We start from the raw sequence: 144,179 nt of genomic DNA on the forward strand, positions 1-144,179 counted from the left end.
ACTTCCTGTTTCCATGTCTTCCTCTGGTGTGTCTTGAGTTTTCCAGTTGCAATGTGAGTGAGTTTAAATCGTGCACAGGCGAACGGACACTATGTCTATCGCTCAGGCAATAGTAAAGGAGTTCCTGCACAGCGTTGAGTTTCGCCATCCCGAATCGATTTCCACATTTCAGTTATCCCATCCTCACCAGCATGAGCAGCAGTATCCTGGAATGATAAACGGCAGTCTCCATAGGCCCCGACACTGTCTCTTTCAGATACTACTATCCGCTGGTCCATGGGTTGGTCTAAATTATGGAAAAACAGCGACAAAGGCAAGCTTGAACATAAGTACATGTGCTAGACTACTCAGCAAGTTGCACTGTTTTATTTGACCATGAACTACACCTGTACAATGGCCCCAATATGTTGCATATGTCAATCGTGGCAGCAACAGAGTTGTGTGAAGTGGCAAATAATCTGTGCTCAAGTGATATGTGCTTCTGTAACCAAGAGCCGAAGTGTTTGGTGTATCAAGAGGTATTGGACCGGAGATTTATACCACATACAAAGAAAGTAGAGAATAATCATCTGCTACGTCACAACGCAAGTATGTTAAGTTATTGCGACAGACAGACGTCAAAGAGGAGAACAGCTGCAAAAGTCACTGCATGATTGACTGCTGCATTCGCGAACTCTGTCTTCACCCAAAAAACACGCAAGGAGTTACATAAGCAGCGAATTTCTGGGTGAGCTGGATTCCCAAAACCACTCACCAGTGACGCAAATGCCTGTAATAAGAAACGTGATGCTGAATGCATAAAATCTGGACTATATTACTATGGAAGAAAATAATTTGGTCGAACCATCTTGTCTCACACTGCTTCCAACTTCTGGCCGGATTTTCGTCCCAAGAGTGAAACATGGCGGGGATTCGGTGACGATTTGAGCAGATATGTCTTTATATTCCATGGGCCTCATCGTTATTCTGTAAGGTCACATCACTGGCAAGAATTTTTGACCTTTCGGCTGAGCAGGTCCATCACTTGGCTCAGTTTCTGTTCTCCAGAGATACTGCTGTGTTCAAAGACGACACCGTCCCTGTTCACATCAAGTTTTGTGAGCATAAGGATGAATTGTCACATCTCTCCCGGTCCACACAGAGAACAGACCTCAATGTCATTGAGCCTTTGCGGTCTAATTTGGACAGAAATGTGAGTTATCACTCTCCATCTACAACATTAGCAGGAACTATAAGATTCCCTTCTCAACCACACAGGACCTGTATTTATACATTCCGAGACGGCTGGAATCTTTTTTTGACTGCCAACGGTTTTTCAAGATGGTGTTAGGATTGATAATGTTTTGTGTTTCTATTGTTTCCATATTTTCGTCCACTCCTGTAGATGTTTCTCATTTTCCATGAGTTGTTACATGCTCTTCTCACAAAGGACTAAAATGAAAACGTGATTTCTGAATGTCATTTCCACTGCATAATATTCCCTTATGCATGAAATGTAGATTGCTTGAACATTACATTCTCTATGCTGTTGCGAAGGAATGCTGGTCAATTTCATAGCGATGCATTTAGTATGTACAACTAATCTGACGCGCTGGTGTTATTTTTGCAAGATCTTTCTTCTTTTTTTTATAGCACTGGTACACTGTTTTCAAACCGATTTCTCACCTTAGCTACATAGGAATTAGTACCTCATATACTGTGTGAGAGTGAGCATCTGCAGTTGTTATGAGTATCGTTTAAATGTATTTACATACACCATACTGGTGAAGCTCACCTGGTGGAGATCTCGAAACTTTGGTGACATGAAGTGGCGACAAATAAATGGAAAACTTTATTGAACATTCCAGTTTCAGAAAAATGTTTTGGTAGCTTGTTCTGGTAGGTTCCAAGGTAATCGAAGAAAGTGAGACCAAATTTAACCAAACGACAAATATTTCTCGCATAATTATTCAAATAATCTTGTTTATCTGGCCCGCTAACATACAACGTCTTGGGACAGCCACTGGAAGTCGTTCACGTGTTCTCGTTTACATAATGCAGCTAAATTCTCTATCCCTGTTCTCTTCACAGCAGACGCCGTCACCGTCAAACCCATACTACTGCTTATCGAAGCTTTCCGGTCCATAGGTCACAGCCGGCTTGCCTGAAGAAATGGAAGCTGCCGGGATGACATTTCTTGGTTCTCCTCGAGAGATACGACAGGAAAGAAAAGCAGCGTAGAAGCACACAGTTGAAGAAAGTAGGTTAACGTCTGCTACTGTAATATACAGGATGATTACGTGATGACTTTACAAACCTTCAGGGATGATGGAGCAGCGTAATGTGTCAATTTGAGGTAAACAAGTCGAAAGTTATAAGCGAAATGTGTCAATTTGAGGTAAACAAGTCGAGAGTTATAAGCGAAAATCGTTCTGATAACTGTGACGGTAGAATACTGTACTGTTACTGTTATCGCTAAGGTTGTAGAGTAGAGTGCTTCCTGAGGTGGTATGGAAGACTAAAACAAGGAAACAATATCCGGTAAACAAGTCTTAAGATGTATATATTAAATGCTATGTGTTCTTATTCATTATCGATACTGTGGAACTCATCTCTTCTACTGCAGCTTCGTTATTCCGTATTATTGCAGTGGTAGTATGGGCCAAACAAGAAAAAATGTCGATAAATATGCGCTCTAAAATGCATACCTTGAAAGTTATGAGCACCTGTTCAGTAGAAGATATTTGTTCCAGAATGAAAAAATCCTCATAGATCTGATATATCCATTTTAGGTACTGTGTTTACTGCATATTTTTTCTTGTTTTGGTCCACACTGCCACATCTGATGGTTACCTGCCCTTCAATCTTAGTAACTATAACGGTACCAGTACATGTTTTTCCATTGTCAGAAGAATCAGAGTGATGTTTGCTTAAAGCGTTCCACTCGATCGTTCACGGACCTGGGTCCCTCACTTCAAATTGATGCATTTTTCTCCATTAAACCTGGATGTCCCCCACGGAATCTCCCTGTAGAGCTTGAACAATCGACTAAACGTGAATTTTCAACTGCTACTATTTGCAAGCCATGTGTTTTGGAACCATTACCTATTTCCTCCACCTCAATGAGGTAAAAACCACAAAATGTAGCCAATAAAAATTTTTGTGAATATAATAAATTGCAACAAGCATCTTTGTCGCCATTAAATATTATAAATTTGCACAAAAAGATCATAAAATAACATCACAAAAGCAGCAACTTCCAATACATTGCCAGTTAAAAAAGTTAAGCAATGTAAATCTGGCAGGAATGTAAATGTTTGGAGTTGCAATACTCCGTGATAGGTATAGCGGCCACCAGAGGGTATTAGAGTTGTTCGTGTGCAGTTTTGCTACCGGGCCTGGCAGGGTATATAAGGGGCGTGAACAGCGTCAGATGTTGAGTCATCACTATTAAGAGCACGGAGATGACATGTACTCAAGCTGCACATCGTTAATAGTAACTAACATACTTTTAAAGCGATTAAATTGTGGACCTAGATTTGGGTGACTGCTCGAACCGTGCAAATATCCAGATTTGTGAGGAATTCGGATTTCAGTCCCGATGTCGGACTACATGGGAACATGAGGCATATTCGTCGTCAAGTCGACGATATCTGACCACCTCAAGAGTGGATCGCCGTATTGTGCTGCAAGCACAGGGTAACCGTTAAAATCTGCGTCTGCCATTCGAGTACAGGTAATGGACTCCCTCCAACATCATGTTTCATTCCGCACTAGCGGACGAAGGTTAGCAGCAGCTGGACTGGGGAATTACGGCCCATTCCTAAGCTCCCTTTAACGATGTCGCATTAAAACGTGTTTATGGAGTACTGCCTTAACCGTAACCGACTAGCATCGACTGCAGATGTATGGCATCGTATTGTCTTCAGCGAATGTCGTGGTTCTGCACTATCCAGGATGAACACCTTTGGCGAGTATGGTGGCGGCCTAGAGAGGTTCTTTTTCCCAATCTTTCGGAGACGCAGTTGTATGTCACTGACATTCTGCATCTTCATGTATTACTTCTAGGTGACAGTGCTGCGGTGTCATACCTCAACAGTACAGCGCTGGCCCACACGTGCCACGTGTGTCTATGAACTACCTGCGTTGTGTTGAGGTATTCCAGCGGCCAGAAAGATATCTATATGTGTTAACAAAAAACAATCAGTCTAGACCGCAAATGTTGTTCAATTTTCTGGTAGTAGTTGAGCACTTGGCGACAGGTGCCTCTTAGCAGGTACAACTCCTTCGCCTATTGGCTTCACACGTCACCAGTGAAGGAACATTCTGGTCTAAAGATGGTTTATGACTGAAACCAGTTGTCAGAAAAATAAATACCGTTTGGGAGGTATATTGATTGATTTCTACTAAACTACGATACAAGATCGCTGCTGTTCCAGCTGTGATTTAAAAAATTACTATGCTGATATGGCTTTAGTGGAACATATGTGAGACCAGCCCATACATCACTCCCTCACAGGCCAGCTTGCCTGAGGAGAAGATATAAAGCCTTACGATATCCTACCCAACAGAATCTCAAAGTGCATGCAGTCCAGTCAGAGGGGTCATTCTTGTACGTGGGCTCATTGTAAATTTGACTTAGTTTTGTTATCACTGCGATATCGCAGACATTCTCAATCCGAGGATCTATATTTTGTTTCCTCTTACTCTGCTGGATGCTTCGCCGTTTCTGCCAGGCAGTGTACAAAGACATAAAAAATAATCGTCGTCTTTTTGCCAAAATTTATGTGTGACTAAAGCAGAATTCTCAATATCTCATGGATAAAATCAGCTCCAGATAACGAGTGAATTTTTAAAGCAGTTGCAGGAGTTATTTCACACAAATTCAAATTGACTCGTTGTTTCCAGAGTGTGTAGTGGCTGAATAAATCGGAGAAAGGAGATTACGCTAGTGCTGTTATGATAATGGACTTGGTGATCGTTTCCTGACTCAAAGTGATGCCGATGGAGGACGGCGAGTGGGTGGGGCATTTAATGGCAGGAAACGTTAGAAATCTTCCTGATATGAAAAGGGTCAAATAGAGTTAAGACAGCTTCCCGACTGAGAGGTTTATTCTTTCGTCATTATATACAGTAATGGAAGTGTTCACAACTCTCGACCTCTTTCGAAGTCCATGTTAGCCACGTTCAACACTAATGCTTGACGCAATTGTTGGCTGTGAATGCGCGTTTCGGATATCTCAGTGCACTACCTAATGAGTCAAAGAAGTGAAATCCCAACGTCAATACCAACGCTTTTATAAAACCATTGCAACCACTTGCTTGATAGCATGCTGGTCCACCGCTGGAACGCAGTACGACAGCAATTCTGTGTTTCATGGATTCGGCAAGTCCTTAACAAGTTTCCAGTGTTATGAGGCGTCAAATTTATACACAGTGACCACCAAATTCCTGTAAATTATAATCCGGTGGTATTGAGCTTTGAGATGCCGCCAGATAGCCTCCAAGATGCGTTCTGTCGGGTTCAGATCAGGCGAATATGAATGTCGATACATCAACGTGAGATCAGTGTCATACTACTCGAATCTCGGTTACACTGAACTCGTGTTTTGGCATAGACGTTTATCCGCCTCTAACATTCCATCGCCATTGGCGCAAGACATCAAAGATTAAGGGATGCACGTGTTCTTCAGTAACGTTCGGATAATCCGCCGCTCACATGGTGCCACAGGAAAGCACAGGTGAACATCACCCATACCATAGTACTTCTCCCAGAGCGCTGCGTCCGCGGCAAGGCGCATCATTTCTACCGCCTGTTCACCTAGATGACTGCTACGCGCTTACGTCCATTCAGCTAAGCCGCGCGGTGTAGCCGTGATGTCTCTGGCGCCTTGTCATGGTTCGCGCGGCTCCCCCCGTCGGAGGTTCGAGTCCTCCATCGGGCATGGGAGTGCTTGTTGTCCTTAGCGTAAGTTAGTTTAGGTTAGTTTAAGTAGTGTGTAAGCCTAGGGATCGGTGACCTCACCAGTATGGACCCATACTCCTTACCACAAAATCTAATTTCCATTCACCTGGTGTAACAAGCAACGTGGTTCGTCCCACCAGGAGACACGTTCCCACCGGTGCGCGATCCAATATAGGTGGTCAGGTGGCAACGGAAATCGATATTGATGATGTAGCTGGGTCAACGTGGGTACACGCAGGGGCCTTCTGCTGCGCAGCCCCGTGATCATTTGTGCGCTGAACGGCGTGCTCCGAAACGTGTGTCGGCATTGTACAATAACGTCAGATCGCAGCCTATCACGTCTTAGCGAGCGGGAAAGCACCTGACTGCCTTAATCTGAATTGAGGGGTGGCTATACAACGCTTTTCGCCTTCTCGTGGATTTACTGTCCTCCACACACTTTCCACAGACGCAGCAAGCGAAGAACCGATCAGTTTCGACATGTCCGAGAAGCTCGTTCCCATGCACTGTTTACTAACAGGGGAAAGTGCCCTATTATCGGTTACCGTTTCAAAATTTAAAATTACTGTTAAATTTACAGTCTTTCAATTATGAAAAATGTGCTATACTATTACAAATGAATATTTAAATACTACCCTCGCAGAAAACCTTCCGAATATTTTCTAGTCCTGCAATAACAGAGAAAATAAAACGTTTAATTTTTACTTCGGGAAAATATAGTTCCTAATTTCTGTTTTTCTGGTTTCCTAATTACAGGTTGTAAGTGAACACTGAAATTTAATGAATTAGTAACAGGGGCCTTTATTCGTATCAAATGTTTGTTTCAAAACTAAAGACCACTGCATAACTGTCCGTTACTCTGCAGACGTTTCAATCATAACAAGAAAAATACTCAGCAGGTGCTTTTTCATACAGATGCAACACGAAAACTTTCCAGATATCACTTGCCCGAAGGTCGTAACGCCAGCGTAAGCAATCAACGGGCTTAATCCAGGTCTCTTTGCATCTTTGCAGGTATCAGTTGACCACAATGGGTAGCGATATGTGCGCTCATTGGACTTTTCATATTCAGATGATGAGTCTTCCAATACGGTTTCATCAAGGATTTAATCGTGCTCTTGTTCACTGTGATCTTGCCCTTTCATGGCTATTTGGTTCTTTCTTACAAAAAAACTTCCTTCTGGTAGCCGCGGATGTTGAACATCTATCACAGCCATCAAATGAAGCTCCTGGAGTACATTTTGCTGAAGGCGGTGTCTTCTTTATAATCCCGGTGCTTGATTTATTTTCTCCTTCAGCAAGGGACTCCTCCAAAGGCATTCTAAGTGAGATAACATCAGCACTATTACTTAACATTCTCTTGGTGTGTGGTTTGACGGTGGAAGTACAGGTAGGGGGCTGATTTCAAGAACAGAAACCGCTATTTCTTGTATTCCCATAACTGCAGTTGACAGTGGTGCTGTTGTAGTTTCTGAGGTCTTATCAACATCTTCTGCAGATTGCTGACAAGAAAGATCCATAGACGAAGCAAAAATAGGTCCAACAATTTCTTGGAACCATTTGTAGCCACTTCCATTGTTGTGGCACTGCAGTATGCCCAACTCATCAATGACACGACGTCTTTGTCTCTGAGACTCTGAGAATCTTCCACGTGTAATTAAATTCAGAACGAATGTTGGTATAAACTGACGCCAAATTTCAGGTACCCGGAATATTGCAACATGCTTGTGTCCGTTATCAGGGACCATCCCTTACTTCTACTTTGACTCAATCTAGCTCTGAAGTGAACTATGGACGACACTTTTATCAATTACGTAACAAAGAGGACGCTACTATATCATATTAAATACTTTTAGTACGTCTTATTTCACTTCAGGAAGAACTTCCAACTCTGCAGAAAATATCTTGCCTACACTGCAAAAACAGCTGTGGAGAACGAACCGCTAACAGTACCGCACCAAACTCAGAATGCCGTATCAGTGTGACCTTCGCAACTGGTTGTCAGAGCGAGCTACAGAAGGCAGTACCAAGCGAGGGTGATTTTCAGATACCCGGAATGAGGCAACCACCCGAAACATGGGTACTGTACGCTATTTGTTTCTCAAAGCCTCCTACATCGCTGGGTTTTCCCAATTGCATCGTGTATCGTAGCTAGAATACTCCCCAGTTCATTTCTGCGCCGCCTTTATATCTCTCTTAGTGCATCACGTGCACGCAAGGCCGCGTGCTGGCATCCACCTATCGAGGACAGTGGTTATGATAGTTTTGCCCTTCACTATACTTCTACATTATCACAGACACAATGGAACCGAGGGAAAAAGCCGGCTGTTTGCGGGAAACCAGAGGAGAATGGTCAGCACCAGGCTGAGTTAGTGACTGAGCCATTAATGTTAATTTCATTGCTAATGCATCTCAAGCACCTGCCCGCTAGGTGGTAGGCGTGTGTTTTCATGGCTTCCAGCAGTGAACCTGTGGTCACCGCGAGTCCGCCTGTACGTGACTTTCGCGGCCCGTTCTACGGCGCCTACGCACTGTGCCTCCGTGCTGCCCACTCAGCTCATTTTCGGTTATTCGCCTACAAACGATCTGTTCTCCAGCAGCACGTGAGCCACCCACGCACCCTAGTTTGTTGTTCGCCCACACATGACGCGCCCACCTGACGCACTGCTCTGCCTCTGTGTGTGTCCCAGGACACCGTCTCCCGTGCCCGCCCTCGCTGTTCCCACGTGCAGCACTCAAACTCGCGTCGTCGCATGCATTCCTAATAGCAGGTGGATTAGGCCGTCAATACGAGTTCCCTGCACCCGCTTGATAATTGTGAAGGACGCCGAACGTGTAGGACGTAGTTATTTCCGACGCTGGTCGATGGCCTTTCCTTCCGATCAAACGTCAAGCGGAACAACAGTCGCTGTAAACCTGACATGTACCTCGTTATTTTTCCTTTTTCTTCATTTTTTCTCTTAATTACGTTTTTCGTGGTACGTAATTAATTCACGGTCGGGATAAACTTTGATGCGCCCGATTCGAAGACAAACATGGTAGGATTAACATTTTCAGATATCTTAAATACGTGTTTTGAATTAATTTCCGTACTCGTAGGGCTCTTGACTTAGTAAACGCCATTTGAACTGTTTGCGCGTCAGGTGTAACAGCTGTCAGTGCTTACGTTCGTTCTGGCTATCGGTTTTTCTATTTCCTATAAATAGTTACTTTATTTCACTATTTTTATAACACAAATCGTTTAGAAGTATAAAATTTCGTTTTCAAATAGACCGTTATCACTCATTAACAACTTTCCCATCGCCTTAGTGACTCAGTGATATTTTCATATACCCAGGGCTGTAAATAAATGCTTACAAAGCATTATGAGCCTGTAACTGTGACAAATTTTGTGCTTATATTATTTTTATTATTATTATTATTATTGTTGTTGTTGTTGAATATGATATTGGTAAGTGGATGATTTTGGTAGATGGTGATGTTGGTTGAATATGATGATGTTGGTTGATGATTGTGACAGTAAGCAGGCAGAGAAACCTAGTGTGAGCACATAGACTACTCCTCTCTAACATCGCTAAGGAGCCCATTGCACTTGCTGTTTCCATCCAACAGTTGCACTTGCTGTTCCCATCCAACAGGAAGGTGGCCTTCAACAATCTCACAGTACACCTTAGCACGCTATCTTTCCACAAATAAAACGTTAGGCCCTTATGTACCAACACAGGTCTAAGCGATATGTGGTATGTGTGGTCAGCACACGGTTCTCGTATGTCTTGGCAGTTATCTGGACCTCAGAGTCGCTACTTCTCTTTCACGTATCTGGTCAGTACGCCTCACGAGCCTGATTGCACCCTGTTCCGATCCTTCCACAATGGAAAGATCGCTGGAAATACCGGGATCATCCGCATGATAGTGGAATACGGTCTGTTATGGAAGTCAATACTTTCCGGTTTTCGGTTTTCTAATGATCACTTTGTAACACCACCACTCTGTGGATGATCATACAGTTTCTACGAGTTTTGCTAAGTTTGCTTTATTAGTTGTGCTGAATATTTTTCTTGTAAATATGTTGATAAGTTAGAAATGTTATTTGTTATTTAAGAAAGAGAATAGACATGGAATTTTAACATTTTGTAAGTGGCCACGCTTGCCTGGTCAGGGAAAAGTTATTGTCAAAGAATGTAACAAATTGTAAATGTACTATCGCTGGTCGTGCGAGCGTGCCAAAAAAAATAGCAGTTGGGAGTCGCGAGGAGACGTTGGTGTCGGTTGTGTGTAATCGCCGGTGTGGCTATGCAAAAGTGTGGAGACAAAAAGTCTGTTTCCGAAGTGCGGAGCAGTGGAAACTGAAATGATTGTTTTGGCAGATGTTTAATATTGGCAAGCTATGGCATTTATTGGGCACTGTACAAATGCAGCAAGAGTAATTCACATAACATCAAGAGTACTGTGCGCCCTTGTTATTGGCTACAGTATGGCAGGAAGCCACTTGACAACCAACTGCATCATAAACTGAATTAAGACCTAGACTGCTCATAACAAGAAGTACAATAGACTGACCAGCGTAGTTGGTATTTTATGGTGTTGAATACATTTTTTTCGTACATATTTTCATGTAAAGAATTTTTCTAAGTCATTATCCAAGTAGTATACATCCTATCCCTTTGTATGAACCGAGATAATCAGAAAATGAACTGAAAGGGAAGGGAACAATAATTTATTAGATTGTTGTTGTTGTTGCGGTCTTCAGTCCTGAGACAGGTTTGATGCAGCCCTCCAGCAAACCTGCATCCCCTCGGGAAAAATTATGGCTGTAGTTTCCGCTTGCTTTCAACCGTTCGCAGTACCAGCACAGCAAGGCCGTTTTGGTTACTGTAACAAGGCCAGATCAGTCAATCATCCAGACTGTTGCACCTGCAACTACTGAAAAGGCTGCTGCCCCTCTTCAGGAACCACACGTTTGTCTGGCCTCTCAACAGACACCCCTCTGATGTGGTTGCACCTACGGTATGGCCATCTGTATCGCTGAGGCACGCAAGCCTCCCCACCAGCGACAAGATCCATGGTTCATTGGGGGGGGGGGGGGGGAACTTCTTATTAGATAATAAAAAAAATTCCAACTTTTGGACAGTTACGTAATAATGAAATCTTTGGTTGTGATGTGTATGATGCAAAAGTCATTATTAATTCATTTGCTAATAATAGAGTAACTTTCACAATAAAAAATTGGTAGTAACACTTTACGCAACTTGGACACTGAATTCCATTGTCAAAACACAATTATAATTTATAGGTTGTGGCATAATTTGTAACATTTATTGCAAAGAAATATCAAAATAACTGCTAAATTCAAACAATCGTACTGTTTGCTACAATTTCGACAGTCTGTATTTGGGTGAGTAACGTAACAAAAAGTTTCTTTCCACAGCCAGTAAACAATCTTACTTAATTGATCTCTGAAAATTAATATGGTATATTGTATGTGTTTGTCAGTTCTTTATTCTATGACTACTGTGGCATGTGTGGAGTGAAGTACTTGTAAGTGTGCGTTAGGCAGTGTTCCTACATCATGATGCCAATAATCATTCTTACGTAAGATTTCTTACGAGTATAAAGTTAGGTTTCAGTTTAATTATTCTTGTTCTGATGAGGAACTGGTGACTGTTGGTTATTTTCATTAATGACATACTTCGGAAACCTTTCTACCAAATTTTCCACTAACTACTGTTAATTAAAAAACTAGTTAATGTAATTAAAAATGTGTAAAGTTTACCAAACTTTGTTTTCTAATCGTTATTGCTAAGGTACTGAGCATAGCGATTCGGTTATAACTTCATCTACGTCTCTCGGTTTTGCATTATTCTTCGGAGTAGATGCCTTTTCCCCACAGATTAGGAACTTTAGGTATACAGTCATATAGAAAAGTCTAATTAGCCGGAGAGGTAGGAGGATTTTAAGCTCCCTGTGTGTATTTAATTGTAGGCTAACGGCGGAAACTCCTTTCGGAGCCCGTTCTTTAGCACCATATACGTGTTTTATACCTCGAGAATGCTTCGTATAGTTTTTCTTTTTTTTTTTTTTTTTTGTACATATGACTAGCTTCGTTGCTCTCTGGCTTGAATATATTATTTAAACAGCAGATTAAATAACATAATTTGCAGCTATAATCAGAGTCACACTAGGACCAAAGACGTTCCTCCTTATTATAAAGCATCTTCAGTGGTTACTCGAAAAATACCGTTTTTGTCACTTATGAATTTTCTTTTCCCTAGGATTGTGAACAGTTTGCGTGCTTTACTTACTTCTATAAACACTGTTAATTCTTATCGTTTCTCACGATTTTTTGTTGCTTAAGTCATTCTTCCTGTATTTAATCCATACAACTTGTATATCTGTAACTGTGGAAAAAAAAGACAGAAATCAAACAACGCAATACGAAGATCAAATTTAATTTAATTTAAAACTACAACTACCTAAAGAAAGCATAGTTTTGTGGTAAAACAAACGAGCAAAACTGTTTATTCAATTTCTTGTTTTATTAGTTTGATTCATTTTACTATCGATTTATTGCCATTTAGCTACAAGAGCTGATCACTTACTGTAAAACATCAGTGAGAGCATTACTAGTTTCACGTCATCCACAAACATCACTCCAAAGCACCTTAGTGAAGAGAAAGAATAAAAATTGAAACTTAAAAATAAACTAAAAGAAAACAATAAAGTAAAGATAAGTGCTTTTTGCCTCTTAATTCAATGGTTGTCGGGCCCGGGTTCGATCTCAGCTTCTGCTTATGTTCTGATTGCACTTTATCCGCACCGGGTGCCGAAGGAGTCATCCTTATTCCGTCAAGGTCATTGTCAAAGAGGATGAACGAATCGGTCGGTTTCCCTGAGTGCTGAACATGCTACACCGCAGAAGAATCGGTAATGACCAACGGCACGAACTGCGTAAGGTAATAGAAACCACTCCAATGAAAACAACAATGTGTATCGACAGGGCATGTGACAGATAACTGAAAAGTATCACGATACTCTCTCCAAGGAAAAAATTATTTCGAGCAAGACAAGCCATCGTATCTATTGGCCGTGGCTGCCAAGTGGGAGATGAGTGTGAGATAAATCTTCAAGACTAATGACACGATCATAATGCACGTGTAGGAGCATAGACCGTCAGAAATTTCAATGTGCTAGGGAAGACAGAAAATCCGAAAACGGAAATACAACGGCTCAACGTAGATGTAATGTAAATCAGTAAAATAAAGAAGGTAAGGACTACTCGGTAGATAAAAATGCGAAATTGCAACAACGATACGAAAAGGTTCAGTTGAGGTAAATCAGATGTATAGGAGGGGATGGAGTGGTTAGTGAAATCAAATGGAAACATCACGTATATTATCATTGACAGGGCTGGAATGTAGTACAACATGTGTAGCATTAGTCATGAATAGGGAGGTAGGACAGAGAGTGTGTTACTGTGAACTAATACAGAATTATCCTGTCCAGAATCGTCAGCAAATCAACTTCAATACATTACATTCGAAGTCATAAAAAGTTACAGTTATCATCAGCCTGTGACAGCATCTATGAGGACGTGTCCAACAAGAAATGTTAAAAAAGGTAGGAACATATATTTTCTCAGCCATTGCGACAGGATACAAATTTCAGAGTATCTCAGCAGTCGGCATCTTTTGAAGAAAATGTGGAGAACAAATGGCAAAAATTCAAAGGCATTGTTCAATAAGCCCTGGATAACTATGTTCCGAGTAAGATAAGGGATGGAAAAGATCCACCAGGGTTTAATAGCCGTGTTAGAAAAGCTCTCGTAGACAAGGAGGACTTTATCTGAGATTCAAGAGAAGTGAAAACATAACTGACAAACAAAAGCTGGAGGAAGCGAATATGAGCGTAAACAGAACAATGAGAGAAGCGTTTAATGAGTTTGAAAGTAACACGTAGTCAACCGACCTGAGTAAAAACCGCAAGAGATTTTGGTCGAATGTAAAATCAGTAAGTGGTTCAAAATTATCTACTAATTCTCTTAGCGACCACACCGGCACCGAAACGGAAGATAGAGAGAAGACCGAAATACTGAATTCGGTCTTCCGAAGTTATTTCACAGCGGAGGGTCGTAACACTATCCTTCCTTTCAATCGTCGTACGAACATCGATATGACTGATATTGAGATAACCGAAAGCGGAATTGAAAAGCAGCTACAATGGCTTATTAGTGGAAAGGCTTCAGGACCAGGTGATATACCTATAAGATTCTATAAACATTATGCTAAAGAACTTTATAGTAGGAATTTATCGTAGATCGCTTGAGCAACGAAGGTACCTAACGACTGGAAAAAAAGTGCAGGTCATTCCCGTATTCAAGGCAGACCGTAAGACAGATTCACACAATTATAGACCTATGTCGTTGACATAAATCTGTTGAAGAATTATGAAACATGTTTTATGCTCAAGAATTATGACGATTTTCAATAAGTGTCCTGCACTGCTGTTTAATGAAAAAATACTAGCTTACGGAGTATCGGAGGAGACCTTCGATTGGATTCAAGATTTTCTTGCAGATAGAACTCAACACGTCGCTCTTAATGGAACAAAATCAACAGATGTAAACGTGATATCCGGAAGGCAGTGTGATAAGAACGTTGCTGTTTACAGTGTATGTAAATGATCTAGTAGAAAGCTTCGGATGCTGTTTAAGGCTACTCGCACATGATGCAGCTGCTTATACCAAAGTAGCAACGTCAGAAGATAGTAAGAATTTTCAGAACGACCTGCAGAGAATTTATGAATAGTACAGACTCTGGCAGTTGACCTTGAACATAAATAAATGCAACATATTGCCCGTACATAGGAAAAGAAATCCACTACCGTACATCTACACAACTGATGACAAACAGCTGGAGACAGCGTCTGTCGTCAAATATCTAAGCATAGCTATCGAGAGCGACATTAAGTGGAATGACCATATAAAACAGATAGTGTGAAAAGCAGTTACGAGACTCAAATTCATCGGAAGAATCTTCAGGAAATGTAACTCATTCACGGTACAAGTGGCTTATAAGGCGCATTTTCGCCCAATTCTTGCATATTGTTCATTTATCTGGGATCCCCATCAGGTACAACTGACATAGGAGATAGAGAAGATCCAACGAAAACCTGCGCGTTTCGTCACGGGATCGTTTAGCTGGCGAGAGAGCGTTACGGGGATGCTAAACAAACTGCACTGGTAGACGTTACAAGAGAGGCGTTATGCATCACTGAGAGATTTACTATAGAAATTTCGGGACAGTCCTTTTCAGGAGAAATCAGCCATTGTATTAACCCCCCCCCCCCCCCCACACACACACACACACACACATACGTCTCGCGTATTGATCACGAGGAGAAAATTTGAGAAATCGGAGCCAATACAGAGTCTTGCCGACAATCATTCTTCCCAGTTACTATTCGCTAGTAGAACAGGGTTGGAGGGATCAGATAGTGGTACAGAAAGTACCCTCCGCCACACACCATCTGATGGCTTGTGGACTATGATGTAGATGTGCATGTACTTACTCCTCCACTTATGTTTGTGACGAAGACATGAATACCTGAAACGCACTCTCCCTCTGTGAGAAATGTGGTCAATGCTTACATAGAAAAAATTTTGCGGTTGCCTGTGGAACCTTTAATGTACCCAGGCTTGCACCTCTTCGAAGTTCATCGATGGGCATGAATGTTTACTTTTAGGAAATCGCATGGGGAGCTGTTGTGATCGTATGGAGAGTGTATAAGGGCTTTACAGTGAAGCTTCCGCAGCGTAATCGAAGCAACCTTGGCAACATGTGGGCGTGCGTGACCCTGAAACAAAAAGATGCCACCTGTCACCATTCGTGAGGATTCGGACTTGATGAAACACTTCAGTTTTTGCACAGTGTCCACGTAGAGACTTTGCAATGGAGGCATTGACCGTCTTGTCTCACAATACGACTGGCGATTATTTTCGAAATAATAACAGTTTACTCACTTTATGAACAGTTTACTTACTTTTTCCGTCTATTTCGTTTCCATTTGTGTGCTCCTTATATATGAGAATATCGAACGGATAATTCAGTATGTAAAGAGTGACGATGATCTGCAAATCATCTAGGATTAGAACGGTTATAAGACGTAGTCACGGTAGAGATGGCAGAAATGACAGAAGAGAAAGGCCGTATGAGTAAAAAGTTCCTTTTTTTGAGGGTGTGGGCGGAGGGGGGGGAGCGGGGGGGGGGGGGGGGGGGGAGGAGGGTGGAGATGGCTCAGCAGTCTTCAGATTGATTTAATGCTTCCCGACACGACTTCTTCTCATGTTCCAACCTCTTTCTCTCAGTGCTACACTTCCACCGAACCTTCTCAGTAATTTGTCGGACATAATCTCTGTCTTCCCCAAGAGTTTTAACCTTATACAGCGCCCTCCAGTACCACGGAGATTTTCCTCTGATCTGTAAGCATATATCTTATCATTCTGTCCCTTCTTTTGTGAATGTTTTCTTTACGTACCTCACCTTAGGGACTCTGCGAAGTACCTCCTTATTTCTTATCAGTCAACTTACGTTTCATCTTCATGTAAAAGACCCTTATTTACCTTTTATATTCTTCTGTACGCAATATTTCTCATCAAGTTGGATGGATGGACTGTTGGGCTGATTGAACAGTGTTCATCAACGTGTTGCATGTGCTGCTAGGCTCATTGTGTAGTAATTATTACACATATCTATCTTCAGATATGTATTGATGATACTTTTCCTTAAGTCTTATGGTGCGTCTAGGATCCAATAAATTTTGCAGATCAACTTGAATCATAGTTTGGTGTCCACTTTCTCCAATGGTTTTAGATATTCAAAAGAAATATGATCTGTGCCTTATTTGATCACAGATCTTTTATGTCTTTGTTCAACTCTGACTGCAATGCTGAATCCGCTGTGTCTTCCATACCGACTCCCACTTCTTCCACTATCACGTAATAAAACTGTTCCTCTCACTAGTAGAACTCTTCAGTACACTCTTTCTATTTATCCAGTCTGTCTTTGCGTTTAACAGTGGGATTAATCTCACAGTCGGATCCAGGGATAGAGCCAGCTATCACTGCAGAGGTTGTTGAGACGTTACTATACCAGTTTACTCAGATACAGTGGGACAATACAGAACCGCACGAGTAGCGATACAGAACGAAGAACAGCAGTATATAGTATATGGAGAAGTTGAAGGACATGTCGCAAAGCAGCGGGATTACTGTGAAAAATCTATGGATACGGTTAAGAAATTTTATGTCAACATATATGACTTCATAGAGAGCCTCTTTCTGCAAGAGGCAAAGCAGAGAGTACTGGATGCATTTTGCGTGGAGATGTTTTCTGATTTGTCGAGGATTTATGGAACCCATAGGAACTGCACTAATGTGGAAGAAATAGATGCAGTCTACAGAATCCAAAATAGAAGTGCAATTTTTTTATGCAAGTCATGTGTTAAATGTGTGACCAATCAGGACATATATGATGGGAATGCCATGAACCACAGTGTAAGAAAAGTGGGCTTGTATGCTTCTGTCTGCAATCTTGTTCAAGGGGTGTTATGGATGGACATATGGTGGGGATAACAACTCACCTTTAAATAGCAAAGGTAGTTTCTGATCCTCTATCTAGGACTCCCAGTTAATATGAGCACAGCTGAAGCATGTGCAGTAGCGGAATTTCGGTTATGTGGCTTGGAGGGTGCAAGGAAACGTAAGTTTGTACTGGAATCTGGTTCGTATTTATAGGTGCCCTCTTTGAGAAAATGAAGTGGCATCATGGGGAAGAGGGGATTGGGCTCACAACAATGTAGGTTAAGCATAGCGAGTGAAAGTCTCGTGCATTTGCTTTACTTGAAAGTGGTGAGCTGAATCCGTTACCACGAACCTTAGACGTATCTGGCTTGCTAGCTTACCAGCACTGCATACTCCACTTGGAATTTCGCTATGTCGTAACTACACATCGGCCCTGGGAACTGGAGCAGCTGATCTGTTTGTTTATTCGCTTCTGTCTGTCCAGCCCTCCCAGACCACGAGTATTTTAAAGATGCCTCCAGTATGTCCAGAGTTCTTAAGGCTCTGGGAGAGTATTACCAACTATAAAACGTCTTTTGATAAAATTACAAATGTGAACTCTTGTGCCTCACTGAGTAGCCTATGAGAGTCTGCTGCTAAACAGCTATGTAACGATTCTGATTTATTTCAGTTAAAATTTTTAGTGATTAGTAAAGAATTGTGCCTTAATAGTGTATTATAAAATGTCGAAGTCTTTTCGAAAATTAACATCTGTAAACATTTGAAGTTGTATTAATCTTTGTTTTATGAACGTGTAATCATGTTATATATGGGTTTTAACATGCAACCCGTCACTTTCTTGGGTTTTGAAACGATTTGTTGTACCATTAACAAGTTTTCAAGTCTGTGCAGGGTCATCATGAAATGGAGATGCAACAGAAACATTATACTGTGGACCAAGAATAGCTAGAAGCTATGGTGACCTTCTGTAAACAAGCGTAAAACCAAGTGCAGCCAAATATTGTTTGTGTGTATTACTGATAATGAACGTCATGGGAACTGATTTCCTATGGATTTCACAATGCAGTGCAATTTTAGCACCATAAATGTAACAACTTTTCCGTTTCACAAGCGGTTCGACACCGATAATTAAATTTCCGTCATTTTCGTCAGTACCATCACCACAGCGTCTAGCTACACTTAGTACTGGGTCCTGTTACACCTCCATCTGAGAATGAGCCTGGAGTGCCTCATAAACATGTTAATGGTAGAATAAATCGTATCAAAAAACCAAATAACTGAGTGTCTCCATATTTTTTCCCATATAATAAATCACAGTTGCAGTTCGTCATCGATAACGGATATACCGAAATTACGACAGTAGAGGGCTTCATTTTCTCCTTTCTGGCAACTGCACGATACATATGTAAGTACGTAATGTGAAGGAAAGTCGGACATTCTAAAATCAGAAGTGGTAAAATACTCCTTACTAAAACTGAGTGAAGGTCCAGATTCACAAAAGCTGTTTATTGTGTTTTCACTGTATGACGACCGGTTTCATAGCTTGGAGGTGTATCTTCAGGCCACATAAAACTAGTACTTCATGTGGAACGAATGCCATGGTACAACTGCGAGTAAAAACATGACAGTCCTGGGTAAAATCTGCATTCCACATGACTGATAGGTCGGAAACTGAAGCGATCTAACATTATAGCCTGTTTTAAGAGCAGAGCCGTGTAGCCTTATTAGTGCTTGTATTTATACTCTGTCTTACCACTACCCTCCTGCTACTGACCCCAGACATTAGAACAATACTTTAAAATTGATAGCGTAGTTGATTTACGTAAAATGCTTCGAACGCCATTTGTCTGGAGCTCCACCATGCATAAAAACCACCCGTTTCTTGTTCTTAATCGTCTTCTAATGCAGTACTTTCAAATCTGTTACTGTACACGGAGAAGGGGTGCTAACGTCCTCCACATGGGCGCATCTGGAGAAATCTTGTGCACATGGATGGGCGAGAACTCAGCAAAGTCCATTCATTCACGAGACGTTGAATGCAGCTGTCTACTTCTGGTCAGCTGCAGATTAAATCGGTAACTGTTCCGCAGGGTGGGTTGGTCAAAGACAGTGCGAGAGGCTCTTTCAGTCTTTAATTTTATCCTAAGACTGCGAGAATGCACTGTGACTCCCATCCACATAGAAATAGATCGTAAATTATGCGCTATGTTAGAGGTGCTAGAAATATGTAGAGCACTGTCTAGTCTACTTTGATGATGTATATGTTCGAGAATTAACAATGAAAGGACGCACTGCATAGTCATCTATCTACATTCGCAATGATACTATCAAAGTAGAGAATTGGTGGTTTAGCGATGATACTGAAATTGCGAAACATGCTGCGCATCATTGGTCAGTGTTGAAATTAGTCTCAAGTTGCGAAATTTGTTTGCACTATCAACTGTGATACTTATTATTACACTACATCAACGGTATCTTTTCCATCCCATCCGTCCACTGGTATGCTGCTGTTAGCCACATAACGACTGACTCACATCGTTTGTTTGAAATGGAGTAAGAGATTTGGTGGAGGGGCAACACCTTCTGAGGGTGGCTAGCACCGAAACTGTGCTAGCGTGCATGACAGCAATATGAGAAATCAGTTGAAACGGAATGCACAGCCATCAGGTATTCCGTCACTGTGACAGATGTGTCTAAATGTACAGGTCATCAATCACCTTCGGACTGCAGTTTGGAAACGCTCTACATCCCTGCCACACTCATCCAGTTTCCTTATGTTGCAACTGTCTTTTATTTAAAATCATCCAGTGTGTGTGGTGTGTTATGGTAGCAGCAGTAACAACATAATTTACACCTTGCAATGTCTAGCTTTCTGCGAGCTGCATGGATCAGAACGCGTTAGTGTCATTTTAGAACCTGGCACACACCTAGAAGCCGTGACGGAAAAAAGAAGATATATGGAAATGTGCAAAGCGTGTTACAGTAGAAAAAAGCAGCAATGTTTCAAACAATGACACAGGGTCACAGGGAGCACCTCTTGCGACTTACAATATACTCTGTGGGATACAGTCATCCTCCTACAGTACAGGTGGTGCAACTTTAAACTGGTCTTTGCACTAGATCAATACCTGTATATTTAATAGGATCGTCACATGTGATCAATGCCGGCATGCAGACAGTGTTTGTTTTCGATATATGGGAGGATAGAGATGCTGTAAAAATCTTATTGAGTTCTCTATCGGATGAAGTTAGTGGAGCTTTCAAATTTCGCAATTTTTCTCTGTTGGATGGTACAGAATAACGATGATAGCATGTTGGAGTGATAGAAGTGAAGGGGCCCTGAGGGACGTGAATCAGCTTCGGAGTGCAGTATCTGTATGTAGCTTGAGGATGCATGACAATGCTGTAGGAAAATCCTCATCCTTCTCCCAGTTCCCATACTGTCTATTCTACTACCTCATGCTGCAGGAGCAGGATTCGTTTGGCGCTGACCTTACACATCGTATATTGTAGGCAGAGCTACGACAACTTGTTCATCAAATGGCGAAAACATAATCCTGTGGCTCTGTTTCTACATTTGTTGCAGAAGGTTGTGGATATAGCTCTCTCTGACTTCTACTCAGTTCCGACTTAAATTGGAACGATCACATGTGCTAAGTTGCATGAGGCATAGGGACTACCTAAAGCGACGTTGGAATTTTACTGTAGGTTCGAGAAAGTTGACTCGTTTCGAGTTATGAGAGTGCCAGAAATATGATTCACTAGTGGCTGTAATCATTAAAGGGCTTCCCCATAGGATCCAAAGCAGGTATGTGGGTGAATGGAAAGACTTGATTCCAAATCCGAGACAGCACTTCTAGCATATAGAGTAACACTAGAGATCTGTAAAGCCTGTGTATATTTCTTATGTCAATCAGCCCACCATCTACTGTTTGTGATCCTTCTCAATCAACCCTCACCTATAGCCCAATGGGCATATCGCAGAACCTCTGACATGGCACTGAGACAGAATGTGTTACAAATACTGGAGAAATATCTGGCGGTAGCATGAAGGAGTTGCAAGGTTGCAAATACCGGTTTCATACCACATTCCTCAGCCAAGTCTCTTTCTAAATTCAGTAAGTTTATTATGATGTTGCACTGTAGGTGGCTTGTAACCTGTTGGCCTGATAATATACACTCACACGAAAACTGTCTACATTTAGTGTCGTTGTATTTGTCTGGAAAAACCATTTCATTTGTAGATAATGCCATACCTCGATTTATAAAGCCAGTATAGCTTTTAACATGGATACTTGTCTGCACCTGTAGAACCAAAACCGCTTGTGACAGTAATATGGTCGTGTTTTTTTTAACATCTGGTGGTTTGTAAAAAGATTACATCTCTCTTTCTAAGATACAGTACTACCACTTCCAAGAAAAGCTTACCAGACGTGTTCACTCATCACTGATTTTTGGTCAGTATTATTTCGTATTGCTAGCAGTCACTTATTGGCCGAGTATTATACTTAGCAGCAGGGGATGTGTGATAGTTTCGCCTTAAGCATCATGCTTGTAATGTATATGTGTGTGTTCCGACATGTGCAAACGAAATGACTATGTCCAGTCGTAATGAAGGTGTGAATTTGACGTGGAATACTGCGACAGCAGGGGAAGAGTATGCAAAGTCATAAGAATGGTACAGATACTTTTAATTTTTCTTGAGCCACAACCATCAGCAGGGTGTATTTCCGATATTTTTCTCACTATCGAATGTCATCCAATTGAGGCCGCAATCGTAATATTTAATTGTAAGTACAGTGTTAAAACATACATGTGGCCGGTTTTATAGGGTGATTCTGCCTATGTGTGCTTGGCTTGCAGCTCTGGTGACCTGCGGCGGGAATGATTCACGTTTCCAGGTAACTGTAGGAGCTGTTGGGATGCAGGAATGTAACTGACTTAACTATGTTGTTATCTAGACGGCCGAGCAGCGAACTAATACTTAGTATGTGATGGACAGCTTTCGTGATCCCGCGGGTAATTGAGAAGATTCAGTTTGGACGTGTGTTTGGGCTATACCATTATTCGCTTCCATATAAATTGCCCAGTTGTCTGTTTCTGCACATTTGGCGCCTTTATTTATCTTAGGGAACATCGATTGTGATGAGTGCATCTAGAAGGTGAAAGACAGGTGGAAGACACGTTTGCTGGTTTCTCTAGAGATGAGAAACACGTTAATTGACATTGTAAATTATAGGGATGATTTGGAATCTGTTACATCACCGACATCGGTACTCGCGAGTGCAAATTTCAGTTTCCTCTATTTTTTTCGTGTTTTCACATAAAGGTCTCTGCAGACGGGATAAGTTTTAGTTAGTGGTTTACAGCACGCTCCACCTCGCTAAATTTTCGGGTTTGCAGACAAATAATTTCCAGTCTATATCTTCGGAATTATGTTGCACTGGTGATACTGCTATGCAAGTGATATTGCTATGTGCTCGTAGCAGAATATGCTGTCAAACCATGTGAAACTAAATGTGTTCTTGTAATTTCAGAGTTTGGAGACTGGTGTAGCAAGCAAGCAAGCAGGTTGGGACCAGAAACAGTGACACCTTTGTGCTGAAGGGAATCGACCCAGCATTTGTACTACAGTCTACTCGTTATGTGTACGAGTGCCTCACGAAAATTGCATGATATTCTGGCAGACCATGTGAAATTACATATGTTCTTGTACTCCCAAAGTCTGGAGATGAGTGTGGAAAGCAAATAAGCAAGCAGGTCAGGGCCAGAAACAGTAACACCTTTGTGATGAGGGGAGCCAACCCCGTATTTGTAGAACAGTTCTGAGAGTGACTTCAGTCCACTGAGGGCACTCTGGTCACGTGTCGGGAGTGGATGACCACCTGAGCTCACGGGAAATATCTAGTGCAGCCAAAGTATACCTACAGTGCATGTGTTCATGCTGTCTTTGTGGCATATGTACGAGTGTCTGGTGGACGATAGCTACATGCATGATGCAAAAGGGGTGATTTTGTATGGCGCAGTATACGAACTGTTTGTTTATTACATCGACATGGTATGTGCTGATATATTGCCAGGTTGGAGATCGGTTTCATGCTCTAATATTCAATCCCCCTTTCTCAGTGGCAGAGCAGTGTAACTGAATAAGAGTCTTTGCGGATCTGCAATCTGTAGGCCACTTTGAGGGGTTTAATTGTCAGTGCTATATGGCACTCTGTACAAAATAGTTTTGCCATTGGAAGTCTCCTCAGTAGAAGGAAAAAACTGAATAAGAGTCTTTGCATATCTGACAATCTGTAGGCCACTTTGAGGGGTTTAATTGTCAGTGCTATATGGCACTTGGCACAAAATAGTTTTGCTATTGGAAGTCTCCACTGCAGAAGGAAAAAATGGTGGACTGTGCTTCCACACCAGCGGCATCAGTAATTTGGTGGGTAAATTCAGTAGGAGCCGATCTTCATGCTTCATTCATTCATAAGACACCCTTTGTGCCAGGATGTAGCAGCCTCAACATAGCAACGGAGATGTTTGCATTTCGGAAATGTTTGTTGCAAGCAGGACTTAACGATACCCAGGACAGGTAACATGTGATGTATGGGGTGCTACTTTAGGACCATCTGGAGGAATGTATTCGACATTATTCTATGCTATTTTCGTAAACAGGGTCTGTTAGGACAAGAATTTCCGTGTGGACAAGCTGAGACATCACGAGAGCTCCTACAAAAGCAACCATTAACTATTTCAGCAAAACTTTACAATTTCCAAAAGGTTGACTAGGCTCTTATTTACATAGCCATCTGACCTCCATATAACACTGAGAATCTTTTAGATGCACCTGCAATGGTGAGTCACTATAGTGACATTTCGTGGCGATGTGTCAGCCATGCTGGGTAGGTAAACACGCGTGCACAGCTAGACACAGCTGGCATATCCCTTGCGGAAGCAGCATTCTGGGCGCCGGTGCTGACTGCTCCCTCAGTCTAGTGGACGAACAGAGCGAGCGTGATTTAAACGACGGTGGTTTTGGGAAAACATGTTGGCTCCAGGCTGATCGTAACACTCGTGCATACCCCTTACTGACGGACTGAGAGCTGGCCGTGCCTTCGTAGGGCGCGTACTTTATACAGCACACCCCGGCCTCCGTCCGTAGCAACTGACCGCAGGAAGACAACAATACTACGGCTGTTCCCTAATCACTGAATAAACGGCCTACATTGTACTCAATATTTTGTCCATAAAAGACGGCATCTTGAGGGCTGAGACTGTTGATAAATATAGATAAAACAATTTGCTGTGTGTGTCAGTGACACGTTCATTTTCCCACTACGCCTTTTGATGGGTCATCTGCAGGCGGAGAATTGAGTTGGTGCATCTTTAGTATCAGTTCTACAAAAGATACGTACATCATACACTTCCAGTCATTGAAGGACAAACGAGGAAGTGGCCCAAACCTTCAACAAAATGCACGGGATCATTAAATTCATCTTTGAGTATGAAATAAATAATAACATTAACTTACTTGATCTACCTATCTGCAAACAAGATGAGAAATTTATCCTTCACATGCTTCTTTCTGCCACTTCAGCATGCATAAGCGAGCAGCATACAATTCATCGATATGCAGAGCTCTAAGAACCCCACCCAGTGAAGAGAACCTACATAGTCAAATGAGAATCGTAAAACAAATACCTACAACTAATGCACACAAAATTATTCTAATAGATAATCTAACTAAAAAAGCGAAAAAGAAAATTAACAATATAGTCAAGAAGAAAGAAGAAAATGCTGTAACAAATGGTTCAAATGGCTCTGAGCACTATGGGACTTAACTGCTGAGGTAATCAGTCCCCTAGATCTCAGAACTACTTAAACCTAACTAACCTAAGGACATCACAACATCCATGCCCGAGGCAGGATTCGAACCTGGGACCGTAGCGGTCCCCCGGTTCCACACTGAAGCACCTAGAACTGCTCGGCCACTCCGTCCGGCTGCTTTAACAAATTGCATCCCTTTCCTAGGTAATATCGCCGACAAAAATGCTTATATCTCCTAATGATATAAAATCAACATTGCATTCTAAACAAAGAATAAGGTTTGCCACCAGCTGCCTAATAACGTAAAAAGCAGCGTGAAAAGATTTCATCTTCCGGCGTTTATAAAATCATGTTATGTAAACTACCAGCTCAATTCGTAGGTCAAACAGGCCTAACTGCCGCCCGAGAGGCCGAGCGGTTCTAGGCGCTACAGTCTGAAGCCGACCACCGCTAGATCGCAGTTTCGAATCCTGCTTCGGGCATGTATGTGTGTGATGTCCTTAGGTTAGTTAGGTTTAAGTAGTTCTAAATTCTAGGCGACTGATGACCTCAGAAGTTAAGTCGCATAGTACTCAGAGGCTTTTGAACCATTTGAACCAGGCCTACCTTCCACATCATATTCAAAGATCATATCAGGCTTTCTGATGCAACACGCCACACAAATCTACAATAGACCCCTGCCTAAGTGACACAGGACCTCCATTTGACAGTGTACAAAGCAACGCTAAGATACTGCACACAAGGAACGAACGAAGCAAGAGCTCTCTTTATGAAAAACTGGAAACGTATCCACGGAAAGGAACTTGTGGAAAAGCTGACCAATGACAGTAATGAAACAGTTTCAACCAGCTATTCCAACAGTTTTGATAAGGTAAGTTGAAATCTTTTCATAATTTACAATAAATTGCAGTGCACTCTGTTTTATTTACATTACAATAAGCTCCACCTACAGTACGCCGGTTGCTAGGGCCATACGTGCAGATACTGTGATCATTGATAGTTAATACGTAACCACTTCAATGTGTCGTTATTCTTCTCTGGATCTAACAGTCTTCCCGCAAACACATTACATAATTTACTACATGAAGGTTTCTGGACGGTCGTAGCTGCATCACTACGTGGAATACGCCTGTATGTATAGACTAACCATTTTTCATCCATGCTGCACAGGGGAAAGAAAGCTTTAAAGGCTTCCCCTTGCCACCTGGAGGTGTTACCCAACCCAAAAACATATTGTCCCCAAAAACTACAATTCTTAGTGCGCAAATGAAGTAAATACTGGTGTCGTGTTGTTGACTACGCTGTCCTCAATCACTAACAGAAATATCTGCACTTATATCCCCAAAATCCTGTACGTATGTATGATACGGATTAGTCTGTTAATCTATCTACAGTATGTAGTTATGATCTTTTTGTATCCATCCTTGCAAAACAAGGAAGAACTTATGCTATATATAAACATGTAATGTTGAACGAAAATGTTGTTAACTCAACAATGCAAATAACTGAAGCCTGTCACATACGACATTTAATTGCTAGTTATTTAGCTCTGTTGTAGTATAAATATATAAAAGTGATTATTATCTGAACCCAGTAACAATTCACAATATTAGATTAATTTTGTTCTTATCAGTGATAACTTTCCTATTTATGTACAGGTTGAATTTCTTGCAACTAATCCACTTTGTTTAATACAAGAAAAACATATTTATGTGTATTAAACAAATATCCAAGCTCCAGCAACTGCACCTATCAGTTATCCGTGCTCTCAAGGTAAGCAAGCATAACCCTCACATGTGTAGCATATTTGTTTTACAATGTAAGTACATTATAAGCAGCAGTACGCAGCATACGTGCAGCACTTGCTTTCCTTCTAAACACAGTTCACTTTTAAAAAGGCATTTTTTCCCCTTTATCAGTGTCTTTTCCGAAACACCTACATTGTACCGCTTCTGTGATTATTAACGGACATCCACCAAGCTTCGTCAACTTGTGGCAATGCTAATCAACTAGATGCGCTAACACAACATGCTGCATGGTACCTAATTACACCCGCAACCCTGATCCGTGCTACGCTATTAATGTATAAAAGCATTTACACAACATGCTACTACTGAGGTTTTCCTCGCAGCTGTTAATGCTTTGGTAAAAACAGCTCTTACCCAATGACAGTACTCATGACATTTCTCAAATATTTCTTTTAAAACTATAAAAACTGTGGGTAGATGTAGTTTCAGATGAAACGAAACTATACCTTGGAAGCTCTTTGTAACCTATCTCAACTTTCAGTTCCTCTTATACTTTCTGCATCTGTTAATTTGCGAGCACTTTCGCTAAGGTAATTGTGTTCACTAACCGAAAGTGTGAGATGAAGACAGTTTGGAAAGCTGTATATCTCGGCCAGTAGGTAAGCATCGTCTCCGGTGCCATGGTAATGTATTCAGTATTCGAACGTGTCTTGTTCTTAGTCTGTTATAGGTCATATGTATGTAGATAGAGAGTATGGCTGGTGGTTTTAACTTGAGTGTGCATGTGGAAACATGGAATGATATTTTCCTCCTACATTCTCTGGTGGGTACGAGTAGTGGATAGCACAGCTTGGCATGATATATTAGTGTAAGAATTTCACATCTTCACTGAGCCATTATTTAATATGTTCTGTATTGTGGAGCATCTAGTCTCGATATATGTGGGCCAGAATTCGTTGCCCCTTTATTACACATCTGAATCGTATGTGAACTGCTTAGTTCCATTCCTCACTTATTTGACTATTTTTCGTATTTTCGTCGGTTTCTTGAATATTGTTGGGTAAGTTATTTGGTATGGGGTGGTATATAATGTCACGTGGTTCATGTAAGACCAGCCGTGTCCTTCAATGAGCTAAGAGCTGCATTTTAAGTTGGAATTGTCAGTAATCTTTACACTCTCACCCTCTGAATTAATTAACACTCCTTGCCATTATGAAACAGATAGCATTCACTTAACAATTCTATTGAGTAAGCCATGTGCTCATGGACGTACATTGTACGGTAGCGGTGATTTTGGCACCATTATTTGCCGTCAGCAAACGCATTTTTACACTCAGAACAGCTTGCACAGTCGGCACTCACTTACTCAGCACAAGATTCCTAGTAGCGTTTTTGTATGATCCTTGACGGTTGCATAAAACAAATTTACTTCGAGAGTAACGTAGCAGTTAATGATATTTCTGGATCCAATTAATGTTCTTCGGTTATTCAGTATTTTGAGGCTTGTGTAAAAAGGTTTCTAAGATACAATTTTCAACCACGTATGTGTAGTCCATAGGATAGCGCGTTTATACATTTCGTAAGTCAAGAAAATGATTCATTGATATAAATCTAGATTACTAAGGGGTATTTACATATTGTTTTAATCATAATGATTAAGCGTTGCATGAAGCAAGTGATCCCTGTGACAACTTGTTCTTAACATAATGTCAGATACCGTTAAAATAAAATTTTCATGGGTCACTATTCAAGGTTTGTAAGTAGATATTTTAGTCAAGACAATATTCTGTAGACATATTTATTAAAAACTTACAGTGAGATGACAAAAGTCCTGGATTACCTCCTAACATCGTGTCGGAACTCTTTTGCCAGGCTTAGTGTAGCAACTCGACGTGCCACGCACTCAAAAAGTCTCCTGGAAAGAGCACTGTGCCAGGCTGCATCTATAGGCATCCACAATTGCGAAAGTGTTTCCGGTGCACAATTTTGTGCACGGACAGACCTCTCGATTATGTCCCATAAACATTCAACGGGATTCATGTCACCCTATCTGGGTGACGGAATTAATCGCTTGAAATATCCAGCATATTCTTCAAACCAATCACGAACAAAACGTGAAGTCCAAGTAGCCGAACATAAACATTTCCATTAACAATTCTACCATAAGCTCTTACCAACTGAAATCGGGACTTAGTTGACCAGGCCACGGTTTTCCAGTCGTCTAGGGTTCAACCATTATGGTCACGAGCCCAGGAGGGGCGCTGCAGGAAATGTTGTGCTGTTAGAAAAGGCATTCGCGTCGGTAGTCTGCTGTCATACCCCATTAACACCTAATTTCGCCGTACTGCCTTAATGGATACGTTTGCTGAACGTCTCACATTGATTTCTACGGCTTTTTCACGCAGTGTTGCTTGTCTGTTAGCACTGATAACTCTACGAAAAGGTGCTATTGTCGGTCGTTAAGTGAAGGCTGTCGGCCACAGCGTTGTCTGTCATGACACGTCGTGCCTGGCCGGCCGAAGTGGCCGAGCGGTTCTAGGCGCTACAGTCTGGAACAGTGCGACCACTACGGTCGCAGGTTCGAATCTGCCTCGGGCATGGATGTGTGTGATGTCCTTACGTTAGTTAGGTTTAAGTAGTTCTACGTTCTAGGGGACTGATGACCTCAGAAGTTAGGTCCCACAGTGCTCAGAGCCATTTGAACCTTTTTTTTTCCTTTTTTTTGAACGTCGTGCCTCAGATTCGGTATTCTCGCGACAATATTGACACCTTGGATCTCCGAGTATTAGATTCCCTAATTGTTTCCGAAATGGAATGTCCCGTGTGTCTAGCTGCAACTGCAATTCCGCCTTCAAAGTATGTCACTCGCCCTCGTTGATGTTAATCACCTGAATACAAGTGACAGCTCCATCCACACACTACCCATTTCATACCTTGTGGACGCGACACTATCGCCATATATATATATGCTTATTGCTATCCCATGTCTTTTTTCAACTCCGTGTATTTTCCACTGTGCTACACTGTTGCATTACACTTGCAAATGACACAATGCGTGACATTACTTTACAACAGTCAGCAAGTCTCTGTAAACAATGGTCGCAATGTCGGAGACAGAAATCCATTCCTTGGTCACGGGACCTTTCGAGAGCCACTATATAAACTTCGTCGTTAGAAAATCTTTTGCTGCAAAAGGTTCTTTCATCTTGCCAGAAAGAAAGAAATCACTTGGCTGAAGCTCTGGACATCCCCATCAGCATCGCTCACGAATATGCGACTTCAATCAAATTGTTGGTGCCACTTCACTAGCTTCACTCAAGCTGGGCGCAAAATTTCATTTCGTCCATCTACCGCCAGAATTTAACGACGCAACTGCGTGCAATTTAGACGTTTTTCCCACAAGAATCCTACTGTCCTGCGTACTTCATCTTTGGAATGCGTTTCCAATTGTTGCACCGTTTCACTCGCACACTGTAACGGAACTTACTATGGCATAACTGTGTGCGCAGAAGAACCGTAATACATACTCCTTTCTGACAAGTGACTGCTCTTGTTGTGCATTAGTCTTAGAGTGGGGGAACACATATAACTTACTTTCTGAAGTCCCCACATGCATCTCACTCATTAGGCAGCACCAATACTAACGACCAGGCTGCGGAAATGGCACTGTGCCGTAGTGACCAGCATCGAAATTGAGCAAAACTAGCACCTTGAGTTGTGTTGAAAGACCCATAAAACTCTTCTCGGTCTGTGGCCGCATTTTCACTACTTAAAAGTCCGACGTTTCGGCCACTGTTGCTTCCTCAGGGTGCTTCTGCTATCAGCTAGCAAAATACACGTTGAGGAAGACCAATTGCAATAGTGGCCGAAATGTCGGAAGTCTTACACACTGACACTGCGGTCACAAACCGAGAAGTATTTTAGAGATCGTAGCAATGGCCACGAAACCCTTCTCTTACATATGCAGAAAGATGTTTTCATCAAGACGAAGGTAAGACGAGTGGCAAAGTTACACGAATTGTTGGAGCATATGAGATTTTGCTCAGTATGACTAGCGAATGTTGCCGCTAGAAGCAGCATTTCAGGCGAATGTAAACATGGTATCTGAACAGTCTCTTACAGACAGATATTTTGGCAACAAGATACAACGTCGCGAGTAAACCGACTTTGAACTTTGGATGATAATCCAAAACGCATGGGCCATAGTACGAGGTCTCTATTGAAATACAATGAAGCTTTGTGGAGATGTGTTGTACACTGTATCTAGTACGCCCCTCGAGCGCGTCACCTCGCAAGTTTCGTTTACGAGCGTACGGCGAGCAGGTAAAAATGTAGCCTCCCGCCAGGTAACACGTGCGTGCTGTTATTCGATTTCCCTATACTGAGGGGTTCCTCCAGATGCCATGAAGCTCAGCGTAACAGTCATGTGTCAGTGGTGCAGGAACTTTGAAGCAGGACGTGCAGACGTTCATGATGGCCATGGAGGCCATGAGGGAAGGCGTCAGACGATGATCTTGTTCAGTGAGTGGCCCAGACAATTCGAGAAAAACACATAAGAGTGACGATTCAGAACAACCGAAAAGGAATTTATTCGTCATGCATTATCCTTGTTTAAGAAAATTCTCGGCCTCACACTGCAGCTACAAGAAAGAGGCTCCTGCAGAGCTATCCATCGGAAGTGTTTATCACCGATCATACAGCCCGTACTTGGCTATCTCTGATTTTCATCTCTCTACTCACAAAAACCGCTGACTTTGACGACAACATATCTGAATATACAGCGAGATGGGGGAACGCACAGACGGCTGCCTTTTATGACGGTTGGTGCAACGCTACGATAAATATCTGAAGTCTGAGCAGCAACTACGTTGCAAATAAAACAAATAAAACATTTTCGATTTTTAGTCTGTTTTCTATTCAGCGACTGATCACACAGCAGAAAAAAAGTTCTCGTACTATAGAGATATCATACGAATTCTGGTTTCTGAGTCCGTGGACCTTCAGTATCGCAGAGACAATGCTTCCATACCCGTAAACTGCCACTAAGAGTGACCAGATGTGTCTATGGAACACGTGTCACATATAGGCTAATCATCGTTCTAATGCGAGGCACTTCACCACCTGCTTCAATGTACGGCGTGAGGAAACCATCTCTTCCACGAATGTACAGAGACAACATTGTAGCAAAAGCTTCAGCCTTAGACGACCGTCAGGAGTCGTTTTGCCTCCTCATGCACCACATATTTTGCACAATTTTGTTGGTATTCCCTTCCCTTCGTGCACTCTTTGAACCCATTATCTAGATGGATCTACATTTGGAATCCAAACCAAGATGCAGCCTTATATTTTCATTCATTCAGTCTATGTTGAGAGTGAAAGTTACGTTAACTGCTAGAAAAATTCTACCAGTCAACGTGTATTTTGCTAGCTGATAGCAGAAGCACCCTGAGGAAGAAACAGTGGCCGAAACGTCGGACTTTTAAGGATTGAAAATGCGGCCACAGACCGAGAAGGGTTTTATGGGTCTGTCAACACAACTCAATGTGCTAGTTTTGCTCAATTTCGATGCTGATCACAACAGGGACCGTCGCTACTTCCGTTTCCTTATTTATTTTTTATTTTTCCAATGGTAAACCATTTTAGTTATAACAAGTTTGTTTGCACGGTCATCCTCCGCAGTAAGCATAGAAATACTTGTTCAGTGAATAAAAAAGCCTTTTCCTGCTGCCACTTAATTTATTTATTCCGGCGTTTAGCCTTTCCCTTGTTCTAAGGCATAATCAGTGGAATCTACAACGATACAGTTTTGTTAGTTCTAGATTATTAAATAGTTCTCGTCGCGATTTTTTACGTAGAAAAGAAATTACTTACGATTTGCTGATCTGTATTTCCTCTCATCTGGTCTGAAGGTCGCACTACCACTTTATTCTATAAACTGTTTCCATTCTTTGTACATCAGTTTTTGTGTGCTTTGGGACCTTGTTATCTCTTTATGTGTAACTCGCTTTTTATATGCGAGAAAAGAAAAAGAACGAGCGCTCGCGAAGGATAATCAAAATGCTAGCACCCTCACCGAGGTGGTCTGCTCATCAGGATCGCATTGCTACTCCGTCTTTCAGGCTCCCCGTCTACGCGACGAGATCTCCTCTCCAGCAAAAGCGTCGTCGTGTAAAAAGGGATCTGCCCGGTATTAGAATCGGGAGGCCGGAGCGCGCGGGGCTGGATTCAATCAGATTTGCAAGGATTACGGGGCGGCGCGGCTCGCTCCATTACCGGAGGGATGCCGCCGCGGGCTCGCCAGTATAATGGCGCCAATTACCCGACACGCCTCCCAGCCGCATCCCCTCCCCCCCCCCCCCCCCTCTGTCCCCACCACCATTTGTTCCCCCGAGCGATAAATGATGCCGCTCGTAATCCCGCGCCCCTCCGCTGTTACCAGATTATTGTTGCCACTACTGTGGCCGGCGTCTCCACCGCTGATGGCGCGCCGGGAAAAAGAGACGGGATGTAGACTGCCGAGCTACCTGCCGCCACCATACACTCTGCCGGGTAAAGTATCACGCTGGCATTCTGAGAGCACCTCTCTCTACATCGTGCCTTACACTGACTCGCAAAAAAAATATACATATATATAAAACTCTGCAACGTTTTCCGTGTCGTTAGGAGAGACAGCAGTTGTGTTTCATCAAAAGAATACGAAATAATAGCAGTGAGATGTGGTGCTACAGAAGAATGTTGAAAATTAGGTGCACTGATAAGTCAAGGAATGAGAAGGTTATCTGCAGAATAGGCGAGCAAAGGAATATACACTCCTGGAAATTGAAATAAGAACACCGTGAATTCATTGTCCCAGGAAGGGGAAACTTTATTGACACATTCCTGGGGTCACATACATCACATGATCACACTGACAGAACCACAGGCACATAGATACAGGCAACAGAGCATGCACAATGTCGGCACTAGTACAGTGTATATCCACCTTTCGCAGCAATGCAGGCTGCTTTTCTCCCATGGAGAGGATCGTCGAGATGCTGGATGTAGTCCTGTGGAACGGCTTGCCATGCCATTTCCACCTGGCGTCTCAGTTGGACCAGTGTTCGTGCTGGACGTGCAGACCGCGTGAGACGACGCTTCATCCATTCCCGAACATGCTCAATGGGGGACAGATCCGGAGATCTTGCTGGCCAGGGTAGTTGACTTGCACCTTCTAGAACACGTTGGGTAGCACGGGATACATGCGGACGTGCATTGTCCTGTTGGAACAGCAAGTTCCCTTGCCGGTCTAGGAAAGGTAGAACGATGGTTTCGATGACGGTTTGGATGTACCGTGCACTATTCAGTGTCCCCTCGACGATCACCAGAGGTGTACGGCCAGTGTAGGAGATCGCTCCCCACACCATAATGCCGGGTGTTAGCCCTGTGTGCCTCGGTCGTATGCAGTCCTGATTGTGGCGCTCACCTGCACGGCGCCAAACACGCATACGACCATCATTGGCACCAAGGCAGAAGCGACTCTCATCGCTGAAGACGACACGTCTCCATTCGTCCCTCCATTCACGCCTGTCGCGACACCACTGGAGGCGGGCTGCACGATGTTGGGGCGTGAGCGGAAGACGGCCTACCGGTGTGCGGGACCGTAGCCCAGCTTCATGGAGACGGTTGCGAATGGTCCTCGCCGATACCCCAGGAGCAACAGTGTCCCTAATTTGCTGGGAAGTGGCGGTGCGGTCCCCTACGGCACTGCGTAGGATCCTACGGTCTTGGCGTGCATCCGTGCGTCGCTGCGGTCCGTCCCAGGTTGACGGGCACGTGCGCCTTCCGCCGACCACTGGCGACAACATCGATGTACTGTGGAGACCTCACGCCCCACGTGTTGAGCAATTCGGCGGTACGTCCACCCGGCCTCCCGCATGCCCACTATACGCCCTCGCTCAAAGTCCGTCAACTGCACATACGGTTCACGTCCACACTGTCGCGGCATGCTACCAGTGTTAAAGACTGTGATGGAGCTCCGTATGCCACGGCAAACTGGCTGACACTGACGGCGGCGGTGCACAAATGCTGCGTAGCTAGCGCCATTCGACGGCCAACACCGCGGTTCCTGGTGTGTCCGCTGTGACGTGCGTGTGATCATTGCTTGTACAGCCCTCTCGCAATGTCCGGAGCAAGTATGGTGGGTCTGACACACCGGTGTCAATGTGTTCTTTTTTCCATTTCCAGGAGTGTATAAAATACACCGACAATAAGAAGGGGCGGGATGATAGGACATCTGTTAAGATATCAGGTAATAACTTCCATGGTTCAGGAATGACCTGTAGAGAGTAAAAACTGTAGAGGAAGACCGAGGCTGAGATACATCGAGCAAATAATTGAGGGAGTACGTTGCAAGCGCTCCTCTGAGGCAAAAAGCATGCAAATCGTGCCGCGCCGCGTCAGTCAGAAGAATGAGGACTAAAATTCTTTGACAAATTTCATATGCTCCCCAAAGGAATAAGCGTTGAACAGTTAAGTTAAACCTTCAAATTCATTTGAAGTAATTTAGCATCAGTATTCAGTATGAGCTTAAGTCACAGTAAAATCAATATGCAACATTAAAGTAACTTGACAACAACAATTTCAAATGACGCTTCTATACTTCTTTACAGTTAACAAAATAAAATTTCAGGCGTTAAAGAGCAGTCTCCTTCTTTAGAGTAACCACTCCGATTCAGTAGCTTGGTAATTAAACAGCCGACAGTAGTTCTCCGAATCGCTACAACAAAAGAGAGCTGAGTTACAAAGAAGTATAAACCTTTACCGAAAAAGTAACCCAAAGACAACCCCCCTCTCCTCCCCCCCCCCCCCCCCCACACACACACACACATTCAGGCTCGCATCATCTAATATAAAGGCTTATTAGCAATGGCTAGGAAAACACTCTTTACTAACGGCATGGAAATTCGAGTCGAAAACAGTCACAGCTCCAAGTTAACCCCACGCTGAACGTAAAAGCGCAGTTCAGACTTACTCGACAAACAGTTGGACATGTAAGATTTTCTGTATAAAAAAGGTACCTGTTAAAATGATTTATTCCAAAACAATGATCAGTCATACTCCTGACCCACAGTCATTAAGAAAACTCATGAGCTTCTAAGGGAGCAGAACTTATAGCTTACATCAACTTACAAAATTATTCTCAGCATAACAGATTCACGTGCAAACATGTCAGTCGGCTCTAGCACCGTTGCTCATAGAATTTGAATATTTAACTGGTAACGAGCCACATGAGATTATGAGGCACACCCTCTCGATATAACAATAATATTCACTAGTTCGTTTGGCCAAGAGTATCCCATGAAATTTCATCTTTGGCAAGTCATTCATAACTAGTTCGAGTTTAATGAAATTCAGGATTACCAGACTGAATAGGTTCTAGTGTGCTAGGGAAACTCGTATAATGGCTTCGGTTAAAATAAATGTACTTCAACAATAGCCTACGGCAAGGCGAGCACCCATAAGCATTTCTCCATAAGTCAAGGCGAAGAGCTTAACATTCACCCCACGGCAATTTCCGTCGGTTGACCACGCACCACGCACGGGAAACGATTACATTAAATGCAATGCCGAATCACTGCAGCCACTGCCTTCACTCATGTTAACCCTAGCCAAACAAATCACTTCACGTCACATGTGGCGTAAATACTTCGTGCACTCCATCCGTAGTACTGTCTATAGCTGAACCGCTGAGACGAATTAATGACCGATAAGAGAACAGGCCCAGAGAGAGCTCGCACAGGTGTGCTCGATGTTAAGTTTTCTTTTGCTTCGAATGCCCTCTATAGGAACATCACGGAATCCGTCGCCCAGTGAGCGAGTAGCAATATTTCTGGCGCACTCGCAACTTATCGAAATGAGCCGGTGCACGGCTCAGAATAATTTCACCAAAGCATTGGTTATCCCCTTCAAAGAGCACGCTGCTCGTCTTGGAACGCAGTAGAACTGGTGTCAAGTGACTACGTAATCCAGCACTGCTGGCGTAAGCCATTCCAGTGAAGTGGCGTGTATGTGACAGTCGGTTTTATAGAATCAGTACACTAAGGTGGGTTAACTTTGACACGCGGAGAGAGGAGAAGAAGGACAACATGATAAAAAGGAGCCATTGAGTTTGGACTTTCCTTTGCCCTACCTGTTAGTGTATAAAGAAGGACTGCGAAACGAGTCTACAAGGAATAGTGTGCCGCTCGTAGCCATAGAAAACTGACCCAGAAAGATCCTATGTGACGGGAATCTGACACGGATGTCACACCTCATCAATAACAAACTGTTTTAAACCCGGCAGGAACTGTAGATATTAATGAAGAGAGGACAGTTCAAAAAATGGTTCAAATGGCTCTGAGCGCTATGGGACTTACATCTGAGGTCGTCAGTCCACTAGAACTTAGAACTACTTAAACCTAACTAACCTAAGGATATCACACACATTCATGCCCGAGGCAGGATTCGAACCAGCGATCGTAGCGGTCGCGCGGTTCCAGACTGTAGCGCCTGGATCCGCTCCGCCACTCCGGCAGGCGGAAGACCGTCTCAATCAGTTTCTGAGCTAACACTGCGAAGGGAACTGCATGCAGTAGACATACGCAGTTGGTTACCCTCAAAAGGCCACTCCTTACAGCACGCAGCCGACTGCAGGCTTGAGTTGTGGACCGACGAGTCACAGTGTTGCCTCATTTCAAGTGATGCAAGGCGCCATATGGCTACTGATGCATTTAGTCCCATGTATGTGGAGGTTGCATACAGTCGGAGGTGGTTCTGTAGTATTTTGAGGGTCTTTTTCGTCCATGAACTAGGACCACTCACTCAAGCTACTGTGAAGGTGAACCAGTATATTTATTTCTGCACTAGCTTGGCATCCCCTGCTTCACTCATGTAGACTTTATGGTCAGAACAGATTTATTTTTCTTTCTTTCATCGAATTGTTAAGTTGTTCAATTTCTTTGTTTTCCTTTAATCGAATTTTTACGTTGTTTACAAACTGCGACATTTTTTAAACTTTTCGCGCCAATTAAAGTCACAGAATCATGGTCTTTCCCGAATGTACTTTGACTAAAAAGCGATTCTGGTAGTTGGGGTCCAGGGTTAATTTTAATCATGTCTTTTGCATTCTTGTGGTCACATTTCCATAGAAATTTTCATCCCCGAACACATATTTGTTTATTTCTAACAGAAAACTTAAATACGGATCTTCAACTATGGGACATTAAAACTGCTTTATTCGAACAATAGCTTCTTAATCGATGCCTATTGTACAATATCCATATCCTCTCCAAATTTCAAGTTCTTTTATTGATGGTTTGGGCTGAGCGATGATGAGCCAATGAATCAGTCTGGCCCTATTCCACCCCATCAGAAACTGAATTTCCAAAAACTGCGAAATATGTAAAATTAAAGCAATAACAGCCTTCGTTCGCAAAAATGAAGTCTTCTGACCTAGGTTTCGGCAACTACTAAGAGTGCCTTCATCAGAAGTAAAAGATTCAAACTGGCAAGTCCCGTATAAAAGAAATATCAAGCGATTAAGCTTTAGTCACAAAATTTTACTTGTGATTAAAATACCCTTAGTAGTTGCAGAAATGCAGGTCGAAAGACTTCATTTTTTCGACCGTAGGTAGTTATCGCATTAATTTTACTTTGTAAACGGTAGCTGACTGCGGAGCCATGTTCAAAACTTTAAACGAAATATGTATTTTATCATGTATAACTGAATAACCAAATACCAGCATTCAAAGGATCAGGTTCAATAATGCTTTGACAACGAAATATTTTCATAAAACGTTTCATCGCCTATTTCTTCCACTTACCGGGGTGAACTTCCGAAAACAATGAAACAAGTAACCTTTTTTTTCTATCAGAGATATAGCTTTGAAAATGCTTTCATAATACAATAACCTCATAAAAATTTTCATTTCCTATTTATTCTCTAAGGTGTTGAATTTCCAAAAACAGTGATGCAGGTATTTCTTTTTATTTCTAACTGAGATGTCGAATTCCAACATTCATAGAAGTAGCTTTAAAATTGTTTAGAAGCTCTTTATCAGAAAACCTCTCATCCCCTATTTCATTCCCTTAGGAGTGGAATATCGAGAAGTCCCTTCTTAAATGATGCCTAGAATAAATCGTCCGCATCCTCTCCAAATTCCAAGTTCCTTTCCTCAGCGGTTTGGTCTGAGCGATGATGACTCAGTGAATCAGTATGGCCCTATTCCGCCCCTTAGGGATTGAATTTCCAGAAAAAGCGAAACATATATTTAATCATTTCTAACTAAACGCCAAATATCAATTTTCAGAGATTTAGTTTTAAAAATGCTTTCACAATGAAATCTTTTCACAAAACATTTCACTCCGTATTTCATCCCCTTAGAGCTGAATTTCCAAAAATAGTCAATTGGCTATATTTCATTTCTAACGGAGAAGTGAAAGCAAATTTTCATAGATTTAACTACAGAAATTCTTGCATAATGAAACATTTCCATAAAAAGTTTCATCTCTTATATTGCTTCCCTAGGGGGATTAAGTTTCCCAAAACAGTGAAACACATATTTGTTTATTTGTAACGTAGGAGACAAACAACAATTTTCATAGACATTGCTTTAAAACTCTTTAGTAGCTTTTTAATAACTGTTTATTTTCAAAATAATGTTTCACACACTATTTCACCTCCACAGAGCTAAATTTCCAAAACTGTGGAAACATGTATTTCTTTATTTCTGACCAGGAAAACGAATCCCAATTTTCATAGGTCTAGCTCGAAAATTGCCTTTATGCCCTATTTCATCCTAGTAAGGGATGAAATTTTTAAAAATTCTTCCTTAAATGATACCTGCGTTATAAGATTAAAGTCCTCTCCAAGTTTCAAGTTTCTGTCCATAGCAGTTTGGTCTGTGCGATGATAGTCAGTCAGGACACTGCTCTTTGTATACATACAGATAATGGATTACTACATATAGGTCAGTCTTCTACATCGTCTAAGCAACTGCCTTGTAGAACAGAGTGTTTGTTTCATCGATATGTGGGTGACAAGTTGCTGTGTAGTGGCTGGGCCAAGTAATACAGCGAGTGCAAGGCAGTGTACCGGTGTTATTACAGCAAGCCATGGTTGAGGTGGGAACATACTCATCGGGCTGCAGTGACGTTGAGAATTGGAAAGCCGCGAGGAGGTAAGGGAGGAGGTGACGCTGCTAGCTTGCGACAGGAAGCAATACGGCCAGGAACAATGGTAAAACTGAAATTTAGAACAATCACTGAAAACACACTGAAACTGCTTCCAGACATGCTATGAAAAACCTAAAGACAGTATCGAACCCGTATTAGTGAGATTGGCTCACTAACATTATAACTGTATATTTAAAGCCACTATTAACAACCTTATTAACATTTATACTAAAATTATTTATAAAATCATTACCAGATAATAAAGACATGCAACATATGCTGATGAGACACAGATTGATGTGGCATGATGTCACCCAGAGTGTGACCACGTTTGCTTTATTCTTAAACAAATTATCCTTTTAAGACAATGGCTGCAAAAGCAACCAAACTTACGTAAAAGGCGGCTTGTCGGCTGAATACCACACAGATGTACAGTATTTCACCTGCGGACTCGCCAATGTTCATAACAACTGTGAAAGAACGCATATCTATGTTGCCGTGAAGCATGAATTTGTGAATAACGGGTTAAGTCAGGCACCAGTTTTCGCCAAGAAAAGATCCCTGATCAATAGCAAAACATTCTCTACATTTGGCAGTTATAAAAACAATTTTTTCCACATCGTTTGTCCTCTTCGACAGAAGATGTACTTATTTACTTCTCGGGACGTTGAAAATAATCTGTGCTTGGAAGCAACTGTAGCCCTAGTCGAGTTTCTGGAAATATTTTTCTACGCAATGGACAGCAGTCCTTTAGCATCATCGTGTATCTGCAGCAGTGTTTAACGTAAAGGGGCGCATTTTGAAGGAGCAATAAACAAATGAAAATTTAGTTTCTCATGATATCCTTGATATGCTAAAGGGAAGTACTGGCTTCCTTCCCTTACAGCACGCGCTATAGATTGCCTTTCCCATTATTCTCACTCTGAATACGTACTACGTCTACATATGAGCGATTCTCCGTATACACTGTAGGTCCTGTTCTTGTTTCGTTCAATTTACTCCCAACAGGGCTTCTAAGTGTTCGCTAAATTACCTGCCAGCCTTCCACGACGTAGCGTATTTCGAATTTTATTACTGGTTCCATTACAGTCAAATGCGATGTGTTCACTAAGTCACCACTCTCAACGGCCATAATGCTGTTAGTTACTGATATAGTTTTCTTGATTGATTGCGTCTCTCTTTCAGAAGGTAAAATTTGTTGTAATATAGTTCGCACACAGGCAACCTGCTGTTTCGTGACCTATTGCTTATCCATTTTGTTCCGTGTTAATCAAGACAGAGCAACACTATCATGTTTGACGGATCGCGCTACGGGATAGCTCGTTATCTGTATATCCAGTTCGGCATTTGGTATGGCGGAAGAAATTTCATCATAAGCCGAACATTCATTACAGATCGGTGAAAACGGAGCAGGAAATATTACAAGACAGAGGCTCTTAATTTCTGATTTGAGCATCTATAAGATGACAATATTTGGCTCGAAGAGGTACAGTCATTCAGTAGGTAATGCATTAAATAGAGGAACCCGGAGTCTCTATGACATACTGTTAACACCGCCGCGGCACACATTCTCTGCTTGCCATTAACAGTGGATCAATATGCCATTAAGTGTCGGCGATTAAGCTTGGACAGTGATTCGTGGCTTTCACGCAGCGTTCCTGACTTCGAATCTCACTAAACCATTAATTTGAGCTGCCCAACGTAATTAATAGTAGACTATATTCATGATCACATTCATCTTTGTTACCTGACATAGAATGTGTATTTACATTGCAGCTAAGAGAACTAGAAAGTAATTTCTCAACAGAAATCAGACTTTTACTGATAAAATCTCATTCGATAAATGTTTTCTAATACACTCGTGGCCATCAAAATTGCAACAAGATGAAGGCGGTATGCAACAAATCTCAAATTGCCATGTACTACATGTTCGCATTTTCAAAGGATTGGCATTTAACCGCAATGGCACGAAACGTGTAGGACCTTCGTCATCTACATTATGTGTGTAAGGAAAACTTACGCAGCGGGCTACTCAGTCAGAAATCGGAATTTGCATGTTGTTTTTCAGCGGTCTCTACCACGCCTCTCAACCCGACAGCGGTAATACCGTGCCTCATCTAGACTGTGATCTACGGTTCCGCGATATTGGTGCTCAGGTTTGTCCCTCGAGTGTCGTACAAACATGGGGTCGACGGGCTCGGGAGACGCACATTCAACTCCTTCCTGAGCATGTACGGCCCCACGAGAGGACAGACATATCGTTCGTTGGGCCGTGCAGTATCATACGATCACGTCACATACCTTGGAACTGGAAATGGGCTCCTTTGCATAAGGGCAGTGGTGCGCCCAACGACAATACTGGACACAACAGTGGCACCATGTCGTGTTTTCGGACGAGACTTGCATCTGCGCATAGTGTCACGATGAATATACCTACGTCGGTCGTTTCCGAGTGCAACGAAAGTTGTCACACTGCATCATCTTCAAGCAATCCACAGCATCTGGTGTGAGGGTGTGAAGCGTCATTGGGTACAAAGCACGAAAACTTCTTCTTTGCATAGCCGGTAGTTTGGACAGTAAGCGTTAGATTTCTGAAGCGTAAAGGGCGGTGCCTGTGGCCTATCGTCGAGGCCTGTGTTGGATCCGCCAGAGGTGGTTGCCGAGGGATATGTGGGTGTTTAGACAGAAAGAGAAATAATTAGAAGTACACGTAATCTGAATGCCACTGGTGTTGACTTAACTCTAAGCAGCGAGTTCAAGAGTGACCTCCCAACAGGTGAAGTCATGAAAAATCAGTCATACAACAAACACTGCTGGGGCTTCGGTTGAATCAGCTGCTAGACTGGGCTGGCTTCGTTGAGGCTGCTTCTTATGCCGGCTCGATCGATTTTCAGCAGGATTTTGGAACGGTTGCTGTGGTCAAACGTTGTGCGTTATCTAGAAGACAACGATTTACTGGTAAACAGCGAACAGGGATCCAGAAAATATCGTTCTTGTGAAACTCAACTGTCTCTTTATTCTCACTAAGTAAGGAATGCTATCGACAGAGGACGTCAAATGAAATAAAATCGCGTGCCATTGGAGTATCATCTCAGTTGTCCAACTTTATTCGTGATTTTCTGTCAGGAAGATCACAATTCGTAGCAACTGACGGGAAGTCATCGATTAAAACGAAAGTAATACTTGGCGTTCCCAAAGAGAGCGTTATAGGCCGTCCGCTGCTGCTGATCTACTTAAACGATTTAGGGGACAGTTTTGACAGCTGTCTTAAATTATTTGCAGATGGTGCTGCCAATTACACTCTTAAAAAATCATCAGGTCATCAAAGCAAATTGCAAAACTATTTGGACAAGATCTGTGTATGGCACGAAAAGTGGCAGGTGACTCCAAATAATGAAAAAAATGTGAAATCATCCACACGACTACTAAAAGGAGTCCGATAAGTTTACGTTAAGGACAAAAGACACACATCTAAAGGCTGTAAATTCTAGTAAATACTTCGGGGTTGCGATTACGAATAAACTCAAAACAAAGCCGGCCGCAGTGCTCATGCGGTTCTAGGTGCTTCAGTCTGGAACCGCGCGACCGCTACGGTCGTAGGTTCGAATCCTGCCTCGCTCATGGATGAGTGTGATGTCCTTAGGTTAGTTAGGTTTAATTAGTTCTACGTTCTAGGGGACTGATGACCTCAGATGTTAAGTCCCTTAGTGCTCAGAGCCATTTGAACCATTTTGAAGCCACAAAACAAATTAGGACGATCACATAGATAATGTATTGGGAAAAGCAAACCAAGAACTGCAATTTACTGGCAGAACACTTAAAAAATGGAGCAGGTTTACTAAAGACACTGCTTATACTACTCTTCTAGAGAATTGCTGTGTGGTGTGGTACCGGTACGAATAGAACTGACGGAGTTCATCGAGAAAGTTCAACGAAGGCCAATTCGTTTTGTATTATGGCGGAATAGGGGATAGTGCCACAGATATGATACGTGAATTGGGGTAACAGTCATTAAAACAAAGGCAATATTCGTTGTGGCAGGATCTTATCATGAAATTTCAGTCACCAACTTTTTTCCTCAGAGTGTGACAATATTTTGTTGGCACTCACCTGCATAGGGAGGAACGATCATTACAATAAAATTAGAGAAAACAGAGCTCGCACGGAAATATTTAAACGTCTGTTTTTCCCGGATGCTTTTCGAGATTGAAAGGGTAGAGGATTATTTTGGTGGTGGTTCGATGACGTGGCTTGCTGACCCCTCCTCCAGGCAGTTAACTGTGAATTGCAGAGTAGCTATGTAGATGTAGATAGATATAGATGTGGCGCTAAATGCGCGTGCAGAAGAAGATGTGGTGCACTCAAGCCGGGATGCGTACACCCTAGTGCGGTATCGATGCTGTACGATTCCAGTCTCCATGACATTTCGTTCAAGACAAAGCAAGGCTTTATACTGCTTCCGTTGTCCTGACCTGACTCCAAGCAGAGGTGGTCTACTGTATTCCTGGCCAGCACATCCTCCTTACCTCTCACCCGCAGAAAACATCTGGTAGTCGGCCGGTGAGAAAACAGCACGTCATCACTTGTCAGGTTCTAGATTTAGTAACTCCGACATAGAGTTGAAGCGGCACAAAACGACATATCTGACATCCAAACTGAAGTAGACTAGATGTCGAGCACAGCTAGAGCCATGACTGTACTATATTGAAGAATGACTGACCGTAGAGAGGGAGGAAAGGGAAGACATGCACGCATGTCCAAAAGAACTTTCGATCTTAGTCAGAAGAACAGAATCACTGCAATATCTTATTTCTCTCACGGTACGGGGCAAGCGACTTCCAAGTATAACCTCTGACCTCTACGGGAATATACATAATGGATGTACGAGTACAGGTGGTAGAGGCATTGTTGACGACATATGGAAGTTTGGATCAGGCCGTGAGTCGTGGACCGATAGGCAAGTGGTAAGGCGACCACTCGCGATAACCGGGAAATCCGACACAGATTTTCACTGTCGTCATTGGAACAGGTGATAGTTGTCATTATTCACAATCGCGAACACATTTAATGGCATACGGAGTGCCGCAGGTGTTCGTCCAGAACGTGATCCGCAACGTAGTGATTACACTGAGCACGCTAAGCGGAAGACTGTGGCCGCCATGGACTGGACGAGGGGTGCGCACTGAACACGTACGGCCGCACCTTGTACGATTCCTGCGGCGAGGCGTTTGCTTTCCCAGCTCCGAAAGCTGCCTGCTGTGGACGAGACGCATCAACCAATGCATGATTTGCACCTACATCGATACTCTTGGGAATGGGATGGAACGCAGGTTTTTAGGAACTAAAAGGTTTGCTCAGACTCAGACAGGGAAGCGGCACAGTTTTCAAGGGTGACGCTCATCTGTCCAGTCGCTCCATCGTCACCTCGACTGGCGCTCCACAGTCGTGCGAAGTCGCTCTGGTAGATCGGCAACCTCTCCATCTGCGGTTAATCCAGGGATGAGACACTCATGCTTCAGCTGCTTCTTTCTCAGACAGCCCTCTGCAGATACGTCTCTAGTCTACGTGTGGAATAGGACGTAACTGTATCCCAAACGTCCCGATGGAGGTTAGAGTCCTCCCTCGGGCATGGGTGTATGTGTTTGTCCTTAGGATAATTTAGGTTGAGTAGTGTGTAAGCTTAGGGACTGATGACCTTAGCAGTTAAGTTCCATAAGCTTTCACACACATTTGAACATTTTTTGTATCCCAAATTTTATTACAATAACAATTGTATTTAAACAGGAAAGATATATATAATATAGAGTAGTGAACTGTAAGTAAATATAGCAATACGAATGATGATCAATAGATTTCAATCCTTCAGTCCAAAGGTAACCTTATTCTGCTACGAGAACTTAACACAATACCCACATCAAAGTATCTATGGTAATAAGGAGAGGGCCAAAGGGTAACTGAACATCATGCGTGTTGTGAACTTGCTCTTTACTGTAACAGAATACAATAAGTTAAACTTATCAAAGATGTTTTGGAAAAACACCTCCTGTGGCACTAACTACAAAAAAACAGAATAAGTTACTATAATATAACTGTACGAGAGTGACTAACAGCAAAAAAGTGGTACAATAATAAAGTTAGAAACACTTTCTCGAAAATAACTTTAGGGTTTACAATCCAAAATAAAAGTATATTCTGAAAATAAGCATCATATAAGAAAATTACAACAACAAAAAAAATGTTCAAATGTGTGTGAAATCTTATGGGACTTAACTGCTAAGGTCATCAGTCCTTAAGCTTACTGGCCGAGCGGTTTTAGGCGCAGTAGTCTGGAACCGAGCGACCTCTACGGTGGCAGGTTCGAATCCTGCCTTGGGCATGGATGTGTGTGATGTCCTTAGAAGTAAGTGAATCTAATAATTACTCAATTGGCAAAATAGCCAGCTAAAAATTCAACAATTTACATAAGCTAGAACTTTTTTAAAAAATTTAAAGGACAGCTACAGTCGTTGTGCAGTGATTAAGGCACAAATCAATACATCGACAACCCTGTCTTCGCAGGACACGGTGGGCACGGAAGGATAAAGTCGTACAGCACCACCTGCAACCGGCGGACGTGGCTCCGCTTTCAGACGCTGCGCTTTTTCTATCAACCAGGCAGGTTTCATCCAAGCCCCATCAAAGGAAACATAAATGGTAGCCTAATTAACAGAGAAATACAGAATTTAGTACAGGAATTGGGGCCAGGCCTCTACTGTAGAACGAACGTCGCCGCAAAACAGTCAAAATTACACCAATAAGAAAACAAGTTAACAAGTTAATAGTTTTTCAATGAGTTAACGGAGTCAAAACAATCAAACTCATGAGGCAGCCAAAATCTGAACAAACTTCGTAATACAGTTTCTAAACAGAAATTCAACTGCCATCAATTTGCACCAAACTCGCCCCACGTGGGCGAGGGACAAACAAATTACTGCCTTGCGGAGCGGAGCACTGAACACGAAGCTAACGTGTTCGGTTAGCTGCCAAACCCCTGGCTAACAGTAGACAGAACACAATCTTTCGAACAACGTTAAGCCACATATAAGATTGTAGTAACAAACGCAAAAGGAAGCCATCATTGAGTGAGTCTTAATAATTAAGATTAAGAGGCCCCAGCCTCATAAACTGTCAAAGAGCACAGTCAAACATGGTAATATAAACACCCAGTAAAACAAAAGATTAAACTCTGCCCTCGATTAATAGCACATCCAGGCTGTGGCACACATAACGAACCCACGTAATGTATAAATGCGTGCCGCCAGAAATCAGGCGCCTTTCAGCAGCCAAGTAGGAAGCCGAGACCGAACTTCGTAAATATCACTCAGAATGGAGCGTTAAAAAAAGCAACAAATTCAGCAGTTTAAAAGGTGTGCACACACAACTTTCTTGCCTTTAGACAGAAACGGAATTAATACCAGAAAGTCTGATGGTCAACCAGATCAGCATATCGAGCAAACAACCAGAAAACTAACAAATTAAACAGGTAAAGTACTGATAGAGGAAGTACACTACTGCCCATAGAAATCGCTACACCACGAAGACGACGTGCTACAGACGTGAAACTTAACCGACAGGAAGAAGATGCTGTGATGTGCAAATGATTAGCTTTTCAGAGCATTCACACAACGTTGGCGCCGGTGACGACACGTACAATATGCTGACATGAGGAAAGTTTCCCATCGATTTCTCATACACAAACAGCATTTGCCCGTAGTTGCCTGGTGAAACGTTGTTATGATGCCTCGTGTAAGGAGGAGAAATGCGTACCATCACGTCTCCGACTTTGATAAAGGTCGGATTGTAGCCTGTCGCGATTGCGGTTTATCGTATCGCTGCTCGAGTTGGTAGAGATCCAGTGACTGCTGGCAGAATATGGAATCGGTGGCGTCAGGAGGTTAATGCGAACTCCGTGCTGGATCCCAACGGCCTCGTATCACTAGCAGTCGAGATGACAGGCGTCTTGTCCGCACGGCTGTAACTGATCATGCAGACACGTCTCGATCTCTGAGTCAAGAGATGGGGACGTTTCCAAGACAACAACCATCTGCACGAACAGTTGGACGAAGTTTGCAGCAGCATGGACTATCAGCTCGGAGACCATGGCTGCGGTTAAGCTTCGCGCTTCATCACAGACAGGAGCACCTGCGATGGTGCTCTCAACGACGAACCTGGGTGCACGAATGCCAAAACGTCATTTTTTCGGGTGAATTCTGTTTACAGCATCATGATGGTCGCATCCATGTTTGGCGACATCGCGGTGCACGCACATTGGAAGCGTGTTTTCGTCATCGCCATACTGACGTATCACCCGGCGTGATGGTATGGGGTGCAATTAGTTACACGTATCGGTCACCTCTTGTTCGCATTGACGGCACTTTGAACAGTGGACGTTACATTTCAGATGTGTTACGGCCCGTGGCTCTACCCATCATTCGATCCTTGCGAAACCCTACATTTTAGCAAGGTAATGCACGACCGCATGTTGTAGGTCCTGTACAGGTCTTTCTGGATGCAGAAAACGTTCGACTGCTGCCCTGGCCAGCACATTCTCCAGATCTCTCACCAATTGAAAACGTCTGGTCAATGGTGGCCGAGCAACTGGCTCGTCGCAATACGCCAGTGACTACTCTTGATGAACTGTGGCATCGTGTTGAATCTGCATGGACAGCTGTACCTGTACACGCCATCCAAGCTCTGTGTCACTCAATGCCCAGGCGTATCAAGGCCGTTATTACGGCCAGAGGTGGTTGTTCTGGGTTCAGATTTCTCAGGATCTATGCACCCAAATTGCGTGAAAATGTAATCACATGTCAGTTCTAGTATATCTGCGTTTCTTCTTAGTGTAGCAATTTTAATGGCCAGTAGTGTAGTAATTACAGTTATGGCCACTGACGTACCTCATCTCACTCGCATCCGATAAACCAAATCGGAAACTCACTACAGTAGAACACTTCTAATCCGTCACCTTCGGGACTGGGACCTTGGTCGGAACGAGAAAAAGTTCGGATTACCCGAAAAATGTAATATTTGTGGACGTAAAATATAAAAAGACATTTAGCACAAAAATTAAACGATTAAGAACTAAAAGATGTCTACAGTAATATAAAAAGATGTTTATACACAGTGTTAAACAATATATCAGCTAAAAAACGTCTACACACATTATAATATGTATTGGTTTTAAAAGGAAAAACGACAAACAAATTACACTACTATACTTTACTTAATAACGTATAAACGATATACACTGTAAACTAAAAAACGTTTATAGCATTGTATATAAAAAAGAAATTTTTTCAAAGAAATAAATTACTTTATGTATAAACTAAGAAATGATTATACTGTATGCATTGTTCTTACAGTAAAAACGAAAACTAATTACTTGAAAACAAAGTCAGTGATACATTTTTGTTTAGCAGACGTTATTCTAGATTTAGCTGCAGTGTCCGCCCATTTTTTTATCCACAAAATGACCATTGGAGTTGAAGTTGGATTCTACTCGATGTATTGAAGGGTGGTGTCAAAAGCGTTTTTTGCATCGTTGTGTTAAATCCGGGTGGGGGCTTCGTCTTCGCCTTCCGAGTCCTCATTCACAGTTTCCTGGCTGACAGCGGCAACAGTCTGGTCGTCACTGAGTTCTTCAAAGGTGTCACAGTCTCTGTCACATTCGTTGATCCACTCTTCAACTTGATTGGCAGGGACGTTCGACTCCATAGTTCGTAGATCTTTAACGATTTACAGTGCGTCGCTGTTTTGCTCATCTACGGTATACTCATTTTGAGTCATAAGTTGTGGCCAAAGCTTACGCCACGATTTCCGCAGTGTGTCAGTTTTCAGTTCATCCCATGCTGCAACGATTGTGTAGATAGCGTCTTTGATGTTCAGGGATTTCATTCCCTCAAATAAGTTATGAACTCCTTCAGATTTTTCCAAGATTCAGCTGATATTCTTTCTGCGATATCGTCTTTTTAACCATTTGATAACGCCCTGATCCATTGCCTGGATCAATGAGGTCACATTAGGAGGCAGAAAGAGAGCTTTTATGTCCCTTTTCACCAAATCTTCCTCAGACGGATGTGCTGGTGCATTATCCAACAGCAGTAGATCACGAACAGGCAGGTTTTTTTGCTTCAAGTCCTTTTCGACCGATGGCACAAACTCGTCAAAAACCAGCAGATTTTTGATTGCGGTAATAAACCGGCAAGGAAGATAAGCTTAAATTTTTGAATGCCCTTGGCTTGTTGGATTTGCCAATGACGAACAAGTAGAGCTTGTAGGTACCATCTGCGTTTGCAACAAGGAATGACTGTTATTCTATCTTTTATAAGTTTCATTCCCACCCGGCTTCATTTGAAGCTGCGAGCGTTTTTGTTGGCAACATTTTAAAGTTCAGCCCTGTCTTGTCGATGCTATACACTTGGCAGGGTAACAGTTCATTTTCTTCTACAATTTCTTGAAGCTGAACAGAAAATTCCTTAGAAGCTGCGGCATCGGCAGGTAGTTTTTCACCTGAAATAGAAACAAATCGGACACCATGACGAGTTTTCCAACGATCAATCCAGCCTTCACTGGCAGCAAATTTACTTTCGGCTTCCAATTTTTTGTGCAAAACTATCGCTTTTTCTTTGAGAATTGGCCCGCATATTTGAGTCCTTTTCTTCTTTCTTGACAGAACCACATCCACAATGCGTTATCAAGCAGTTCAAGTTTAGGCTCTCTTAATGTTTTGGTATTCTTCAGAGTGTTTTCACCATCAATCGGAACGGTATAAGTTTTAATGTCTTTCCGATTCTTCCTCCAATCATTAATTGTCGTAACACCTACATTCAGTTCCTTTTCAGTTTTTTGGAGCGATTCTCCTTCGTCCAGTCTTTGTAGCACTGCTAATTTTTCATTTAGTAAAAGAGTTACGTGTTTACTTTTGAATCCAGACATGTTGAAAAACAGACAACTGTAGACACAATGAATCTACAGTAATAAGTACTGTCGAGAACACGGAATAAAGCAAACAACGACGTTTTTTAATCCCAACAAAGGATAAAACTGCACAATAAGGTACAGTATAACAATATGCACAGCGATAGACACGGCAACAACGGCCCGACAGGCGTCCAGTCAGTGACGAGTCGGCACAGGCTCGCGAGCCTCAGCATGGTCGGACTAACCGGAGTGACGGACCATCCAAGGTCGGATTACAGGGGTTCTACTGTATACATAACCGTACAACGATCTAGGAGGGACAACATGGAGCCGACATACAACTTCAACAGGGCAGCGGTCCGCCGTCAGCCTCGAGGTTGCGCGGTCGCTGAAGCAGATCACACTTTTCTTGCCTCGGTAGCCGCCCCACTCGTCCGAAGATTTGCAGCTGGCCACAGCCGAGGTAACAATGGTTCGCCTGAGTGTCTCTTCCTGATATCGCTATATCGTTGCTATGTTCGGAGCCGGAGGCTGTTAACTGCCAAACTTGCTTTTTTTTCTCTTTTTTTGACTCGTTTTATGTGGCCCGTCACCTGTGCCAAACTCTTCATCCCTCAGAGTAGTACTTGCAACTTAAGTCCTCAACTATTTGCTGTATGTAATCCAATCTCTGTCTTCCTCTATGGTTCGTACCCTCTACTGCTCCCTTTACTACCATGCGAGTTTCTACCTTATGTCTTAACAGACATCCTATCATACTGTTCCTCCTCCTTGTCAGTATTTTCCACACATTCCTCTCCTTTTTTATTGTCCGCGAAACCTACTCGTTCCTTATCTTATCAGTCTACCTAATGTTCATCATTCGTCTGTAGCACCACATCTCATATGCTTCTATTATCCTCTACTCTGGTTTTCCCACAGTCCATGCTTCACTATCATAACGCTATGCTCAAAAGTAACGGGTGATCAAAAAGTCAGTATAAACTTGAAAACTGATTAAACCACGCAACAATGTAGATATGGAGGTAAAAATTGGGAATTAGTGAAGTTCGGTGGCAGGAGAAACAAGACTTTTGGTCAAGTGACTACAGGGTTATAAACACAAAATCAAATAGGGGTAATGCAGGAGTAGGTTTAATAATGAATAGGAAAATAGGAATGCGGGTAAACTACTACAAACAGCATAGTGAACGCATTATTGTGGCCAAGATAGATACGAAGCCCACACCTACTACAGTGGTACAAGTTTATGTGCCAACTAGCTCTGCAGATGACGAAGAAATTGAAGAAATGTATGATCAAATAAAAGAAATTATTCAGATAGTGAAGGGTGGCGAAAATTTGATAGTCATGGGCGACTGGAATTCGGTAGTAGGAAAAGGGAGAGAAGGAAACGTAGTAGGTGAATATGGACTGGGGCAAAGAAATGAAAGAGGAAGCCGCCTGGTAGAATTTAGCTCTTATTTTGCGAAAAATATTCTGTCTAATCCTCTTTATTTCCCATTATTCTTCCTTCGACTTGGAAAAAATGGTGATACGGTGCAACACTACTTCGTGTTCATCAAAGACTTGTTTCTCTTCGTCTTCGACTGCTGTCGGTTCCACCCGATTCATGAGGATGACAGATTTTTCGTGTTTGTAATTTACCGCTTCTCATCTTACAACTTCGAAGATCTTATTTCTTCTGATTTGGTCCAAGTTCTCTGATAATACAATTGATGTAAAGGCATCCTGAGGACTTCTACTCTTTGTCAACAGTCAATACAATTCTTCTGTGTTTGAAGCCGCATTGTCAACTAAACGCATCAAAAAAGTTTTGCATCACCTCAGTTCCGAGAGTTCCGGAACCTGTACAGAAAACTGGAATAAGATCAACATAAAAATCGTTTCCACCCTTTTTATTGCTTATGAAAATCACACATTGCATGTTGTACCACCATTCGGTGAGATCACCAGAGTTGGTGGTCTAGATTGCTATACACACCGGTACCTCTAATACCCAGTAACACGTCCTCTTGCATTGATGCATGCCTGTATTCGCCGTGGCTTACTATCCACAAGTTCATCAAGGCACTGTTGGTCCAGATGTACTACTCCTCAACGGCGATTGTGCCTAGATCCCTCAGAGTGGTAGGTGGGTCACGTCGTCCATAAACAGCCCTTTTCAGTCTATCCCAGGCTTGATCGATAGTGTTCGTGCCTGGAGAAGATAATGAACACTCTAGTCGAACGATTTCGTTATCCTGAAGCAAGTCATTCACAAGATGTGCACGATGACGGCGTGAATTGTAGTGCATGAAGAGGAATGCCTCGCCAATGTGCTGCCGATATGGTTGCACTATCGGTCGGTCGTATCGTGCAGCCGTTACGGCGCCTTCCATGACCACCAGCAGCGTACGTCGGACCCACATAATGGCACCCCGAAACAGCAGGGAACATCGACCTTGCCGCACTTGCTGGACAGTGTGTCTGAGGCGTTCAGCCTGACCGGGTTGCCTCCAAACACATCTCTGACGAGCCTGGTTGAAGGCGTATATGACACTTATCGGTGAAGGCAACGTGATGCCACTCTTGAGCGGTCCATTCTGCATGTTGTTTGGCCCATCTGTACCGGGCTGCTTGGTGTCGTGGTTACAAAGATGGACCTGGAGAGCGAAGTTGCACATCACGCAGCCTATTGCGCACATTTTTAAGTCCTGTGGTTGTACGAAAAGCCGGCCGAAGGACCGAGCGGTTCTCTGCGCTACAGTGTGGAACCGCGTTACCGCTGTTGTCGCAGGTTCGAATCCTGCCTCGGGCATGGATGTGTGTGATGTCCTTAGGTTAGTTAGGTTTAAATAGTTCTAAGTTCTAGGGGACTGATCACCTCAGACGTTAAGTCCCATAGCGCTCAGAGCCATTTGAACCATTTGAACCTGTACGAAAAGCATTATTCAACATCGTGGCGTTGCTGTCATGTTTCCTCTGAGCTATAATGCGGTCATCCACCGCATTAGGAGCCCTTGGGCGGCCTGAGCGAGTCATGTTATCGACAGTTCCTGTCTTTCTGTATCTCCTACATATCCGAAAAACATCGCTTTGGTTCACTCCGAGACGCGTGGACACTTCCCTTGTTGAGAGCCCTTCCCGGAACAAAGTAACAATGCGGACGCAATTGAACCGCGGTATTGACCGTCTAGGCACGGTTGAACTACAGACAACACGAGCTGTGAACCTCCTTCATGGTATAATGACTGGAACCGACCGGCTGTCGGATCCCCTCCGTCTAATAGGCGCTGCTCATGCATGGTTATTTACGTCTTTGGGCGGGTTTAGTGACATCTCTGAACAGTCAAAGGGAGCGCGCATGGAGGCTTTCAGACAGTCGTTCTTCCCGCGAACCATACGCGACTGGAACAGAAAAGGGAGGTAATGACAGTGGCACGTAAAGTGCCCTCCGCCACACACCATTGGGTGGCTTGCGGAGTATGAATGTAGATGTAGATGTAGATGTAGATGTAGACTGTGTCAGTGGTGATACAATATTCACAGTCAACTCCTGTTTTCAGGAGTTCTGGGAGCCGTGGTCATGCAAAACTTTTTTTGATGTGTGTATAAAATTCCGACATTTCGGCAACTATAGCAAGATGCCTTCCTCAGTGTGTATTGCTAACTACTGCTAAATATTGCTATTAGCAATACACCCTGAGGAGGCTGCATTGTCAACAATAAAATTCCGACTTTAAGACGACTATCGCAAGACGCCTTCCTCAGGGTAAATTGCTAATAGCAATATTTAGCAATAGCAATACACTCTGAGGAAGGCGCCTTGGAATAGTCCCGAAACGTCGGAATTTTATAGTTGTCAATGCGGCCCCAAACCCAGAAGAATTTTATTGACTGTGACAACGGCCACGGAAGCCTACGTTTACAGACTTCTGTTCATGTTCCCATTATTAAGACCAGAGTCAGAATTACTTCTTTGGTACCTGTTTCTAAAATCAAAGTAGGAGAACCCTGCAACTCTTCAACCTATCTAATAATAGCAAGTACTACAAATTTGTCAGGTAGTTTTTCTAAGTTTCAGTAATAAATGCAGCATGAAATTGGTAGAAGAAAGGAAACATTATAAATAATTTTGATGTAAATTTTATAAATGTAGAATAATTTTTAAACTGTTTCTTTTAACCACCAATATTACCACAAGAACCTATATCTATCTCGCAGTGCGTCATTTCATATGGATTTTGGTCTCTCAACTCTTCATCAAAGTCTATTCAGGGATCTACTTGTTGACCATATTTCTTCGCGCCCGATGCTGCCTTTATTATAGTTCACGTATTCATGGCTCTACGGATCTAATGTAGACCAGTGAAATGAAAAGTCTTCACCAGCACTCCACTCAGTAGCGGTTAGTGGCTATCAACCTTATTTCTCTCGCTTTGGTTTCCAGATTTCGTCTAATGCCTTCTGGCGCAATGTCGAATACGCATTTCAGAATCACAAAGTGTTCGTGTTAAACAGCAAGTATTGTTTGCATGTTTCGTGAAGATAGCGGCTGCTTGTTGAGCAATACAGGACTTCCACGAAACAGGGCATGCATATTCTCCTGCAGATTATCATAATACCTAGATGTTGTTAGAGGATGTATGTCGACGTCTCGAAACTCCTCCTTCTACTAATATGAAGGTAGATGCAATGTTGCCAGTTGCGTGCTATGTCCCAAAGGCGTGATATTAATCAGCATAGGACAGTTTTATTAATAAGTGCACAATCGGGTAACATTCCCTCTCCTGTAAGAGATCATCTACTTAAAAATAACACGAAAATGTGCTTCTAAGTGTTGAGTGTTCGCCACGAAAATACTTATGATGATTTGTCCATTATATGCGTTCTTTTCGTTCCATCGTCATGACTGGTGAGGATGGGATGTGAAGGGATTAAAGAAGGTAGAAAGAAACTCTGGGACGTTAAATCGGATTTTATGGCCAGGTAGCGGGAGGCTATCCCCATAAGAATAGAAACCAAACTAGAGTTAACAACTATAGCTCAGGTGAACATGTCGACGCTTCGAGCATACGAAACAGAGTGAGAGCGTATATGAGACAATGAAACTGGTAACCTTGTCTGCAAAGGGATACGAAAAGATAATAAGCATGAGGGATTGGACCGCTGTAGTAGGAGATGAAATAAAAGGGAAAGTAACTGAATTTGGTAGGGGAAACAGGTAGCAGAAAGACACCTGTAGTTCTTCAGTAAATTTCAGATTGGCCTCCCCATGAACCATGGACATTTGCGAGGTGGTGTTGCATGTGTGTCCTTGAAATATAGATCCATACAACTGATGTCACCATACCAAAATGGTAACAGTGGAGAGCTCACGGTAACCTGTGGCTTCTGAAGACGGGTAGGAAAACGAAGAGAAGGACTGGGGAAAAGGATGGAAGAAGAAGGAGCCAGGTGGAATTTTGTGCAGAGTACATTATAATCAACGCCAACATTTGGTTCAGGCATCATGAAGGAATGTTATCCTTGCCCGTGAGGGCAAAAAGTTCTATTAGTTTCAGTGAAGTGGAAGGCTATACCGGCAATGAATCCCAATCCGTCTGCCAACGAACAGTGCCTCACTACATCCCTTGTTTCCTTAATCCGGTCCTGATGTTTCCGTTGCTTGTTTGTAGCTAGGCCCATGAGGAGATCGCTGAAAAGACTTATCTGGTGGAAAAGGCAGCTCGAAAGCAACCTCAAAACATCTGACATTCCAGTCCTTTTAACGTTCGTCATGCATCAGAAAAAACACCCTGTGAGTGCGTTAGTGTCACTAGAATAAATTACTGGAGTTAGGAGTGGACTCCTATTCTATAACGGAGCACATCGGTGATTAGCTTTATAAAATTTGTTTAATTTCTGCATTGTTGTCAAAGAAGCACACGGGTTTACATTGGTTGTGACATGACAGTTTCAGAACGGTTGTCAAGATAACGTATTACGTCCTGATTAGCAGAAATAACACCGAACAAAACAGTATCAAATTTAAATAGAAGGTTCTCTACAATTTTTTCTCTCTCTCTCTCTTTTTTTTTTTTTTTTTTTTTTTTTTTTTTTTTTTTTTTTTTTTTTTTTTACTTCTAGGCAGTGAAGCACTGTCTGAGTTGGCCAATATTACGACAAATCATCCGATTTCGTTTCTACGTTCGGTGCTATTTAGAATGACAATCAAGTCTACGGAGGATGATTAGTTTTTGTGACAAGATGAGCAAACGATTACTCAAGGCTGCTCAGGTTAATAGTGGACGCAAAGTGTGGATCCACTAATTTTACGCCTGTACCAGAAACATTTACCTTTAGCTGCGATCTGCTGAAGGCTGCATGGCTGCTCTCGCCCTCTTTAAATCCTATAAGAAGCTAATCAAAATCTTTACTGATTTTATCAGCTGAAACTGTCCTATGTTTCTCGTTACGTCAGAAAACAAGCATTTATCTCTAGTCTGGAACATATGGCGATGTACACGTGCATAGGTGGAGCAGCGTGTATACTTCAACGCCCTCTCAGTTCTCGCAAGAACAATTAGCTACGTGGCTGTTTTGTTTCTCCGCTATCGGAGCTCAACGACTCTTCAGCTAATTTCTAGCTGAATGTCAGCCAAAGTGATCGCAGTGTCCACACAGAAATTCCTCTTTTGGCGTCGTACAGAGCGTGATGGGCCCTGTTCTATACATCACGCCGGTTCAGAGGAGAGTCCCCGAAGTTTCTGGTATTGTGTCTTTCGTAACAAACTGTCCCCCCACCTTTGTCCTTTCGTGCTTCACGCCACGGCTTTTACAGACCAATGACAGCGTTTCTTTCATCTTGTGGAAACTACCCCTGCCAAACGCAAAGGGCCTACCTTTAAACTGCGTCGAAACATCGTCCCTTTTTCTCCTTCCAAGTTTATTTCAGTCAATTGGACATTTTGTGCCCACTCCTGACGCCTAAAAGTTACAACAGTACATCACGGGCCTTTCACTTGATCAACTGCGTCACTGGTCTGTTTGTATCCATCTGGAAATTCCCCAGTGCACTTTTCTAAAGAATTTCTGCGTCACAAGCAGCACTGGGCCGCTACGTGCTCCCCTCGCTGTATAGCCCAGGCGCGTTCGTTGTCTCTCTCGTTGCGGGTCACCAACCCCTGTTAGGAGCCTTCTGTTGTATGCGGGCCATGACGGCGCACCTGGGATCTGTCCCCAAACCAAAACGTTTCCTTCAGCAGCATTTTCGCCTTTTGCTCATTGACATGCAGGATTCGGTTTCAGTGTGTTAATACCGTCGAATCGAGTGCTGTACATTTTGATAGGAAAATCTGCTCACTATCATCGAACTATTCAGGTGACGTACCCTTCTAGTTGTTACACCATATAAAAGCTCGTGTAATGTGCGAAATTAACATTCATTCAGGCTGCCGCCTTACAAACACAACTGTCTTGCAAGCAGGCGTTGACACTGTCTGCATGCCTACGGTTGAAAAATACTTCGCACATTTCAACAAGGACTGTAGGAGAGGACCAAGTGTTCTCCGGAGGTTTTGTGATGTCATCTTGCATCATCTGATCCGTCATTCAGCCGGCAGTACCCTATACGAGCGTTGGCTAATAGATAGATGATACCCAGAGTTGATTGTTTCATCATGAGAAACTTGGTCCGACTTTTCTCTCCTCCGGATATTAAATCATACGGAAATCAGCGCAGAACATATTTCGAGAAAAAATTCAGTTTTAGTTTGCTACAAAGTTCGAGTTTGGTAGAGATCATGTACCGTCTTTTGTCGTGTTGTGCATATGTAGACGTATAAGAAGTTACTAGTTTCAGTCATACATGGTAATTAAACACATTCCTCCTTCCTTATTAAAATTCTGTTTTTCGTGTGTGTTTGTCTGGAGGGGATTGTATTTTTATTAGATGTGAGTGTAATGAAGTAGCTGATTACTGTTATAGGGAGCCATAGTTCTGATTGAAGCAGTCCATTTTGTACTTAATTTCGACTAGACCTAGTCATTGGTATTAAGAATTAATGATTGTCATCGATTACATATTTCTAGTGGTACGTTTTTCACCTGTGCTAAACTGGTGATGAATTATTATTGAAACACGTTTGTCCAGATATCAGCAGTTCGTTTTATGGTTAAATTCAGCTTGGTCTAGTTGTATGTAATAACAACCACTAACTGGCGTCCATTATATTTTTGTACTAATACAATGTCTTCACCCCTCCTAAATTGGTGGTGATACATTACTGAAACTTATTAGGTAATGAAGTACACACCATCATATTCAGCGAACCTCACGTATTTAGACACTTTTCTAATACAAAAATATTTAATTTGAGAGTGTTTCACCGAGATTAGACCTAAATAATTACACTCAGAACGACTAATTGTTTGTGTGTTTACCTACTATTTTAGCCTTGCATCTTATTCTCGGTCTTTTAAGTATAACTTTATATGGCAACTTCGTTTTTTATCACATCTGTTTAGGCGAGGAAATAGTGTATTTTAGTGTTAATGTCCTGTTTTAGCCTCAAGTCTGATGCATATGTGTGTGTGTGTGTATTTATTTTTATAGAAAATAATATAAGGATGCTTGATTTCCATTCCTGGTTCATTTTTGCAGACATTTAAGACATTAACATTTGGCATGTACCACAGAGGTGGAAAATAATTAACTACATCTAAATCTACATTTAAATTATTACTTTAAAATTCACAATGAAGTGCCTGGCACAGGAGACATAGAATCACCTTAGGGCTGTCAATTCCTCGACTTGCGGCATGGGGTGGTTTAAGTTTCGGGTTCCACTGAATAGGTCAGGAGTCCTCTACACGGAAGCGGCTACACGGGTAGCAGAGGATGCATGACGTGGACTGGACGGCTTTTAAGGTTAGAGGATCTCGGAGAAACACAAAAAAGGTTTCAGTCCAAAGGGTGCAAGAACGTAAAGAACCATCGATATAACAGTTGTAAATCGTCGTATGTACGTTGGCTCCGAGCGCTAATAGATGATGAAATCTATATATGCACTGGAAGCTGACTAAAGCCGGAGATAAGTTCAGAAGAAATTTTTGCGAAGAGCGTAGCGATGTTCCGAAAGGATATGCTAAACACAGTCGGCGGCGGCATGTTTGTTCCTATTAAATGTAGTTTATCTTGCAGCGAAATGGAAGAAGATAGTTCCTACGATTCAGTGTAGGCAGAGGTAATTCCTGGGAAGCGAAATAAAGTAACAACTGGATTATTTCACACAACTCACAAACCAGACCTTTTTTTTTCATATGTCTTCTGATTTGTTTGATGCGGACCGTCGTGAATTCCTCTCCTGTGTCAACCTCTTCAACTCAGAGTAACGCTTACTACCTACGTTCTCAATTATTTGCTGGATGTATTCCAATATCTTTCTTCCTCTACAGTTTTGCCCTCTACACCTCCCTCTCGTACCACTGAAGTCATTCTCTGATGTCTTAACGGATGTGCTATCATCCTGTCCCATCTCGTTATCACTGTTTTCCATTTAATCAAGTGGTTCAAATGGCTCGGAGCACTATGGGACTTAACATCTTAGGTCGTCAGTCCCCTAGATCTTAGAACTACTTGAACCTAACTAACCTAAACACATCACACACATCCATGCCCGAGGCAGGATTCGAACCTGCGACCGTATCAGTCGCGCGGTTCCAGAGTGTAGTGCCTAGAACCGCTCCGCCACAACGGCCGGCCTCCACATAATCTTTTCCGATTTTGCGCAGAAACTCCTCATTCCTTACCTGTTAAGTCCACGCAATTTTTAACATTCCTTCCTAGCGCCACATCTTAAATGCTTCGATTCTCTTCTGTTCCAGTATTCCCACAGTCCATGTTTCACTACCGTACAATGCTGTATTCCCGCCGTACCTTCTCAGAAATTTCTTCCCCAAATTAAGGCCTACGTTTGATATAGTAGACTTCTGGCTAGGAATGCCCTTTTTTCCACTGCTAGTCTGCTTTTGATGTCGTTCTTGTTCCGTCCGTTGATTATTTTCTTGCCTAGGTAGCAAAATTCCTTAACTTCATCTACTGCGTGACCATCAATCTCGCTGTTCTCAGTTCTGTTGCATCTCATTACTTTCGTCTTTCTTCGGTCTGCTCTCAATCCATTCTCTGCACTCATTGAACTGTTCATTCCGTTCAGCAGATCATGTAATTCTTCTTCACTTTCACTCAGGATAGCAATCTCATCAGCGAATCGTATCATTGGTATCCTTCCACATTGAATTTTAGTTCCACTCCTGAACCTTCTTTTATATGCTTCTTCGATATAGAGATTGAACAGTAGGGGCGAAAGATTACGTCCGTGTGCTACACCCTTTTCAATCCGAGCACTTAGTACTTGGTCGTCCACTCTCATTATTCCATTTGGCTCTTGGACATATCGTATATTACGCTTCTCTCCTTATAGCTCACTGCTATTTTTCTCAGAATTCCGAACGTCTTGCATCATTTTATGTTGTTGAACGCTTTTCCAGGTCGACAAGTCCTGTGAACTTGTCTTCATTTTTCTTTAGTCTTGACTTCCTTATTAACCGCAACGTCAGAATAGCCTCTGTAGTACTTTCACTTTTTCTAAAGTCAATCTGATCGTCATCTAGCACATCCTCAATTTTCTTTTGCACTCTTCTTCATATTATTCTTGTCAGAAATTTGGAAGCATGAGCTATTAAACTGACTGTGCGATAATTCTCGCCTTTGCAGCTCTTACAGTCTTCGGTATTATATGGATGATATTTTTAGATAGTGAGATGGTATGTTGCACACCAACGTGAATAGTCGTTTTGTTGCCACCCCCCCCCCCCCCCCCCCGTGATTTTAGAAATTCTGAAATAATGTTGTCTACCTCTTCTGCCTTATTTTTTTTTCTAATTCTAAATACTGGATACCCTATCTCTTCTAACTCGATTCCTGTTTCTTCTTGTATCACATCAGAAAAATCTTCCCTCTCACAGCGGCTCTCAGTGTATTCTTTCCCCCTACCTGCTCTCTCTCCTCTGTATAAGTGGAATTCCCGTCACACTCTTAATGTTTCCACCCTTGCTTTTAATGTCACCGCAGGTTGTTTTGACTTTCCTGTATTCTGAGTCTGTCCTTCCAACAATCATTTCTGTTTCGATTTCTTCACATCTTTCATGCAGCCATTTTGTCTTAGCTTCCCTGCACTTCCTACTTACTTCATTTCTCAGCGACTTGTATTTCTGCATTCCCGGAACATTCTTGTACTTCCTCCTCACTTCGTTCAATTGTAGTATTTCTTCTGTTACCTATGGTTTCTTCACCGTTACCTTCTTTGTACTTACGTTTTTCTATCCAACCTCTGTCTTTGCCCTTTTTAGAGACGACCATTCCTCTTCAACTGTACTGCCTGCTGAGCTACTCCTTATTGTTGTGTCTATACCCTTTGAGAACTGCAAGCCTATATCGTCATTCTTTAGTACTTCCGTATCCCACTTATTTGCATATTGATTCTTCTGGATTAATGTCTTAAACGTCAACCTAGTCTTCATCACTACTACATTGTGATCTGAGTCTATATCAAATCCTGGGTACGCCTTACAATCTAGACTACTGGCCATTAAAATTGCTACACCACGAAGATGACGTGCTACAGACGCGAAGTTTAACCGATACGAAGAAGATGCTGTGATATGCGTATGATTAGCTTTTCAGAGCATCCACACAAGGTTGACACCGGTGGCGACACCTACAACGTGCTGATATGAGCAAAGTTTCCAACCGATTTCTCCTACACAAACATCAGTTGACTGGCGTTGCCTGGTGAAACGCTGTTGTGATGCCTCGTGTAAGGAGGAGAAATGCATATCATCACGTTTCCTATTTTGATAAAGGTCGGATTGTAGCCTATCGGGATTGCGGTTTATCGTATCGCGACATTGCTGCTCGCGTTGGTCGAGATCCAATGACTGTTAGCAGAATATGGAATCGGTGAGTTCAGAAGGGTAATACGGAACGCCATGCTGGATCCCAACGGCCTCGTATCGCTAGCAGTCGAGATGACAGGCAACTTATCCGCGTGACTGTAACGGATCGTGCAGCCACGTCTCGATCCCTGAGTCAACAGATGGGGACGTTTGCAAGACAACAACCATCTGCACGAACAGTTGGACGACGTTTGCAGCAGCATGGACTATCAGCTCGGAGACCATGGCTGCGGTTACCCTTGACGCTGCATCACAGACAGGAGCGCCTGCGATGGTGCTCTCAACGACGAACCTGGGTGCACGAATGCCAAAACGTCATTTTTTCGGATGAATTCAGATTCTGTTTACAACATCATGAGGGTCGCATCCGTGTTTGGCGACATCGCTGTGAACGCACATTGGAATTGTGTTTTAGTCATCGCCATACTGACGTATCACCCGGCGTGATGGTACGGGGTGCCATTGGTTACACATATCGGCCACCTCCTGTTCGCATTGACGGCACTTTGAACAGTGGACGTTACATTTCAGATGTGTTACGACTCGTTGCTCTACCCTTCATTCGATCCCTGCGAAACCCTACATTTCAGCAGGATAATGCACGCCCGCATGTTGTAGGTCCCTTACGGGCCTTTCTGGATACAGAAAATGTTCTACTGCTGCCCTGGCCAGAACATCCTCCAGATCTCTCACCAACTGAAAACGGCTGGTCAATGGTGGCCGAGCAACTGGCTCGTCACAATACGCCAGTGACTACTCGTGATGAACTGTGGTATCGTGTTGAAGCTGCATGGACAGCTGTACCTGTACACGCCATCCAAGCTCTGTTTTACTCAATGCCCAGGCGTATCAAGGCCGTTATTAAGGCCAGAGGTTGTTGTTCTGGGTACTGATTTCTCAGGACCTACCCACCCAAATTGCGTGAAAATGTAATCACGTTCTAGTATAATATATTTGTCCAATGAATACCCGTTTATCATCTGCATCTATTAGTGTAGCAGCTTATGTAGTAGCTTATGTCGGAATCTCTGACCATGGTGTAATATAACTGAAATCTTCCCATGTCAGCCGGCCTGTTCCAAGTATACTTCCTCCTCTTGTGATTATTGAACAGGGTATTCGTTATTACCAGCTGAAATTTATTACAGAATTCAATTAGTCTTTCTCCTCATTCATTCCTTATCGCTGTGATTCTCCTGTGATCTTCTCTTCTACTCCTTTCCTACAGGTGCATTCCAGCCCCCATGCCTATTAGATTTTAATCTTCCTTTACTTGCTGATCTACCCTTTAACATCCTCATACAGTTTCTCTATCTCTTCCTCTTCAGCTTGCCATGTTTGCATGTATACCTGAATTACCGTTGTCGTTGTTGGTTTGCTGTCCATTCAGTTAAGAACAAACTTATCACTGAACAGAGACTGCTTGTTATTGGCAGAATACTAAAAAAATGTAACAGATATATTAAGGAGACTGTAACACTTATATCGATTACAAGTAGGTTTATATTATGTAACTGTGTATCTGGAATTATGGAGTGTGTATTCTTTGTTAATTAAAGTCATTGAGTTTTAACAGGAAATTTAGAGTTTTCTAACATACATATACTAGCAGGGAGTTTAGAGTTTTCTAAAACACACACACACACACACACACACACACACACATATATATATATATATATATATATATATATATATATATATATATATAGATATATAGCTTATATGTGTGTGTGTGTGTGTGTGTGTGTGTGTGTGTGTGTGTGTGTGTGTGTTGTGGTTTTCAGTCCGGAGACTGGTTTGATGCAGATCTCCATGCTACTCTATCCTGTGCAAACTTCTTCATCTCCCAGTACCTACTGCAACCTACATCTTTCTGAATCTGCTGAATATATTCATCTCTTGGTCTCCCTCTACGATTTTTACCCTCCACGCTGCCCTCTAATACTAAATTGGTGATCCCTTGATGTCTCAGAACATGTCCTACCAACCGATTCCTTCTTCTGGTCAAGTTGTGCCACAAACTTCTCTTCTCCCCAATCCTATTCAATACTTCCCCATTAGTTATGTGATCTACCCATCTAATCTTCAGCACTCTTCTGTAACACCACATTTCGAAAGCTTCTATTCTCTTCTTGTCCAAACTATTTATCGTCCATGTTTCACTTCCGTACATGGCTACACTCCACACAAATACTTTCAGAAATGACTGCCTGACACTATATATATATATATATACGAAAAAGTAAAATGATTTGTTAAAACAATGAAATTTTATAATATTTGTGTGTTTATAAGAAAGACAATGTTTATAAGAAGCTGGTTCATGCTTAGGGCACTTGTATTGTGACATGTAAAAGATGTAGTGAAGTCCGTCCACAACGGAAGAGGCATGACGCGATGTAAAAGGTGGTCTTGGCGGTCGAACTGGATGGCGCCTTGTGTGAACGGCACGCAGTAGGGTCTACGTGGCCAGCCATAGCACGGTACACTTCGACGGTGCCTAGGGAGGCAATTGGAAGTTGCTTTGCAAGGGATTTTGTTGCCTCTGATGTGGGCCTGGCTATTCATATACTACATTCCCCGGTATCAGTGGATCAATGTTTCCAAGGCTACATCTCTGTCTTCAGGATCAGGAAGGCAAATTAAGACGAAAAATTAAAAAAAGAAAAGACTTTTTAATAGCAAAAGTCTTGTACTCGATGTATAAAATTATGAAAAAAATGGCAACAATTATTTTCTATGTTACATCCGAAACTTCTTCATACCATTTGCAGAAAATAATTCATGGCGTTTTTTTATTCTTGGCGGACGACACCGCTGACTTTAGGAGGACGACGAGAAGACTGCTAATATAGTTCACAATAATGTGATTCAGCCTAACGATAAAAGGCATTTTTCAACAGCGTAAAATATTTATGAGAAAATTGTTGGAAAATATAATTTCCGTTAGCCCTTTGTCATTTAAGGTTTATCAGCGGCAAAATGTGTCTAACTTCAGTCACGTGAGTTTGCATCACCACATTTTACGAATTCCTGGTACGCAGCACAACACGCTGAGCAATTGTCACGACCATTTCTTTCTCCATTCCAGTTCTGTCTAAATAAAAGTATTAATGAGTGAGAAGTGCCATAACGCATTGCTTTTTCTTTTACCGGGTGTGCCTGCTGTGAGGAAAACGTTTGTTTTCGTCATCCAATAGAACATCTGCATTTTTGTGACGACTACAGAAAATAAACAAGGAACTGTTTCATTGTTAACAATATATAGATTGATCAAAAACTTTCATGAGAACTGTGCTACAGGAACTGCTATAAATTATATAATGCACTGATTGATAGAAGTCGTCTGTAATGTAACATCGTGCATTATCTTGATTTTTCTTTCCTCCGCTATTCAGTTCTGTAATACATCTGCACACTTTAGCTGTCGATATGAACTGCAAGTCATTCAAAACATTTATAATTTGAGAGATATTTGGTATAATTTAAGTTCTTGATATTAACTTGTGTACACTCTGGTCTTCGCACTATGTGGCGCTACGTCATCTTGTCACGGCTGCACCTGCTTATTTGTCGATTGGCGTTTTAGGCAGGATGGGCTGTACAAACCGCTGTTACAAACGGTTCTTTCAGTGACAAAAGTGTGTAACTTTAACACTTTCCAAAAAAGTACTTGCAGTGTGCCTCAGCAGCTAAAATTTTAACAGTGTATTTCTTTCAGTATATGCTACTTCCGTGAAAAATTTCAAAGTGGGTTTCTACCTGGTGTATTAGACCATTTCCTTGTGAGATGTTACTACGTAGGCACACAGTTCGATTAGAAGTCGCTTATCAGGAATGGTGTCAAAAGCATTCTGGGAATCTAGAAAAGTGGAATCAACTTGACAGCCCATGTCGACAGCTCTTATTGTTTCGTGATAGTAAAGAGAAAGTTGTGTTTCACAATAATGATATTCTTAATACACGTTCGCTACATATAAATAAATCGTTTTCTTCGAGGTAATTCATAGCCAGACACAATATATGTTCCAAAATCCTACTGCAATTCGATGTTAGTGATATGGGGATATAGCTCATTTTAATCGTGGCTGAAATAATAGGCCCTGATTGGAAAACGGGGGGGGGGGGGGGGGGTTGAAAACCACAATTGGGCTACGTCGTCCAACTAATATTGTGATTCGCTGTTTTAATACTGGCCTGTGATTGGGTGGAAAGAGGAGACAGAAGTGGGAAGTGAGGGGTTGCAAAGTGCAACCAGGCGACTTCGGTCAATTACATTTTTTAATTTTCTCATTAATGCAGTTTGGCTGGGTCCACCATCTTGGATTTCGATTGGTTTGAAAGAGGTGGAGGACATCAGGGATAAGAGTAAAGTTGTCGTTGATAAGGAGGATGTGGCTTAAACGTGATGACCTTCATTATCCCATGACGGTCACACAATGGCCTTGAAAGCCAAATGACCAAGTAAAGGTCATAGTCTGCTGGAGGCCCCATAGATATACCACTAATAGAACCTTGAAAAGAGATTATAAGATGAACAACAATAAAAGTGAGCCAAGGATACTGGAATGTACTAGAATGAAATGAAACGATACTAAGGGACTTAGAAAATGTGACAGTGAAAGTAGTGGATGAGTTTCAATATGGGGGTGGAGTGCAGAGTAACTGATGATGGCAGAAGTAAAGGGAACAAATAAATTGGCAATTGTGAGAAACGCGTTTCTGAAAAAGAGGAATTTGTTAATGTCTAATATCAGTTTAATCGTTGAGAAGTCTTTTGTGAAGGCATGTCTCTAAAGCCGCTTCACGCGGAACGGCTATTTTCCGCGCCATCAGAGAGTAATTTCTTATGGAAATTCATCCTGTGGCTGCTAGACGGTGTACGGCACGGCTACGTGATCGCCGTGAGCGCGGCCACAGCTGAGCTGGCGGCAAGGATGGGCAGAATGTGCTCAGGCAGCTGCAGCAAGTGGAACAGAAACATCTTTTAGAGGCTAGTGCCGTGATCGTGGTGGAAGCACTGGACAAGCCTGCAGCCCATAGCCGGGGACCTGACTGACGTGCCGGTGGAGGTGCCTGTGTCTGAAGCTAAAATCAGTCACTGCATGCAGACGAATTAGCGAGGTCTGTATAGAGCTGAGTGCGAGGACCTCGAATAACTGGTGTTCTGCGGTACTGTCAGTCAGATATCACAACGATATGCGCAGGATGCGGCTATTGTGTGGAAACGTTAGGCTACTGCAGCAAGAGAGTATTTTGCACGGAGCGTCATGCTGTGGCTGCGAGAGGACTCAGGGAGCGGATACGTGGCTGCGGTGAGAGCGGCCATAGCTGAGCTGGTGGCAAGGATGATTAGCGGTAGCAGTGGAAGCAGAGAAGTGGAATTCTGTGTATCAAGAGTAGCTTTTGCAGCTAACAGTTTCTCTCTAGTGGTTTTACATTTGATATACGATTGGTGCATTTGGTGTACACGGTAGCCACAGATTCTGCACTAGAGTCCTTTGCTGTCACTTAACGAGTTGGTTGTTGTTTTGTGGCACACAGGAGTGTAGCGTGTTGACAATAAGTAAGAGCTTTTCAATTAATTAACTGCACGCTGTGAGCATGATTAATTGTATTAATTCTAAGGTATTTAAGCCTCAGATATTATTACTGGTTAGGGCCAGGACCGAGCATTCTAAATTGTTAATGTTGTTTCTTTGATACCAATGCTGGCACTTCTAGGCTTCGATGAGTCGCTGGGCGGTAGTGGTATACCCTTTCTGGTTGGGGGATGGATATCTGATTGTACCGAGCGGTGAAAGCGGAGTGAACTCTCAGCCGCATCGTGATTTCGGTAACTGTGGACGATAGCCGACTGCAGCGAAGTTTGCTGTGAGCCCAGTGCTGGCATGTTGACGGTGGAATGGCCAAATGCAGCGAAGGCATCTCTTGGCCTAATGGGCAGAGTGCACGCGCTTGCACTGATGGAATTACGACTCTAGCGCTTGTGTTTCATACTATTTCTGGCACGGAACGCTTTGGCAAGACCAGTGGGTGAATACGTCTACATGTGCTAAGAAATACAGTGTTTAATCAGGTACTGTGAGCTTAAGTTTTGCTAATGGTCACGGAAACATTTTGATTATGCAAAGGTATTCCATGAATGATTGCATTAGTGCGACTGGCCAAAGTGAATGATAAGTTTCTGGATACAGATTTTGTAGAGGACTTTGTTAATGTTCAAATGGCTCTGAACACCATGCGACTTAACTTCTGAGGTCATCAGTCGCCTAGAACTTAGAACTACTTAAACCTAACTAACCTAACGACATAACACACATCCATGCCCGAGGCAGGATTCGAACTTGCGACCGTAGCGTTCGCTCGGTTCCAGACTCTAGCGCCTAGAACCGTACGGACACACCGGCCAGCTTTGTTAATGTAAGTGGTTTCGAAGAATGTTTGCAAAATTCCTAAATATAGGATTTACAACAGAATGTGTTAAAGAGATTTGTTATACGGCACGACTAGCTCTGTTCATGTTTTAATATTCTGTGCCTAATTACGAACTGTTTCTGGCAAATCATCGTGGTGTTAACTTCCGTGTACACTGTATGCAAGTGTAAGGACAGTGTCTTGAACCAAGATGGCAGCGAACTGAAAAGGGAAACATCAATACTCTTTCTCAAAGGAAAGCCTTTGTTCTTAATTATTACAATTGTGTCTATTAACCACATGATCTTCGAGATTCAATAATTATTTTTGATATTTCGTTTTGAACCTTCCTGTATCATTATATAGCTTGTTTAACTGTTCTATTCTATGGTGCTGATTGTGCACTACTGGCCATTAAAATTGCTACACCACGAAGATGACGTGCTACAGGCGCGAAATTTGACCGACAGGAATAAGATGCTGTGATATGCAAATGATTAGCTTTTCAGAGCATTCACACAAGGTTGACGCCGGTGGCGACACCCACAACGTGCTGATATGAGGAAAGTTTCCAACCGATTTCCCCTACACAAACAGCAATTGACCGGCGTTGCCTGGTGAAACATTGTTGTGATGCCTCGTGTAAGGAGGAGAAATGCGTACCATCACGTTTCCGACTTTGATAAAGGTCCGATTGTGGCCTATAGCGATTGCGGTTTATCGCATGACGACATTGCTGCTCGCGGTGGTCAAGATCCAATGACTGTTAGCAGACTACGAAATCGGTGGGTTCAGGAGGGTAATGCGGAACGCCGTGCTGGATCCAAACGGCCTCGTATCACTACCAATAGAGATGACAGGCATATTATCCGCATGGCTGTAACGGATCGTGCAGTCACGTCTCGATCACTGAGTCAACAGATGGGGACGTTTTCAAGACAACAACCATCTGCACGAACAGTTCGACGACGTTTGCAGCAGCATGAACTATCAGCTCGGAGACCATGGCTGCACTTACCCTTGATGCTGCATCACAGACAGGAGCGCCTCCGATGGTGTACACAACGACGAGCCTGGGTGCACGAATGCCAAAACGTCATTCTTTCGGATGAGTCCAGGTTCTGTTTACAGCATCATGATGGTCGCATTCCTGTTTAGCGACATCGCGGTTAATGTACATTGGAAGCGTGCATTCGTCATCGCCATACTGGTGTATCACCCGGCGTTATGGTATGGGGTGCCATTGGTTACACGTCTCGGTCACCTCTTGTTCGTATTGACGGCACTTTGAACAGTGGACGTTACGTTTCAGATGTGTTACGATCCGTGGCTATAGCCTTCATTCGATCCCTGCGTAACCCTACATTTCAGCAGTATAATGCACGACCGCATGTTGTAAGTCCTGTACGGGCCTTTCTGGATACAGAAAATGTGCTACTGCTGCCCTGGCCAGCACATTCTCCAGATCTCTCACCAACTGAAAACGGCTGGTCAATGGTGGCCGAGCAACTGGCTCGTCACAATACGCCAGTGACTGCTCTTGATGAACTGTGGTATCGTGTTGAAGCTGCATGGGCAGCTGTACCTGTACACGCAATTCAAGCTCTGTTTGACTCAATGCCCAGGCGTATCAAGGTCGTTATTACGGCCAGAGGTGGTTGTTCTGGGTACTGATTTCGTGAAAATATAATCACATGTCAGTTCCAGTATAATATATTTGTCCAATGAATACACGTTTATCATCTGTATTTCTTCTTGGTGAAGCAATTTTAATGGCCAGTAGTGTATATGTCGTGTTTTAGTTTTATTAGTCCTTTTTAAATTCCTATAGTACGTCAAGGCTTGTGGTCATAAATTCTTCGATCTATAAAATTGTGCGCATGCTAGTTTCCTCGTTTGAGATCAAGTTAACACTGGTGTTTGAAAACTGTTTACATAATTTCTTATGTTGCTTATGACAAAAATAAATGTATAATTATTGTTTTGCTAATTCAGACTGTCTGTCCAACCCGGCCTTCTGGTCTATTGGCCTTCACCTCAACACCGATCGTGTGCGTTACAGCAAATCTTGGATTTTAATGGTTTAATGTAAAAGAAAACAAACAAATAAAGGGGGTAAGGAAGACAACGGGTAGAAACATTAAATTTTGGGCATGGTATACGATTTTCAAAAGAATATAAACCATGTAATCTTGGAGAGAGTAAGTGTACATAAATCCTAGAGAATTCGCATAATTTGCTTACCAGCACATGCTTTCAACTTTCTGGCCGGAAAAATATTTAGAATACCGGAAAAGAAAATTTAGGGTATGTTAGATGAAGGTCACTTTGGCCTTGCGAAAGAGAAAGCCACCAGACTCCGTTCAATTGTCGCACTTTGTTATGGAAACAAGACAAGACAAATAAAGATGCGTTCATGAAATTTATTGGCCTATAAAAAAGTTAAACGAGGTAAAATGTGTCAAGATGAAATTATCGAAAAATGAGAAGTGTAATCTATAGGGAAAGAGGAGTAATATCCAATACATACAAGAGCCAAGAGTGAGAAATAAGAAAGGAAGGCCACAAACGAATAGATCGGGTTACAATGAAAATAAGAAAGGGATGTAGCCTTTCTGCTCTACTGTTGAATCTGCACATCTAAATGCAAAGTCGGAAATAAAAGAAAGATTCGAGGATGGATTTAAAATTTTGGTTGAAATGATATCAATGATAAGATTCGCTCGTGTCACTGCTATACTCTATAAAAATTAAGAATAATTACAACACATATTGAATAGAATGAACAGTGTATTGACTACAGAATATGAAGAGAGAGTAAACAAATAAAGGCGGAAGTAATGAAAATCTGGAGAAAAGGAATTGGTGATAAACTTAGGATCGAAGATTGGACGACGAGACAGACCAACTGACGGAATCCTGCGAAGTTCGAACGGTAACAATGCATTGTGGACAAAGAAATGGGGAAATAGGAAGCAGATTACCAGAAGCCAAGAGCTCATTGAGCAAAACATTGCTGAGAATGTACTTCTTGAGCACAGGACTCTACGGAAACTGTGGAAGAACTGAGGAATAGTAGCTAAGTGTATGAGATTTAATGCTGTAGAACGCAACTGGAAATTAGGAGTGATAAGAAAGGAGCGAGAGTTCCGCAGAATGTTCAAGAAAATGAAATACATAGAAAACGCCGACAGGGAAGAACATTGTTTCAAAGATATGTCGTTATAAGTAGTGAAATAACTCTCTAAATAGCGGAAAGAGCAGTAGAGGGCAGAAAGTAATCAAGGACGTTAGTTGCGGGCACTACTCTGAAATGAAGAGAGTAATTTAATGATGTCTGGTTGCCCGCAAGCAAAAGACTGAGACGAGATGGAGGTGATTTGTTTCTTTGGAATAGGACGAGGAAATTGCGTAGATGTCAGATTCGGGTAGTGGGTAAGGTGTGTCGTTACGGGACACGACCATTAATGAACGAAGCAATAGGGCTATCGGTGTCAGGTTTACAGGAAGTGAAAAAATCCGTAAGTTTTCAACACATAAGTCAGGAGGGAGGTAAACTAATAATTATACAGTACATGCGTGTGGGAGAGCAGATAAATACGGAAATCGAGGTGAAGTGCATGACCATGAAAAGATCAGTTTTTTTGGATCGGAAATCAGTCAGTGTCGTCGTAATTGCCGTCTGCTTCACGTCTACTGTGCAGCGAGCTACCTTAATTTAAGTATTAACTGTATTTTTCTTACTTGTCACTTCTTCTTCCGTGTGTTTTTGCTTTTAGGAAGCTTTAATTGTCGAGTGCTAGTAATAGTGTTCCATAGATTTCGTGTTTGTTTTGAATACGGTCAGAGAGAGTCCCTTTAGCCAGCTGCAGTGCCAGTAGTGCTAGTGTTTGTTTTCAATAAAGTCCAGAGACAGGTAGTGATATTTTCATTGTTTTCTACAAGAAGTGGCTAGCAACCACAGTTTAGTCAACAATCAGCCGCCTTTAGTGAATTAGCAGTCTAGTTAAAAGTTGATTAAGTCTCTTCAGTAAATTCATTCCTTAGGATGGACAGGATGTGTGACTGCTGTGTACGGACGCAGGAGGAGCTGGACACTATTCGAGAACAGCTGAACGTGTTGATGGCCGCGGTCAGCCGTCTTCAGGCTGCTGCCTCGGAGTGTAGCAGCATTGGGGAGTCTGGTGCGTCGCATGGTACACCCCAGGTGTTACTTGCGTCACCCACTGTCCCTGCTGTCGAGACATCTTCGCGGGTACCGGGCGCGGTTGGGCCACCCTCTCCCCAAGGGGAGTGGCGGGTTCAGCGGCGTTCGCGGCGCATGAGGCGGAGGGTCAATGTGGAGGCTGGCCGTGTGGCGTCGCCCGCTCTGCCTGTGAGTGGACATGTGGCCGCCTCTGGGAAACACAGGAAGTAATGCAACTTATCGATGAAAGACGGAAGTATAAAAATGTTCAGAAAAAGAACAGAATATAAAAATTCATTTCTTAGAAATGAAATAGATAGGAAGTACTGGAGGCTTCGGCGAAAGAGCTGCAGGGAAAATGTGCCGAAATCGAAAAAGGACATGTTCATCGGTTGGACTGATTCACCATATAGAAGAATCAAAACGATTTGCTAAAGGCGTCAGCGTTATGTGTGTAAAATGAATTCTATTATTAAATACAGAGGTGCGAGCGGACAGGTAGAAAGAGCACATAGAAGGCGTCCTTGAAGGGGTGAACAGTCTAGCGGGGTCAAAGTAGAAGAAATGTAATAATCTTTCTGAATTTCTAAAATCATTTGGAAAAGTGACGACTTAATCACTGTTCAAGTTGCTTTTTAGGAAATGTGTTTTACAAAGTAAATTGGTGTCAGTTCTTTGGAATATTCAGAAAAATAGAACTAACCTAGACTTAATAACGGGTAATATATAAAAGGTACAAGAACAAAGAGAGACCAGTAAGAATGTAGAACTAACGACGAAGTGATCCGATTGGAAAGGTCTTAAGACAATGGTTGAATCTTCTTGCTCTGCTGTCCAGTCCATAAATCAATAAAGCTATGACGGGAAAAAAGAAAGATTACAGTTCAGGGCACACTGCACTCGCATTCGGGAGGACGGCGGTTCAATCCCGCGTCCAGCCATCCTGATTTAGGTTTTCCGTGATTTCCCTAAATCGCTCCAGCCAAATGGCAGGATGATTTCTTTGAAAGGGCACGCCCGACTCCCTTCCCCATCCTTCCTAATCCCTGTTTGGTCTCTTCTATCAAACAACTCAACACCCAATCCCCCTCCCCCTAGTTCAGAACAAAAGCATATCAATGGGAAAATTCACTGTTTTCAGTGAAGATGATAAGGAACTGCAGCACTTTTTCAATTAAATGAACAGTCCAGTTAGCACGGAATACAGATTGAGAGGAAACAGAGGAAAATTAATGAGGATTTCCAGAACGAAGATTAGACATAAGCTTAACCGTAAGTAGGGTCCCTGAGGCAGACAAGTGAAGCAATTGAGTTGCCTTGGTCGAAAAATAATGCTTGACGATCGAATCAATGGGAATGTAAGAATCTCAGGCGAAGAGTGGACTCCTCGCTTCTACTGTTTGTACTAGAGTCAGACGCACGATGTTATTTAAGACTGAAATTTCGGAGAATGTACCTCTGAAGCACAGGATTTAATGAAAGCGAATGATAGTGAGAAAATCGGAAAGGAAGAGAATCGAAGCACTTGAGATGTGGTGTTGTAGAAGTATGTTGAAAGTTATATGGACTGGTAAGATACAGCTAGATTGTTAGTAGAATCGGCAAGATCAGGACGATGTGGAAATCACTGCAAGAAGAAGAGACAAAATGAAAGAACATATGTTTAGATACCGTGGAATAACTGCCTTTGTACCAGACGGAGCTGTAGCAATAAAAATTGAAGACTGATGTTCTAATATATTCAACAAAGAAACGAAAACGTTGGGTGGGAACTGGCGTTAGTTTTAGATCATAAAGCGTGAGATTCGTTAGAAATGATACTTTAGGTTGGACAGAATTTTTGGAGTCTGCAAAGGACATAGGAACAGCAAAATCATCCGCGCGGTGTAGCCGCGCGGTTTTGGGCGCCTTGCACAGTCCGCACAACTACCCCCGTCAGAGATCCGAGTGCTCTCTCGGTCATCGGTGTGTGTTGTCATTAGTGTAAGTTAGTTTAAGTTAGATTAAGTAGTGCGTAAGCTTAGGGACCGATGACCTCAGAAGTTTGGTCCCATAAGACCTTACGACATATTTCCAAATATAGCAAACACATATGAAGGGACTCAAAGATGATGTATTTACTCTTTTTTAGCTAGTAGTATACAAGGTGGGTAAGGGACAGGTGTTGGTCGTTGTTGTAAGGGAGGTCGGAAGCCACATTGGTTTATGTGGAAAGGTAGATGATGGTTTAGAGTTGTTGGACGCGTATTGAGTTAATGTCTTCGAATGCAGTGCTAAATACCGAAATAAGTAGGAAGACGTATCACTGGCATTGCGGTCGGGTTTAAGGAATAGCAGGAGACAGTTCAGGTAGTACAGTCACGTACAAGAATAGTGTCTCGCTTTTTTGGTGTACTTCCTTGCTGTCTTGCACACTGTTTGGTGTACTAAGATCTGTATATTCTAAGTGGTCCTGGTCACGGGGGAAACGACTCAATCAAACAGACTACAAGATGGTCTGAATGGCAGGCCCTCTTCAAAAGGTTAAATAAATGGGATTCTAAAATCTATTTTTTGAGCACTGTGGGTATCTCAGATCATCTGTTTCAGTGGCACTTAATTCCTTAAAGCATGGCAAGTTAAGCCTGTATTAAAACGTATTTTGCGATTAACGGGTATAACAAAGTTACATAACATTAACATTGAAATTTATTAACATCGTTCGTATGATTATTATACACTAAGTTCTAAACAACCTTGTAAACTCAAACTAAATCGTTATTCAAACTAAATAAAAGCCTCGTTCGTGCGAACTTTCGCTGGGTGAAACTGCGTAAATTGGAAAACAGCCAGCCGAAGTGGCCAGCGGTTCTAGGTGCTATAGTCTGGAGCCGCTCGACCGCTACGGTCGCAGGTTCGAATCCCGCCTCGGGTATGGATGTGTGTGATGTCCTTAGGTTAGTGAGGTTTAAGTAGTTCTAAGTTCTAGGAGACTAATGACCACGGCAGTTAAGTCTCATAGTGCTCGGCGCCATTTGAACCATGTTTTGGGAACACATTTTGAAAAAAAAAAAAGACATTGACGATGTATATGCTAAACTCTCTTCATAGCTATTCTCTTGAGACACGCACAGCCTATGACTTTATTACTACAACAACATCGGAACGTCATTGTCGATAGCGTCGCGTTCCATTGGCAACCGTCCACCTCCTGGCCACCGCTCTTACTACTTTGCAGCAAAACCGAGCACACTGGATTTCATGTACCTCGCCTCTATGTCTCTCGTAGTCGTACCAACACAGTTCACTAAAACTTGTCCTTCAATTTGGTTTTATTTATTGCCATGTCAGTAAATCCAGCAAACCAATAAGTCTTACCGCCCAAGAGCTTCGTATATGTGTAATTAGCTAGCCTTGGAAATATTCGTTCAATGGTGTCTTTTTTGTCAGCTAAGACTCAAAACATTGAAACTGGTTTTCAAAAAATATTGGAGGATGGCGGAACTCGTTTCTCCTCCCGCCTCCATGTTGGCGGCGCCCATGGTCTAGGTACTTCGGAACTAGGTTGAAGATGTGGGAGATTGTTGCAGGTACAGGCATGAACTATGAGCAGTAAGAAGTAAAGAAACTGAGGGACATCTGGGAGGTAGGATGAGTAGTAGTTAGCTTCACTTAGGGTGTCAGGCAACAATATGCACAGTAAGTTCCATTTCATATGTAAAACAAAGACAAGCAAGTGACTAGACAACCAATTAAATATCGTAATGTCCAAAAAATAAAAATAAAAAAATACGCAAACCCTACCGAAAGAGTTGTAAATAAAAAAAGTCGTAATAAACTAACAACACACAAACATGCAGCCGTACGTTCTAATACGAACTCTAACACATGCTAACGTACAAATAAAAATTAATACTTTAAAGTATGAAAGTAAACCCTGAACCTATATGCTATTTTTTCACCTTTCAGTCAGAATGTTTTGGACAGAGATACCTACGAGAGCGCGGGCGCGCGCCCGCGCGTGTATGTGAGTGGTTGAGTGATCGCTGAGAGAGAGAAGCGGAGTGTCAGTGAAGAGTAACGTAGAGTTGTGCCGGCCTGTTTTATTGCGAGATCCAGGAAGAGTTGCGGCGGTACATTTGTCCAGCCGCGCCGCCACCGCTTTTTTTTTCGTTTTTCTTCTTTTTTTCCCACGCAGCCAGTCAGTCGGGCAAGCATTTCGAGTCCCCACTGCCTGTTTACACAACCGCTGCCTGGCGACATCTGAGGGATCACGCCAGTGCGTTTTGTGTTGTTTCGGATGATATTCGTGTCAATCCAGTGCACACAATCAAACACATGAAACGTACTCTCTGTTGCGAATATGGACAAACATCAGCTGTATAAAGGAATGACGATTATGCTGGACCAAGACGCGAACCCTCATTTCCTGCTTATCCCGAGCGGTCGCTTTTTTTTTTTTTTTTTTTTTTTTTTTTTTTTTTTTTTTTTTTTTTTTTTTTTTTTTTGGCTGGTAGACCGGTGGGATCTCAGTCAGGGGTGGAGACCCTGTCATCGCCACCATCGAAGCACAGGAATGTGGGAGACACAGGACCCAACAGAACTGGAAGGCTTCGGGTGTTCTTTACTTATTTTCATTTTGTTTTTGTCGTACTTAGAGGGAAGAAGATGCTCACTCTGAAGCAGACGACCTTGTTTTACGCTACGTCATGCGTACCCTTCCCCATACGGAGTTGGATATTTTGACAGTGGTGGTCACATGAGATGAAGTTGATAACGCAATTAACAAGGATGCAGTCAACAAATTGCCCGGCATTGACAGCTCACTGATTGAGTTTTACTAAGCCTTTCGGGACCTCATGGTAATGCAGTGGACGACATTATATCAAGAACTGATGACATCTGAGCAAGCAATCCTGCAATTCCACCCGCTTTTGTTGACGGTATAGTCATTCTGCTCCACAAACCAACCCATGGTGTGACGCTCATGAGCTACAGACTGCTCACCCTACTCATTGCTCATTACAAGATTTTCCCCTGCTTACTGGCAGTGCGTCTCTGGAAAGTACTCTCTCATATCCTCTCCCCAGAGCAAATGAATCCTGGGGGCAGGTTAACATACAGACTGTCATAGGATAATACCGCGACTTGCGATGCTGCCGGCCTGCAGACACCGTGCAGTGGTCATTGCCATAGATTTCGATGCGCCTTCAATAAAGTGCTGAAATAAACGACCAAATTAAGACCAGCGAGAGACAGATTCCGTCAAATGATGATACGGGGGTTAAGCGTTACCTGCACTTCAAGGTTTGGTAGTGGTCGTACTCAGGACCTATCATTGTAATACTTATTACTCAAGTTATAGCTATGAGCGAGCAACAGCATGCTTAATAAAAGAGTTTGCTCGTTGGACGTGAGTCACAAGAAAACGTAGACACAGGCTTGTAGATCACAAAGTTTTGTTACACATATCCCCAACAACAGCTGTACAAAATCTTTTACAAACGGCCTTCCAATAGCCACCAATAACAAATATAATTAAAAACCTTATCCAGGCTTTGTAGTATTATATGGAATTAAACAAGTTAGGTAAAGATTCTTCCTTTTAACTAAATATCAAATATCCCCAGATAAATATAGATGACAAGCATAACTGCCCACAAATGTAACAGGAATTTTCCGGGGCTAGATTCCCATTGATACAACAAGCAATAGTACAGAATATTAAATAACAAATTTTAAGTAAAAGAGCAAATTCCCCAACGGGAACCTTAGACCAATACACAAATCATAGAACAACGGAATTCCATCAATTATACAGTGACTCATTCCACTGAACTCACTCGTGAAATCCATTTCAGGCATAACAACAATATTTAATAGTCAGTTTCAGTTCCACACAACAGCGGGCTCACCCCAACGAATGACCCATCCTAATACAAAAAAGAAAGGACAGACAACCAAACCCAAGGACACAACACAAACCCTCTAATTTCAGAGTTGTGTCATCAACGGCCCTTTCAATTTAATACGCTTAACACATCCGAGATCTTAAACAACTAAAATGGAAAATTATTTATAGCTCATACTTGTTTACTCTTACAGGCAGACCCCAATAACAAGCATAAAGTCTGGAGAAGTTAACGGCCTGTCGAACGAAGAGTAAAAAACCCGTACTACAAATCACCAGAGTCACGGCCCCTTCCAACGGAGACCACAGAATAAATTATAAGATGTACGTATGTATCTGTGCATTGAATTGTGGACCCAGAAACGACGGAGAGGCTTCGTCCCCGCCGTAGCCCTCAGTGGTACACAACCCCACAACAGGCTACAGCAGTCCACTCACTCCACCGCCGCCCCACACCGAATCCAGGGTTAGTGTGTGTTTCGGCCCCTAGTGGACGCCCTCGGGAACGTCAGATTCCAGACGAGTGTGATCCCAATGTTTGCGTGGTAGAGTAATTATGGTGTACGCTTGCGTGGAACAGTGTTTGAGCAGCAATCGCCGTCATAGTGTAACTCAGGCGGAATAAGGGGAACGAGCACACATTCGCCGAGGCATATGGAATACTGCCTCAAAAACCATCCATAGGCTAACCTGCACACCAGACCTCGACATTGATCCGCTGGGCGGATTCGTGCCGGGGACCGTCACGACCTCCCGATCGAGAAGCAGTGCGTTAGACTGCAAGACTATCCTGCCGGCAATCATAAGATACTCCAATAACTTTACAAGCACACTCTCTTAACGCTAAACATGTCCTGCGCACTGTCCTAGAATAACTCATGAAGCATTCACACAGTCACGCTTAGTGCTCCCGTCACTGAGCAGTGTTTCACAGCCTTAACACCATTACTCAACATATACCGGAACCAAGAGTGAATTCCTTATTCCCGCCGCGGCAGGGATAATCATATACAAATCACGGTTTCCGACTGTGCACACAGATTACAATCAGATTAATCACAAACACAACTTCAAGGAAACAGCAGATGCCCTCCGTTAGTAGCAGCAAACGACGAGAACCCACATAGCATACATGTGCATCCAGCACCAGGTAGTACAATACACACACTTGCTAGTGCATTGGTGGCCATCACCACCACCCCTCAGCCGACACCCTCCTCAAATCATAACACCGCCCCGCTAGCAACCAACGATCGATCCTTCGTATAAGACTCACCAACACAACATATGCTCCAGCAACGGGCAAGCACGACTACTAGGGCCCCGGGGCGGAAGACCAAGAGAGCCATAGCTGCAAGCGCAGCACTCAAATAGCGGCATGAAGAGGAAAACCAAAGAGAAAACGCGCATGGCAGACCCACCAGGATTACTGCCCATACTAGATAAGAGAATCACTGACGCCAGCGACTCCCCCACAGTTCACTCGTTTCAAAGTGCCGTCCTTCGCTAAATACCTAAGTGTTCAGAAATGGGGCAACAACGTGGTGAACAGTTGGCTGGCTATCTGTAGCGGTTCTAGGCGCTTCAGTCCGGAACCGCGTGACTGCTACGGTCGCTGGTTCAAATCCAGCCTCGGGCATGGATATGTGTGATGTCCTTAATTAGGTTTAAGTAGTTCTGAGTTCAAGGGGACTGATGACCTAGGACAGGGGACTGATCCCATAGTGCTCAGAGCCATTTGAACCATTTTTGAACCTAAAAGGAAGCAAGTGAGAGCGACTTGTTGTTTCGGGTGATACTTAAAATCCCGGATTCCAGGGTTGTAATTCTCAACCTGAGTCTTGCACTATTTCTGGAAGGATAACTGAGAGGCTGATTTACCAAGCACTGGCGTTTTTCGACGGCCAGCTTTACCTCGCATGGGTATTCAGCGTGCAAGCGTTTAATTTCCCACAAAGACTCGGTTTAACGGAAATTGAAGTCTTAGCGACAGATTTACTGGAGGTAGACATAAATATGGAAACTCCACATCCACAACACAGTACCTTGCTCACTATGGTATAGGATGCCATATGCATTCGAAATAACTCCCAGCCACTAGCCGTCCTGTAACTAATACGTACGGATCCTGTGTAGTTTTCAAGGGAATCTTATACCATTCTTCCACAAAAATAGTGGCAAGTTGAGGTAACTATGGTGGAAGTAGATCAGCCTCGTGCTCTCAAAAACCAGTGTGAAAGCGGCACTGGTGTTTTGGAACACAGTCTCACCATTTGGGCAGCAACATCATACCAAGGGAATGAACAGATCAGCCAAAATGGTCATATAACGCGACACTGCAGAGTGTCCGTAGGGCACATGGAATACCACGATACACCTGCCCAAATTATCACCGACGTTTCACTCCTGGGACGTACACTCCATCTGAAAATGGAAACAGTGTGAAACAAGATTCGTTTGATGAAATTACTTTCTTCTATCGCCATAGTCCAGGGTTTATGGCTGTGGCACCACGTTTCCTATTAGGCGCATTTGCATCATGCACTGATGAGTGGTTTTGCAGATCCATTTTGCCTAGTAGTTCCTTGCTTATAGAGCTCCCTTCGTGTTATTTTGGTGCTGACAGAATTCACGAGTTTGGATTTCAATTCTACAGTCTCTTTTTCAGGTGTTGCACACCTATTTTTCGTCATAATCTTCCTCAATGAAAGTCCGTCACGATTGCTCAATACACATTCCGTTCAATCGGTAAATTAGCTCATAGAGTTTTTCGTTTTCCCTATATGCGGCCTAAATCTTCGAAGTGGTGCCTCTTGACACACCAAACATTTCTGCTACCTAGGTTAGGGAAGCACTCACCACACGAACACCAACAATTTGTCCACATTCGGATTAACTCAACTACGACATAACGCATTCGAAACTACACAGAATACTCTCCTGCCCACGACTGCTACTTGCAACATATTCAGGTCATGAGACAGCTGCCGTTCTTGGGCAAATACAATGGCGCAGCATCTAGGCTTGGCTAGCAAATGCATTTAAGTTCAATCATGCTTTTCTCACGGGGATTCGACTTTTTTTTCGAACCCTTACTGGTGTCAACTGGAAAAAAGAGGGAAAAGTATCTTTAGGCCTGAAAGGTCCCGAGTTCGAGTCTCGGTCGGGCACACAGTTTTAATCTGCCAGGAAGTTTCATATCAGCGCACACTCCGCTGCAGAGTGAAAATCTCATTCTGGAAACATCCCCCAGGCTGTGGCTAAGCCATGTCTCCGCAGTATCCTTTCTTTCAGGAGTGCTAGTTCTGCAAGGTTCGCAGAAGAGCTTCTGTAAAGTTTGGAAGGTAGGAGACGGATACTGGCAGAAGTAAAGCTGTGAGTACCGGACGTGAGTCGTGCTTCGGTAGCTCAGTTGGTAGAGCACTTGCCCGCGATAGGCAAAGGTCCCGAGTTCGAGTCTCGGTCGGGCACACAGTTTTAATCTGCCAGGAAGTTTCATATCAGCGCACACTCCGCTGCAGAGTGAAAATCTCATTCTGGATCTTTAGGCCTGTTTATCATATTTATTTATCACCTCTCGGCTGCCATCATATCACAAGTAAAACTAATATGCAAATTTGCCCACCATTAATTGCTGAAATTTCCTAACGATTATTCTCAAGTTCTTCATTTTCTCTCTTCTCTTTCGGGATCTCCCACTAGGAGATAGCTGTTTTCAACGAATTGCCTCTTTTGTCCCAGTCATCCAGTCTTCCATTGTTTCCTGTCAGAATTTTTTTGTCATCTTAGCGCTCGCCTCCTTTTATTTAGGGGCGGCTCCTAGTTTAAATCTTCGTTGACCACCTATGGTTATGCATTCTCTGTACGTGTCCCCTACTGAAGAGCTACATTCTCCAAATTCTTGGTTATGTACAACATTATTTCCCTCTGCTCCCATACCTCCTCATTGCGTATCCTATCTTGCCTGCCGGCTGGAGTGGCCGAGCGGTTCTAGGTGCTGCAGTCTGGAGCCGCGCGGCTACTACGGTCGCAGGTTCGAATCCTGCCTCGGGCCTGGATGTGTGTGGTGTCCTTACGTTAGTTAAATTTAAGTAGTTCTAAGTTCTAAGGGATTCATGATCTCATAAGTTAAGTCCCATAGTGCTCAGAGCCATTGAGCCTATCTTGCCTCGTTAAATGCAGACATCGTTTCATGTCAGCCCATTACTACTACTCAATTTTTTTTCTAACGTTGCTTCTTTGTAGCCACAGCGCAAGTCCATATACAACTATGCTCTCCACCAAAAATTCAATTGTGTGAAATTGTATGAGACTTAACTGCTACGGTCATCAGTCCCTTTGCTTACACACTACTTAACCTAAATTATCCTAAGGACAAACACACACACTCATGCCCGATGGAAGACCCGAATCTCCGCGGGGACCAGCCGCACAGTCCACGACTGCAGTGCCCAAGACGCCTCGGCTAATCCCGCGCGGCTGCTCTGCACCGCACAGTGAAACATTCTGTTTTTAATGTCCTGCCGAATATTATTTTTCCACATTATCCCAGGCAAAGCTTTAGTAGCTCTCTTACCCATTGCTGTTCTACAACTATAACTACACAGGTAGATAAAAGATAAGTAAGCTGATTCTTATTTTAGAAATCACCTCCATAACTGTAAAAATATTTATTCCACTGATAATATTTTCTCGGGTTGACTGCTGAGTCAATGCGCTGTTCTCCGACAACGTTTCAGCTAATTTCTTACTTTGCATCTTCAGGGGAAGGGTCAGGTTCGCTGTCGCACCATTGGCGACCTTTCCTTGGTCAGCATAAAAGTACTGATCTTCCTGATCCTTTGGGAAAAAAAAGAAAAACCTTACATATAGGAATTGTGCTTGGTTGAAATCCTGTGTCTGCTGCGAGAAAATGTCCCGACTTCTCATAGAATCTGTCCTTCAAGACCGGGATGCCTGTGTCCACGAGCAGCAGGCGAGTGGAAAATTTCCTAGGTAAACATAGAAGATATCTGTATGGTGCGAAAAGTGGCAATTGACCCTAAAAGAATAGTGCGAAGTTATTCACATGAATACTAAAAGAAATCCGCTAAATTTCGGTTACGCGATAAGTCATACAAATCTGAAGGCTGTAAATTCAACTAAATACTTACGGGTTACAATTACAAATAACCTAAATTGGAACGATTTCATAGATAATGTTGTGGGTCGAGCAAACCAAAGACTGCGATTCATTGGCAGAGCACTTAGGAGATGCAACAAGTCTACTAAAGAGACTGCTTACACTACGCTTGTCCGCCCTATTCTGGGGTACTGCTGTGTGGTGTGGGGCCACATCAGGTGGGACTGACGGATACCACTGAAAAATATCAAAGAAGGGAATAGCGGAGATAGTGCCACAGACGTGATGCGTGAAATGGATTGGAGTGACAATCATTAAAACAAAGGCGTTTTCCGTTGCGACGGGGTCTTCTCATAAAATTTCAATCACCACTTTTCTCCTCCGATTGCGGAAACATTCTGTTGGCACCCACCTACATAGGGAGAAATGGTAGTCACGATAAAAATAAGAGAAATCAGGGCTCGCAAAAAAAAAAATTAAGTGCTCATTTTTCCCTTTCCGGATTGGAACAGTAGAGAGACAGCTTGAAGGTGGTTCACTGAACCCTGTGCCTGGCACTTCATTTTGAATTGCAGAGTAATCACGTAGATGTAGAACAGTTATCGGAGGAAGACTGTGGCGTTCCGATGAGCGAATCTGCGGCATTTTCTAGACCACAGCTGCGTACTTAACACCGGTCGCACCAGTGTTAGGCACAGCGTGCTATGGCGGCACTGTCGACTGTGGGTGCAGCAGCGGGTAGAGAGCGTGAAGGCACCTTATGGCTCTGCTTCTGGGGTCTCCGATATGAGGCGTCAAGGAGAGGTGCCTAAAGTAACACCTAAGTACTTCACCGTCTTGCTCCATGGGATGGGTGCCCCAAGGATTTCGGTGGGCGGGAGATCCGGCGGCAGCATTCTTCGGGTGAAGATCACTGCCTAACTCTCCACTGCGTTGAATTTCAGCCGCCATAACCCAGGGAACCGCACCCGAGATGGAGACAGCGCTGCATAGTCTCCGCGTTCTTGCTGCGGATGTACAGTGCTGTGTCATCGGCGTAGAGAGCCAATTCGACGTGCGATACACCATACGTCGGCGGTGTTGGGTGAGTACAGCAAGGGGTCGAGCACCGACCCCTGTGACACCCCAGCACGTGTCTGTCGATCTGTGGACTTTCTATCGTCTGCCCTGACGTGGCACATTCGCCGCGCCAGACGAGGACTGCGTGTGACGTCATTATCTCGAGTACAAGGGGTTTGTACACGAGACCGTCCTTCCTGATGCAATCGAACACTCTGAACATGTCAAGGAACACTGTCACGGGCGTTCTCTTGTTGCTAGTGCAGTCATCGCAGACGCTACCAATCTCAGAGGCTGGTGAGCTGTACACTATGCGATCAAAAGTATCCGGACATCCCCAAAACATACGTTTTCATATTAGGTGCATTGTGCTGTCACCTACTGCCAGTTGCTCCATATCAGTGACCTCACTAGTCATTAGATATCGTGAGAGAGCAGAATGGGACGCTCTACGAAACTCACGGACTTCGAATGTGGTCAGACGATTCGGTGTCACTTGTGTCATACGTCTTTACGCGAAGTCCCGTCACTCCTAAACATCCCTACGTCCACTGATTCCGATGTGATAGTGAAATGGAAACGTGATGGGAAACATACAGCACAAAAGCGTACAGGCCGACCTCGTCTGTTGACTGACAGAGACTGCCAACATTTGAAGATGGTCGCAATGTGTAATAGGCAGACATCTATCCAGATCATCACACAGGAATTACAGGAATTCCAAATTGCATCAGGATCCACTGCAAGTACTATGACAGTCAAGCGCGAGGCGAGCGGCTGCTCATAAGGCACACATCATGCCGGTAAATGCCAAACGACGCATGACTTGTTGTAAGGAGCGTAAAATGGCTCAAATGGCTGTGAGCTCTATGGGACATAACTTCTGAGGTCATCAGTCTCCTATAACTTAGAACTACTTAAACCTAACTAGCATAAGGACATCACATACTCCCATGCCCGAGGCAGGATTCGAACCTGCGGCCGTAGCGGTTGCGCGGTTCCAGGCTGTAACGCCTAGAACCGCTCGGCCACCCTGGCCGGCGGAGCCTAAACATTGGACGACTGAAGAGTGGAAAAATATTGCGTGGAGGGACGAATAACGGTTAACAATGTGGCGATCCGATGGCAGGGTGTGGGTACGGCGAATGCCCTCTGTGTGGTGTGTAGTGCCAACAGTAAAATTCAGAGGCGGTGCTTTTATGGTCTGGTGGTGTTTTCATGGAGGGGCCTTGAACGCCTTGTTGTTTGGCGTGCAGCACAGGTGTTTTAAGCACCTTCTTGCTTCCCACCGTTGAACAGCAATTCATGGATGGTGATTGCATCTTTCAACATGATCGAGCACCTGTTCATAATACACGGCCTTCGGTGGGGTGGTTACACGACAATAACGTTCCTGTAATGGACTGGCCTGCACAGAGTTCTGACCTGAGTCCTACAGAACACCTTTGTGATGTTTTGGAACGCCGACTTCGTGCCAGGCCTCGCCGACCGACATCGATACCTCTCCTCAGTGCATCACTCTGTGAAGGATGGGCAGCCATTCCCCAAGAAACCTTCCAGCACCTGATTGAACGTATACCTGCGAGAGTGGAAGCTGTCATCTAGGCATTACCGATGGATGGCACCGCGAGTTTGTAAGTCATTTTCTCCTAGGTGTTCGGATACTTTTGATCCCATAGTGTAGAATGACCGCTACGAAAACCAAACTGCTCATTTGGAATAACACCGTCCTGAGTGAAGCGTTTCATCAGCGTTTTCACGTACAGCCCCTAGAAATTTTTTTGAGAGGTGATCTGGTGATCTGGAGTGGGTCTTTGCTGGGGTTCGGGATGGCCGCAACTTCAGCGTATTTCCACGCTGCTTGTCCGAAGTGTCTCGCTGAACACATTAGCCAAATGATGGCGTGCTCTTGTGGGAGATTCTTCAGCAGTTGGTTACTTATTCCGTCGCTGCCTCCTGCTTTCCTGGTGTTCAGGGAACAAAGTTACACCGCAAATTTTTCCTCTGTAATTGGCTCAATTAAGTCTTCAATCCTAGGTGCTAGGAAGATTGTGAGTTACTCACCAATCTGACGGTTGTGTCCCTCTTCCACGACGTCAGCCACTGGCGTGAAGTTCGCTGCGAATATGTCGCCAAACACGCTGCTTTTTGCATATGGATCACTGGAGTATTCGTTGGCGACTTGTTGCGGTGGTACGCTCTATCGGCGCAGCCGGACGTTCTTCGCGTTTCTCCAGGCGCTGCCGTGTCTGCCCACACTCTGTTGCTGTGTTCTTCGACTGCTGCCTTTATCTCACATCGCGTGCGATTGACGTGGCGTTTGGTGTCGCGCTGTTGAGCGGATTGACGTTCACAGAACATCCAATTCTTCTTGGTGATAGGTGCCACCTTCGAAGGTGCAACAGTGGTCTAGCGGTAGCGTCTTTGATCAGTAGTCGAAACGTCCTAGGCTCCGAGTTCGAGTTCCACCCGTGCTTAAATACTGATTAATAATCAGCATTGGCGGCCGAGGACTTCCGGCATAAGAAGTCACCCTCGTTCTGCCAATGGTCTTGTCAAAAAGGGCCGAGGAGCGGCTAGAGGTTCAGGGCGCTCTCTTGTCCTAGGGGTGGGAAACTACCCATAAAGGAAGGATCAGCAGTGATCAACGGCATGAGGATGCAGAAGGCAATGGGAACGACTGCATTAAAGACACGTAACGTATAACCACAGGACATATGGATTGTAATTACAAAGTGTCATGATGATCGCCCCATTGGCGAAAGATTCCGGTATTGTCCCGCACTGAGATCTCTGGGAGGGGACTCCCAAAGGGGGAGGTGACTGTGAGAAAGGATAACGTTCCACGAATCGGGGCGTGGAATGGCAGGAGCTTCAACGTGGTAGGGAAACTAGCAAATCTGAAAAGAGAAATGCAGTTGCCAGTAGGAGTCAGTGACGTGAAATGGAAAGAAGACAAGAATTTTTGGTCAGATGAGTTTAGGGTAATATCAACAGCAGTAGAAGACGGTATAACGCAAGTGGTATTCGTTATGAATGGGAAGGTAGGGCAGAGAGTGTGTTGCTGTGAACAACTCAGTGATATCGTTGTTCTTATCGGAATGGATAGCAAACCAACAGTGACAACGATAGTCCAGGTATACATGCCGACGTCGCAAGATGAAGATGAAGAGTGATAGGAAGCTTTCAGTTAGATTACATCATGGTCAGACAGAGATTCCGATATCAGTTACTAGATTGAAAGGTGTATCCAAGAGCAGATATAGCAGATATAGACTCATATCACTATATAGTAGTGATGAAGTTTAAGACATTAGTCAGAAAGCATCAATACGCAAAGAAGTTGGGTACAGAAGTAATAAGGAATGACGAGATACGCTTGAAGTTCTCTAAGGCTATAGACACAGCAATAAGGAATGGCTCAGTAGGCGGTACAGCTGAAGAGGAATGGAAATCTCTAAAAAGGGCCATCACAGATGTTGGAAAGAAAACCATAGGTACAAAAAGCGTAACTGCGAAGTCACCATGGGCAACTGAGGAAAGAACACATCTGATCGAAGGAAGAAAGAAGTGCAACAATATTCTGGGAAAAATGAATTAAAGTTTGTGTTGGGGAGGGAACTGAGCTTAGGTAGTTCGTGCAGCAATGCTGACCATCGTACTGCACTGGTGTAATGGCTAGCGTTTCTGTCTGACAAACAAAAGGACCTGGGGACTTCTGTGTACCTCTTAGAGATTCATTGTAGTGTACTTGTGTTGGCTATACACAATGTGAGAGACTAAATCAATGGTTACCCTCAGACTTACATTTTCCCACTGATACGGCTGTCGGATTTTTAGTGTCATGGTATTATGGGAAAGTGTTTTGGCAATAAAACACTCAGATGTTTAGGGCGGGTGGTAGGGACAGAGCATCGAGTGACATTATACTGAATGCACTATCCGAAAATTACCTCGAGCAACTAAACAGAGAACCTATTCGTGGAGATAACGTCTTGGACCTACTGATAACAAACAGACCTGAACTATGTGCAGAACAGGGAATCAGTGATCATAAGGCGGTTGCAGCATCCCTTTAATATGGAAGTTAATAGGAATGTAAAAAAGGGAGGAAGGTTTATCTGTTTAGCAAGAGTAATAGAAGGCAGATTTCAGATTACCTAACAGATTAAAACACTGACAATGTTGAGTGTTTATGGAAAAAGTTCAAGACAATCGTAAAATGCGCTTTAGACAGGTACGTGCCGAGTAAAACTGTGACGGACGGGAAAAACCCACCGTGGTTCAACAACAAAGCTAGGAAACTACTGCAAAAGAAAAAAAAGCTTCAATCCAAGTGTAAACGCAGCCATACCTCTCAGACAAACAGAAGCTAAACGATGTCAAAGTTAGCGTAAGGAGGGCTATGAGTGAAGCTTTCAGTGAATTCGAAAGTAAAATTCTATGTAACGATTTTTCAGAAAACCCTAGTAAGTTCTGCTCTTACGTCAAATCAGTAAGTGGCTCGAAACAGCATATCCAGACACTCCGATTTGATGATGGCATTGAAATAGAGGATGACACGCGTAAAGCTGAAATACTGAACACCTTTTTCCAAAGCTCTTTCACAAAGGAAGAGTGCACTGCAGTTCCTTCTATAAATCCTCGCACAAACGAAAAAATTGCTAACATCTAAATAAGTGGTGGTGGTGGTTAGTGTTTAACGTCCCGTCGACAACGAGGTCATTAGAGACGGAGCGCAAGCTCGGATTAGGGAAGGATTGGGAAGGAAATCGGCCGTGCCCTTTCAAAGGAACCATCCCGGCATTTGCCTGAAACAATTTAGGGAAATCACGGAAAACCTAAATCAGGATGGCCGGAGACGGGATTGAACCGTTGTCATCCCGAATGCGTCGAAATAAGTGTCCAAGGAATAGAAAAGCAACTGGAATCACTCAACAGAGGAAAGTCCACTGGACCTGACGGGATACCAATTCGATTCTACACAGAGTACGCGAAAGAACTTGTCCCCCTTCTAACAGACGTGTACCGCAAGTCTCTAGAGGAACGGAAGGTTCCAAATGATTGGAAAAGAGCACAGGTAATCCCAGTCTTAAAGAAGGGTCGTCGAGCAGATGCGCAAAACTATAGACCTATATCTCTGACGTCGATCTGTTGCAGAATTTTAGAACATTTTTTTGCTCGTGTATCATGTCGTTTTTGGAAACCCAGAATCTACTCTGTAGGAATTAACATGTATTCTGGAAACAGTGATCGTGTGAGACCCAACTCGCTTTATTTGTTCATGAGACCCAGAATATATTAGATACAGGCTCCCAGGTAGCTGCTACTTTCCTCGACTTCCGGAAGGCGTTCGATACAGTTCCGCACTGTCACCTGATAAATAAAGTAAGAGCCTACGGAATATCAGACCAGCTGTGTGTCTCGATTGAAGAGTTTTTAGCGAACAGAACACAGCATGTTGTTATCAATGGAGAGACGTCTACAGACGCTAAAGTAACCTCTGGCGTGCCGCAGGGGAGTGTTATGGGACCATTGATTTTCACAATATATATAAATGACCTAGTAGATAGTGTACGAAGTTCCATGCGGCTTTTCGCGGAGGATGCTGTAGTATAAAGAGAAGTTGCAGTATTAGAAAATTGTAGCGAAATGCAGGAAGATCTGTAGCGGATAGGCACTTGGTTCAGGGAGTGGCAACTGACCCTTAACATAGACAAATGTAATGTATTGCGAATACATAGAAAGAAGGATCCTTTATTGTATGATTATATGATAGCAGAACAAACACTGGTAGCAGTTATTTCCGTAAAATATCTGGGAGTATGCGTGCGGAACGATTTGAAATGGAATGATCATATAAAATTAATTGTTGGTAAGGCGGGTACCAGGTTGAGATTCATTGGGAGAGTCCTTAGAAAATGTAGTCCATCAACAAAGGAGGTGGCTTACAAAACACTCGTTCGACCTATACTTGAGTATTGCTCATCAGGGTGGGATCCATATCAGATCGGGTTGACGGAGGAGATAGAGAAGATCCAAAGAAGAGCGGCGCGTTTCGTCACTGGGTTGTTTGGTAACCGTGATAGCGTTACGGAGATGTTTAGGAAACTCAAGTGGCAGACTCTGCAGGAGAGGCGCTCTGCATCGCGGTGTAGCTTGCTGTCCAGGTTTCGAGAGGGTGCGTTTCTGGATGAGGTATCGAATATATTGCTTCCCCCTACTTATACCTCCCGAGGAGATCACGAATGTAAAATCAAAGAGATTCGAGCGCGCACGGAGGCTTTCAGACAGTCGTTCTTCCCGCGAACCATACGCGACTGGAACAGAAAAGGGAGGTATTGACAGTGGCACGTAAAGTGCCCTCCGCCACACACCGCTGGGTGGCTTGCGGAGTATAAATGTAGATGTAGATATAGATGTACTGTCTTAGTTACTACGCTACGCAAATATTTCCAAATCATGTATCCATAATTACTGCTTTGAGCCTAAACTGGAATTGTACATGCTTCAAGTGTGGACAATCTTGATCTATTTTTCTGTTTAGCTACCATTCAATAGACTTTATGCTGATTTTAGCAGTGTGTCTGCCCTTCTGTGTGTTAAGAGCCTGTTTGATTAAAAAATCTAAAATCCTTTAAAAGCCTTAAATGACCTTTTCTTAAATTGCCTTGAAGATATCTTTGCTGTTTCCCTTGGAGCAGCTTCTGTTTCATAAGGAAAAAAGTCATTTTTTATTACTGTTTTATATTCATTTGGCACTGTGTTTTGTGTATTTTTGAGCTAAAATCATTTTTAAAGCCGATTATTGCTATAAGCAACTAATTAGCCTTTCCCTGCCACCCTTAATTGTTTGTGATTATTGTATTTATTTATCCATACTATTATGTCGTGTTTAATAAATGTAACCATTCAAACAACAAATGACTGCTTTTTTGGGTTCACCCTTCCATGCTTCCTTTGTCCTAACTCATCCTGAGTTTATGAATTTCAGTGGTAGCCACAGAACATGGTTGCGTTCTGTTCAAATAAAAGGGAGGGGGTTATAATTTGCTACCTTTTAGCGTAATTTGTCGTTTGAAACCCCAGAAAACCTTCACTAAAATAATTGTGCTGTTTCAGGAAGCCACTTATTGTCATGGAGGCCAAAGTTTGTTTGGACATACTTTAACTCGAGCGTGAACGCCTTGAGTATCAATTAAAGGTGACGCTCGTTTCTGTGGAAGATAGCATCCCAGAACTGGCGGCCAGGTTGAGTGCAGCATTGGATAACCCTCTTCACATTTCCCCTGACACCGCTAGAGAGATAGGTGCTGCCATTTCTACAACTTCTGTAGCTTTGGAAGAAGTGTCTCATATTTTGCAATTTTTGGAAGGCAGTCAACCTACTTATAGGCAATTGTGTGTTTGGCTCATTGGGGTAATCGTCCTGCTGATTTAAATTGTCTTGAACTTAGTGATCACTTAATGGAGACTGTTAAGCAGTTGGTCGACCAGGAGAAAGATCTACAAATTAGAACTGGCGCAATGAGTTTTGATACTGGTTAATTTTGAACAGCGTAGTTCAGCCAGTAGTCATTTAGTAGATTTGAAACAGGTCGGTGCTGGAGGTCTTGGTTGTTTGGGCTCTAGTTCATTTGCTAAGTTAGCTAACCCGATCATGCATTTGCATAGCGGTATTTACGAGTTATCTCTTGACCAGATCAAGTTCGACAGGTGTTTCGGTTACTTCTGAGATTTGAATTTCATGCTGATGCCTTGCACATATCGCATTCTGTGATACTTTCCTTGTTTTATCCGTTCTCGAAGCAGTTGTTAAGTAGTTTGTTGTCTGAGTTACTTAGAAATCAAAGTACCTTAGGTCAGCTTAAGACTCGTATAATAGAGAGAAAGTTTTCACCAGATATGAGTAGTGAACTTCAGTGGTTTCACTATGGGTAGTTATAAGCATCTACCGAGATCTTGAGTCAGCATATTGAGCGTACTTGCATTACTGTCTTGGATTTGAATATGAAGGTTGCAGGACAGGACTGTACCTCGCACATTGTGGAAGCAATGAGGCTGGAAGATCGGTCGAGTTTTGTGTGCCTACGACTTTCTCTGAGTGACATGAATTACTTGGTTTTATTGAGGCGTTTAGATTTTCAGAAGTGCAACGAGATCAATGTAAGTGTTTTCCGTCTAAATGTCCTATCCGAAATGGTAATCATCAGCAGTCGTCTTCTGAATCATTAGCAGGTAAATGTTGTTTTTGGTGTGGTGACAATAGTCATTTTGTGCGCGAGTGCCCGATTAATTGTGGTCCTAGGCCTAACATCTGACGTCACAAGATGGGGCAAAAACTCTCCGGAGTAAACTTCTCACTCATAGCGTGCATATTCGTTCTCTTAATAAATGTGTTCTTCCATATATTTGTACTCGGCTTAAACGGGAACGTGCTTGTGCACTGCTGGCTTCTGGAGATTCTGTTACCTTGTTCTAGTATAACTGACATTTCGAATTTCTTAATTTGTGTAGGATGCCTCTTACATGCCTTCGCATAGATGTGGTGTGGCCAATGGACAAGCGTTGCCTCTGGTGGAGTGAAGTGAACGGGAATGATCTATTTGTAAATTTTATCCATAGTGGATGCTGTTAAACTCTGTGACTGTTCCTTTACAGGCTTGTTTGATTCATTGCCCTTAAGAACTTGGCTGTAACCTTGTTGCTTGGCTGTGGTTTCATTCAACGGACATGCTTGGTTCTCAGCTTTGCTAGTAATATCTTTCTCTTTAGCTTCCACCCATCTCAGAAAATAGCCCTTTGCACTTGTCATTTTATCAATACTGTCAATTGTTTGGAGACAGAGTCCTGGAAATTCGAGGTTTGTCACCTCCGTTATGATAGGACAAAATAGTTAATAGCTCTTCTAGAACAGTTTGCGGATGTATTGACTAAAAGTTGGACGAAACTGATCTAATTCAATGTAAAATCCGTTTGACCGACGACATCCTAGTACGGCGTACCCCGTATCATCTGCCATGCCCTAAGACGAGAATATAAAGACAAAAGATTAATGACATGTTGCGGGATGGAGTTATTAGGCCACAACTTCCCCGTATGCAACCCTGAATTTCTCGTTTCTAAGGGGCTGAGTGAGGATTAGAGGCCACTAGTCGACTATCGAACCTTGGAGTCAGTTCCCCTTCCTGATCTCCATAATTGTTTCGCAAGATTTGCTATTTTACTGTACCTGACTTAAATCAAGCTTACTGTCAGATCCCATTAAGCGAGGAGTATAAGCACGTTACTTCCTTTTGTACAAGTTGGAATCTGAGTGAATTTAATTGGGTACCATTTGGCTTGGCTACTGGGGCTGCGGTTCTTTTACGTATTTTAGACCATATTTTGAGCAACCTTCAGTTTGGTTGTGTATACAAATATCTTGACGAGGTGGTGGTCTATAGCCGCTCTTTTTATGAAAGTCTTTCTCATCATGAGCAGGTATTGTTAAAGCCTCGATATGCCTGATTAACTGTAAAACCACCGAGAATTACTCTCGCTACGCAGCAGATTTCTTTCTTGGGTCACCTGGTTTACACTTCCAATTTTAGAAAATTTCTTCCCTAAAGGGTAAAAAAGGGGTTGCCAGATTCATTGTTATGGGCAATTCTCTTCGGAAGTTCGTCCCTAATTTCGTCCAGCTTGTTGCTACCTTTAACGATCTGCGTGAAAAGGAAGGGAACTTTATTTGAGGAGAGAGTCAGCAATGTGCGTTTAATGCCGTTAAGACGGCCTTCAGCAAAGCCCCTGTACTTATCCTGGACTTAAGAAAGAGATTTACAGTAAAGACTGATGTTTACAATGCTGGAGTTGATGCTGTACTTTTACAGGAAATTTGCGCGAAAGGTACGCTTTAGCTTTTGCCTAGAGGAGATTTACAGGACGAGATTAACAGGTCCTCAACCTGATTACTCGGTTTATGAGTGTGAGAGTTTGGCGCTCTTATTTGATCTTGAGAAAATCAAATTCTATCTCGAGCGTAGCGAATTTGACTCTGAGATCGACAAACAAGCCTTGAGTTGGATCTTGGCACACCCTAGAAAGACCAGCAGGATTTCAACGTTGGCAGTTAACTTCTCTGTCCTCCCATACAGAGTGCATCATATTACAGGTTTCGATAACTAAGCTGTTGATGTACTTAGCTGCGTGTTTCATGATGGCACTCAGGAGCCTGAAGGCCGTTCATTCTTGGCCAGTTCACCAATCTTTAGTGTTTTAACTGAGGTATCTCAACCCCTTGGGGCTCTCAAGATTAAATACGATCAGGGTCTCAATTTTGGAAGCACTAGGATGGCTGGGGAGGTTGTTCCCGTTTTTCAGAAATGGCATTTTGTGTCGTGAAATTGGTAAATTACAGATTGGTTTACCCCTCCATTTGGTGCCTTCTCATGGTCCATAGTTGGGTAGTCATTCGAGCCTTCTTAACAGCCTTGATAAGGTCCATTGTGAACTTAGCTCGCCTTCGTTATACACTGAAGAGCCAGGGAAACTGGTACACCTGTCTAATAACGTGTAGGGCCCCCATAAGCGCACAGAATTGCAGCAATACGACGTAGAATGGACTTGGCTAATATCTGAAGTAGTGTGGAGGGAATTGATACCATGAGTCCTGCAGGGCTCTCCATAAATCCTTATGAGTACGAGGGGGGTGGAGATCTCTTCTGAACAGCATGTTGCAAAACATCCTAGATATGCTAATTAATATTCAAATCTAGTGAGTTTGGTGGCCACCAGAAGTGTTGAAACTCAGAAGAATGTTTCTTGAGCTACTCTGTAGCAATTCTGGACGTGTGGAGCATCGCATTGTTCTGCTGGAATAGCCCAAGTCCGTCGGAAAGCACAATGGACATGAATAGATGCCGCACGGGGTAGCCGTGCGGTCGGAGGCGCCTTTTCACGGTTCGCGCGGCTCCCCCCATCGGACATTCGAGTCCTGCCTCGGGCATGGGTGTGTATGTTGTCCTTAGCGTAAGTTAGTTTAAGTTAGATTAAGTAGTGCGTGAGCCTAGGGACCGATGGCCTCAGCATTTTGGTCCCATAGTCCTTACCACAAATTTCCAATTTTTTCCGTGAATGGATGCAGGTGATCAGACAGGATGTCACCTGTCAGAGTCGTATCTAGACGTATCAGGGGTCCCATATCACTCCAACTGCACAATCCCCACACCATAAAAAAAAGCCCCCATCAGCTTGGACATGCACCTGCTGCCATGCAGGGTCCATGGACTCATGAGGATGTCTCCTCGCCAGAACACGTTCATCCACTGGATACAATTTGAAACGACACTCGTCCGACCATTGATCAACAGTCCAATGTTGCTGCTGAAGGTTCCAGACGAGGCGAAAAGCTTTGTGTCGTTCAGTCATCAAGGGTATTCGTGTGAGCTTTCGGCTCCGAAAACCCATATCGATGATGTTTCGTTGAACGGTTCGCACGCTGACAGTTGTTCATGGCCCAGCACTGAAATCTGCAGCAATTTGAAGAAGGGTTGCACTTCAGTCACGTTGAACGATTCTCTTTAGTCGTCGTTGGTCGCGTTCTTGCAGGATCTTTTACCCGCCGCTCAGATGTCGGAGATTTAATGTTTTGCCTGATTCCTGATATTCACAGTACACTCGTGAAACGGTCGTACTGGGAAATACAAATTTCATCGCCACTTCGGAGATGCTGGGTCTCATCGGTCGTGCACCGACTGTAACACCAGGCACATGTTGTCTTATATAGGCGTTGCAGACCGCACTAGCGTCTTCTGCATATATATATATATATATATATATATATATATATATATATATATATATATATATATATGTGTGTGTGTGTGTGTGTGTGTGTGTGTGTGTGTGTATTTAAATTCGCATGACTATGCCAGTTTCTTTGGTGCTTCAGTGTATAAAGACGTTCATCGTTTAGTTACCGAGTGTGAAGTGTGTGAAGTGAGTAAACTCAACACCAACTCACATAAGGGGCTATTGCAATTCCAGCGAGAACAATACCCAATGGATAAATTATTTATTGATTGCATAGGCCCCGTACTCCAGACTAGGGGAGGCAATTGTTATATACTGGTACTAGTTAATGGTTTTTCTAAGTTTCTTTGGTTACTCTCATGTTCGCACACTCCCTAAATTCTCCCCTTGCCAAACTGTGAAATGTAGAAATCTTTACTCTTTCTGTTTCTCTTTATGTTTCACCCTTGATGTGATTAAACAGAGCTGGGATAGGGCTAGGATGAATATTAACTAGGCAATCGCTGTCAGGAAAGACGTTATAATCGAAGAAGACAGCCCTTTCGAGGGAACGTGAGGGATAAGGTTTTCATCTGGAACTATACTGCGAGCGGGAGAGAGCTGGTGGGATTACAAAAAACTAGCTACTTTACTTCAGAGTCCCTGCTCCAGTGTTAGGATCTCGAGTCCTGTCAAAATACTAGTTCGCAATCTGGCTACTGATAGAACTTTTATGGTTCATACGAGTCAGGTGAAACAGACTAATTGGTCTCTCCCGTTCTTGACCTCCATTCCCAAAGAAGAGTCGGGTTCTTTCGGTTCGAGTGGAGGAGACTGATCCGTGAGGAGCTCGCATTCGATTTTAGGTCCCTCATTTTGGGCATTATTCACTGACGCTACTACTGGCAGAGCGTGTCCTAAAGCAGGTGTTGAGCTGCGTTGGTGGGTGCAGGAAGAGCGAGGCAGCGAGCGACAGCAAACTAGAGGGGATCAAGGGCTGAGTTCTGGACGTAGTGGGATCAACTGGCCAGAAGCTCTGTGTAAGTCAAGACTTTGTGTAACTGATGATGTCAGTCATCACATTGAGCTAAGTACGGCATCCTTCTGTCCGTGACTGCTGATTTGTCCGGCTTCGATATTCCATGCTATGCGGGACTGGTTGCTGGGAGACGCACTGGATAGTTTCCAGGATTACCAAATATTTGCCACATCGTGCGTTTATGACCAGTATTTTTCACACTACGATACGCACACCTCTATTGCCTGAACTTGGTGGATTACTGAAATATTTGTTTGAGCTTAATTATCTGAGCTAAGACTCTGTTGCTTCAGATCATTTATATTTGTGATCAGTGTCTAATATGTAACTGTGCCTGAGTTGGGGATTTCTATGTACTACTGAGAAATTCGTTGTTGTTTATTTGAGTTCTTCCTGTTGATATCTTCCTATTGATATGTCCGTCTGATTTTTTGTGTCATAGTCTTCTGAGAAAGTGTTCTGGAAATAGGTTGTTACAACCGTCTTTCAGGTTATATAGTGATCTGAAGTGTTTTTAAGGATTTTGCATTTATTCTTTTATTTTATATTTTGTTTGTTTTCACATAAATTTCCTGTATTTAACATATATGTTAATTTTCTGTTGTAGATTTCCATGACTAAATACCACGGAAATAAGCATTGTTTACAAGATCTAATTATTTACTACCGCCTCACAGAAGTAAGCTTGTCATTTTCCTTCGTAATGTTTGGATCACTCAATGTTCCTTGCCGTGTGGTTTGGCTAAAAGTATGTTACTATTCTCTGGGCATTCATTAAATTTTCCTGTATCAAATTTTATTTAAAGAAATGGTTTAAGAGACTACTACGCATTCTTGATATTGTGGTAATTTGGTTAAAGATGAACTTCTGAAATTTGGTAGCATATTAAGAGGCCTTATGCTGACCATTTCTCGAGGTCATTCATATTTTCTCAACTCGTTTGTTTGGCTGATGTTTCACCTATATAGTGTTTGTTAACAGAACTACATAGTCTTCAGAGTTTCGTGGCCAGGTTTTCATGGGCTGGTGTCCTTGGGGGCTTGTTGCTGTTATGCGTCGCCTTGGTGTTTATTGGCTGCCTATGATGCGCGTCCACAATTGCGTTAGCGCGCTTGTTCACGCTACCTGTTAATACATTTTAAGGTAACAAGTGGCTGTATCGCCTAATATTCTGATGGGATCTTATTTCAAGTTTCGCTTAAAGTTGTACATCTCCTTTGGAATATGCTTCTGTTGCCCTTGCAACGCACCATACAGATATACTTGCATAAGCACAAGGTACTGTCTTAACTACTATTCTACGCGAATATTTCCGAGTCATTCAACCATAATTACCGGTTTGAGCCTAAAGTGGAATTGTACACGGCTCGCGTGTGAACAACATTAATCTATTTTGCCGGTTTGATACTTTGTAAAGTTTATGCTCATTTTATGCTGATTTTAGCTGTGTGTTTCCTCTCTTGTGTTTAATGGGCCTGGTTAATGTAAATATATCGTTTTCTAAAATTTCTTTGAAAGCATTAAGTGACCTTTTCTTAAAATGTCTTAAAGATGTCTTTGATGTTGCCCTTTGAGCAGCTTCTGTTTTATAAGGAAAGAAGTTTTTTAATTATTTTTTTATATTTATTCCGGCCCTCTTTTGTGGCTTCTTAGGTAAATCTGGGGTTGCTATTCCGGGTCCACCCATCCACACTTTCCTCGTCCTGCCACATCCTGTGTTTAGGATCTTCAACGCCGTTGCTCCAGTGTTCGTTATTTCGTCTCGTAGTTTTTATTAGTGTCCCATACTTCTGAGTTAAAAAGGCTTATGAGCCAGTTTTAAGATTTATTTATTTATTAATGTCGTTTGTCATACATTTAATCCTACCTACAGCATTTTCTGCTACTGTGTATATTCCGTCCCCGGTTCAGTATATCTAGCTTTTCATAACTTGTTACTGTGTCGTTGTCAGTCTGACGGTAAGGCAGCATGACTTCTCACTTCTGCTACTAATCAGTAGCTTCGTAAGCTTCATTTTCTCTTAAGAAGTACTCTGCGCAAAGCACGCTACCCAGTACACTAGACAATCAGAAGTGCTCCATCACACACGAACCTTAACTTTGATGTCTCTTTCCCGTGGAGTTCTACTACCTTCCAATATTCTCACTTACTTCCATCATTTCTTGTTCGATGTTTAAACTTTAATGGCAGCGATAATAAACTGAAATATTGTATTATACCCTTTTTTAAAACAAATTATTCTGTCTTTATCTTCCCCTATTGTTAATTCACTTGTATTTTGTGTAAAATATGGTATGCGCAGCACTCAACTACGAGTGCCAAGAGTATTTACCTGTTTCTCATTGTCTATTTCTCACTTGCAATTCATAACAGAGCTATTAAAGAGTGTTTTAGTGTTACTTATCTTCTCTGTAGCCCCGACGCAACCTAAACTGACAGATTAAAGTCTTCTTAGAGGACTATTGTTTTTCTCTCTCTCCGTTGATGAATTCCAGTTATCGCCGTTTCTTTCCGTTCCTCCTTAAAACAGTTGGCTGTTTGTTGTACAAAGACAGCTTAGCTTATATGTACGCCATTGGTAGTTGTGTAAACTGTGCTCTCTACGTTTACGTATTTCACATTTTTTTACATGTTTGCGAAGAGGAGAGGAGAAACCAGGCAGTTATTAATCGAAACTTACGAGAAAATCATGTAATCGAGGCTTGCCGATGAACCACACCAACTTTGATTAATGCTCTGCCGCTGTTGCATCCCCTTCTCGTCTCTCAGGTTATTACCAGCGATGGCGGTTATCTCCGAAAAACAAATTTTCGATTATATCTGTTTTCTTCCACGCCAGTTTTATCTGACTGTTAAAACTCCTATTATTTCCTGTTTGTAAATGTTGAAATCGATCGAAGACAAAAGAAATTGACTGACTCAGTTTCAGTATGCATAGAATGAAAATATGAAATTAAATAGGCGAAAAAAAGAAAACGAAGTCCGTCCACCGTTTGTCGCTTTTCTCGAAAAGACTTAAGTAGTTGAATACTATAAAAAGTCACCAGTATTCTCCTATTGATTCTGATTGTTTGAAACTCTGCTGAAAACCCATACTTTAATCGGGGATCATACGACTATTTGGGCATTACAAATAATCAATGCCAAAGAGTGAAATCTGAGGCTGAGGTACTCTATTTTTCGTGTTAATTTGTCAGTTTTCAAGGTCTACGAGCAGAAAAAGGTATATATTAGGTAGACAAAAGCAGCAGACCAGCTACTTTCTATTTTTTTCTATGCTGTGAATGAACTGTTAAGTTTTTAATTTGCTAGTGCCACCACAATTTCCTTCTTCTTTTATTATTTCATAGAAATGGCAGACAAATATTTAATCATTTTAAGCAAATGAAGCACTGTACTTTATCGCCACGTCGCTTAGTCAAAAAATTTCCAGACTAGGATTGGCGCCATTCTACACTATAACAGCGGGAAACTGCCATACACACCAGTACAGGGAAAGTCTTGCACACCGGACGTAGACGCGTTCTTAAGCCTACACAACGCAACAAGTACATTACTGTCTAAACAATGATGTACCACTTCTTATGCCATGTGTGTATTACTCGTTTGTGTCAGCGTTGTTATTAAAATAGTACTGATCGCTTTTCCTACTTTTCCATGAAAAAGAGATATTTAAAACCAATGCAAATTACAGAAATAAAAATTACCGCTTTAAAAAAAAAAAAGATTTATTTAAAAATCAAAATTTTAGCGCTGCCGATATGCCTATTTGATATTTGATACTCGATTATTAGCAAAAAATAAATAAAAACGCCTACTGTAACCGATACCAAACAAATATCGAAAAATGAAAATGAAATGTCGTGTGACGAGGGCCTCCCGTCGGGTAGACCGTTCGCCTAGTGCAAGTCTTCCGATTTGACGCCACTTCTGCGACTTGCGCGTCGATGGGAATGAAATGATGATGATTAGGACAACACAACACCCAGTCCCTGAGTGGAGAAAATCTCCGACCCAGCCGGGAATCGAACCCGGGCCCTTTGAATTGACAATCTGTCGCGCTGACCACTTTTTTTATTGATCTCATTTTGTTCGCCTTTGTTCGTTGCATCTGCTCGGGGCGGACGTCGTAAGACATCCATTTATGTTCGTTTTTGATCGAGTGACTCAGTTTTTTTTTTTTTTTATTACAGAGGGCGCGTAGCCCTCTGACCGAACACGCTGAGTTACCGTGCCGGCTGACCACTCAGCTACCGGGGTGGACTAGTTATTCATTACTAAATTACCGGTATCTGTTGTAATCGATCGGATTTTCCAATCCGTAGCTAGTACCCTAAACGCTATGGTGCATGGGCAGGTCCATTTCAGCATAATATTGTTATAACACATACATCTTCTGCTAGAAACCGTTCCATCATCGGCTCATCATACTCAATCATTTAGCAGACGATACTTAAAACGTGACTCGCGCCAGCAGAATGCAGTGGCACACGGGCAGGCCCACTCGACCGTTACGCGCCACACCTCGGCTGCCGTTTATTAATTAATATTTATAACCGCAGTAGAGGGGCTGATAGAAGGGTTGGCCGGGGCGGGATGTGATTATCTCCGACGGGCCGTCACTGAGCAGCGCTCCGCGCAGGGCGCGCCCGCTAATAGGTCGCCATTAGTCCTCCATTTGCCGGTGCTTCGCGCGTGGCTGGCGCGTTGCTGCAGTCCTTGTTTCACACTGAGGGTGTCATGATTACCGTGTCGTACATCAGCGCTGAATGGATAAATTCCAGCCTCCAAAAGAGAGGAAAAGAACCAGAACGAAAATTTAAAAGGTCAGTGAAATGACGTTCAGCGGTACAACATTAACAAATAAGGAAATGTTTTTATAGTGTTTGGATATTCACACATTTATTTTTAGTAATATGTCAATACCAAATAAAAGAATGCCTCTAGCTACATTCAAATTATTTCATTAATATTTTCAACCTATCTCTTATTTTACTGTCTGAAAAGCTACATATAAGTGACGATGTCGTCAGATAACAAACCTGACAGGTTTATTCTATAAATTGGAGGGCGTCATTTTCAAAATTATTTCAAAATAAATGAATGAAAAATGCTAGAGTGACTATCAGTTTCAGCTCAAATCTTTTGAAAAAAAAAATTTATTTTACTTATCTCCTCAGCACTCAGGGGATAACATGCCACCTAACATCTCGACCACCTAACAGCATCTCGACTCTAGACTCAACAAGTCATCTGGTAGTCCCATGCAGAAATATTGAGCCACGCTGCCTCTATAACTATCCGTAATTGCGAAAGTGTTGTCGTTGCAGCATCTTGTCGAGAATTGAACTCCCGATTACGTTCCCACAAATGACAGACGGGATTCGTGTCTGGTGATATGTACAGCCAGGTCATTCCCTCGAGCTGATCATAATGTTCTTCAGGCCAACCGCGAACAATTGTAGTCCGTTGACATGATAAAATTGCTCTTATCGCCTGTTTAAGAGACAGTCTTCACTACTTCCGATCTGATCATCTAAGTATAGAAAAGTTGTGGAATATTTTCAGAGAGATAGATTCAACAGCAATTAAGAGATATATACCACATAAATTAATAAGTGATGTTACCGATCTCCCATGGTACACAAAATGAGTCAGATCGTTGTTGCAGAAGCAACGGAAAAAGCATGCCAAGTTAAAAAGAACGCAAAATCCCCAATACTGGCAAAGTTTTACAGAAGTTCGAAATGTGGCGCGTACTTCAATGCGAGATGCTTTTAATAATTTCCACAACGTAATTCTGTCTCTAAATCTGGCAGAAAACCCAAAGAATTTCTGGTCATGCATAAAGCACACCAGTGGAAAGACACAATCAATACCTTCACTGCGAGATAACAACGGTGAAGTCATTGATGACAGTGCCACTAAAGCAGAGTTATTAAACACTCCTTCACCCAAGAAGACGAAGTAAATATTTCTGAATTTCAATCAAGATCAACTGCCAAGATAAGGAAATTAGAAGTAGAGATCCTTGGTGTAACAAAGCAGCTTAAATCACTTAATAAAGGCAAGGCCTCCGGTCCAGGTTGTATACCAGTCAGGTTCCTCTCAGAGTATGCTGACAAAATATCTCCATATTTAGCAATTATATACAACCACTAGCTCACAGAAAGATAAGTACCTAAAGTCTGGAAAATTGGTCAAGTCACACCAATACCCAAAAAGGGAAGTAGGAGTAATCCTCTGAATTACAAGCCTATATCACTAACGTCGATTTGCACTAGGGTTTTAGAACATATACTGTATTCGAACATTATGAAACATCTCGAAGAAAAAGATTTATTGACATATAGTCAGCACAGATTCAGAAAATATCGTTCTTGTGAAACACAACTAGCTCTTTATACTCATGAAGTAATAAGTGCTATCTACAGGGGATGTCAAATTGATTCCATATTTTTAGATTTCCAGAAGGCTTTCGACATCGTTCCTCACAAGTGTCTTCCAATCAAAGTGCGTGCCTACGGAGTATCGCCTCATTTGTGCGACTGGATTCGTGATTTCCTGTCAGAAAGGTCACAGTTCGTAGTAATAGACGGAAAGTCATCGAGTAAAACAGAAGTAACATCCGTCGCTCCCAAAGGAAGTGTTATGCGCCTTCTATTATTCCTGATCCACACTAACGACATAGGAGACAATCTGAGTAGCCGTCTTAGATTGTTTGCAGATGATGATGTCTTTTACCGTCTTGTAAAGTCATCAGATGATCAAAAGGACTTGAAAAATGATTTAGATAAGATATCTGTATGGTGTGAAAAGTGGCAATTGACCCTGAATAAAGAAAAGTGCAAAGTTATTCACATGAGTACTAAAAGAAATCAGCTAAATTTCGATTACGTGATAACTCACACAAATCTGAGGGCTGTAAATTCAACTAAATACTTAGGGAGCACAATTACAAATAACCTAAATTGAAACGATCACATAGATAATATTTCGGATAGAGCAAACCAAAGACTGCGATTCATTGGCAGAACACTTAGAAGTTGCAACAGGTCTATCAAAGAGACTGCTTGCACTACGCTTGTCCGCCCTTTTCTGGAGTACTGCTGTGCGGTGTGGGATCCGCATCAGGTGGGACTGATGGATGATATCGAAAAAGTACAAAGAAGGGCAGCTCGTTTTGTATTATCGCGAAATAGGGGATATAGTGTCACAGACATGATACGTGAATTGGAGTGGCAATCATTAAAACAAAGGGGTTTTTCGTTGCAACGGGATCTTCTCATGAAATTTCAATCACCAGTTTTCTCCTCCGATTTCGAAAACATTCTGTAGGCACCCACCTACATAGGGAGAAATGATCATCACGACAAAATAAGACAAATAAGAGCTCGCAAGAAAAAATTGAAGTGCTCGTTTTTCCCGCGTACCGTTCGAGAGTGGAACAGAGTAGAGATAGCATTAAGGTGGTTCATCGAACCCTCTGCCAGGCACTTTATTGTGAATAGCAGAGTAATCACGTAGATGTAGATGTGGATGTAGACGCATTGTCATCCTTAAAATTCCATCACTATTTGGAAACAAAGGCCATGAATGACTGCAAACTGTCGCCAAGTAGCCGAATATAATCAGAGAACCCATTCCATAATGGCGCCGCCACCAGTTTGCACAGTGCGTTGTTGACAACTTGGGTCCTTGCCTTTGTGGGACCTGCGGCACACTCCAACCCTACTATCAGGTCTTACCAGCCGAAAACGAGAATCGTGTGACCAGGCTACGGTTTTCCAATAGTCTGAGGTCCAGCCGGTATTACCAACTAGCTCAGGAGAGGGCGTTGTCGTACTCTCAGCAAAGGTAGTCGCGTCGGTCGTTTATTGCCATACCCCAGTAGCCCAAATTTTCACCTCTTTGTTCTAAAGGACACGTTCGTCGTATGTCTCACATTGATTTCACCCGCTATTTCAGTGTTGCTTGTCTGTTAGCGCTGACTACGCACCGCTGCTACTCTCTGTCGTTAAGTGAAGACCGTTGGCCACCGCGTTGTATGTATTCACAAGTAATGCCTGAAAATTGGTATTCTCGGTTCGTTCTTGATTCTGCGGATAACGGAATATGAATTTCCTGACGATTTCCGAAATGTAATGTACCACTGACATTCCGCATTCAAAGTCTGTTAATTATCGTTGTGCAGCCATAACCACGTCACACATCTTCCACATGAATTACATGAATACAAATCACAGCTCCGTCAATGCACTGCCCTCTTATATCTTGGTTACTCGGTCCTACCGCCATCTTAATAGGTGCACATCGCCCTCCCATGCCTTTTGTCACCGTAGTGTAAGTCATCCATTTCTACTCATTCTCGTTGACAGTACAGTTTTTAAAGATGATTTTATGTGTAAACTCGATTCCGGAGTTTGTTTTTATATAAAGCACACACTATATATACTTACGTAAGTGAAATATCACAGGCTTTTGTTCCAATTTTCCATATTTTATTCATGCTTTCCTTGCTGATCATATCCAGTCGATACAAGGTACAGAAAGAAACTCAGAACAGAGGAATGCCAGACATGATACTACGTCTCTCACTAAAAAATTTTATGTTGAACTTATTACAGTACAAATATCCATATACTTCCATATAAAATGTTTTCCACAAAGCTACATGATTTTAGATTACAGTAAATGTTCTGTGTGACTATTGTTTATAAATGCTTGAGTAGTCAATAATAATAATATTAATAATGAACAAGAAAAAGAAGAATTTCAAAAGTAATTTTAAAGGAACAATTTTAAAAAAATTAGACAGTCAAACAGAAAATATTCACATCAGTTACGATTCATCATCACTTGCGTGCATACTCGTCCACGTATTCCATGTATGTGTGTCTTCTTAGCTTCAGTATTATGTAAATTAAAAGTATATATGTAAAATTTATTGTGTGTGAAACTATATTGTATCAAGCAGTACAACACCTCGGGTGCCGTTTCCTTCGGTAGAGAAAGCAATAACAGCGTTTACGAGCTCCGTTACAGATCACACGGGTTTCGTATTGCATAACGCTTTCTTCATGTTTTATTATATGGTTAGCAGCATCTGTGATGGTAGTCATGTGATATTATTGTAGTTTTACCGAACAGTGCATTACAATCGTGGTACGTAAGTAAAGGAAAACTTCGATTGATGTGGAAAGTATAGCCGAAATTTGATATAAATGCAGCTACCAGATGCCACGTGACAAAGGAACACATCTTTAATGCGCGGCCGCAGTCATGCCTTAGCCATCAATTGTCCTCTTGAGATGTGGTGAGTGTCTATGCAGTATGGATGTCAGCAAGAATCCCGGCTTATTTCCTGGCTAACAGAAAACATCCATTCATATTGATATTATTCAACTAAAGTTAAAGCTTCCCTCAATCCATCAGAAGGTTTGTTTCAACAATACAGTGATTTACCCTGTATGGTCCTATTGAAGGTGTAATGAGTTGGTATTCTTCCAGTCTTCCCCTGTCTTCAGCTGGTGTTGATATCGGCTGACTTAGCCATCCAGTTGTAGAGAGATCTGTGGTTATGTATGGACTCTGAAACGTGGTATAAATTGGTATTATTCACATATAATATGACTGGTAGAGATCTCTTCATGATCCTGTATTGATTTCTTGTCCATTACATTATAAATAATTTCTGGCAACACAAACTATTTTGCGGTGGCTGAAAGGTTCTCACGGGAGGAAGCAGTCTCCGAGACACCTCATATTTGGTGTCGAGTTGCAGCTCAAATGGTGCCTTCAGTTGGGTGGCAGTCTACGACGGTTGCTGAGGCCGGCTCTTCAGAATCTTAAGTCGTGATTTACGGGAGTTAATACCTTATGCATGGTTGAAATGGTGCCTTAGCCCGCAAGTATCCCCTTGAGATGTGACGAGTATCCATGCAATATGAATGCCAACAGGAATTCTGGTTTCTTTCCTGTCGTCTTACACTGAGTGTGCAGTTAGAAAATATACCTATCGCCGTTTGCTAATATTATGAGGAGTTAGATTCATAGAGCCATATTCTGAACAGCTCGCATGTAACTGAATCTTTGTGCATCTTGAATGAAGAGTTCATTAAATATAATCACGACTAGATTAAAGTTCAAAAAATGGTTCAAATAGCTCTGAGCACTATGGGACTTAACTTCTGAGGTCATCAGTCTCCTAGAACCTATAACTACTTAAACCTAACTAACCTAAAGACATCACACACGTCCATGCCCGAGGCAGGATTCGAACCTGCGATCGTAGCGGTCACGCGGTTCCAGACTGAAGCGCCTGGAACCGCACGGCCACACCGGTCGGCTGATGGTTCCATTGACACAGTGGCCAAATTATGAGTGAAATACTTCATAATGCACAAAGCAAGTAACTTTGGTAACAAATCTCTACAATTAGTAACGCAGTTTAGTTTCACCTATACACAAATCGTTGATAAATTCGCACGCGTAAAAAAAAAAATCGCAACACCAGAAAGTTGTGGGACATAAACGGAAGTTGGTAGGCTTGTTTCTACAGCTGAAAAATGGTGTCTGTTCAAAATTCGCTCCACTGCAAGGAGGAAAATCACGTTTGCTTCATATACACGGTGTAACCTTTGAGAATGGATGTGATTAGTTGATGTTAGCCACGAATGCCTTTAACGCGATAAAAATCCTGTTGTCAGCACCTCACTGAGTTTGAAGAAGGTTGTATAACAGGGTTACGAGAAGCTGGATGCTCCTACTGAGATACTGCAGGATATCTGGAAGGAATGCAACCACTGTACATGGTTACTGCCAGCGGTGGTCACGAGCATACACTTTCGCGAGAAGACGGCCACGTGGCACTGCCGTGAGGGAAGACCATGGTGTTCAGCATATGGCTCCTCTGGTGCGTCGGGCTGTGTCTGTAGCAGTAACCTGAGCAGCAGTTGGCTCCATAGTGACACAAACTGTTATAAATCGGTAACTTCAAGGACAGCTCCGAGCCAGACGGCCTGCGGCGTGCCTTCCACTGACCGCAAAACTACGGTCGTGATGACGAGCGAGAGCTCATGGTAAGGCAGCATGGATGTCTGTTGTGTTTTCTGATGAAAACTGGTTCTGCCCCGGTGCCAGTGGTGGCCACGTGTTGGTTAGGAGGCCAGCTGACGGCCTGCAACCACCCTGTTTACGTGGTAGACGCACTGGACCAAAACCTGTGACAGTGGTTTTCATTCCAATTTCATATGACAGCGGGAGAACTCTCGTGGTTATTTCACGTATTCTGACTGCAAATTTGTACGACAGACTGGTGACTCGACCTGTTGTGTTGTCATTCATGAACAGCATTCCAGAGGGTATTTTCCAACAGGGTAACGCTCGCCCATATACCCCTCTTGTAACCCATCATGCTTGTCAGAGTGCCGTCAATTCGTCTTTGTCTGCTCGATCACCAGATCTGTCTCCAACCCAGCACATAAGGGACATCATAGGATGAACTTCGGAGTCAGCCTTAATCAGCATTAACAGTCCCTGTACTGCCCGACCAAGTGCGACAGACAAGGAACTCCATCCCACAAACTGACACCCGGTACATGTATAACATAACGCACGCAAGTTTGCATACTTGCATCCAACATTCTGGCGATTCCAGCGGTTTCTAATATACCGGAATTTCACAAAAAAAAAAGGCTCTGAGCACTATGGGACTTAACATCTGTGGTCATCAGTCCCCTATAACTTAGAACTACTTAAACCTAACTAACCTAAGGACATCACACACATCCATGCCCGAGGCAGGATTCGAACCTGCGACCGTAGCGGTTACGTGGTTCCAAACTGAAGCGCCTAGAACCGCACGGCCACATAGGTCGGCCCGGAATTTCACATTTTCAGTGGTTTATCTGGTGTTTAAGTTATCTAGTGATAGCAATGTTAAACACTTAAATAACTTACCTAGATGAATGCATTCCCGTAATTTCATTACTCTACATTAATTATTATTTTGTGTTGCGATTTTTTTTCATCAATCTATTTCAGCATAGCCTTAATGGCAATTCTTGCCAAACCGAGACAATGATATAAATGGCAGACTCAACAACAGAATTCGTGTACTGCCGTTATAGCATTTTTCTATGCCAATGAACATATCGAAGTCACTGCCTTATCATCAGGATTTTCTGTTGTTAATTTCATTTTAAACGAGTAGATGTTGAGGGAACGGCAGTTGCTTAATTCTTATGTCATAAACAGGGGCGTGCTGAGAAGCAATGTCTCAGAATTTCTTGTGTAGAAACCCTTAACAAGAAGAATTGAGTTGTAGAATACTAATAACGTTTATTTTATTTATAAAGCTTTAAAAGTTTTCGCATTACTTTGCCGCAGGCCCTCGTACAAAACAGATCAAAATATTGAGAAATATGCGTTTATGGCATATTGACATCACAATCAAAATCCTTACGTAATAACAGAAACTCCTGATGAAGAAGTTTGAAAAACGGGCTACAAGTAGAAAAATGGTTAAATCTGGAGAAGTGTAGTATTACTTGGTTGCACAATAACTGCTCGTGGGGTGGCTTCCATCCACTATACCCACCGATCGACTGAGGGTCGAAAGATGAGAGCAAAAGAAAATGGTTCAAATGGCTCTGAGCACTATGGGACTTAACATCTGAGGTCATCAGTCCCCTAGACTTAGAACTACTTAAACCTAAATAACCTAAGGAGATCACACACATCCATGCCCGAGGCAGGATTCGAACCTGCGACCGTAGCAGTCACGCGGTTCCCGATTGAAGCGCCTAGAACCGCTCGGGCACCGCGGCCGGCAAAGATGAGAGCACTTAAGTTAGTTAAAATCAGGAGTTTTGCAGTTAGTTAATATGGGGAGAACACTGGAAGTCAGAAGTAGTATGTGTGTGTTACAATCGATTGCGTATTTCAGTGCTACGACACCGTGGCGTAATTGCGTCACCTGAGCGCCGAATTCAGCAATACGAAGGAGAACGTTGTGCCACAGGCAGCTCACCGCACAGCAGAGGGCTTGAGAAGAAGCAACGCGCCGCACGCAAGGGTGACGACATCGGTGGCGGTAATCGGCTCAGTTATGCTAGCCGAGCAACAGCAGAATGTTCTGTCGACCTACTGGGGAAGAAGAACAGCTGACATCAGCGGCACAGAGCCATATATAAAGACCGGCAGCCAGCTGGTCAACATCGTCCGTCGTGAGTCGTTCCAGTAGCGTAGAGTCTGTGTCACTTAGCGCCGCCACCAGTTCTGAGCCGTCACTACCGTAACAATCACCGTAATAATCTGTTGCCACCGTCCTGGGACACTGCCGCCGCAAACCCCGTGACTGGAGCAGGAGCCGGGGACCCTGGCCTGCAGACGATGACATCCGAAGCCGGGGATGTCCGCTGAGATAAGGCAACGGCCTCTCCCGCTGCCACGCCCCCCTCCCCTCCCTCCAGCCACCAACCAGAACAACAGAGGCTCGTGGCACGTGGTTACAGCTGCCGCAGTTAAGTCCCTGCTAGGCCGGAGCGCCGCTGTCGAGGCAGCAGATTCGAGTTACGCCAGCGCAGTTTCAGACGCAGCAGCGGGAGCACATGTGAACGTCTGCCGCTCATCTCCGTGGCCGCCAAGGATAATACGAGTAGAAGCAAACCTCGCCCAGAGGTCCCACAACCAATGTATTACAGCAGATTAATAAGCATTGTTATCCTGTCACGAAGAGACATCCATCGACACACTCTCACCATCCACTTTCGCATGCCCTGCAGAGAACCCACGTTCGAATGTGGCGACGGGCAGTGGAGTTCCGCACCGATTACACTGAAGGTCCTCTACAGATCAATGAGTACTGACAGTGGGGTGGAAGGCGAGACTCATTTTCCACAAACGACGCAGATACCAAAAAAAGGCTGTGTCTTTATTTTTTGATCGACGACAACGACGGTCATCTATCCATACGTGTATCTGGGACCACTGAATCTTCGAATTTTTGGTAAAGTTCCACGTCTTAGAAAGTGACCTGATACAGATTTGGACGGAATGTTGGAGCATCTGTGGAGCAGATGTCCAGGCAGTACTGTCATAAGGGTGGGCAGGTCAGATCGGGATTTCATAGGTGAGGAGGATAGGGTAGGGCAGCATTTGCCGTGTTGACACAGTTAGCAGTTTCAGCAGTTTTAATCTGTTGCAGGATTTCTGTTAGTTGCCAGTCGATCGTTACCCCGTAATGTTTCCAGTTAATAAGATAGAAAAGGCGAAAAAATTTAAATTGAAGCTATGAGAACACTATCTGCACGCGGTTCGTCCTATATTGTTTGCTTGCTGTTTGGAGGGATTATCTAGAAGAGCCAGTTATACCGGCACAGTTGGAAGGATCATTCTGGAGTGTACTGTAGAGGGCAAGGAAAAAGGTATCATAGGCATACTGGAGTAAGTAAACAAGTTGAATTGGTTTAGGTATGGGATCAGTTTAGAAGATATAGAGCCTTCGGACACAATACTGTCGTAGGATGGAACATATCAAACTTCCTACTGATAATAGTAACAAAGGGTGAAAGATTAGCTAAGAAGGACACAGAAATGCGAGTATGGTTAACTGAAAGTGTATACATTCGAAGCTTGAAGAAGAGACTAAACTCCCATACACGGACTCTCAACGTCGAGGGATACAAAATTACGGATTGTTGATTGTTGTATAAAAGATGGGTGCATACAGAAGTTGACCATCAGAGGAGAATCTCTGATAGAAGACAATAAAAATTGAAGGTCCTCCAAGAAACTAGCATCAACGAACGAAAGAAAAATAAACAAATAAATTGCTGCTGTGGAACATCCGCCTACCAAGACAAAAATTTAAAAAGATCGAAATAGTCAATTAAAGGGTAGTCGAAAAACTATTAAAACTTCCTCAATAAGGTTAGAACACGTATGTCATGCTCGGTGTAGACAACTGCTTTTGGCGACTGGAGTCAACGAAAACTATTTTCACAATGTACAGTAATTAATATTGTTAAAAATTAATTCTATATAGTATATATTCACTAAATCTGAAATGTACAGAGGACATGTAGCAATATAACAAGGAGCCAGGAAGGAAAATTGGGGCGAACGGCGTCTAGAAAGCTATGCAGGCGAGTAGTTTCAACCAGTTTGGAGCCTGAATACATTTTAAGTAAGATGATTCGAGATTCCGTTTAACTAAAAGGTGACTGTCAATTGACATTTTTTTTTTTTTTTTTTTTTACAATACGAAGCAGTATTAGAATAGGAAAAAATCACAAGCGGTGTATTCAACATAGCACTTTCCAAAATGAAAGAACTGTCTAGATTGCGCTTGCATTGGAAGTGTAATGTCAATAAAAAATGTTTTGAACACGGTACAAAGCTGTAAGCGTATTGGCAAGAGGATGTGTCGCTTTCAGTATCATGCCCACATCGAGCCGAAGGGTAAACACTGAGAATTTTCTGGTATTACAGAGCTTTTTATCTGTAGTTACATAAGCCTACTAGACAAGGAAAATCTCAGCACAGCGATGGCACAAATTCCTCTGAATCATGGCGAAGGGTCCATCAGTCTACTTGTAAGTAATATTTGAAAACTGTTATTGTTGTGGTCTTCAGTCCAAAGACTGGTTTGATGCAGCCCTCCATGAGAATCTATCCTGTACTAGGTTCTTCATTTCTGTGTAACAGCAGCAAACTACATCATTCTGAACCTGCTTGTAGTAGTCAAGCCGTGGTCTCTTCCCGCAATCTGCTGCTAAGCTTTTCTCCATTACAAAATTGACGATTACTTGACACCTCTTTCTTTTCTGTCTCATCTAATTTACAGCATTCTCTTCTTGCCCAACTTTAGTTCCATACGATAGTACACTCGTCACAAATAACTTCAGAAAGGACAAAAATTTAAACTTATTTTCGATGTTCAGTTTTGTCTTCTTCAGAAATCCTTTTCTTGCTGTTTATGATCTCCACTTTATATGCTCTCTACGTAGGCCATTGCCAGCTATTTTATGGGACCCAAATGGTGAAACCACTTAGAGTCTCATTGGAAATCTGATACCCTCAGTATCACCTAATTCAGTCCGATTATATTGTTCCACTTTTGTTCCGCTTTTGCTAATATCCATGTTTTAACCTCTTTTCTAAACTTATCTATTCCGTTCAACTGTTCCTCTAAGTTCTTTGTCATCTTCGACGATATTACATACTTACCAGGAAACCTCAAAGTTCTAATTTCTTGAAATAAGACAGTCTCGGTAGTAAATATTTTTTTATTTACAGGAAATGACGCGTCATTCCTTCAAACCAAAAAAGGTTGAGCGAAATGCGTCATTCTCTGTAAATAAGAAAATATTTAGCGAAACCCGTCTTTTCCTTCAAATAAAAAGTTTAGCAACCGAGGCTATCTTATTTAAAGAACTTTATGACCGTTTGCTGTGCCAAGCGTCCAGCATGGAATAGAACCAAATTTAATTCCATTTGTTGTTGGTGTGGTCTGCAGTCCAGAAACTGATTTGATGCAGCTCTCCATGCTACTCTATCCTGTGCGAGCTTCTTCACCTCCAGTACCTACTGCAACCTACATTCTTCTGAATCTGCTTAGCGTATTCATCTCTTGGTCTCCCTCTACGATTCTTACCCTCCACATTGCCCTCCAATACTAAATTGGTGATCCCTAGATGCCTCAGAACAAGTCTTATCAACCGATTCCTTCTTCTAGTCAAGTTGTGCCACAAACTCTTCTTCCCCCCAATTCTATTTATAACTTCCTCATTAATTACATGAACTGCTAATCTAATTTTCAGCATAATTCTGTAGCACCACATTTCGAAAGCCTCTATTCTCTTCTTGTCCAAACTATTTATCGTCTCTGTTTCACTTCCACACATGGCTACACTCTTTACAAATACTTTCAGAAACGACGTCCTGTCACTTAAATCTATAGCCGATGTTAACAAATTTCTCTTCTTCAGAAACGCTTTCCTTGCCATTGCCAGTCTACATTTTATATCCTCTCTACGTCAACCATCATCAGTTATTTTATCCCCAAATAGCAAAACTCATCTACTACTTTAAGTGTCTCATTTCCCAATCCAATTCACTCAGCATCATCGAACTTAATTCGACTACATTCCATTATCCTCGTTTCGCTTTTGTTGATGTTCATCTTAAAAATGGCTCTGAGCAGTATGGGACTTAACATCTTAGGTCATCAGTGCCCTAGAACTTAGAACTACTTAAACCTAACTAGCCTAAGGACATCACACACATCCATGTCCGAGACAGGATTCGAACCTGCGACCGTAGCAGTCTCGCGGTTCCGGACTGCAGCGCCTAGAATCGCACGGCCACCGCGGCCGGCAATGTTCATCTTATATCTACCTTTCAAGACACTGTCCATTAAATTCAACTGCTCTTCCAAATCCTTTGTTGTCTGTGACAATATTACAGTGTCATCGGCGGACCTCAAAGATTTTTTTCCTTCTCCATGAATTTTAACTCCTACTCCGAATTTTTCTTTTATTTCCTTTACTGCTTGCTCAATGTACAGATTGAATAACATCGCGGAGAAGCTACAACCCTGTCTCACTCCCTTCCCAACGACTGGTTCCCTTTTATGCCCCTCGACTCTTATAATTGACATCTGGTTTCTGTACGAATTGTAAATAGCCTTTCGTTCCCTGAATTTTACCTCTGCCACCTTAAGAATTTGAAAGAGAGTATTCCAGTCAACATTGTAAAAAGTCTTCTCTAAGTCTACAAATGCTAGAAACGTAGGTTTACCTTTCCTTAACCTAGCTTATAAAGTAAGTCGTAGGGTCAGTATTTCCTCACGTGTTCTAACATTTCTACGGAATCCAAATTGATCTTCCCCGAGGTCGCCTCCTACCAGTTTTTCCATTCGTATGCAACGAAATCTTGATAGTATTTTGCAGCCGTGACTTATTAAACTGATAGTTCGGTAATTTTCACATCTGTCAACACCTGCTTTCTTTGGGATTGGGCTAATTATATGCTTCTTGAGGTCTGAGGGTATTTCGCTTGTCTATACATCTTACTCACCAGATGGTAGATTTTTGTCAGGGCTGGCTCTCCCAAGGCTGTCAGTAGTTCTAATGGAATGTTGTCTACTCATGTGGCCTTGTTTCGACTTAGGTCTTTCAGTGCTCTGTCAGCCTCTTCACGCAATATCAAATCTCCCATTTCATCTTCATCTACATCCTCTTCCATTTCCATAATATTGTCGTCAAGTACGTCGCCCTTGTATAGACTCCTCTATATACTCCTTCCACCTTTCTGCTTTCCTTTCTTTGTTTAGAACTGGGTTTCCATCTGAGCTCTACATATTCACACAAGCAGTCCCCTTTTCCCTAAAGGTCTCTTTAATTTTCCTGTAGGCAGTATCGTTCTTACCCCTAGTCAGATATGCCTCTACATCCTCTACATACTTTAATTTGTCCTCTAGCCATCCCTGCTTAACCATTTTGCACTTCCTGTCGATCTCATTTTTGAGACGTTTGTATTCCTTTTTGCCTGCTTCATATATTGCATTTTAATATTTTCTCGTTTCGTCAATTAAATTCAGTATATCCTCTGTTACCCAACGATCTCTACTAGCCCTCGTCTTTTTACCTACTTGATCCTCTGCTGCCTTCACTATTTCATCCCTCAAAGCTACCCATTCTTCTTCTAATGTATTTCTTTCCCCTATTCCTGTCAATCGATCCCTAATGCTCTCCCTGAAACTCTCTACAACATCTGGTTCTGTCAGTTTTTCCAGGTCCCGTCTTCTGAAATTCCCACCTTTTTGCAGTTTCTTCAGTTTTAATACACAGTTCATAACCAATAGATTGTGGTCAGAGTCCACATCTGCCCCTGAAAATGTCCTACAATTTGAAACCTGGTTCCTAATTCTCTGTCTTACCGTTATATAATCTATCTGAAACATTCCAGTATCTCCAGGTCTCTTCCACGAATACAACATTCTTTCATGATTCTTGAACAAAGTGTTAGCTGTGATTAAGTTATGAACTGTGCAAAATTCTACCAGGCAGCTTCCTCCTTAATTTCTTATCTCTTCCTTTACCTGCTACCGGCCGCGATGGCCAAGCGGTTCTAGGCGCTTCAGTCCGGAACCACGCGACCGCTACGGTCGCAGGTTCGAATCCTGCTTCTGGAATGGATGTGTGTGATGTCCTCAGGTTAGTTAGGTTTAAGTAGCTCTAAGTTCTAGTGGACTGATGACCACAGATGTTAAGTCCCATAGTGCTCAGAGCCATTTGAACCATTTTGAGCCTTTTCCTACTACCGAATTCCAGTCACCCATGACTATTAAATTTTCGTCTACCTTCACTAATTAAATACTTTCTTTTATCTCATCATACATTTCACCAATCTCATCGTCGTCTGCGGAACTAGTTGGCATATTAATATTTATTCTCCTTCAATTTTAATTTCCTGTCCTATTTTGCCCTTGGTTTTACATTACACTTTTCTCAGTGTACGGATTGAATGATATAGGAGACTGCCTACGGTGCCTCACTCCTTTTCAATTATTGCTTCCCTTCGTTAATCTTCGACTGTTATAAATATAATGTGATTTCTGTAAAAGTTTCAATCTTTCGCTCGTGGTAACTGATCCTCTCTACCTACAGAATTTCAAAGAGTTTGTCCCAGTGAATGCTGTCAAACATTTTTGCTGAATCCACTCGTACCAAAAACGTATCTATCTTCTAAGATATGTCGCAAGGTGAGTACAGCCTCGTCTGTTTCTGTACCTTTACACACAGCAAGAAAAAAAATGGACAAGAAGAAGCGATGACATAAAATACTTTATTCTAAGGAGCGAATGAATTCATTAGCGTCGAATCAAACGCCATTGGACTGGCAGTCAGAAATGCTGAGCTTAGTACCGTGTTGATAATACTTTGTGATGGCCCGGTGCTGCTAGCGGCCGCACAACGCACCCCCTGCGGCAGCACCTGCTACCTGCCGCGGCGACGCGACCGCTCGCGTGCAGCCGCCCAGACGGATACCCGGCCAGCGCGCTCCGTGCCTGTCCGCCATTAATCACTGCACTATTGTCCCGCGACTGAAATTTACAGCGTGTGCACCATAAAGAGCAGACACGCTGAGGAACGGAGGGAGGCAGCCGTGTCGGCACAAAGGACCGGGCAGCCACCCCCGTCTTCACACGGAGCCCTCTTTTTAATAACTACCTCCACGCGGCCACGCCACAGGGGGGGCGTAAAATGCGTGCGCGGTGAGCCGTGAGCGCCAAGTTAAGGTCTGCTGGCTTGTCCGCGCCCCCTCAGAGCGAGCAAATATTGTGCGTTCCCGGGCGGGCGAGGGCAAGCGTTTCCAATTAACGCGGCTTTGACGGGTGCTCGCCGGCTATTCACAGCGTGGGGAAGCGCCTGTCCGGAGAACAAAGTAGCGCATGCGTCATTTGCGCCGATGTTTCTCTCTCAAAGTCCCTCCTCACTTCCTTGTGTGCAAACAACGCGACTGTCGTTTCAATAACCAGCAAAAGCTATTACAATAGCACAGTTTGCTGTGCTGACCGTATATTTTGCAAGTGGCGCGTTGCTCTTCCCTGTTCGTTTACGAGGAAACTTTTGATGCCCAAATTCATATCCTGCTCGACCGAGGCACACCACGATCTATCGAGCGTGTTAATGCTCGATTTTTGCCGTAGCCGGGCCTTAAAGTTGACACTGGATCATTGATGTACAATGGTCAGTGATCTACTCTATTCAGGCTTCTCATTTCCGATTCTATGCTGGTGTTCTTCTTTTTCTTGATCCAGACGGCAACAATGAAATCTACTTTTCAGGCAAAGACATTTCTATCGAAGATTTTAAAAATACTGAAGAATTCATTTGGAACACACGTGGTTTGAAAATGAAATAAAATTTTTTCTCTGAGCTAATTTACGAGAAACAATTAGCACCTACATGCTGTGAAATTTACCACGACTCTTCAGTTTGCTCACTGAACCCACGAATGAGGATGTACCGTTCATAGTAAGCTCTACGTAATGTATGTAATATCTAAGATCTGAACTAGAAAGTAGAGCAAATAGGTTCTACCTAAATACGTAATGGGAGTCTTCTTCTCCTACCTGGTATTATAGTGTTAATAGAATGTTCATTCCTGATGAATTATTGTTCGTGATGATGATGATGACGATGTTTGGTTCGTGGGGCGCTCAACTGCGCGGTTATCATCGCCCGTACAAATTTCCAACCTTTGCTCAGTCCAGTCTCGCCACGCGCATGAATAATTATGAAATGATGAGGACAACACAAACACCCAGTCATCTCGAAGCAGGTGAAAATCCCTGACCCCACCAGGAATCGAACCCGGGACCCTTATTCCTCATGACAGAAGGGGAACTTGTTTCCGTGGCCAGACGCTCGGTTTAACGGCAGAATGCCATCTCAACATGTTAAGTGTACATTACCGATCTCGTGTCATTTCTATTATACGTGTTGTAACGTATCTGTTTCCAATGTGTCGACGGAGTATCTTCCATTCCCCTGAACGGCCAAACAAAAATCGCCTAAAGACATAGTACCATAAAGAGCGATCAAAAAGCTTCATTTTTAGGGTGTTGCTGCATATAGGGAGACACCGATGCAGATATGAATAAGCATCGAAACGCAGGCAGAGAGTCACTGTGGCAATTGTGTTTTTCATACCTGCTCGCGGTAAATGCGCAAATGTGAGCGATGGTGATGCGTCCAAATATGACCTATTTTGCTGTTACTCTTTTATTCCTTGCAAGACGACAAATTCTGGTAGAATTCCATGTGATAATGAAGAATGTGTGTGGGGTATCCTGTCTGTTGACATGATACCCCATGTTACACGAACCGTACAACCAAAATGTGTCAACTTTGTCGTAACAAATTTATCGGGTTCCTTTAACTTGCTGCGTCATAATATCTGTACCCAGTCACTTCTCATTTTCCTGTACACTATTCTGACGAACACTTTTGAACACTGACATTTTGACACCTCACAACATTTCTCGCGTTTATGGACATATATTTTATCTCTCTACTATAAAAGGCTGATGCTGTTTCTGGAAGTTCCTCAGTAAATTTCCCGTCCTACATGTTTTGGTCACAAAAGTAATCAACATTATTTTTCCAGATACACCTGCGACTTCACTACATCGGGAAACTGATCAGCGGGACACATATTGTTTCCTTAACTTTCTATACTTTTTGAAAGAATGTAACAATTCTATATAGGTCACATGACTATTTTCTTTTTAATTCTTGCACTATTTCCTCTGGCTGTGTCATTTTGATCTATCTAATAATTTCTCTAAATTTCTTGGACATTTACTATGTAAACTTCGAGTAATATCAAAATCGAATGTCGCTTTCCTGAAAGTTAGAAAACAGTATATTAAAATACACTAACTGGAGCTACTGTAACAGTGAAAAGAAAGGAATGTATTTTAATTCTTTGGCCGGATGCCGCATCCATCAGTTACTTGAGAAAGGAAAATGGTGAGCGACACCTGTCTGTGGACTGTGTAAACTTTGTTGGGAATATGGCCGTATTTAGCAGGCCACGGTGGCCAAACGGTTCTAGGCGCTTCAGTTTGGAAAAGCAAGACTACTACGGTTGCAGGTCCGAATCCTGCGTCGGGCATGGATGTGTATGATGTCCTTAGGTTAGTTAGGTTTAAGTAGTTCTAAGTTCTAGGGGACTGCTGACCTTAGATGTTAAGTCCCACAGTGCTCAGAGCCATTTTATGGCCGTATTTCAACTGTTTGCGTATCGTGTGTTCTCATGAGGGAAGAGGGGACCAGGTTCACACAATACTCAGAACCACCTATGAACCACCGTCAGGCTGATTAGTACCCCAGCTACTCTATGCGAGCAGGTGGCGGAAAATTAACAGTCTGGAGCTTCCTCTTTCAGACAGCGAAAATCCATCTGATTGCACTTCCTATGCTATTAGTAAATCATTTAAAAATAAATTAAAGATATTAGCACAGCATACACGAAACGCCATCAGCACATTAATATTAAATCAGATTGTGTAATTTTTGGCGTTTGACCTATTTAGTGTAAATGGCTTTTATCGATTGTACAAATATGATCCGATTTTGCCTCGCAACCGAGTGATATGGTGCATTGTTTAGCACGCTGGATTGGCATTCGAGAGGACGTCGAATCAAATCCTTGTCAGGCAGTCCAGATTTAGCTTTCCGTGATTTCCCTATGTCGCTCCAGACAAATTCTGGGATGGTTCCTTTGAAAGGGCACGGCAGATTTCCTTCGCTATCCTTGAAACATTCCGAGCTAATGCTCTGCCTCTAATGACCTCGGCGTTGACTGGACGTTAAACACTAGTCTTTCTACCTTATTCTGCCGGGCACGTCTACTGACGTTCACATCGCCGTAAAAGAGCCGAGGATGTACGTCGTGTTTTATATATTGAAGATGCTAGTTATGTAAGAAGATCACAGCGTTGATATCATTTTTTTTTTTCATTTTTACCATTCTTTTCTGATCTAGAACACTCTCTGGATTAGTATACCCACTGCAGAGGTGTAACCCCATTCATAATATTCCATCACCTTTCGGATGTGCAGTATTAATTCTCGTTTCGATATTTAGGCTGACAAGCTTTCCTCCGTTCTGAGGGTGAGCGGCTAGCAAGCGTTTTAAATACTTTACACAATACTGCGGAATAATCACAAGTGCGACAGAGATAACATTCCTTCTTTCGTAGTTATTTATTTATGGCTTCTAATATACATAAACTGTAGCCATAAAAAATTAAAAGCGCTTAGGAATATAGGAGGATAACATTTGATCTTCATCATATAAACATTTTAGGACATACGTTTGAAAATTTATCTTCATATTGTGAATCTTACATGTATTCACTTAAACTACTAGATATAGTTGACAGCCAACTATTACAGCAATCATTTCAGTTTGTGAATTAAGTACAATGGACACATTCATTGACCAGTGACTTCTAGTAGGATGAAGCTGTGGCCTGAGTTGTAACATTCCCGTAATATATGAATCGCCAGCGGAAACACAATGTTTAACCTAAGCAGTTTTATTTAGCTGTAGAAGGCGAGTGTATAGATGATTTTCAATGAAACATATTTTACTGAGCTTATTATGTGTCCTATATACCTTTTACCACGATCACAAACAATTTACTGTAAACGTCACTACAGATATTCGAATTTAGGTTCAAAATGGCTCTGAGCACTATGGGACTCAACTTAAGAGGTCATCAGTCCCCTAGAACTTAGAACTACTTAAACCTAACTAACCTAAGGACATCACACACATCCATGCTCGAAGCAGGATTCGAACCTGCGAACGTAGCGGTCTCGCGGTTCCAGATAGTAGCGCCTAGAACCGCACGGCCACTCCGGCCGGTAATTTAGGTTATGAGACGTTCGATATGCGTGCCATCATTGGCAGCAATGTGGCGCAGTCGAATATCGAAATACACTCCTGGAAATGGAAAAAAGAACACATTGACACCGGTGTGTCAGACCCACCATACTTGCTCCGGACACTGCGAGAGGGCTGTACAAGCAATGTTCACACGCACGGCACAGCGGACACACCAGGACCCGCGGTGTTGGCCGTCGAATGGCGCTAGCTGCGCAGCATTTGTGCAGCGCCGCCGTCAGTGTCAGCCAGTTTGCCGTGGCATACGGAGCTCCATCGCAGTCTTTAACACTGGTAGCATGCCGCGACAGCGTGGACGTGAACCGTATGTGCAGTTGACGGACTTTGAGCGAGGGCGTATAGTGGGCATGCGGGAGGCCGGGTGGACGTACCGCCGAATTGCTCAACACGTGGGGCGTGAGGTCTCCACAGTACATCGATGTTGTCACCAGTGGTCGGCGGAAGGTGTACGTGCCCGTCGACCTGGGACCGGACCGCAGCGACGCACGGATGCACGCCAAGACCGTAGGATCCTACGCAGTGCCGTAGGGGACCGCACCGCCACTTCCCAGCAAATTAGGGACACTGTTGCTCCTGGGGTATCGGCGAGGACCATTCGCAACCGTCTCCATGAAGCTGGGCTACGGTCCCGCACACCGTTAGGCCGTCTTCAGCTCACGCCCCAACATCGTGCAGCCCGCCTCCAGTGGTGTCGCGACAGGCGTGAATGGAGGGACGAATGGAGACGTGTCGTCTTCAGCGATGAGAGTCGCTTCTGCCTTGGTGCCAATGATGGTCGTATGCGTGTTTGGCGCCGTGCAGGTGAGCGCCACAATCAGGACTGCATACGACCGAGGCAACCAGGGCCAACACCCGGCATCATGGTGTGGGGAGCGATCTGCTACACTGGCCGTACACCTCTGGTGATCGTCGAGGGGACACTGAATAGTGCACGGTACATCCAAACCGTCATCGAACCCATCGTTCTAACATTCCTAGACCGGCAAGGGAACTTGCTGTTCCAACAGGACAATGCACGTCCGCCCAACGTGCTCTAGAAGGTGTAAGTCAACTACCCTGGCCAGCAAGATCTCCGGATCTGTCCCCCATTGAGATGTTTGGGACTGGATGAAGCGTCGTCTCACGCGATCTGCACGTCCAGCACGAACGCTGGTCCAACTGAGGCGCCAGGTGGAAATGGCATGGCAAGCCGTTCCACAGGACTACATCCAGCATCTCTACGATCGTCTCCATGGGAGAATAGCAGCCTGCATTGCTGCGAAAGGTGGATATACACTGTACTAGTGCCGACATTGTGCATGCTCTGTTGCCTGTGTCTATGTGCCCGTGGTTCTGTCAGTGTGATCATGTGATGTATCTGACCCCAGGAATGTGTCAATAAAGTTTCCCCTTCCTGGGACAATGAATTCACGGTGTTCTTACTTCAATTTCCAGGAGAGTAGTACATGACGCGATGAAGTGGCTTAACACCGAGCTGTCGATGATCTCCTGAATGGTTGCTTTCAGCTCAGCAATGTTTTTAGGACTATTTCTGTCCACCACGTCTTTAATATAGTGGCACAAAAAGGAGACGCATGTGTTTAGGGCCGGAGAATACGGTAGCCACTCGAGGTCCATGCTAGTGACCTTTGCGCACCCCAGTACCAGAATGCGGTCTCAGAAGTGGTCTTCAAGGTGCTCCTCCTGCTTCGATGGGGTTCCGTCTTGCATGGACCGCACCTTGTCAAAATCAGGGTCACTTTGGATAATTGGGATGAAATCATCTGCCAAAACCTTCACTTACTGTTCGATAGTCACCCGTGCCATCAAGGAATATCGCAACGTTTATTCCATGACTGGACATTGCACACCACACAGTCACCCGTTGAGGGTGAAGAGACTCCTTGATTACGAAATGCACCAACTTTGCTTACTGCCGAACTGATCCAAATAAAAGTGGACTTCGTTACTAAACTAAAGTATATTCATATCAAAGTGACGTTCGTAAATTCTGTGAGAATAGTGCAGGAGAAATACAACCGCGGATCCATGACCCCGAGCCTTAATGGATGATGTGTTTGAATTTTGTATGGGAAGCACTGCAGGTCTCCAACAACAGTTTGCTGCAGTGTGTACTGGTTGGTTGCCACCTGTTGTGCAACTCGTCTCATCGATTTCCTGGGGCTGGTTTGAACACAGCTCGTGTCTTCTCGATATTTTCAGGTGTTTTCACTATTTTTCGACGACCGACATTCCCAACAGACTGTTACTTCTTTCGCATATTAGGCCTTGACAAGTGCTGTATTCTCAGGCATGCTGCACCGAAACCTGAAAATGTGCAAATGGCCGACAACAAGGCACATGCACATACTAATTCGCGAGGCCAACCGTGCAGTTGGAACGTCCTAACGCAAACCGTTCGGAAGCTATGGCGATTTTCATAATGACGTTCAATAAATGCCGCCCTGTATATACCCATCTCCAGAAAAACAGGGCCTCCATTACAGATCCTAGAGGAGCTCCAGTCTTAGCCGGAGGAAGGAAGAACACATCCACTTTAAGCTACTTCATTATTCCTGCAGTTTTTAGAGAAATATTTCCTTAATACTATGAAACGTCCCCTTGGAAAAATTATACACGACTGTGCTTAAACTGACACACAGTAGTTTTTAGCGCAACGCAATCTGACTTTCAATCATCCCTACAAGAGAATGGCCCTGACTAACATTAACCTATATCTTTCACAAATCACTTACCTCACAAAAATCTTCGTTACTCGAACTACTGCAATACAGCGAGCGCCACTACTGCCAGCTAACCAAAAGATTCAAACTACGGAAGTCACTAACTACTGATAGGCACAGTTAGAAAATGAAAGATTTTAATAGAGAACAAACAATTTATTTACCTTTATAGTCATAATATATATATCAGTTCATGACACCAATTCTTACAAATTTCAATACTCCGCCATCTCTCTCCCCACGTCCACCACCGCTGGCGGCTCACCTCCAACTGCGCAACGCTGCGCGCTGTTAGCATCCAGCTGCCGCTGCCCAACACTACAATGGCAGACAACAATGCAAACCAGCCAGAGACTGCACACGGCACAGCCAGTGGTTTTCATACAGAGCGCTACGTGGCGGCGGCGTTACCAATAAAAAACCTAAACAGCCTACTTACAATACGGCAGAAAGACCTTAGACCTTACCTCTCTCTTCTTACTCTTCTGCTCGTTGCTCCGGCGTTTCCGCTTGCGGAGATAGCTTAATTTGATTTGTATATTCATTGTTATACAATATTTCTTCCACGTGTAACAGTTCACTCTTTAGGCTGTTAGCGTCGCACACTACATGTGTCCTTTGTTCTAAAGTAGCAAGGTACTTTGCGAAGTATGATGACAGCTAGACGACTGCAAGTATAAACTGTACAGATGGGCTTAAAATAAAACACAATGTCCTAAATACCCATCTTCTTTATATATAACTAATATGTTCAGAAACGGTAGGCACCCATTCGTTTCACATCCCGTACTAAATCTGATAATGTCGAGAACCAAATTTTGATGTTCAGCAAATGCGACCAATTTGTTCTCGTCATGGACATATCTCCAGAACATTGTCTGTTTTAAAACTGCATTACTGAGTGATTTTTCTTAAAAGTCTTCCGTAAATAAATTCGCTACTATGTGCGAGAGAGGACTGCCCATGACAACACCATGAACCTGTTAAAAACATTGGTGATTAAGAAAAAACGTATGTGAAGGTGCGAGGAGCCAGGGCTAGCAATGTCTTTAACACTAAACTCTTCTAGAACCTTTATATGGAAATGATACCCCAAGCAACCCCTTTTCTAACTCCGACTTTTGCTGTTGCACATGGATCAAGAAGAAAGGCGAACTGACTGTTATCGACCCTGCAAGTGGAGTAGAGAAGAGCTTGACACCTGCAATAATTTAATTTGATAGAAATTAATTTGATAAAGGGAAGTTTCATTAACGTACTGAGAAATGAAAGGGTTGCTCTACCGATCAATAGAATGAATGTTCTGTTCATAATAACAATTTTATTTGTTATGGCTAAACTCAAAATGAAAAAACACATGAAACATTTACAATACTTCATATTGGATACTCAAATAAATGCTGTGAATATGAAGTTGTTCACAAACTAGCTTGTGACTTTTATGACCAAGTGCTATGTGGAACCAATTCAATACAACTCAAACCTTAAGAGAAACCCCCAACCAACCCAACATTAATTGCTGCTACAGTAGTGAGAACTGAGACAATGAACACCCAAGACAACACCACGATAGAAAAGACGGTAACAGGAGCGCTCTACTGAGCTCTGATTATCACGTAGCAAAATTCCCTAATCTGCCGATCCTGCGGACATATATTACCAAGATGTCTTCTTAACTGCAAGGACACGATCTGGCGTACCGGAGGCGATAGCTGGTTGATTCGACGTTCCGTCGTGGTGATGATAATGTCGCGAGTATAGCCCAAAACAAATTGTTCCAGACTAAAGACTTCCTACTAATTCAAATGCGCCTCTGAGGGAGACGAAGAAGGCTCGCCACACAATCACTGACGGTACATAGATTTATTTTAACAAGCGAAGTCACACAGTAATTCCCATACAGTCAACTTTACCCAAAAGTGCTCAAGACGGACAACGTAGGCAACTTCGTCAAACAAATTATGCTCTGTGAAAAATTCTATCAGTCGGCTTCCTCTTCCTTCCTTTCATCCAGTCCACATACAGTTACTACTTCTTCTTCTCTTTCTTTTCCTACTACTGAATTCTAGTCCCCCATGATAATTAAGATTTCTGCACTTTTAACTACCTGAATATTTTATTTTATCTCATCACACATTTCCGCAACCTCCTCCTCATCTGTTCTTATTTCAATTTCCAGGAGAAAGAAAACTGGCGTTCTACGGAGCGGAGCGTGGAATGTCAGATCCCTTAATCGGGCAGGTAGGTTAGAAAATTTAAAAAGGGAAATGGATAGGTTAAAGTTAGATACAGTGGGAATTAGTGAAGTTCAGGAGGAACAAGTCTTCTGGTCAGGTGACTACAGGGTTATAAACACAAAATCAAATAGGGGTAATGCAGGAGTATGTTTACTAATGAATAGGAAAATAGGAATGCGGGTAAGCCACTACAAACATCATAGTGAACGCATTATTGTGGCCAAGATAGACACGAAGCCCACACCTACTACAGTAGTACAAGTTTATATGCCAACTAGCTCTGCAGATGACGAAGAAATTGAAGAAATGTACGATGAAATAAAAGAAATTATTCAGATAGTGAAGGGAGACGAAAATTTAATAGTAATGGGTGACTGGAATTCGAGTGTAGGAAAAGGGAGAGAAGGAAACATAGTAGGTGAATATGGATTGGGGCTAAGAAATGAAAGAGGAAGCCGCTTAGTAGAATTTTGTACAGAGCACAACTTAATCATAGGTAACACTTGGTTAAAGAATCATGAAAGAAGGTTGTATATGTGGAAGAACCCTGGAGCTACTAAAAGGTATCAGATAGATTATATAATGGTAAGACAGAGATTTAGGAACCAGGTTTTAAGTTGTAAAACATTTCCAGGGGCAGATGTGGACTCTGACCACAATCTATTGGTTATGACCTGTAGAATAAAACTGAAGAAACTGCAAAAATGTGGGAAATTAAGGAGATGAGACCTGGATAAACTGAAAGAACCAGAGGTTGTACAGAGTTTCAGGGAGTGCATAAGGGAACAATTGACAGGAATAGGGGAAAGAAATACAGTAGAAGAAGAATGGGTAGCTCTGAGGGATGAAGTAGTGAAGGCAGCAGAGGATAAAGTAGGTACAAAGACGAGGGCTGCTAGAAATCCTTGGGTAACAGAAGAAATATTGAATTTAATTGATGAAAGGAGAAAATATAAAAATGCGGTAAATGAAGCAGGCAAAAAGGAATACAAACGTCTCAAAAATGAGATCGACAGGAAGTGCAAAATGGCTAAACAGGGATGGCTAGAGGACAAATGTAAGGATGTAGAAGCTTATCTCACTAGGGGTAAGATAGATGCTGCCTACAGAAAAATTAAAGAGACCTTTGGAGAGAAGAGAACCACGTGTATGAATATCAAGAGCTCAGATGGCAACCCAGTTCTAAGCAAAGAAGGAAAGGCAGAAAGGTGGAAGGGGTATATAGAAGGTTTATACAAGGGTGATGTACTTGAGGACAATATTATGGAAATGGAAGAGGATGTAGATGAAGACGAAATGGGAGATACGATACTGCGTGAAGAATTCGACAGAGCACTGAAAGACCTGAGTCAAAACAAGGCCCCCGGAGTAGACAACATTCCATTAGAACTACTGACGGCCTTGGGAGAGCCAGTCATGACAAAACTCTACCAGCTGGTGAGCAAGATGTACGAGACAGGCGAAATACCCTCAGACTTCAAGAAGAAAATAATAATTCCAATCCCAAAGAAAGCAGGTGCTGACAGATGTGAAAATTACCGAACTATCAGTTTAATAAGTCACAGCTGCAAAATACTAACGCGAATTCTTTACAGACGAATGGAAAAACTGGTAGATGCGGACCTCGGGGAGGATCAGTTTGGATTCCGTCGAAATGTTGGAACACGTGAGGCAATACTGACCTTACGACTTATCTTAGAAGAAAGATTAAGAAAAGGCAAACCTACGCTTCTAGCATTTGTAGACTTAGAGAAAACTTTTGACAATGTTGACTGGAATACTCTTTTTCAAATTGTAAAGGTGGCAGGGGTAAAATACAGGGAGCGAAAGGCTATTTACAATTTGTACAGAAACCAGATGGCAGTCATAAGAGTCGAGGGGCATGAAAGGGAAGCAGTGGTTGGGAAAGGAGTGAGACAGGGTTGTAGCCTCTCCCCGATGTTATTCAATCTGTATATTGAGCAAGCAGTAAAGGAAACAAAAGAAAAATTTGGAGTAGGTATTAAAATTCATGGAGACGAAGTAAAAACTTTGAGGTTTGCCGATGACATTGTAATTCTGTCAGAGACGGCAAAGGACTTGGAAGAGCAGTTGAACGGAATGGACAGTGTCTTGAGAGGAGGATATAAGATGAACATCAACAAAAGCAAAACGAGGATAATGGAATGTAGTCAAATTAAATCGGGTGATACTGAGGGAATTAGATTAGGAAATGAGACACTTAAAGTAGTAAAGGAGTTTTGCTATTTAGGAAGTAAAATAACTGATGATGGTCGAAGTAGAGAGGATATAAAATGTAGACTGGCAATGGCGAGGAAAGCGTTTCTGAAGAAGAGAAATTTGTTAACATCGAATATAGATTTAAGTGTCAGGAAGTCATTTCGGAAAATATTTGTTTGGTGTGTAGCCATGTATGGAAATGAAACATGGACGATAACTAGTTTGGACAAGAAGAGAATAGAAGCTTTCGAAATGTGGTGCTACAGAAGAATACTGAAGATAAGGTGGATAGATCACGTAACTAATGAGGAGGTATTGAATAGGATTGGGGAGAAGAGAAGTTTGTGACACAACTTGACCAGAAGAAGGGATCGGTTGGTAGGACATGTTTTGAGGCATCAAGGGATCACAAATTTAGCATTGGAGGGCAGTGTGGAGGGTAAAAATCGTAGAGGGAGACCGAGAGATGAGTACACTAAGCAGATTCAGAAGGATGTAGGTTGTAGTAGGTACTGGGAGATGAAGCAGCTTGCACAGGATAGAGTAGCATGGAGAGCTGCATCAAACCAGTCTCAGGACTGAAGACAACAACAACAACAACAACATGGTCATCAGTACCCTAGAACTTAGAAGTACTTAAACCTAACTAACCTAAGGACATCACACAACACCCAGCCATCACGAGGCAGAGAAAATCCCTGATCCCGCCGGGAATCGAACCCGGGAACGTGGTTAGGATTACATTACGACAATATCATTGCACGGTGTTACATTTCAAAAAGTCTTTTGTGTATGGTAAATCATGAAGCAGGGAATGGCGCAAAGTGTCGCATTGCATTCCTTAAAAACACGTTTTAGCCTGCTTCCGCTTCCTCGGGCATGGGTGTGTGTGTTTGTCCTTATGATAATTTAGGTTAAGTAGTGTGTAAGCTTAGGCGCTGATGACCTTACATTTAAGTCCCATAAGATTTCACACACATTTGAACTTTTTTTTTTTTTTTTTTTTTTTCATCGTAAGTGCTGAAGCTGCTCCACTCGACATGTAGGTGAGGCCCTGCTCTCAGTCTCGAGGGACGTTCTGATCTTTTTCCTCCGCTGGATCTTCTTTTTTCTACTTTATATTTTTCTAGGATTCCCTGCATGACTCCAATTTGAAAGTTGGCGTAGCTAATTTTCCTTACAAATTTCTTATATTATCAAAAAGCGTTGAAAAGGGACATGTCCACGATGTGAATAAACAGCGGGGCCATTCACTGCATTTTCCGATGCTTTTCCACGGTGTTTATTACTTTTATCGACAGATCCCATTGATTTATTGTAGTATAATACTACTGAAGGTTTCAATTGCTTGGAGCCTCTTTGACGGTCCATCTTCGCTGTTTCCACCATTTATGCAAAGTGAACTGTCCAAAGCACGCCTAAATCTTTTTTGTCACGCAAATTATAGCCAACAGAAATTCCGATGCAACATGGAAACTAAGCTCTCCTTTCTTTATTTTCTCAGTATGGCATACCTTTTCTTATCTGCCTGACTGTACCACAAGCAGTTATTGCCCGATCATACGACCAACAAGGCTGAGCAGCACTTGTATACCAATTGTCACAGTACAAAGTGCGTCCCTTCTGTAAATATGGCTCTACCAATGTAGCTGTAACATTTCCTGAGACACCGAGGTCATAGCTTTCAGTATCTGTGAGTTCTAAACATTCATGGTGGTGTCTGATTGTTCTATATCGTGTCCTCCCTACCACTTTCGCGCAACGACGCTCTGAGTGTATTTTTTAGGGAATTAACTAGTTTGAACCTGGGACCTGTTGCTGGTAAGGAGACGCCAGACCACACATGACATGTAGAATTCAGAAGAGTTCAGTGAGACTAGCGATGATATAATCAAAAGCTTAATGATCTCAGCGTCAGCTCCACTGCACTCCCTGTAAAAGAATCTTAATACTAACTAAATTTAGTGGAAAGGGTTCAAGGCTTTCTTATTTTTAGTTAGCTAGTAAAATAACGAAGAAAAAGCAGTTAAGTTTACCATTGATAATTTTATTCTACTCACAAAGCATCGTTTATAAATTGCAATATAGATAAAAGGAAATGTTTCAATACAGGATGGTAAAAACCAACTGAGTTCAACAAAAATGTGAACGAATATTCCCTGAGTGGTTTTCCAAGTTCTACAATGGATCGAAGGATGACCTATGCCATATCACATCTATAATCTAGGTTTAAATTAAGTTTCACGAAAGAGAAAACTATCAAAATGGTCTACAGTGACCCTCAGTTATCTTTAATTACTTATCTAACTCGTAAATTACAATGGCTGATGTGGCTTCACAATAACTATAAAATAGAAGAATCATCGCGTTTCAGATCTGTTCTTCAAGTGGCAAATGTGAACACCATGAGTTTTAATTAACGATCGACACTAGTATTACGCAAAAAGGGGGTGTAACAGATGAGACTTCTGCAGTTCTGAGTGAAGCCTTATGCGCTCAAAAATGCGGCATCGCGTGCGTTCATTACCTTGTCGGTGTTTAAGCAGCGTCAGGGCGGCAGCGGCCGGCGCAGCAGCCATCCAGCTCGCCGTCTCGGAACCAACTCCTCTAACTTCTCGTTACTACAATTTACCGAAGTTAGTTTAAAAAAACTATCTGGCTATGTTTTCATCTGACCAATCAGGGTCTCAATGTTAACCTAAAGCTCCGCCTACAAAAATTCTGTCTATCCAATGAGAAACGTTATACTTTTCGTAGTGGGGGCAATGTTTTTTAAAGTTTGCAACGTAACAGAGACGCTAAAAAGTCTCACGCTAAAACCTGCAGCTAGTGTGGTCCTTTTAGCGTTATCGTAAGATCTATACTGCTCTTCTGGAGGGCTCTATCTTTTAAAATGGGCTGGGGAGTGATCCTAATGTAACAGACACGCGAAAAGGCTCACGCTAAAACTTACGGGTGGTAGTGGCCCTTTTTGTGTTATCGTAAGATCTATACTGTTTTTCTGGAGGGCTCTAGCTTTTAACATAGGCTGGGGGTTGTCCTTGACATACCTGAGATGCGAAAAATTCTCACGCTAAAACGTGTGGGTGGTGAGCCCTAGTGGTTAGCTGGAGACGTGGGTGTCGGGCCCTCCGTCCGTTATCGTAGGGCCTTCTAGCTTAACACGGTTCTGCTCTCGGCTTCTGTCCTCGTTTCTCCCCTCAGAACTGCGTCTGCCTCACGGTGGGAAGGTACAACATGCATTTAGGCATTCTTGTGTTAGTCTGTGGCATTGCATTTGCTCACTCGTTACTTGTATTACTTTGGTTAATTTAATGTCACGATTTATTCGGAGCTATGTGACATACTAGTAGATTTGCTTATTATGTCAGGGTTTTCATGTAAGGTGTTGGATTTGCCTGACACCTTACATATCACCACCCTTCGAACTTAATTTTTGCACTGAATTTAGGCAATGATTGAATCGTTGTCTATGTCAGTCAAAAATGTTCTAATTTATCTAAATTTTGTTGTGCACTGTTCAGCCACATTATTCTGTTCTATGCTAGTTTGTATTACTAATTTATATTTTTATATTCTTCCACATTATAATTAAAAATGACAAGAGAAGAATATTTTTATGCTATTATTAATTTTTAATTATTTTCTTTCTTTATTTAAGTGTGAAGTTCGTTTTTTAAGAAGTTTGTTTCCGAAAGTGAGGAGTCTTTCACATCGATTTTCTTAGAAATATTGTTTATATAAATATAGTAATTAAGTAAAATCTATTCCTAAGACATTTTCTAAATAACATGTGCACATAGAATGCTTTTGTTTCTAGACACTCATTTCAACATTGTTACACTAACAAATAAGAATTATTTCCAAGAGTTGCTTTGACAAAGAAGTATATATACACAAGTATTCAGATATTATCCTAACAAATTTTACAAATGCTAAAAAATTGTTTTGACAAAGAAATATACATACACACATTTTGAGGTATTATCCTAATAAATGGTACAAATGTTAAAGAAAAGGAAAACGTCCAATCATTCTTTGTTTTTATAAGGAGAAACTAAGTAAAATATAGTTATTCTTTCATTTTTATGAAGAGAAAATAAGTGGCATATTGTTTCTTTATATACTATCCATTTCAGAACTAATGACTATTTTTATCGATAGTCTATTTTTTTACGTAAGTCCATAGTCAATGACCGTTATTTGTAGTTTGTTAGCTGTCTGGTGTGCTTAACTTATTTAGTTTTTCACACGTTTCATTTGCACAATTCCTACATCGCATAATTTGATTTCACACGCTCACACAATCCTGTGAATGTTTAAGCATGAGGTTGGCGAATGTTTTTACACGAAGGCGATGGACTTGAGCGAGATGGATGTGGGCAAGTATTCGATGTACAGCTTCGTTCGTCGTTCCTTGTTGGCTTTGCAAGTGTGTTGCTGTTGTGGAGGTCCCATAATGGAATGGAGCTGTGAGTGCAGAATCTCGTGGTTTACTGGCTTTGTATGCGTGAAAGTCATCGTTATGTGTAGCTGAATGCTGTCGTTTTTCGTTGTAATACTTCGCAGACGACTAGTTTACAACAGGATAGAGATTTGGGAAGGTATGTCGTCTATTCTTCACCCATCTTCTTTCTTGGTCTCAATCTTGCGAATCTTCAACTTCTGTTCTTCCCGCTTTTTCTCTGCTTCTTACTTTTTTCTTGGTTCTTCTCTGGGCAGGATATGGAAATATTTATTGATAACTAGTCGCTTTGAAGTTCTCCTCCTAGTAACAGTTTGATAAATTGTTTGGGCGCGTCATTTTTACTTTGTGGAAGTTCTTCTTCAGTTTCGTGCATCAGCATGCTCGTTAATAGCAGTAGTGTGACTTTTACGCATATTTTTTTGCCAGCGGTGGCTTGCCCAAGCGGTCTTCTCGTCCGGCCGTTTTTTGCTCGCTCCGTTCATTCGAGGCTCGGAGACCCTTCCGGCGTTCGCCGTCCCAGCGCCGACCCGCCGCGTCTCAGCAGGGGTCTGTCACTGTGCGGCTCGGCGTTCCATCCCAGCAGGATTCCTCCTAGGGGGCACATTTATTGCCCACTTTCGCTACAAGGGCCGTCTGTTAGTTTCGCCTTTCCCTTCTCTCGATGCTCCTGCTATGTAGGAATCGAGTCTTGGTGATTACGTCCTTTTCTTTCCTGATACATCTCGCGTTGCAACTTGTGGGTCGTTGCATCTCTTCCTTGCTGGAGTTTTTACAATGGTTCTTACAACAGTTTTACTTATAATCATCTAACATATATCTACTAACTACTTGTTTTGCGCCTACTTAAAAAGCCTTACAAATTTCGGCGCCCTTTCCATGTTACAATTCTAAGATATTCGGAGTCTTAACGTCTACTCAAGAATCCTCAAATTCGTTTTTTATTTTTGTGTAGTGTCGTGGTGTATAGCATTTTAGTATTTCATGCTGTTAGACTATCTACGCTTTATCCCTTTACCTTAAGCTATGGTACTATTGTGTTATTATTCAAACTACTTTCTTTTTCCCACCTTCCTCTCTCTTCATTCTTCTTTCACCTGACGATCTTATCTGCAACATAATCTTGCAATATTGTGCTGATTATTTACCAGTAATAAAATTAATCTTCAAACTTGTACTGAGAGTGTTTAATACTGCCAGTCATAGGTAAAAATACCTATGCTTTAACTCGTAAAATACCCTCTAATTCTCTTTTACTGTGTTCCGAAATACCTTGAACTTCTCGTAATTTTTCGTCGATTTCTTTATGGACTTCTAACATGAAATGAGGCGATTCCCCCTTTTGTGCATACCATTCTAATTCTTCGTCCTCCTTATCTCGCATCATTCTTAATTGTTTGTTTATAACTGGTATTTCCTCTAATTTTAGCTTTTGCCCAAAGAGAAGTGTGACATTCCCGAATGTTACGCTACCTTTCCCCATATCTATTTTCGCTCGTCTCTCATTTAAAAAATCTGCACCTATAATCAAATCTACAGTTAGTTTAGGTATAATCACGATGTTGGCTTCGATGTTTTGACCTTGGCACGAAAGAGTTAACCTTGTTTGTCTCGTATCTTCCGCAGCATTGTTTCTAATAGGACCTCTTACTTTAATCTTACGTGTTTTCAGAACTGGCAATTCCTCATTGGCATTACACTGCATGAATAAATCGCAGTCAGTTCACTTCCGCTATCAATTACAATATTGACTGGGATATGCTTCACCATAGCCCTCACAATTGGTTGAATTTGAAAGGATTGGTTCTGTTCTTCTTCTTCTTGCATCAACGAATCCTCCACTGAATCATACGTGAGTCTCTTTAGGAATTTCCCTTGTGAATTCGAACTTTCTGTAGGATAAGCTTCGACTGCTACTTCTCTCTCCTTTATTTCCTCTTCTCTATTTCTTCCTTCATTTACGCTTTCTTCTACATCCTCTACTTTTTCCTCATCCTCGTCTATCTTCACCTTCTTCGTCGCTACTTCCACATAATCGCATCTAAATGCTCTAATTATCGCTTCATAACTTCCTTCATTATATACGTTGGGTTGTGTGCCCACTTGTAACTTATTTTCAACTTCTGTCGACTGCGCATTATCCTCATTGAATTCGCTTTCCCTGGTTTCCATCTCAAATAGCTCTGCAATACTCATTACTTCGTCCTTTCGTCCTACATTCGTTGTGCATGCCTATGGTAATTCATCTTCCTCGTCAGTATTCTCCCAATTAATTTCGTCCCAACACGATATTCTTATTTTCCTGTCTTCATTCTCATCTGGTGCCTGCGGATTTGTTTCTTCCTTCTTCTCTTCTCGTGATAAGATTTTTACTTCTCTGTTCAAGGTGCTGCAATTGTCCCGGGTCGGTGCGTCATTCTCTTTGGTATGGGCGCATAGCTGTCAACTCGAACGTTTATTGGGGTTTGGTGGTCTTACCTCCACGTCTTCTGTGTGTATTCGCTTTTCTTGTTCAGCTTGTTGATAGTGGTTTCTTTGTTGATAATTTGTCGGTCTATTGGTTCTCCAGTAGCCGTTCCGGTTGTCGTTATTCCCTCTGTAATAGTTGTTGCCGTTCCTGTGTGAATTATAGTTATTGCCATATTCTCTTCTAAATCCATAACCGGTTCTTTGTTGAAATCTATTGTCGTTTCTTGGTGCGAAGTTATCACGTGGTGCGTAATTATTATTTCTTCGTACTGTGTCTTGTGGATTCCACTGCTTTTTGCTTTCGTTTTCACGTGCGCTTCGTCTTTTTCTTGTGTCATCTTCCAAAAATATGAACTCTAGTTCCCTTAGAATACCTTTAAATGCTTGGACGTCACTGCCTCCGCGACCTACTAATGACTGCTGGTATTTCAATGGTAGCTTCATCGCGCATAATTTAATCAACTGTCCGTCACTGTATGGTACATCTAAGAATTGATTTTTGTTTGCCATTGCTTCGAAAAATTTCACGGGACTCTTCTCTCCTGAATTTTCAAAATATGGGTTCTGTAATAATCCGTACTTCACTCTGTTCTGTGCTTCGCTGGACCAATATCGTGAGAGAAACTTCTCTCTGAAATCTTCGTACGATCGGCATGTCGCTGCAACATTTTGCATGATTTCTGCGACTGTTCCTGACATATGTGCACATATAAAGTCTAATTTGTGTGCTAGCGTCCAGTGTTCTGGTAATCCTACTCGGAATTGATCAATAAAGGTTCGTGGATGTAATGAGTTTCCTTCTCGGAAGTGTTGAAATTTTCTGACTGTGAGGAAATGATCGTTGTCGTACTTCGTCATAGTTCCATATGAAATTCGCGATTCTTCGCCACTTTGGCTTCTGATCATTTCTCCCCTCGTTCTTCCCTGTTGTGGTAGATCCATTGGATATTGTCCACTGTAACTTTCGCGTACCCGCGGTGCAGGTTGTCTGATTTCACGTGTTACTTTCCGCCTGTGATTGGAATCGCAAATGCGTAATATCTTTTTTAATTTCTTGTTTCTCCGGTGCTGTTACAGATACGGACGTGGTTGCAGACTCACTGCTTGTTCGATTTTGTTCACTACGCTCTTCAATGGTTTGCAACAACTTTGTTCGCAATTTCTGAAATTGTCGCTTCGTTTGCGCTTCTATGTTGACTATGCGGCTATCATATCTTTTCAGCGCTGCTTTTGTGAAACTTTTGTGTAACACACTTTTTTCAACAATTTCACGCGCTGTACCTGCTGCTTGTCTAGTAATTACGTTTATCTGTTTCTTTAGTTTCTTGACTTCTCCCTGGGTGTTGTTACAAAATGTTTTGATCTCGTCCTGAATGTCATTACGCAATGTTTGTACGTCCGCTTGTACCTTTTCAATGTCTGCTCTCAATTGATTGTGACCTATTATTAAGTTTCCTATCACTTCTCGAGATTCTTTTGCCTCGTCTACAATATGACTTAGGTGTAACTGATTTTTTTTTTTTTGTTTTGTTCTTTAATATCACCCATTTGTCTCGTGGTTCCTGCATTCTGAATTTGAATTTGGTTCGCTATTTCTTTATTCTGCCTTGTCATGGTTTCCGTAATTTGTTGTAATAATTCTGCCAGATTGGTGGGTCCTATTGCCTTTTCTTCCGACGTCCTACGCTCTGTGTTTTCGCCCAAGTATTGGTTCGCAACCGATTGCATTGAACTGTGCTGTGATACGTTTCTGCTCGCATTCCTTGTACTCTGTGCTGAGGGAGCTCTGATTACTGGTACTGTGGGTTCTACGTATTCAAGACGCAAGTTAAAATCCTCATCGACTGTCTCTCTACTTTGCTGCTCCTCAGTCGTATGCTGACCTAGGTTTTCTGTGCCTTGGCGCACATTATCCTCGTTATGGTGCGTTATCTGCCCTATTTCTCGCGATATTGAATCGTCTGTTGTACTGTCCTCTATTCTCTGTCCATTTTCATGCTGTGTCTCTACCTCAATTCGGTCAAGGTCACGATCTGCCATAGCTAATCTTTCCAAACCCCTTTTTTTCTGTTTTAAAAGCAATTCACACGCCCTACTTTGCGTCAACGTGCGTTCATACGAACTCACGCGTTTCATAAATTTTTTATTCACAAGACTTGACACTACCAACACTGACAATCCATTCACTTACATGTTGGGTCAGAACCAACTTATCAACGATGTATCAGCCACCTGTGCGCTTGCATTGGAGAGAAAACTTAATTCTAACAAATTTTAAAATTCATAACTTAATTATGCTATTGCCACTGATAGAATTCTCACTTTTTCTTGAATATTTTATTACCATCTACCGCTGTAGCTACTGTTTTCGACTAAGTAAAACTTTAAGAAAAAGAAATTTTTTCAACGAAAATTTTTAGCAGGATATTTTTCTGTCCTAATTAGGCATGTGGTCGACCTTCAATCATGGTATTTTACCATCCTGGCAGGGTCGCCATTTTCTAAACATTCATGGTGGTGTCTGATTTTTCTATATCGTGTCCTCCCTACCACTTTCGCGCAACGACGCTCTGAGTGTATTTTTTAGGGAATTAACTAGTTTGAACCTGGGACCTGTTGCTGGTAAGGAGACGCCAGACCACACATGACATGTAGAATTCAGAAGAGTTCAGTGAGACTAGCGATGATATAATCAAAAGCTTAATGATCTCAGCGTCAGCTCCACTGCACTCCCTGTAAAAGAATCTTAATACTAACTAAATTTAGTGGAAAGGGTTCAAGGCTTTCCTATTTTTAGTTAGCTGGTAAAATAACGAAGAAAAAGCAGTTAAGTTTACCATTGATAATTTTATTCTACTCACAAAACATCGTTTATAAATTGCAATATAGATAAAAAGAAAATGTTTCAATACAGGATGGTAAAAACCAACTGAGTTCAACAAAAATGTGAACGAATATTCCCTGAGTGGTTTTCCAAGTTCTACAATGGATCGAAGGATGACCTATGCCATATCACAACTATAATCTAGGTTTAAATTAAGTTTCACAAAAGAGAAAACTATCAAAATGGTCTACAGTGACCCTCAGTTATCTTTAATTACTTATCTAACTCGTAAATTACAGTGGCTGATGTGGCTTCTCAATAACTATAAAACAGAAAAATCATCGCGTTTCAGATCTGTTCTTCAAGTGGCAAATGTGAACACCATGAGTTTTAATTAACGATCGACACTAGTATTACGCAAAAAGGGGGTGTAACAGATGAGACTTCTGCAGTTCTGAGTGAAGCCTTATGCGCTCAAAAATGCGGCATCGCGTGCGTTCATTACCTTGTCGGTGTTTAAGCAGCGTCAGGGCGGCAGCGGCCGGCGCAGCAGCCATCCAGCTCGCCGTCTCGGAACCAACTCCTCTAACTTCTCGTTACTACAATTTACCGAAGTTAGTTTAAAAAAACTATCTGGCTATGTTTTCATCTGACCAATCAGGGTCTCAATGTTAACCTAAAGTTCCGCCTACAAAAATTCTGTCTATCCAATGAGAAACGTTATACTTTTCGTGGTGGGGCAATGTTTTTTAAAGTTTGCAACGTAACAGAGACGCTAAAAAGTCTCACGCTAAAACCTAAAGCTAGTGTGGTCCTTTTAGCGTTATCGTAAGATCTACACTCCTGGAAATTGAAATAAGAACACCGTGAATTCATTGTCCCAGGAAGGGGCAACTTTATTGACACATTCCTGGGGTCAGATACATCACATGATCACACTGACAGAACCACGGGCACATAGACACAGGCAACAGAGCATGCACAATGTCGGCACTAGTACAGTGTATATCCACCTTTCGCAGCAATGCAGGCTGCTATTCTCCATGGAGACGATCGTAGAGATGCTGGATGTAGTCCTGTGGAACGGCTTGCCATGCCATTTCCACCTGGCGCCTCAGTTGGACCAGCGTTCGTGCTGGATGTGCAGACCGCGTGAGACGACGCTTCATCCAATTGGGGACAGATCCGGAGATCTTGCTGGCCAGGGTAGTTGACGTACACCTTCTAGAGCACGTTGGGTGGCACGGGATACATGCGGACGTGCATTGTCCTGTTGGAACAGCAAGTTCCCTTGCCGGTCTAGGAAAGGTAGAACGATGCGTTCGATGACGGTTTGGATTTACCGTGCACTATTCAGTGTCCCCTCTACGATCACCAGAGGTGTACGGCCAGTGTAGGAGATCGCTCCCCACACCATGATGCCGGGTGTTGGCCCTGTGTGCCTCGGTCGTATGCAGTCCTGATTGTGGCGCTCACCTGCACGGCGCCAAACACGCATACGACCATCATTGGCACCAAGGCAGAAGCGACTCTCATCGCTGAAGACGACACGTCTCCATTCGTCCGTCCATTCACGCCTGTCGCGACACCACTGGAGGCGGGCTGCACGATGTTGGGGCGTGAGCGGAAGACGGCCTAACGGTGTGCGGGACCGTAGCCCAGCTTCATGGAGACGGTTGCAAATGGTCCTCGCCAAAAATACCCCAGGAGCAACAGTGTCCCTAATTTGCTGGGAAGTGGCGGTGCGGTCCCCTACGGCACTGCGTAGGATCCTACGGTCTTGGCGTGCATCCGTGCGTCGCTAAGGTCCGGTCCCAGGTCGACGGGCACGTGCAGCTTCCGCCGACCACTGGCGACAACATCGATGTAGTGTGGAGACCTCACGCCCCACGTGTTGAGCAATTCGGCGGTACATCCACCCGGCCTCCCGCATGCCCACTATACGCCCTCGCTCAAAGTCCGTCAACTGCACATACGGTTCACGTCCACGTTGTCGCAGCATGCTACCAGTGTTAAAGACTGCGATGGAGCTCCGTATGCCACGGCAAACTGGCTGACACTGACGGCGGCGGTGCACAAATGCTGCGCAACTAGCGCCATTTGACGGCCAACACCGCGATTTCTGGTGTGCCCGCTGCGCCGTGCGTGTGATCATTGCTTGTACAGCCCTCTCGCAGTGTCCGGAGCAAGTATGGTGGGTCTGACACACCGGTGTCTTTGTGTTTTTTTTCCATTTCCAGGAGTGTATACTGCTCTTCTGGAGGGCTCTATCTTTTAAAATGGGCTGGGGAGTGATCCTAATGTAACAGACACGCGAAAAGGCTCACGCTAAAACTTGCGGGTGGTAGTGGCCCTTTTTGTGTTATCGTAAGATCTATACTGTTTTTCTAGAGGGCTCTAGCTTTTAACATGGGCTGGGGGTTGTCCTTGACATACCTGAGACGCGAAAAGTCTCACGCTAAAACGTGCGGGTGGTGAGCCCTAGTGGTTAGCTGGAGACGTGGGTGTCCGTCCCTCTGTCCGTTATCGTAGGGCCTTCTAGCTTAACACGGTTCTGCTCTCGGCTTCTGTCCTCGATTCTCCCCTCAGAACTGCGTCTGCCTCACGGTGGGAAGGTACGACATGCATTTAGGCATTCTTGTGTTAGTCTGTGGCATTCCATTTGCTCACTCGTTACTTGTATTACTTTGGTTAATTTAATGTCACGATTTATTCGGAGCTATGTGACATACTAGTAGATTTGCTTATTATGTCAGGGTTTTCATGTAAGGTGTTGGATTTGCCTGACACCTTACAGAGTCACAGTAGACAATAAAATCTAAAATATAATTTGCGTGAACGTCGCAAATAACGAATACTGTATCTTTATCCTAAAACGACTACGTTTAACAGGTATATACTGCTTGATTTTTAGCCTGCAGTTGAATAATACAAGACTTTCAGCTATGCATAACCTGTTTTAAGGATAGAAATTTTCCTTATATTGTTTTCTAAAGTGGTCAATTACTGGCCGTAGCTTCTACAAATAGTCATTGTCGTGAGGCTTTTCGTTATTGGTGAAATGTAAAATCAACAAGATATGTTGAAACCTGTCTCTAGGTAGTAGTTCAGAAATGAATAACTGTATTCTCAGACAAATATTCAGACAGGTTCCATTTCTTTACTCTTGTCATGATAAATGTAGTGGCAATAAAAATAGAAAAATCATTTATATTCACGTCAGTCTATACACCTTGGTTCCTCTCTGGAACGCAACCAGCAGCCACAATTTGAGGAAAGTATCTAGTAGTTTCCTCACACAAAATGTTAATGATATCCGTGCTAAAAAATAACAGAAGGAAACTGAGCATGCTGTCATTGTTTACAATAACTTTCAGTCCAGAAGTAGCTGCGCCAAACGCGTATTTCTCTGATTCAAGTTGTCATTTTTCCACGTTATTTTTGTCTTGTTCGGCGGTTCTGATGCATCTTCATGTATCTAACTTATCTGTAGATTCGTCTTCCGTGTACAAATCAAAGTCTGGGGATGTCAGTGGAACAGTTGGAGTAGCACGTATACCATATATTTCCTTTTCTTTATTGGTTGTTGATTCTCCCCCAAAAGGGGGCGGGCTGGCAGCAGCTTAGTACGCCGCCCTTCAGCTTACATAATTTTTAAATACGTAATAAGAAGAGAAGAAATAATAAAAGTAGGCGATGAAAACGGTGACTGTTAAATTGTAAAATGAAGGAAAATGTGGAAGTTAAAATATACAAAACAAGAGTTGGTGATACTAATTAAAGCACACAGTAAGCATACAGGTACAGTAGCAGACAGACAATTAAAAAAAAAAAACACTGTGACAGTCTGGTTTCTGTTCGCAAGACATAAAAAAATCACACGTAGTGACAGTATGGTCTCTGTTCGCTACACTTCGGAAAAGACAAACAACACTGAACACTCACTTAAAACACTGCACGAAAAAGTTGACACAGAGATGACACACCACAACCTAGGGCACAAGGGGTGGGGGAGGGGACCCAGATAGATGGGGGGAAAGGA

The sequence above is a fragment of the Schistocerca gregaria genome, chromosome 1, assembly GCF_023897955.1.
Source record: "Schistocerca gregaria isolate iqSchGreg1 chromosome 1, iqSchGreg1.2, whole genome shotgun sequence".
Taxonomy (NCBI): Eukaryota; Metazoa; Arthropoda; class Insecta; order Orthoptera; family Acrididae; genus Schistocerca; species Schistocerca gregaria.